The sequence below is a fragment of the Protomyctophum parallelum genome, assembly GCF_964188405.1.
Source record: "Protomyctophum parallelum genome assembly, chromosome: 4".
In the NCBI taxonomy this organism is placed as follows: domain Eukaryota; kingdom Metazoa; phylum Chordata; class Actinopteri; order Myctophiformes; family Myctophidae; genus Protomyctophum; species Protomyctophum parallelum.
In genome coordinates, this window is record NC_139700.1 from 9,021,326 (window position 1) to 9,130,202 (window position 108,877).

Below are 108,877 nucleotides of genomic sequence, written 5' to 3' on the forward strand. Positions count from 1 at the left end.
TAGTGGAAATAACAAATAACTTATCTACAAGCTCAAAACGTGCCGCACATGTTTGTTGTTTTGAGTTCATATCTGCCCTGTGCACCTTTTGTCGAAAGCCAAACAGAATTGTATCATTTCTATTCATAATTTTCCAGTGTTCAACTATGCAATCGTAATGTATGTAGTGTAATGTAAAAAAAGAGTTATATTTCACACTAACAGATTGTGTTATGCCATACATCCTCTGTACCTGTAGGTGGATGTACCTGGATGATCAGAATCTGTGTATTCACACCAGCTCCTCCTTTGTCTATGGAGCTGTACCCATTGGAGCTAGCATCTATGTAGTTGGAGACCTCGACACTGGTCAGTTAACACACTTAACTGTGTGTGTGTGTGTGTGTGTGTGTGTGTGTGTAATCTGTCGGATTATTTTGACAATTTGCCTCCCTACACTAATGTGATTAGGACAAGAGTAATCTAAGCAGATTACAATTATTCATCACTTTATCCCTCTGTCAAGCATCCCTCTACATACAGTAGTATGTAGTTATGTACATATACTGTACATGGAGATGGGGCAGTTATGGTTGATCAGTACTTAGCTTTAAGCCCATACCGCACCAATGCAACTAGTCGCAACTCCTTGTAAGGTCAAGGTATAAGTTGTAAGGTCAACTCGTAGCAACTGCCATTGGGGTTAATGGTTGCAAGTAGTCGCAATTAGTTGCATGTTGCAAGGAGTTGCATGGCGAATCATTGGTGCGGTTTACACTTAAATAGAAAACACGTTCTTGCTTGTGTTCAGAAGAATTCCTTTGTGGAATAATTGTTCAAAGAAATGCTATTTAATGTTACCACTACCATCATCGTTCTCATAATGTGGCGCTATATCATTGTCTTGATTGAAGCGACGCCCGCTGAACTGACTATCATTCTGTGCTAAAGCGAACACAGTCATTATACAATGTTTATTTTAACCACTAGCAAGCCCAACGAAAACTGGTCAAATTCAGTTAATTAAGGTGCCATGCAGTTGCCTGGCCAACATTGATTCAGTTCTCATTTACGACATTTAAACATTTATGGGTCTGAGAGCCCAACACAGTCAAAAATAAATAAAAGTACCTCCAAGTACCAGGTAATAATGGAAAGGGAAATAATCAGGGTAGTGCCATGGCGTGTCGAGCTGGCACTATGCGATGGAAAGACTCTCCTTCCACGGATAGCAACTTGGTTGTATTGTAACTGTTAACCCATTTTGGGCAGATCTACAAGCTCATAGCGCGCCACCGAGTGGCGCGCTACGAGCTTGTAGGTCTGCTATTTTTGAAACATCGAAGAACGACTGACATAGAAACATAGCTTTTTCAGAATCCTCTGTCATTTTCAAACAGACAATTTTAGAATCTGATCTCGGGTCATAACACATTAATGCATGTTCCCTTCTTGTGTTCACACAGGTACTGCTATACGACTGACATAGAAACATAGCTTTTTCAGAAAACTGTCATTTTCAAACGGACATTTTTAGAATCTGATCTCGGGTCAGAATAACACATGAATGCATGTTCCCTTCTTGCGTTCAACACAGGTACGAGCTTCGACTACATCCGTGAGTTCCGACGCAGCACGGGGACGTGGCACCACACCAAGCCCATGTTGTCCAGCGACCTCTACAGGACGTCCTGTACGGCCCTGCGCATCGCTAACTGCCGGTTGTTCCGCTTACAGCTGAACCAGGGCATGTTCCGACGTAGGATAACTCACACTTAAGGGAGTCGAGACCCTATAGCAAGGGTTCTTGGGCTTCCATATTCACACACTTGTACCCACTGTCTATACTTCTGGTTATGGGGGAGTGTATAATCACTTTAGTATATGTATATTGAGGAGGGAGGGGGACAAACTTTGGGGATTGTTAGTGGCTCCCTGGACATTTATTTGAATCCTTGTGACATAAAGGGGGATTGATTTGACACCAGACAAGACAAGTGACCTTTTTTTTTGAGCCGTGGATTTCAATGTTAAATCAATGTAAAGGCGTGACATTGAGCAATATTTCACGAACACGCCTGAAGCGGTCCACATCGTGTAAGTTGAGTATGTGCGGGACAAATCTCTCCAGGTATAATTGTTGTATCCGATGTGAATGCAAGTGATTATTTTTATTGCGTCTGGGGTGAATGCACTTTTACTGTAGGCCTACCTTGCTTATATTAAGGATTGGGCTGGCTTGATGGGATGGTGGTCTATAAACCTAAAAACAATTTTTATTGTTGTTTACTTTTGCATTTTTGTATATTTTATCGATTCCCAGTGGCTTTCAATGTTTAATAATTGTTTGCCGCTCGGTGAATTTTTAGAGGCTATAAATTGGACTCTTGGTGAAAGAATTAGCAAGAAAATGATAATAATAATGACGACTAGACTAAGTTTTAGACATAATGAACTGAGTAGGGTTGGTTCAGAAATAGATGTAGTGGCGGGAGGGCGGCTAACACTGTTAAGTTGCTGAATGTATTTTGCTGCCTTCGTGACCTCTGACCTGGCTTTCCAGTCGGTGTGGATGGTTTTGGCATCTGTTCACTGCGTTTGTTGTATGTGAGTTCCAGCTGCTGCTGTCTGTCTCTGTCCCCGAGGCAGCCCATACACCCCCCACCTCTCTCATAAATGTCATAAAACAAAAACACACTGAACACATCATACAGTAGTACATGTATGCACTGACCACTGAAACACATCATACAGAACATGTATGCACCGACCACACTAAAGTTTGCCCAGGTGAGCAAACGGGGCTGCACAACATAAATGAAGACAGTTTTTTTCGAGCAAACTTTTAAACACACGCACTTTTACACCAAAGTCTAAATTGGGATGAACCAAGAGCTGTTATTGCTGCTCAATCTCAGAACACTAGAAAGCGACGAGAACGGTCTGTTTCTTTCAGCCCTTCTATGCATTTAATTGCGTAATATTGTGTGTAGTGCGTCGTATTGTTGCATGGACCCTTGACATTCCGCAAAGCCTCGTCGTTTACTGTAAACACTAGTGTTTCCGCCACCACGCTGAACCCTAAACAATGCTCGCTCTCACATGATAACACATTAGGTGTGGTTATAAAACATTGTAATGTACTTTAAATACTCTCGGTAGAGATGGGATTAAATACTCTCGGTAGAGATGGGATTAAACAGACATTTTTAACAAAAAATACTCTTGTGAAAGTTAAAGGAATTCAACACATTACCGGGTTCTTCTTAAATTGATTTAAATGAAGCTTTCTATGGTGTAAAATGCCTATGAATGTAATTCAAATGTACAAGGGAATTAAAATACAATTGATCTATTTGGCTAATTTTGTTTATTCTTTATCGGTAGGACTAAGATTTCTGGAACAAAACGACTTCACAGCCCGTACGTACATCCAAACTGAAAAGTCCTGGTTGCATTAAAGCGAAGTTAAATGACACTCTGTTTGCCAATCACTTTATGCATGCATGTGCATACCCTCTATAACAACGTATAGGTTGCACCAGGTCTGAATGGGTTAAGAAATACCTACTCATGTGATGTCCACAAAGTACTGTGCTATGACCATAGTAATAAGACAAGAATACCAAAATTAAAAGCCTTCAACAGGATCCCATTAGCATAACATAAGAGCAGGGTGAAACGAAAGTCTTGATTATGTTTTTCATGGTGAAGAAAACTAGTATTTGTCTGTGACAAAATGCAGCAAATAAATGTGTTTGTTTTATATTAGTCTGGTATGCCTTTATGGCTTTTGGTTTATTCGCACAATAAAAACATCAATAAAAGAGAAATATGTGCATGTGCCTTCAAATTCAATATCCATTACCATTGTTGATAATTCATGCTACTTCTTAATCAATATACTGTATGTATGGGCAAGAGTAATTCAAATTGTAAACCATTTAGTTACTATTCAGTAAGGATTTTATCATGTGCTGTTAAAGGTGCTGTAAGGGATATTTTTTGGTTAAGTTAAGTTTTAAGTTTTTTTGTTGAAACATTTCTTTTAAGATATATTTTTGGGCGTTTTTTGCCTTTATTGATATAGGGTACAGTAATTAGACAGGAAATGGGGAGAGAGATGGGCCATCGGGCTCGGGAGTCGAACCCGTGGCACGCCGTCCGGCTGGCTTGGCAGCCCAGGAGCCCAGACGGTTGAGCTAACCGTCCGGACTTTACACATTTTCAACCTAGACGTCATATAATTAGTCCTCACTAAGATTTCACAATGTCTGTCTACTCACTCTGCACACTATTAGTGGGCTGCCTGCTATGCACACTCGGTTCAAATACCTGCCTGTGCCTACCAAAACCTGCCTAGCAATGACATCATTTTTTCTTACTTGGAAAGTTAGCATGATGAAATGGAATCCATTGTTGTCGCATTTACTATGAAAACGTCCATTTCCCATCAGTCAGTCAGTCCCTGATGTCATCTATATTGGTGAGCAACTCTACATCTGACCTCAAACCCTTAGATCTCCATATTTGGAGCTGACCTGTTATGACCTTAGACTCTAAGGTCATAACAGGTCAGCTCCAAATATGGAGATCTAAGGCTTAGAGTATAAAGTTATGACTGATACCTGTCCATTTAAACTCTAGACGGGCCTTTTGACTGATACCTGTCCATTTAAACTCTAGACGGGCCTTTTGACTGATACCTGTCCATTTAAACTCTAGACGGGCCTTTTGACTGATACCTGTCCATTTAAACTAGACGGGCCTGTTGACTGATACCTGTCCATTTAAACTAGACGGGCCTGTTGACTGATACCTGTCCATTTAAACTCTAGATGGGCCTGTTGACTGATACCTGTCCATTTAAAATCTAGACGGGCCTGTTGACTGATACCTGTCCATTTAAACTCTAGACGGCCCAAAGTTATTACTTGCGAAATATACCGTACTGTAATCGGCTGCGTATGTCTGTGTTGTACGTCGGCCAATCAGTGATTGGCTGATGACGTAAGGTACGTTTGGTGATAGCCTGGGTATGTACAGTATGTATGTATGTCGGGGTAAGAATGGTGGTCCCTTATTGGCTGTTGATGGTGACGTAACTAAGGTACGTTTCAAGGTTGGAATAAGGTCAATAACGGCAGTTGTAATAGACATTAGTTAGTAACAGTACTTGTGCACTCACTCCACACACAGCACACCCATGGGTCTCTCTTGGCTAATTTACAAACGGCACAGCCGTAGGGTCTCTCTAATCTTATACAAATAAGGGGTTTCCAGGTATATATACAAGCTTGTTTCACAAGCGGCAAGGGGGTCTCTTCCACAAGAAAAACATATATAGTACCTGAGATAAAAAAAGAATATATATTTTATATATATCGCCAAATTTATACAACAGGATTAATTGAACATAATCTGGATGAGGTTAATTAATTCAATTAAACTTTGCAGCTCTCTCAAGACCTCTCCCATGATAACCTAAGCAAAGCCTGATTTATACTTCGGCGTACAACTCGCGCCACTTTGTGAGCTTGTAGATCTATTTTTGGCGAGCAACACTGTCCTATGACAGAGTATAAATTAAGCATCACGCAGGTCTTATGACTTGGGGGAGGGGGCGGGGTCATGGAGCTCAACCTGGACACTCGTGTGAATGTTTGCTACTGTGTTGACCTGGGATTCTGGTTCAAATGTGAGTACTTACTTACACTCTGTCACACACACACACACACACACACACACACACACACACACACACACACACACACACTCACACGAGACACTGGAAGTGGCTGGTTGTTTTGACCAGAGGCCTAGTTTATTTCTCTCTTCAATGTTCTCTCTCACTCTCGCTCATTTAATCTTTAAAATTAGGATTTTTTTTTAAATCTCAACTGCAGGGGTCTTTGAACTAAACTGTCTCAAGTCCATACTCTCACAGCTGACTTATTGTCTTGTACTTACATAATTGATTAAGAAAGACATGCCAAATGCTATCATTGGCTGTTTATCGATCCTTTCTTCAACCGCTTATCCGTTGTCTGGTCGCGGGGGCAACAGCTCCACCAGAGAGCTCCACACTTCCCTCTCCACAGCAACATTACATAACGTAACTTCATTCTGGGGTGTTCCCGAGGTGTTCCCTCTCCACAGCAACATTAGTAACTTCATTCTGGGGGATCCCGAGGTGTTCCCGGTAGATTTTCAAGGTATAAATCCTCCAACTCATCCTTGGTCTGCCCGGGGGATGTGCATCAAGGAGCTCCATAGGCAGACGCTCCAGAGGCATCCTAACCAGATGCCCGAACCACCTAAGCTGGCTCTTTTCCAAGCAAAGAAGCAGTGACTCTACTCGGTCTCTCTCGTGTGACTGAACTTCTCACCTTATCTCTATAGGAGATGGCAGCCACCCGTCTGAGAACTAATTTCGGCCGATTGTATCCGCAACCTTATTCTTTCGGTCATGACGTGTGCATAGGTGAGAGTATAGAAACAAAGATTGCTCAGTAGACACTGGACAGAGAGCTTAGCTTTGCCTTCTGGCTAAGCTCTCTTACCGTCACAACAGTGCCGTCAGCGACTGGAATACTGCTCCGATTATCTGGCTGATGTCCTTCTCCATCCTTCCCTCACTCGTAAACAAGACCCTGAGATACTTAAACTCCTCCACCTGGGATAATGTCTGTCTATGTCTATTTATGGCTGTCTATGCATATATTTCTCATACTGACTGTTGATATAGATAATTATACAGGTTAACAAGTACAGTATATCCATATTCATTGTAGATGTATTAATTCCTCTATTCACTGCTGCACATTTGTATTTAGTGATACACTTTACATAATATTAACACAGTGACCCATTGCATATGTCTTGTGCCCAACAGTTTTATTTTGTATTGGTTCTCGACTGTTATTCTTACCTGTTGCCAAGTTTCAGTCCTACTGCTGTTGCTGCTATGACATCTGAATTCCCCCCAGGGATCAACAAAGGTTTATCTTATCTTTGATGCCATTTGAAACACGGGTTGTGTTGGGTTGATTGGAGTGTTGCAACTCGTCTCTAAGACGGAATTGGCTTTGGCCAGAATGTTGCATTGTTGTGGTCTGAGAACTTGGCTGATGGCTGGGGGACTAAGAGTAGGGAAAAGAGCTTTCTGGGAACTGTCTCTTCCCAGCGGGAGCGCTGAAAGCTCAGTGGTGAGGCTGTGTTTAAGCAGCCCAATGTTGTTTACAAGGAAATGTTCAACCCTAGAGATATGATGTGAACCCAGTCAGACAGAGTCGTGATTCACAATCAGTCCCACACCTATTGTATGTTGATGTCACTCTTGCTCACCGACACCCCCTGCCTGACTGTTAAGATTGTGCTTCTTACCCTTAAGCCCACTTTACCTGTGTTTTCCATAGATATGACGAAACAGACTTAGGCCTGAATCACACCTTTACAACAGATTGATGTATGCTTGTTGTATGAGATGCATAGCTGATGCAAGCTCGCAATGCATTTTCAATGGCAGTCACATGGTTTGACACAACATTTGTGTTGTATGAGGGGGAGGGGGACAGTCGAAACACAGCCGAAAGCCGTACAACACAAATGTTGTGTCAAACCATGTGACTTCCATTGGAAATGCATTGGGGCAAGATGTATCACACCCTTTGTATACATCTAGCATGCATCAATGTTGTATGCTAGATCGAAAGGTGTGAGTCGGGCCTTACTGTAACTGATCCAACATGAGCAACTGAGCACAAAGGGGAAATTAAATTAGGTTAGTATTTTATTTTACATGCATGCTTTTTTATTATGGTCATTCAATGTAGACATCAATATATAATTGTCCTGGAACACTTAAAGTGCCACTTCACCCCATTTGCAACCAGATCTTATTTTAATGATGTTTGGGAGACAATAATCACTTTCCTGGCGTTTTTATGTGGGTGATAAGTGTTTTTAGATATTTTAGTGTTTCAAAGTGTCTGTGATGTCACAGACACTGGTCTCACTTACTTCCTCGACTGCATGTTGTCTCATTAAGACAGCCCTTCCCCTCTCCACAAGGTGGGGTGAGTGCACAAAAGCATTATGGTCTTTGTAGTAATCCAGTCAAACCCTAGTCAAACACATAGACTGCATTATTTTTCTGGCCATATAAGTGCAAATTTCAAATGGTGCTACTGTTATCTACTAGAAATATACTATTAACATTGAGTGAAGTTGCAGTTTCTTCCAGCTGTGAAATGTCCCTTTAACACAAGTTTCAGTATGCACGGCATTCCTGTAAACACTGAGGGAAGCTTGTGGAGTACATGTTGAGAACATCACTCTATTTCACTCATTAAACTTTCCTTTGAACAAAACGGCTTTGAGGTTTGTGATATTGGCTGGATTCAGACAGAATCTCCTGCGTACGGTGCACCATTAAACAATTTCCCATAACCTCGTCAACCTGGCTGAAAGCAACTCGCGTAGGCCATGCAGGCTGTTCTTGAAATATTTTCTTTTAAATGTCACATTCTCACCGTGCACAATGTAAAACAGATTACTGTCTGTTTAGAGCATTAGTTTTGACTTGAAGTGTATAGCCTTGGAGTTTTGAGCGGTGCCATAACCGCTCCAACTAACAGCTATGTACATCCGTCCGTCCGTCCCTATATATGTACAGTATGTACTGTATGTGCATTTGAGTACGGTCAGCTGTAGTAGCAGTTGGTGACCGGGGGTGGCCCTGTGGGGCGGCATGGCTATGTGAACCTGATTGGGACGCACACATGCGCGCGCACACACACACACACACACACACACACACACACACACACACACACACACACACACACACACACACACTAACACTAACTCACACACACACTAACTATAACAAAAGTGTAGTTGACCCGCTCAGTTCAGACGTGTCATTAACGTGTCATTAACACGGTCACACACTCTCATGACTCAGTCTATTCTCATGATGAAGGTCAAGGTTCTTTATTGTCACTTCATATACACAGAGGAGCAACATAAAGCATTGTTCTCTGCAGTGGCCTACACAGCATACAGACTAGCATAGTAGCATGCATGTATTGTAAACACAGACAAGACATCCTCAAAAATCACTTGCAATAAAATGTGCCATATTATCATACTGTGAATCCATCCATCATCCATCTTCAACCGCTTATCCGTAGTCGGGTCGCGGGGGCAACAGCTCCATCAGAGTGCTCCAGACTTCCCTCTCCGGAGCAACATTAGTGACTTCCTCCTGGGGGATTCCGAAACGTTCCAAGGCCAGTGAGTCGATGTGTTTCCTCCAACTGCGCCTTGGATGCATGAAATGTCTGGTGCAGTTCAGTCTGACAAATATATTAAAATTCGAATATATAAAACAGAAAGGTTATAACATTAATATTAATATATATTTTATTATTTTATATTAAAATGTACAATGCTAGTCAAAGTGGGACAAAGCAATTGTGTTGTAAAGGGCTATTAGGATTATTTTGTTCTATCATCTAACAAAAATTCACAGTAAGGGTGCTGATTAGTCTTTTAGACTTTGACCTGTACAGGCCAGTTAGCCTTTGACAGATGTGATATATAAAACTGAAATGTTAAAACTGTGTTTGTGGAAAAAAGGAAATGCAATAAATGAATTGTTGTAGAAAAACCCTGAAATGTTAAAACTGTCACAACAGATTATATGTTGTGAATACTTGGCCTGCTGTGCTGATGCTTGGACAACCAACGTTGACCTTTAATAATACAATGTCGTATTGTTTTATGCCAAATTGCCAAAGTGGTCATTGAAGAAGGGGTCAGTTTGTGAGCCATGCCAATCCTCAGTTTTCGTTTCAGTCTCTTGAGATATTTCCTTTCCTACGCACGATCTGGCTATAGACTGGCTTCTCTCTTTTGGATTCAGTTCTTAATACGGACCATCACGGATTAAAATAATTAAACAAGCGTTTCCTAGATAATTCGATCATTTTGACATCGTGTGCCCTCCTCCCTCCGGGCTATTTAAAAAAGAACTGTCCGCCCTCCCTCCCTCCCTCCCCGGCCAGTCGCTCGGCAGACTGAGTCAAGGCAAAAGACGCACAGCGCATCCGCTTGTTGCCTCCCATTGACGTCACTCGACCAATCGAAACGGCCCTGCCGTGAAGAAGTACTTACTGACTGCTTCGCTCTTTACACGAAGAAAAGATACTAAAGACAGTCAGACAGGCAGAAAGGGGGGGAACCGTGCCAATGAACCGTTTCATTACCGACGAATACACGCAGAAGAGACGCCACAGTGCGCCGCCATTGGATGTTGGCGTTTGATATCGAAGCCGACTCGTTTTGTGGCTCTACTGTGGATTGTGATATATATATTTTTTGGGGGGGGGACTAGAAAGAAGGAGCTGGCGGAATGGATAAGGCCACAGTCCCAACATACTGAAACAGCTCGTCGGGGGAGAGAGAGAGAGAGAGGAGACATTCACGGGGCTTTTGTGTGTGTGCGGAGGAAAGAAATGTGGATTATTAATATTATTTTGCGCTTTGTCCGTGATTATTTATAGTTGACGTTCCCGAGACGTTAATGTCATCTAAAGACACGGCTTTAATGGCGTTTCTTCGGCGTGTCCTTTTCGCTCGCAACAGAACACCACCTACAATAATTAAGGTCGTGTATGTTTAAGCGTTAGCTCTGTGGGTCGCCCCCCCCCCCCCTGCCAGCAGCTCAATCTACCCAATTCGTTTATTTTGTATACATGTAGGGCCTCCGAATCTTTTAAGGGGAAGAAGACAATCTATTTATTACTATCAGTGGCGTGTTCAACCCTGGTGCACGTTTTGGTTGGGTTAAAGCTATGGATTTCAACAGCAGCAGCGGTGGGGGAAACAACGAGCTGCACAACAACCAGTTCTATCAGTCGGAGCCGGAGAATAAACCTTTGCTAGGGGGGGAGATGTCTGCGCCGATGATGACGGTGCCCGAGGGGAACAACAATAACAGCAAGCTGCAGGGACAGGGAGCCGGCGGGCCGCCGTGCAACAAGAGGACCCTGCTCCAGCACTGCAGCAGCGGCATGCGATACAAGCTGCTACAGGAGGGGGACATCCAGGTGTGCGTGGTCAAACACCCGCGGACCTTTCTCAGCAAGATCCTCACCTCCAAGTTCCTGAGGAGATGGGAGCCGCACCACCTCGCCTTGACGGATAGCAGCCTGGCGTCTGCGACGGTAAAAAAAAAAACACACCCAAAAAAAGCTATTAAGCTCCATCCATCCCTAGCTGTGTCTGTGTGTCCCATACAAAATGTTGCATTTTCACACCAAAGTGTACTAGCCCTTTGTTTGTTGTCTCTGAGGACTGGACACGTACACGCGCTGAGATATTGCGTATATTAGCCAGTTGACGCAGTTACACACACACACAGAGGGAAATGTGTCATGATTGCTTTCATATTCCATTTTGCTCGGCTGATATAATAACAACATTGTTTATACTGTGACTGTCTGTGGCCTACTGCCCTATCCCATCCCCCTCCCTCCCCATCCGCGACAATGCCTGCCTGCCTGCCAACACCTACACAGCACATGTTTTAAACGGGGTCACATATATACTGTAAATTAACACTCCTTCACACAGGTCGAGTCTTCTTCTTGGAAAGCACTGTCTCGTCAAGCAGTCTAACGACATTGCTATTAGGCTAGTCTGCTGTCTTACTGAATAGTATACAGTCGAGGGAATATTATGCACTTGAGCCTTGGTATTGTTGATATGTCACTTGGCAGTATTTCACTATTCCCCTACAGGTTTATCAACCCAGCATGCCTATCATTCATAATAGTTATGTTGAAAATAGTTAGTTGAATCAACTAGTGGTGTATAATGAACAAAGAGACCTTGTGATTAGTTGTTACTAGTACCTGCAGGCAAGGCAGGTCTACTACTACTAGGCTATTATTATGGTATAATCCAGTTTGAATAACAATGGATTTGACTTCAGGTGAATCGTGTCTCGACAATATAAGCCGTTATTTCCCCTTGTGTTTTTTATCAACACTGTTGACATTTCCCTCTAAGCCGTGATCTCCATTGTTTTATCAACACACCTTTTTCTTTTTTCTTTGAATGGTTGTAGACCTCACACCCATTCTCAAGAGTCCACCATGTTGCTTACTGCTCATTTATACAAGTATATATCAGGGTTTACTGCAGTGCAATGTCTGGAAGACATCATTCTGAAACAGTAAATACATCGTAGCCTGTGGAGAGAGTAGCGTTATTCATGTTCTGAAAGTAAGTGGCTCCCAGCAGGAATACCCAGACAGAATCTAAAACTATGAAACTGTTTTTGGGAACATATCGTTCATTCAATCCTGATGCATCATGTCACTTCCATACCCAAGGGGGGCTGTGCACAAAATGGCTTGTTTCCACCTCCTCCACTGCATTACAGTAGTAGGCCTACGTTGCTATTGTCAATTTGTCAGCACACCATCATGCTCATTTTCAATAATGTGTACTGTACAAGCTGCTGTGTAAACATATCTGCAACACCTGGGATTCATACCCAGGTTTTCCACGTGGAAAGCCAACATCTTAACCACTAGACTAAAGGGATATCCCTATAATCCGGGGGAGATGTTAGACTTTTAGGTCATCAGGCTGAGGATGGGAACTTGGGAGCCACACTTACAGGTTGGGTTGAAAAATACTACAAAGGCTGAAATTATACAAATATTATCTATTTAGCAGTGTGGCTCATAGGCCTTGCCTCCTGGAGCACCCACGGTTTCTTTGTATACAGTATGTGCTGTAATTAGTCTGCTGTTAGTTAAACTAATTACATGTCATGCCACTACTAGTTGAACAATGTCTGAAACGGAACCACACTTTTGTCCATGAAAGCCTGAAATGCCTGGTGAATAATAGAAACAATTGAGGAGGAGGAGGGAGGGGGCTGTGAAATGTCAAGTCATAAAAAGCAACCGACCCTGAAGAAAACCACTACTAAAGGTCCAGTATATCTTCCCGAAGAGTGGCCTTCACTGGCCATGCTAACAGAGAGGCACAGGAGCTAACCATGCTAGCGCCCGGACAAAAACCTTGATGTCACACATGTCATTCTCTCAAAATAATACATGACATGACTGAAAAGAGAGATTTAACACACTGGATGTGTCCCATGCCACCATGGGATCTCCAGGACATTGAGTCACACGGATGACTCCCAAATATTGAAAACTGTTGCGCTATGCTGCTATTTTCTGCAAAAGTTGTCCCTAGAATAGGCAGTAGTATCGGGGTTTAAATACGAGTAACGCAATTGTGTCAAGACAAGTCGACGATCAAAAACAATGTTTTGAGCTCGGGGGGCAAGCCGGGGGCACAATGTTGGCTCATCACATCAGAGGACAACAAACCAGTCACACGTTTTCAGTCACACGCAAGACACACGCAAGACTGTAAATTCCAAATTATACTCGCCTCAAGTCATCCACATAGCCGTGAGGATACACTAGCGCTTTATAGTGTAAGTTACCTCACTAGCTTGTTGTGTCCCAACACTGTCCACGTAGTTAGCTGGGTGCTTCTGCCAGATTTTGTGACTGTGTGCCTGTGACGTGTGTACTTTGTCTGTACAAGTACACTGATTGTGCTTGAATTGTAGCGCCCAATGTGCTTCAATAAGAATTCTTGTGAAAGAGATTCATGTTATGCAGCCAGGAATGGGGGGGAAATGGTCTAGTACTGTAAATGCAATGGGTATTTTATTTAGGACGAGTCAACATTTTCAGAGATGTTTGTAAGGTCCTGCTGTTTTGACTGAAACACACAGCTGAGTAGAGCAGCAAGCTGCATTTTGTGTGTGGTTATGTGACGTCAAGTAAAAGTCTGACTCAAACTGCAACGATGCATTATTTGGCCTTGTGACAACTAGGGTACAAAACTACAAACATCACAGGGACACAATTTGTTTAGCCTAAAAGCATCTGTATGCATCTTTTGTCACCAACCTGCAACAGGGTTCAGTACTGCATTTATAGTATATTTATAATAATATGTAATTAGGAAGATTGTATTTGTGTTGTATCTGTAGATTAATCACAAACACACAACTCTAGTGAAATTGATTAATAAATTGTGTAGAATAAGACACCATATACACTCACTGATGTTATTGTAAATAAGACTTTTGGCTATACTAATCCTTGGTTTGTCGTATCCACTTCTTTAGACAAAAATAAATGTCACACAATTGATCACACTAACTGAATTAGTTCAGTGTCTGTCTTTTCTTCCCGACAAACCTTTGGCTTTATAGTTTGTTTCGACACTTGATTTATTATCTGTTTCATAGTGTTTGTTTAGGTTAGTTAAAATGGTGTATGTTCTGTTTCGTGGCATTTCATTGATTCATTCAGACAATAGAGTCACAGGGAAATGAGGACAAAGTCCTCTCTGAGATGTACATGCAACGCAGACAGGACCACAGCTGGGAATGGAACCAGTGGCATCACAGTTATATACTAGTATGTCTGCTTTCTGTCTGGCAGAGCCACCAAGGCTTCCCTGGTCGAAAGATTTACACAGTGAATGGCTTAACCCATTTAGACCTGAGTTAAAAAAAACATTCACTTTGAAAGAATATATATTCAAAGATTTGCGCCACATTTTTATGACTTTTCAAAAATAGCAGACCTACAAGCTCGTAGAGTGGCGCGCTATGAGCTTGTAGATCTGCTATTTTTCAATAGCTAAATTATAACATATTATGTTTTAAACACCAAAAGGGGTTCCCTTAAAAAATATTAACTATTGAGTAAAATCACTACTAACATTTTAACTTCACTACAATGTTTGTCTGTTTGTTAAATTGCCCATCAGTATGTTGGTATTAAACTTCAAACCTTTTTATGAATGTGTGTGTGTACTAAAACGTAGGCAGTAGGAACCATATGAGTTGCCACATGTATACACTTGGGGCCTCTTGTGTACTAGACTAAAATGTTCTTGTTCTCCTTCTATCACAAAGCGCAACTCATTGCCTACCCTATATTTATGGTAGGAAACTGACTCACTCTCTGTCTGTGTTGGGACAGTACCCTCAGTACAAGTCTCAGCGGACTAAATAAGAGTTCGCTTCACATGACACAGCTTACAACTCTGTTTCTAATTGATGTATAGATGGGTCATGCGGGCGGCTATTATTTTTTTGTCTTTGTCTAGTGTGTTGTCGTACACACACTAGTTTACATACTACCATTCTCTGACCAAGCGGTGCACTGCCTGTAGGCAGCTAAGCTTCACAACTATTTAAAAATAACTTGTGTTGTCCAAACATGTTTAAATATTTTGGACTTTGCAGCATGTCATCATTGTCTGTGATGAGTGTACCGGAATGAGGAGGATGGCTATGTTCCTCTTTGTCATGGTAGTGTTGGAGGCTGGAGCTCGCCTGAAAGAGAAAATGAGACTTTCGGGAAACACTTATTAGTGGGACGTTTCAATAATAGATCATATTTAGCCCTTATAACATGCTTGATGCGTGAGAAGCAACTCTACTGTTCTACTATACTAGGATGAATTGTGAGGTTTTCTTTTCATAAGTAATTGAGCGCTAAATCCATCCATCTTATCTACAACCGCTTATCCGTAGTTGGGTCGCGGGGGTAACGGCTTCACCAGAGAGCTCCAGACTTCTCTCTCCAGAGCAACATTAGTAAGTTCCTCCTGGAGGAACACGAGGCGTTCCAAGGGCCAGGCCAGTGAGTCGATGTGATTCCTCCAGCTGCGCCTTGGTCTCCTCCCAGTGGGACGTGCCTCGAGGACCTCCCTAGGTAGACTCCCGAGAGGCATCCTAACCATATGCCCGAAACCACCCAAGCTGCAAAGAAGTAGCAACTCTCTCATGTGACTGAACTTCTCACCCTATCTCTAAGGGTTGATGCCAGCCCCGGCGAAGAAAACTCATTTTGTCCGCTTGTATTTGCAACCTAAATGAGTGCTATTAAAATGCCCTGCGCATTATGCCTATGTCACCTTCTCAGGTTTGCAGTGCATTGTTTTTGTTCAGCAAAGTTAGTATCGCTATCACAGATGGATCATGTTTTTTTTAATCAAAATGTGGTGGATGAAATTAGTCTGCTCTATATTCCTTCGTATTGCGTGAAGGTTTAACCCATTCAGGGCGGGAGCCGGGAACACCCTTTTGGTGTTAGCAGCATTATGTTATGCTTTAACTACGAGCTTGTAGGTCTGCTATTTCTGAAAAATCGAAGAACAAATAGTGGTGGGAACTTACCTAATGAATCTTTATAAATGCTTAAACCAAAAAAATGAATGTGTTGTTGTTGGGATAGTGTGATGATGTCATGCAAAACATTCAGATAGTTGTGAAAAAAGTTGAGATGCATTATTTACAATTGATGATAAATAGTAAATTGTCAATGTAGCGACCAGACCAAGTATTACAGTGATGCCATGGATCAATATGGTTAAGCATGCCATACACCTTCTCACAATACCCAATGTAAAGATATGCATAGTTAGGATAAACAAGAGCCCATAGGGATTGTAAATGTCATCAGTAAACAGGGATGGCTCCGGGGTGGCTAGGGGGGACTTAAGCCCCCTCTGGTTCGTATCGGTATTCGTATTGGTGTCTAGCCTAGTAGCCTCTAAAATGATTTGTCTTTGGAGAGAATCACTGTTGCATCGTCAAAAAGTATCAATTTTGGAAAGTTCATAGAGAGAGACTTCTTACAAGTCAAATACTCAAATTAGATTCAGATTCCTTTTTGGTGAAAGCAATGAGAGAGGGATTCGATACAAAACCGAGACTTACGCCTGAAACAAAGAAAAGAATTAGGAGGCAAATGCATCACATGATCAAGAGCAATTGCAGGATCATTAGGAACAGAGCCAGATTATTATAACTGTGTGTTTGTCCAGATTGATGGTAATACAATGGAAATACATTTGAAACTTTGAAATCTTGTTTATAATGATGATGACCAAACCTGCATGCATACACACATGATGTCACTGGTAGGCATTTTTCTGAACTGTCCACGCAGCCCTCCTCTGAGACAGAGTGTACAGAGAGACATTGTGAAGTCTTATAATGCGAGTTAAGCCAAATTCCAATACCCACACAAATGTGTTGCCATCTTGTGGACTTCACACAACTTACATGGAGGTCTTTAACCCATTCTGAACGGGAACCCATTTTGGTGTTGGCATCATGTTATGCTTTACCTATTGAAAAATAGCAGATCTACAAGCTCGTATCGCGCCACTCGGTGGCGCGATAGCTTGTAGGTCTGCTATTTTTTGAAAAATCGAAGAACGACTGACATTTTTTAAAATCTGATCTCAGGTCAGAATGGGTCAATCAGACCAATGTGTGTCCAATGGAAACCTCGTATGAATCTGATCTCAGGTCAGAATGGGTTAAATACGTGGCCACGGTGGCCTGAATACCACTAGGTTGAACTTGATGACATTATGTCATTGTCTACACGATTGTCACATATTTCAGCAGGTCACCAATTTCACCGTAACACCACCATGCTGAAGCGAGATTTTGGGTATTGGACTTTGGCTTATGTACTGTTGATTGAAGTGTCCTTGAGCAAGACTCTGAAGCCCTCATTTCTCCCGATGTACAGGTTGGTGCCTTGCATGGTTTCTACCGCCATCGGTGTATGAATGGGTGAATGTAAATGCATGTAAATGCACAATCTATGTAAAGCACAGCATTGGATGAAAGCGCTATATAAATGCGCCATTTTACCATTTATAATCATTAATGAGGATTAATTATATGAAGAAAGTGATTAAGTACTCATTTTAAGAAGTGGTACCTGTACCAGTATTGGATTTCTTTTTAATGATTACAAGCGAGCCCTTCTGTCACTCCCTCTGTATCAAAAGATGAACTGTGGCTCAGTTTTCAAATGCTTCTGTTCTGTTGATATACTGACTATTGCATGCTTTGCATAGAGGTAGAGATTACAGCTGTATGGTCTAACAGGGGCAGAACTGGCTTAGCAGGGTGAAGTCAAATGGAACTAATAGAAAGGTAGTTGACTGTAGCTAATGGTACCCTGTATAGGTCACTGGTTCCAAAACACTGGGTCGGGATTTGGGACCCATTTGTGGGTACTTTTTGTTCCTACATTTTGTTTTGAATTATTATTTCAAAACATTTTTTTAAAGAACATTCCCCCAAAAAGGCTAAACTAAATGTAATTTTCATTCATGAAATAAAAACAAAATTCAACCTTTTTTTTTCTCTTTTTTTCACCCCAGTAATTTCATGGAGAAATAAACGAAAAAAAACTAAGAAATTACATAAGTTAGAAAACAATTGTTTGAGTAGTGCGACGCGTTGTGAGCTTGTAGATCTGCTGTTTTCGTGTTTGTGCGAGTGTGTGCGCACATTGCTATACCTGTCTTAGAATTTGAGAACTACACATTTCCATTGACCATTCTCCTGGTCCTCACAAGACAAATGGTTGTTTAATGGTTAAAAATATATTTTTAGAGTTAGGCTTACAATTACGTTAAGCTGGGGTTTCGGTTACAATTAGCCATTTAGAGGTCAGGTTTAGGGGTTGTGGTTGGAATCATGCCTGATTGATATTTAGTTGCACACTGGTGTTGTGCTCTGAAAATAGCCAATCTACAAGCTCACAACTCGCAGCGCTGCGACATGTAGTGTGAGCTTATAGATCGTAAATCTATTTTTGGCTTTTTAGAAGAACTAAGGCGCGATTCATACTCCTATTTTAGAGACGAATAAAAGTGGGTTTGGCTCTGTTAAGCCTACAATGTGACATCATTTGAGGTTCGGGGGGGGCGGGTACCGTCCTAAAGTCGGCTCTTCGGTGCTACTGAAAATTTCTGACGAGACTAAATCATTTCGGCACTACAGCGCCGAAACAGCGGTAAAATAGGAGTATGAATCGGCCCTTAGAAGTATGAGGAAGATGGTTTCACCAGTTCAGTATAACTCATCAGTCTGAGGTTTTATTCGTTCGGGGGAATATCGTATGTTTCCATTACTGTTTAATATGGTAGTACTAGTTCTATGGACAAAGCAGAGGGATATTGTGGAAAGATAGCACCTATCCTTAATGCCCGCTACAACCTGTATGAATGTTCGTTAGTTTCATTTATTGTTCACATGTGGAAATTTGTCTTCGGTCTCAACAGTAAAACGGTTACAACAACAGCAACAACACTTAACACAATTATTTTCTCATGGCAAAAAAGTGCAGGACAACAGTGGCAAATACATTGGAAAAACAACAAATCTAGCGAGACATGGTATCATTTGGTATCATGCCTTAATGGCATTTGGTATGAAGGAATTTTAAAAAGATGTTACGGTTTAGCTTTTGTTACTTTGTACCGTCTAGCGTCTACCAGAGGGAAGCGGTTCGAACTCCCTGAGTGGATGAGAGGAGGTCGTTTGTTATCTTGCCAGCTTTTTTTATGAAGTACCTCCTTGTAGATACAGCCTAATTGTCTCTTCCCAAGGATTTTTGAGGCTAGGTTTACTATTCACTGCAGCTTGCTTCTTCCTTTTACGTTTAGATTTAGAGACAATTTCTAAGTTGTCAGAATTTCTCAGTCTTTGTCTCTTTGAGATCTTTCACCATGATGCAATATACAAATATGCAGATGCAATATACAGATGTGCAATATAATGTTTTTATTCCAGTACATTTTAATATTATGTTTTATAATATATTTATTGCCTATTGTTGAGCAGCTGTGTATGAATTCCTCTGCGATCAATACAGTATATATATATATATTAGTTTTTACTTTTATCTGCATCTGTCTGGTCAGACAGATGCAGATTTGACTCGGGAAATTACGCAATACAATGCACAGGGTGGGGTTTTCTTGTCTTATTTGTACGCAAATGATTACAGCTCTTTTAGTTCAAATTATTAACTTTTTGCGTTCTCTTTGTTCCTCTTCATTGTGCAAGTTAACCAACATCAGTGATGTTGCTAGGTTTTCCTTTATAATGAGGATTCATGGGTGGTCTTTTATATACCCATAAAAACCGTGCAACAGAGAAGGAGTGCGGGTCCGGTTCCAAATGTTTCCAAATAACAAACATCACGGTGGATCGCTGGTCTGCGGTCCATGGTGTTTATTCCAATTACACAACACTGCAATATCAACATTGCTTTACCAATATTTATGACACCAGAATGTTTCCCATCATGGGGATCAAAAAAGGTCTTCCTATCCTATCTTTCTGTCGGTGAAGGGTGCTCTTATCATCATGACGTAACTTGTCGTTTTGCTCATCCACATGATATGACCTACATTTTCCATTCATTTTCAATGGGATTTAACCCATTTTGAGCGGGACCCCTTTTGGTGTTAGCATTATGTTATGCTTTAGCTATTGAAAAATAGCAGATCTACAAGCTCATAGCGCACCACTGAGTGGTGCGCTATGAGCTTGTAGGTCTGCTATTTTTGATGTAGATGTAGAAGACATTTTTAGAATCTGATCTCAGGTCAAAATGGGTTAATGTTTGTTGGGACAAAAACACCTACACTATAGCCCCTCAAAAACCGCACCTGTGTGAACTGAGAGGTGCAGGCTGTGTGTGTGTACTATACTCTCTATACCCTTTAGGTCAGTGTTGTAGCTGTCTGTACTGAAACAGACATGCATACATAGGGACAGACACACACAGCAGTGCATTGGAGCGATGGGCACCGCTAAAAAAAACAACAGCAACAACCCTGTTAGACAATCAGACAATCTTGACAATTTTTATAGTGCAATGTTTCAAGTTTACACAATCAACACAAACACACCCTAATCAAATCATATTATGGCGTGCATGTTCAATCAATTATTCCATCAAAGCAAATGGCATAAACAACAGTTTGCCTTTCTTCTACAAAAATAAAGTACAGTCAAGTCAGGCAGTGTCGGTAGGCCAATCACAGGCAGACGGGGCGTTACCATGCCGGAATTCACGCCTTGTAGGTCTGCTATTTTTGAAATTCTTGAAAATGTGCCTGGAACAACATTTTTTCTGATTGGGGCGGAGGCCAATTACATATAGGTTTTGGTCTTTGGACACAACAAAAAAAACAGGACAGACATACAATGCTCATAAATACAGTACCCACTACCGAAGAAGCTCAAAGGGAGAAGAGGAACGCGACCAATAAGGACTAATAAATAAAAACTAAGCAACGGAAATTGCTGGTAGACTAAAAAGCAAGCAGACATTTGCTATACGTCAAAGCAGGAACAATGTATGGGAAGTGTGCCCATGGCAATCCTTTTAAAGCTCACTAGGGGAATCACAGCAGCCAGTTTGAGTCTGTAGGTCATTCCAAGACCAGGGTCCGAAATAAGCAATGCTTTTTTTTCCCAGCCTCAGATTTTGTTGGGGGCACGACATAGCGTAACCAAGCATTTGATCTGAGGTTGAGAGAGTTTTGGACAAGTTCAAATTTAGAACCAATGTAACGTGGGAGGTTACCAAGAATGGCTTTATAAATGAGAATATACCAATGTAGCAACCTGCGAGACGTTAAGGAATACCAACGCCTTTTTTATTTTGTTATTGAGGTACAGACAAGGGTTGACAGGAAATGGGGAGAGAAATGGGTGGGGGGGGGGGGGGGGGGGGGTGACATGCAGTAAAGGCCGTCTGGATCGGAAGTCGAAAGCTTGCATGGAGCCACGGCCCAGGCATATAAATGTTAATATTAAATAAGATTTGATGTACTTCACTTTGTGTGGAATCTGTGGATATACTGCTTCATTGCCCTGTGTGTCTGAGATCTCTCTGGTGAAGATGTATAAGTGCTGTGAGTGAGTGACTCATCTTTCTTTCCTTAAGCAGACCTGCCTGCCAGTTCTGTAGTTGGAACATAACCTACCGCTACATCACATTTGTTCTGTAGTTCTGTAGTTGGAACATAACCTACCGCTACATCACATTTGTTCTGTAGTTGGAACATAACCTACCGCTACATCACATTTGTTCTGTAGTTCTGTAGTTGGAACATAACCTGCCGCTACATCACATTTGTTCTGTAGTTCTGTAGTTGGAACATAACCTACCGCTACATCACATTTGTTCTGTAGTTCTGTAGTTGGAACATAACCTACCGCTACATCACATTTGTTCTGTAGTTCTGTAGTTGGAACATAACCTGCCGCTACATCACATTTGTTCTGTAGTTCTGTAGTTGGAACATAACCTACCGCTACATCACATTTGTTCTGTAGTTCTGTAGTTGGAACATAACCTACCGCTACATCACATTTGTTCTGTAGTTCTGTAGTTGGAACATAACCTACCGGTACATCACATTTGTTCTGTAGTTCTGTAGTTGGAACATAACCTACCGCTACATCACATTTGTTCTGTAGTTCTGTAGTTGGAACATAACCTACCGCTACATCACATTTGTTCTGTAGTTGGAACATAACCTGCCGCTACATCACATTTGTTCTGTAGTTCTGTAGTTGGAACATAACCTACCGCTACATCACATTTGTTCTGTAGTTCTGTAGTTGGAACATAACCTACCGCTACATCACATTTGTTCTGTAGTTCTGTAGTTGGAACATAACCTACCGCTACATCACATTTGTTCTGTAGTTCTGTAGTTGGAACATAACCTACCGCTACATCACATTTGTTCTGTAGTTCTGTAGTTGGAACATAACCTGCCGCTACATCACATTTGTTCTGTAGTTCTGTAGTTGGAACATAACCTGCCGGTACATCACATTTGCGTAAGAGGGAGATAATGTAAGCACTTCTAGGCTACTCAGTCCTCCTTCACAATAGACCTTTAATGGAAGCTGTAGACACCTTTTTTTCAACAGTACTTTGTTCTGTCTGAAGAGCTCATTTTATGCAGGAAAGAGGGTTGAGTGTCTAAGTAATTATTGTGTGGAAATGTGTATGTATGGTACGGAGCAATTCAGCTGGTCATGGTGACCCAGCAGACAACTTCACGTATACAGTATATATCGGTGTACATTTAATTGTGACTTGTGAATGTGCAGTTGTCATTATGTGTGACATTGATTTGTGTAGACTCCTTAGTCTCCTTGTATTATATAGATGGTGATACTTTCAATATTCTGTATTAATTTAATTTGGACCCAAGGAACTCTCTTGCATATTAATGTGATCGGTTACATTAGTTTAGTTATAAGAGGTGACCTCTTGTGTCTAAACTAATGATGGCCTCAGGTTTTTGACAGCTGAAAGCTGATGACCTCTTAGAGGTCACCGTATCACCTAAAACTGGAGTTAGCTAGGTCTTAACATGTATAGCTTTTGTAAAAAAGAAAAATCATACTATTTGTAAATATGCTAACAAATTGCATCACTTTTGACCTGAGATCAGATTCTAAAAAATGTCTTCTACATCCTGACAGCTTTCTGAAAAAGCTATGTTTCTATGTCAGTCGTTCTTTGATTTTTCAAAAATCGCAGACCTACAAGCTCGTAGCGCGCCACTCGGTGGCGCGCTATGAGCTTGTAGATCTGCTATTTTTCAATAGCTAAAGCATAACATAATAAAAAGGGGTTCCTGCCCAAAATGGGTTAAAAGTCAACCATTGCCACGACCTTTATATTTGTGCCATTTTTACCGGCAGCGCGCACCCCTCAATGACTCGACTCTGCAATGTGGGTATCATAGACAATTCCCAGTTATAAATACCGCCTAAACATATAATCACATCACATCAGACATAATGTCACAATGTCAGTTATAGACATAGCTTTCCTTTTTTTTATGAAGTACTTTTCAGGGAATTACCCCGATGCGAGTCTTTGTTTGCATTTACACATTGTCACTTCAGATTAGTTCAGATCGATTGATAGATACATGTTTATTTGATTGATTGATTGATTGATCACAATCACATTATCCGTCACTAGCCCCTTTACTGAGACGACAGACAGACAGACTGACCTGACCAAAGATTAGATCCTGGGTGTCACCTTTGGGTGGAAGCTTGTGTAGCAGTTGATCTCTGCCATCTAAAATCATCAAAAGTAAAAAATAAAGGTTGTGTTTTCTTAAAGGTATATTCAGTGACTTAATTCAAATATCACACTTATTTTTTTTGTTTTGTTGTGATAATCCTCCCTACTATAGAGTGTGCTGACCATATAGGGAGTTCCTCCCTGTCCCCAGTTAACCCCTGGGGTAAAAAATAAAAACCCCGTAGGTTTCGTTTTTGGCTAAGTGGGTCCCTTTTATTTTTTTGTTTGTTAATTACATTTTGTTTCGAATTATTATTAATTCAAAACATAATATAATAAACATAACATAATAAATGTTTAAAAAAAAAACGAATCTAAGAAAAACCTAAAATTCCATAAATAAACAAATGTTTAAGAAGCTCAGTAGATCTGCTATTTTCACTAGTTGTGGCCCCAGGGAGACGTCTAATTTAAAAGTCTGGGATCCACTGACTTGCACCACTCTAGAGCTTCTGAAGACATTTTGACTAGACAATAGACAGACACAGTGGTTTAACAGTGGCAAATTCCTCTTTAGGTCTAAGAACATGCTCCCGACAACATGTCCATTATCCACTAGACCTTTGACCCTCTCAAGTAAATAGTAGCAATTAGCGGAATATTTAGCTTTAAAGTCAAAACTGCTGTGGGCGACGACTTTCTTTGCCACTCTCTTAGCTGGGCGTTTACTTTAGATGAAATGGAAGTCCTCTGCTCCCCCATCATCACTGGATTAAAGATGTACTCCACTTGATTAAATTAGAAAGAATTAGAAGCACCTCGATGGGCTCGGTATCTAAGTTTAGGGAAACCTGGGGTCCCTTCCTCACACAATTTCAGGTGACCAAGCCATGTTTTGTTTTGTTAAAAAAAATGGAACAAACAATGCTCTCAAGCTGATCGAGTACTGGAATTAGCCCGGAATGTACTGGCAGCAGAAAGATGAACTATGAAGATGTTGCAAATATAGGGCATACATCTGATAATGTAATGTAATGTGTGCCTAATGTGTGAACTGATGTGATCTAGTTATGGTGGCTCTCATTACCACCCACAGAGATAAACAGGAAAACCCTTAAACTCTCTCACATGGTGGTAAATTGTATTGTTTTTTTTAATAACTAGCATTCACACACTGTGAACCGTCCTTATGTCTCTTTCTCACCCTATTTATTTATCTTCACACACACACACACACACACACACACACACACACACACACACACACACACACACACACACACACACACACACACATACACACACACACACACACACACACACACACACACACACACACACACACACATACACGTGGATCAGAAAGCTTCTGGGCAGGCTTCCAGGATAAGGCTACAGTGACAGTGTGTATGTTCATATATTCAAATAGTGGATCCTCCCAGTTTTGTTTGAACAATGCAGCCATTAAGCCGATTTCAGTTGTAGTCTCTGGAATGAGGGCGTTCCACTTTGACTCATTATACTGTATGCTTGGAATATACGTATACGGTATGGGCATTGAGCTCATTCCCCTCTCCTCATACATTATGTATTCCCATAGGAATGTTGACTAACGTCAAGCAACACAGAAACAAGAGAATCTTGAATATATTACAAATAATAATAAATACATTTTGTAACTTCACTTGTCTAGTAGAAGAATATTTGGAGGGCCTGTTAAGGAGGGGGTGGTGTGTGAGGGGGGGCTGTGACATCAGCTGAGGTGAAATGCCCTACTGTCTGTCTGGTGTCATGTGGCCTGAACGGAAGTAAATTATCTCCCCCACAATTCATCAATTGAGAGCAATGTTAGCGCACATTAGATCCAGTTTTTTTTTTATCTCCCTAAAGGCTGGAGATTGTTTTCATGTCTGTCTGTCTGTCTGTCTGTCTGTCTGTCTGTCTGTCTGTCTGTCTGTCTGTCTGTCTGTCTGTCTGTCTGTCTGTCTGTCTGAGCAAAGTCATCTCCAGCACTGCAGGGTCTGATTGTTGAGACACTTCGCACGCACCCACTACCAGTAGGCCAAGGAATATTTTTACAAATCGGTGCGATAACATCAGGCCACTTCACATGTCCTATTATGACTCTTCAATCCATGGCCCTGTAGGCCAGCTGGGTGTAGCTAATCAATTCTGTGGCTTTGTAGAACCTCACTGCCTGTAATGTTGGCCGCTATATATATATATATATATTGCTGTGCACGTCAAAAGAAATCACTGTGAAGTTACCTTGAACATCTGCTCGGAGACTGTTCTCATGGAGCATTTATCTGTTTCTCTGAGATCCTGGGGGAGAACATGACCCGTGTTGAGTGGGTGTCCGCAGTCCGTGCAATCCATGTGTGTTTTTATATTGTTGGGTGGTGAAAATGGACAAGTTCCATGCTGTTATTTAACCCATTCTGAACGGGAACCCCTTTTGGTGTTTCAACTAAGCATTATGTTATACTTTAGCTATATTTTAGAAAAATCATGAAAATGCGGCACAAATCTTTGAATATATATATTCTTTCAGAGCGAACGTTATTTTTCTTCTTTTTTCGACATCAGGCCTATATGATACAATGTATGGCTTTTTATACCACCGAATCTGACGTATATTACAGTACCATTTATGTTTTTGTTTTGCATATAAGATTATATTTGGCTTGACCTGAAATTCTATAAATCGTAGTGCCCTCACACTTCTGTTAAACATGTAATGTGACATTATGACGGTGTAGTTGTTTGTGTTTTTGTTTGCGGTTTGCTTCTTTTACAGCTACTGTACTATACTGCCATTGTTACCATTCTGGTTGTTGTGATTGTCCAAAAAAGTGAGCGACACCCACAGCCACAATAGTAGAGGGAGCAAGAACAACGATCTGATACCGCCCACTTTCAAAAGAAACGCGGGTAAATCCTCCTTCTACAGCACTGCCACCCAAGTGTGGAATGCCCCGACCCCCTACCTTAAAAAATGCAGATCACATCACTTACATCTTTTAAAACAGGCCTGAAAATCCACCTTTCAGCAGGCCCAGCCGCCCAGCAGTCCTCCTGGCGCTATCCTTATGACTGCCAGGCGGATGCAGGGAGCTTTTGCTTCCCCCAAAATCAGGAAGCAAAATCCACCATTTCTACATCACGCTAGGGACATTGATTTCTCTTCAGAAGCGTTAATATTGTAAGTGCGATGCAGCATAAAGTCAGAACATCCACGTTTTGATCCGCTGCACGGATGCAGCGTAGATTCAGAGAGAAAAGGGTTTTAAGATGTCGCTTAAACAAGGCAGCGAATGGTGTACGCGTAAGAAACGGGGCGGGCGGGGCTGAGCAAGGAGTTGCCTAGCAACCGGGCTGTTTAAAAAGAAATAGCAAGGCCTTTTCATATCGATATAAAGCGATCAAATGCAAGATATCTCGTAGTTGGCATTTGAAGGGTGTGAATCAAACTAGGAGATATCTCGTAGTTGGCAGCCAATGGTGATCAGGGCAGCCCCCCTCCTTTTCCCCCACTGTGCACATAGTGTTTTATTGCATTTTATTGCATTTTATTTTAGTGCCTAAAATGGGAACAAGGCCGAATATTCTCAGAAATATAAGAAAAACGTAGTAGTGAAAATAGCCGATCTACAAGCTCACAATGTGGCGCGAACTCGCGAAGCGACACGTTGTGAGCTTGCAGATCTGTTATTTTCACTACGTTGGGTCCCGGGTAAACGACTTCATTTCTATTTTGGGTCTCGAGCTAGAACGTTTGGGAACCACTTATGTGTTGTATGTCAGCGATGTGGCTTTTTTACAACGGTTCCTCCTTGACATGGAGGGAAGTACAGGGTCTTATCGTTCGGGGAAGTGACTCTAAACAGCACTGTTTTGTTATGCTAGCACGTCACAGATGCCCAGCAGGTTTACACGAGTTCAAGAAAATGTGACGTCCCTAAATAACAATACTCACATGCAGCATTTTGGTGTGTTTATGTATGTCGGGCTTTGATGAATCATGGTTGGGAGATCCTTTTTCTAAAAGTGTTCTCATGCCGTCATCAGCCAAACGTAATTTTTTTTTTTTTAACCCATTCTGACCTGAGATCAGATTCTATAAACGTCTTCTACATCCTGACAGTTTTCTGAAAAAGCCATGTTTCTATGTCAGTCGTTCTTCGATTTTTCGAAGCTCGTATCGCGCCACTCGGTGGCGCGATATGAGCTTGTAGATCTGCTATTTTTAAATAGCTAAAGCACGACATGATGCTAACACCAAAACGGGTGCCCGGTCAGAATGGGTTAAACCAAGGTTCATGTTTTAGGTTGTTATTAAGTATAAGATGAGTGTTCATTTTGTTTTCCTCATTTGCTGCTCTCTTTCGTTTTAGCGATTTTAGCTATTTTTGACAGTGGTGCGTGGGCATTCGGTTTCGATTTTACAGCAATTTCTTTATTATCATTTACTACAGTCCTACTAGATCACAGGAAATTACATCTGGCCACAAAATATCATGAGATCTATTGAATGTGATTTGGGAGGTGACAAAGTGACATTGAGCCTACGACACACAGTATGGTATCCCCCTAGTACCCCCCCCCCCCCCTGTCTGTCCTAGCCACCCTGCTCCTCACTAGCTTGCCCAGGTGATCTGCATTTAAACCCAGACATTGACCATTCCATTATGCAGGCTTGCAGGGCCTCTCTAAGCCCTTGCATTCATTAGCCAATAGTTACTCCCTTCTGTATGCTTCTATTTTAGATCACGTGACACACCAGTCACGCAGTGCAAGGCATATTGGGAAGAAGCGGTTGCGTTACACCATCATTCGTTTCCCTTCCGGCCGCAGCATACCCTCGGGACACTGTGTGTGTGCGTGTGTGCGTGTGTGTGTGTGTGTGTGTGTGTGTGCGTGCGCGTGTGCGTGCAAGACCTGTGAGTCTGGCGGCATGCCTGCCTAATAACATTAATTTTGTGCCACTTGGTGTTCATATATTCGAACGGGTAAAAAACATCACACCTGTGTGAAGTCAGGGAAACAAACTCTTCATTGTCAATGGTGTTTTTAAAACAAACATTGACCTAAAGACAAACATTAAACCTGTATATATAGGAGGGGAATAAAGAAATTGCCGTAAGATGTTGCTTCCATATTTAGCCACTTGTTAGAATGCCCCCGCCCTGTCAAAAATCGCCAAAAGGAAAGAAAAACAGAACACTCATCGTTTACTTTCTCTAATAACAACCTGAAACATGAACACGAATCTAGGCCACCAGTGAATGTTCTTTTGTGTGGTATCTACTGTAGCGTGATTATTGGTAAATGGGGAAGGAGAGACTCGGGACGGGAAATTATGATATTTTATGACGGGAACAAGATGAAATGTGTACTCTATGCTCTCTCCTATCCAAGGCCGTCTGTCTGTCCTTGCACAGTAGTTCCTGTGTGGTCTGCAGAGAGAATGCAGAGAGATGCAGGCTGATTTAACGTCAATATATTAGCTATAGTAGCTAAACATGTTGCTATGTCAATGTGATTAACTATGTTAATATTGTTAATGTGATATTGCAACGTAACTTGTACCTAGTAGTAGGCTGAACGTTTAATATGGCTTCTTGTCATTCTCATGTTGACAGTAAATCTGTGTCGACCAAACGTGCAAAAGGTTCTCCCACTCCTGTCAGCGGTGTATTATGTCCTTCTCAACTGAACTGGCACTCCATTACTGCATGTTCTGGACCTCTGTCACCTCAACTCACACGTGTTCTGGACCTCTGTCACCTCAACTCACACGTGTTCTGGACCTCTGTCACCTCAACTCACACGTGTTCTGGTCCTCTGTCACCTCAACTCACACGTGTTCTGGACCTCTGTCATCTCAACTCACACGTGTTCTGGTCCTCTGTCACCTCAACTCACACGTGTTCTGGACCTCTGTCACCTCAACTCACACGTGTTCTGGTCCTCTGTCACCTCAACTCACACGTGTTCTGGACCTCTGTCACCTCAACACACACGTGTTCTGGACCTCTGTCACCTCAACACACACGTGTTCTGGACCTCTGTCACCTTAACTCACACGTGTTCTGGACCTCTGTCACCTCAACTCACACGTGTTCTGGACCTCTGTCACCTCAACACACACGTGTTCTGGACCTCTGTCACCTCAACACACACGTGTTCTGGACCTCTATCACCTCAACACACACGTGTTCTGGACCTCTGTCACCTCAACACACACGTGTTCTGGACCTCTGTCACCTCAACACACACGTGTTCTGGACCTCTGTCACCTCAACTCGCACGTGTTCTGGACCTCTGTCACCTCAACTCACACGTGTTCTGGACCTCTGTCACCTCAACTCGCACGTGTTCTGGACCTCTGTCACCTCAACACACACGTGTTCTGGACCTCTGTCACCTCCACACACGTGTTCTGGACCTCTGCCACCTCAACACACACGTGTTCTGGACCTCTGTCACCTCAACTCACACGTGTTCTGGACCTCTGTCACCTCAACACACACGTGTTCTGGACCTCTGTCACCTCAACTCACACGTGTTCTGGACCTCTGTCACCTCAACACACACGTGTTCTGGACCTCTGTCACCTCAACACACACACTTTGAGATATTAGATTTTCTTAGAAAAGGTCTCTGGGAGATGGCTAGGCATCTGCTGTTGACCAACGGATTGTATAGTACTTTGCTTACATATGTCACTTATTTGTATGCAAAACATAACCCGTTGAGTGTAATTACTTTGGAATTGCAAATGTTGCCTAAAATTGTGAATGAAGGTTAATGTGCTACAAAGTTAGAGATGGATTGGTCGTTGCTCTGTCAGTGAGTGACATGACTTGGCACAGGATCAGTGACAGACTTTTTATTTATTCAAACGACATTTTGTTTCAGTCGGGCAGACACCTCGTATTTCAATATCTCGTCTTGTTTGTGTTTTCATAAATTATTAATGCACTATTCTAGACATCGACATATGATGCAAAATAGCCAACACCTTGCAGGCTTGTAGATTGGCTATGTAATTGGTTTTTGTGAGACTTTCTCCTATAACACGTCTCAAAATAGGCGACTGTGGCGCAAGAGGTAGAGCAGGTCGTCCAATGATCCATGGGTCGGCGGTTCGAATCCCGGCTCCTCCTGTCTACATGTCGAAGTGTCCTTGGGCAAGACACTGAACCCCAAATTGCTCCCGGTGTGCTGGTTGGTGCCTTGCATGGCTTCCTCCACAATCGGTGTATGAATGTGTGTGTGTGAATGGGTGAAGGTTCAAGGTTCAAGTTTATTTAGTGTCCCCGAAGGGCAAATTGGGTGAATGTAATCTATGTAAAGCGCCTTGGATAAAGGCGCTATATAAATGCACCATTTAACATTTACATTTTTTCTGCACATTTAAAAACGGTCTGTATATTTCACAACTTCCTGCACTTTCACCACATAAAATCACATAAAATGCTGCATATTTCATTGCAAAATTAAGAATTCTAAGCCGCATATATCGGGATACATCCAATGAGCATTAACAAGAGCTTCTGACTGAATTCAGATCGATTTTCCGCCCGTCAGGGACGACATGTTGCCCCTGAACTCTGTATTTCTTTATTTTCTCCATGTGCACTCCCTTTAACACAAACAAACGAAAACGTTGTACTGTCTGTCTCTCCATCCCGTCCGCTTGTTTCCATGGCAACAACCCAGCAGTGCATGGGGGGGGGGGGAGTGGATCAGAGCTGCTGTAGACTACTGCAGTCGTCCTCAAGAAAACACATGGGAAAATAAACAGAATGAAAAGAACGAGAAGAAAAAATGAACTAAAGACAAATGGAGAGGACTCGAGAGCAAGGAAGCTATCACTGGAAAAAGTACTCTCATTCTTTACTTGACCCATTTAGACCTAAGTTCGATTCTATACAAATGTCTTCTAAATCTCGACAGTTTTCTGAAACTATAGCCAATTTGATCTACATTGTGAGCTTGTAGATCTGCTATTTTCAAAGAGATTTTTCTACAGGGATACATATTGAAGTGGGGCATTCTGCACAACAATGAGTACATTTACTTTTGATACTTTTAACTAAATTATGAAGCCAATACGTTTGTATTTTACTCAAGTACATTTGTAAATGGTGGACTTTCACTTGCAACAGAGCATTTCTACGTTGCATCGATACTTTTACTTAACCCCTTTTGGGTGGGAACCCCTTTTGGTGTTTTAAACATTATGTTATAATTTAGCTATTGAAAAATAGCAGATCTACAAGCTCATAGGTAGTAGGTCTGCTATCTTTGAGAAATCGAAGAACGACTGACATAGAAACATAGCTTTTTCAGAAAACTGTCAGGATGTAGAAGACGTTTTTATAATCTGATCTCAGGTCAGAATGGGTTTTAAAACACCAAACCGGGGTTCCCGTCCTGACCGGGTTACAGTACAGTACTGAGTAAATGTACTCAGTTACTTCCCACTACTGGAAGCTTTGCATGAAAATCAAATCGGGGATGTGGAGAGCGAGAGATTTCTAAGAAAGGACGAAGTAAAGAGGGCTGGGAGGAGGTGTGTGGTGGCAATCACTGCATGTTCTAGTACAGGATGTTGTATCTATGGTTACCAGCGGTGGCTTAATATCTGTTGCTGTTCTCTCTCTCCCCTCACCTTCATCATCTGATACTGTACTGTACTGTCTGTGTGTGTGTGTGTGTGTGTGTGTGTGTGTGTGTGTGTGTGTCCCTTTTGAAATATTTTGCCTATATTGACGTGCCTAAAATAAGGTAAGGTGGTTTAAATATGTGTACCTGAGGCCCAAATAGTGCGATATTGTGTGGTATAGGCGCGGCGGAACTAGGAAGACATTTGCTATTCTGAGGAGACGAGCCGTGTCACCCCCAGAGCCAATATTTACAGCGGATACCATCTCTAGTGAAAACCCCGTATGCGTGTTGTGTGTTGGTTCACAACGTGAGGCTTGTCTGCGTGATGTGGAGCGTGTGTGTATGTGGCCATCAAGGATAGAGGAGATGAGGCAAGGAAGGGAGGGAGGGAGCAGAGGAGAGGAGAGTGACACAGCCAACTCACTCTGTCAGCCAGAGAGAGAGCGAGAGAGAAAGGGGGGGTGTAAATAAAGGAATAGTGTGTTTGTTCTCTAGTAGGGGGATGGGAGGTGCGCTGGGGAACTGCATGTTTGTTCTATGATCACAGAGGGAGGGAGAGAGAGAGAACCAGGGAGATGGATGCAAATAAAGAGAACCTGTCTGCTTGACTTGACTGCAGAGAGGGGAGGATGGTGAAAACAATATAAGCAGTGTTTTGTCTGAACCGAAAAAAGGACAGGACAAATCCATGGCGGGTTGGCGTGCTAGGGCAGTTGGACACTGCTCATCCAGTGCTGTTTTGCTGTCTGTCTGCTGAGTGTGACTAACTAAGAACAGAACTCACTCGGGTAACCGATTTGTTGACAGAGAGACTATAGTTTTAATTCTATTCTAAGGTGTGTTGAACCAGTAGTAGGCTTGGCTCAGGTCGGGGTAGAAAGCTGGGTGGATATATTTGTTTTTAATTACGAGTTGTTTGGGTCTGAGTTGTTGTTCACACAAAGCTAATATATGCTGGGTTTTGAACTGTCCTTAATCCATTTTGGGCAGGAGCCGGGAACCCCTTTTGATGTTAGGATTATGTTATGCTTTAGCTATTGAAATATATAGCAGATCTACAAGTAGTGCGCCACCGAGTGGTGCGCTACGAGCTTGTAGGTCTGCTATTTTAGAAAAATCGAAGAACGACTGACACAGAAACATAGCTTTTTCAGAAAACTGTCATTTTCAAACAGACATTTTTAGAATCTGATCTCGGGTCAGAATGGGTTAAGTTAGTAGTAGTAGGGTTTGGGTCAGAGCAGAGCTCAAATCTTCTGTTCCCAAGTCAGTGTCTTTCAGAAAGAGAGTGGGACGGGACCCATGCAGCAGTGATACTGAGGCCCAATACAGGGACCCATGCAGCAGTGATACTGAGGCCCAATACAGGGACCCATGCAGCAGTGATACTGAGGCCCAATACAGGGACCCATGCAGCAGTGATACTGAGGCAGAATACAGGGACCCATGCAGCAGTGATACTGAGGCAGAATACAGGGACCCATGCAGCAGTGATACTGAGGCAGAATACAGGGACCCATGCAGCAGTGATACTGAGGCAGAATACAGGGACCCATGCAGCAGTGATACTGAGGCAGTGAAGAGGAGAGGACAGTCTGTCAGGCTTTTATTAGAGGTCCTGTGTTCAGTCTCCTATTTTAGATGGACCAAATAAGTGGAGCAGACTGTTTGTTGACATTTCACACCATGTGGCCAGACAAAAACAGCGACCCATTCTGATGTTAAAAAAAGCTATTGAGACTAATTCACAGATGGTAGTGTCTGATAATTATATATAATATGGCTAGCCTCTTTTAACATAAACTCAGCAACAAAGGTTCCGAAACTTAACTTTTGTCCATTATTTCTCCACTTTAACAATACCAATTTTTATTGTATCATTTTAATCGTTGATTAAGACAGAACTTGTCATTGAAGGCAATCTCAATGCAGTGAGATATCGGGATGAGATATCGGAACCAGTGGCGATCCCATATCTTCAGACTCTGGGACCTAACGCCATCCTCCAGAATGACAACGCTCGCCCCCACAGAGCCAGGGTCATCAGAGTACCTCCAGACTTACCACCATGCTTACCATTTTGGTGAATATTTTGGAGGCGTTACCCACACGTTTAGCTGTGTTGCTCATCCCACGAGCGCCCGGTCATTACAAGCTGTATCTTATTGTAAAGGTGACTAATCCACGGTTAAAATTATATAAATTACCATACCAATTGGTATTATTACATTCGAGAAATAATGGAATATATAAGTTTATATTGACTCACTGTGTTATCTGTTAACATTAGATAGCCATCTGTTCCAAAGTTCGACTTCTATATTGATGGATATGTGAAAGAATGTTCCCTGTGTAGGCTACATTGCAAAGCAGCCTACAATGTGGGCCAGAATCCTTTGTGTAAGGTAGATAGATGAAATATCTATAAGCTCGATATTAGCCCAGACGGTCCATATCAGTGCATTCTAGGATTGGAAGGGGTATCAGTTTTTCCATACTGTCAAACAGTCCCTGAATATTACCAAGGAAATATTGTGTTTCTGTGGATTTGATTTGTTTTGGGCTGTTTTTCTTCCAGTGACAGAAATACAGCTGTTTGCAATGCACTCTATCTATTCCACGTGTCTGATCTATTTAATGAAATGCACCATGGAAACAGAACTGTCTTTCGAAAGGCAACAAATGTGAATTTGCCCGACACTCAATGAAGATACACAGTGTCGTATGTTGCCAACTTGCCATATATAGTAGTACCTTTATTCCTCCCAGATAGGATCTAACCTAGCTCACGTGCCTAGCACACGTGCCCCCCAGCGGTGGAAAAAGTAATCACATTTGCTACTTATGTGATCCAAGTATCAATCCCGCGATGCAGAAATACTTTTGATTACCAGACTAAAAGTCTGGTAATCAAAATGTACCTGAGCGGCGGATACAGACGTTCGTCTCCGTATCCTGATTCCTGCCACAACGTTAATATGCTGCTTTCACACAGGGGCAGATGCAACAGATGCAAAGCTACACTAGTACACCTAGTCACAGACAGTGCTTGGTGGAGACGATAATGTATGCATGTACTATGGGTACTATGTAAACTCTTAATTTCCATTTTCCAGCCTTTCAGTTGCCAAATTCTTTTTTAAATAATATATATAATTTGGCGCCCACCCCAGGTAGAGAACCACTGCCATAGGACATGCAGCAGCCCATCTCCTGCTGCTGTAGCGTGAGGCACAAGTACACCCCCTGGACATGACGTTAGTATGTCACATGGACTTACCAATGTTTCTGGTTACAGTTACAGGAGTTTTCACTACATGGCGTTTGTGATATGAAATGTAAGCTTACCCTAATCACAGTAAACATCATGTCTTCAGTCATTTTCAACTTGCTGTAGTATAGTCACGTCAGTTGGCTGGAGTAGATTGTGATGAAATCCTATATGTATTGAATTGAGAATCATTTTGAATAGAGAATAGTTTTGAATCGAGTTGAATCGATTTTGATTTTGAAACATTGATAATGTTAGTGATGTTATTGTATGTGCCGTCTCACATAGCCAGTCGCTCCACAGCTCCACGCCTAGACTCTACTGTGTGTGAAAGGTCTGACTAATGCCAGACTGCTCTTAAGAGTCTTAACCTGCTCTGCTGCCGTTAAGCTGCAGCCTACTCCTCTTAACCTGATATGCTGCACTGTCCCAGTAATTAACGACTATTTGCATGGAACTGACTGCAGGCCATAAAGACAAGTCCATGATGTTTGCCGCACCATGATGTGCTATTCTGATATGTTTGGAGATTTTTTTTATTTCCGTCCTGTTTGCCTATACCAGGACGGTCGGGAAGCCTCAGGATGTGTGTTTATTTCCGTTGTGGTTCCGGTGCAGTGACAAGTGGAAAGAAAAGCAGTTTTCCTTCCATGACTGTTTTAACCCATTCACGACGGGAACCCCTTTTGGTGTTTTAACTAAGCATTATGTTATACTTTAGCTATTGAAAAATAGCAGATCTACAAGCTCATAGCGCGCCACCGAGTGGCGCGCTACGAGCTTGTAGGTCTATTTCTTTTAAATCGTGAAAATGTGGCACAAATCTTTGAATATATGTTCTTTTCATCTACAAGCTACGAGCTTGTAGATCTGCTATTTTTTAAAAATCGTGAAAATTTGTCGCAAATCTTTGAATATATATTCTTTCAGAGCGAACGTTTTTAACTCAAATCTTTGCTTCTGGGAGGGGGGGGGGGGGGGCAAATACAGATAATTCTGGGGGTATCCTTGACATGAAATGGTTTGAGCACCACTGATATAGAAACAGGTTTTTCAGAAAACGATCATGATTTTTAGAAGACATTTGTAGAATCGTCCTCGGGTCTAAATGGGTTAATATACTATATCAACATTAAGTAACCCTGTTTCCCCTCCCTCTCTCTCCTCCACCATGCAGCCCACCGGCTACATGGAGTCGTCACTGTCCTACAGCACCATAGAGGACCTGCAGCTCCTCTCGTGGGACAACGCTCCTAAATACTGTGTCCAGCTCAGCTTCCCTGGAGGCACTGTCCTGCTGCAGGTACGATTAAAATAAAACACACCCGTGTGAACTGAGTGGTGCTCTCTCTCTCTCTGTCTCTGTCTCTGTCTCTGTCTCTGTCTCTGTCTCTGTCTCTCTCTCTCTCTCTCTCTCTCTCTCTCTCTCTCTCTCTCTCTCTCTCTCTCTCTCTCTCTCTCTCTCTCTCTCTCTCGCAAACACCTTCCCACATTCAAAGTGCACATTTGGTAGTGCTACCCATTCGCTGAATTATTTTAGATTTGATACACCGGGTCGTTCCCACGGCCATGAAATTCCTGGAAATAAATTTAAATTAGGAAAAGAAACTCTGTCTCTCTGTCTCTGTCTCTGTCTCTGTCTAGTGCTACCCATTCGCTGAATTTATACGCTGAATTATTTTAGATTTGATACACCGGGTCGTTCCCACGGCCATGAAATTCCTGGAAATAAATTTAAATTAGGAAAAGAAGCGTTTTTCAGTCCTGGAAAAGGTTTTCTTTTGTTACCTCTGTAAATACCCCCCCATGTAAAGCGTCTTTGAGTACTCAGAAAAGCACTATATAAGTTTGAGATATTATTAATATTATTAAAAGTATTGGAAATGATTTAGTAAAAATGTGTGGGAACCCGCCTGGACACATAATATAGTATTATGTACAGCTACTGTTCACCCTAATGGGTAGTTGGGAGTCTGCGAGGTACATCCACTCCCTCAGCTCTGTCGTCCGTCTGGAGTGTCCCAGAGGCCGTCAGTGTTCGCTATGTGGAACTGTAGTTCCACTGGTTCCTGCAGGCTCCTATAATGTATAAGGATGCTGCCGCACGCCTTCAAGAGACTTGTCCAGTCATGCGTCAGATAAAAATCAATGATGTCAGTTAGTTATGCTTAACAATGGTGAAAGCATAGCACGCTGGTGCTAGAACAATAACGTGACGTATGTGAATTGAGTAGAGAAGACAATGAACACATTCTAATCTAGAGTCTGTCATCCTCTTGCAAAATTGCAGATACGACAACAAATATCAAGTTACACTTCAAACAATGAGTAGAAATAACCTTTACAAACTGACCCTGGGCTGTACTGTATCAACAAATATGCTTTTCTCCCCTCTGGTGATCAATTAGTTTGATGTGAACAAACATTCAACAGGTGGTAAAAGTGCAAACATACAGTACAGGAAGTGTATCAGGAAGAATGGTGGCATTATTTTGTGACAAACGGTCGGCTCATGGTTCTTTGTTTTAAGAAAGAAAGTTCGCCAAGACCATTCACACACTAAGGTGGCCTTACACTAGCCGATTCTTTTCAATCTGAAATCTGATAGCACCACACACTACAGGATAATCGGCCCGATTATTTTATGCAGCACACACTACACAGTTTTAAAACTCGGGCGCAAGGATTCTCGGCCCCGAGGGAGTGGAGTGGAGAGGGGAGGAGGAGAGGAGAGGAGTGGAGAGGGGAGGAGGAGAGGGGGGTTGCGGGGGCAGAGCAAATATCAAACATTCTTGATGTTGATCGGGCCGATCGCGCTGTGAGCGGCCCCGAGCCCCGGAGGGATTACGATTGGATCTTTTATACACTCGAGTCACACTAGACGATAATTTATGCCCGAGAATCTCTCCCGATTGAGTCGGGCACCCCCCGAGCATCAAACATGCCCCATTATCGGCTAGTGTAAGGCCACCTTTAGGTGGCTTGCATTTCGTCACTGTTGTGTTGGACACGTTGTCTTGAAAGGTTTTGGACACCTTGTTTTTGGAAATATGTTCCCACCTGACAGTGAAGATATGAAAGTGTTTTTGTAAATATGTTCCCACCTGACAGTGAAGATATGAAAGTGGCCAAAGAGCCAAAATAAATGGACTCTTTTTCAAATGTGTGGTTGACTGATGGAGAACTAACGTTACTGTTTACCTCCCTGTGTGTTCTCGTTGACTGAGGTCACATTTACCTAACCCGTGTGCGTCCGTGTTCGTGTGTGTGTTCGTGTGTGTGTTTGTGCGTGTGTGTGTGTGTTTGTGCTTCACCACAGGCTGCCAATAGCTACCTAAGGGACCAGTGGTTTCACTCGCTGCAGTGGAAGGTAAGGTTATACCGATCGGCGAAGACTATGAATTGTTTTTGCGTCCTCCTCAGTCCTCCTAATACAGGAACTGGAAGCATCCCAATGAGGCCCAGAGCCCCACTAACACAACAATTAAGGGAACTACAACTTCCCAATGAAAACGCTTACAGCTTTCTTTCCTTTTAACTCGTTCTGGGCGGGAACCCCTTTTGGTGTTTTAACTAAGCATTATGTTATACTTTAGCTATTGAAAAATAGCAGATCTACAAGCTCATAGCATACGAGCAAAACTTTTATTCTTTCAGAGCGAACATTTTTAACTCATATCTTTACTTCCGGAGGGTCCCTGGAACAACATATTTTCAGATGGGGGTCGGTGGCCAATTAAATATAATTTTTGTGGTCCTTGACATGAAATATTGAGCACCGCTGATATAGAAACATGGGTACTTCAGAAAACGTCTGTTTTGAAGACAGCTTTTTTAATTTCGACGTCAGGCCTAAATGGGTTAATGGGGGGATGTTGTACAGTGATGTGAATGTTTGTACAGTATGTCTTGTCTTTAAACACTTATTTTGAACTTTTAAAGCTCATAAAACAAAACAGAAAGCGTATACTGGTAGTTTGCGTCACATTCGTGTGATAGACGACATTACTAGTTGAGTCCTTTTTCAATGTGACCTTTTAGTGGACACTTTTATCTCAAATGTCTTTACACATTACTACCATTATATGCATTTTACACATTGCATGATGATGCGTTGTGAGCTTGTAGATCTGCCATTTGTGCTATGAATCGAGCTGTGCCTTGAAACCTTCTTTCTTAAGGGACCCCCTCTAAAATGAGATGCTGCATCTCAAGGGGCTATCCTTTCAATAAATTCTGACATGCCCATTGTGACTGGTCTGTCCAGTGTGTGTGTGTGTATATATATATAGGGTTATAAAGAAATTAATAAACCATTCTTTTTTTAATTTCATGAAAATTGCTGATCTACAAGCTCGCAATGGGTATTAAGTTTGTAGTTGGACTATTTTTTGACAATTGGTTTGTGAGACGTTCTTATTTGTATTTTTTTTAAATGTTAGTTTTCCTTTAGAGTCGATTGTGTGTAAATACAATATGTGACGTTACTGTATATGTTTATATTCCTTGTAGAAAAAGATTTATAAGTACCGTAAGGTTCTGAACAACCCCAGTCGCTGGGATGTGGTTCTAAAAGAGATCCGAGCGCTGGTGGACATGGCGCTGACGTCACCACTACAGGATGAGTCCATCCACCAGGCCCCACTGCACATCATCTCTACACTGCTGGCTGAGGTACACACACACACACACACACACACACACACACACACACACACACACACACACACACAGTGTTTTTAATTTTATATAATTTATCTCCCCCCCTGAGATTTACATCTCACATTGCAAAAGAAGTAGCATTACTTTTGACAGTGCAGAAACATAATTTGCCTTCCTTGACGAGCAACAACGACCATCATCACCTGGGCAGTGGGCACAGTCACAGACACACACACTCCCCTCTACAGTGCTCTACTACTGAAAGTGACTATCATTTCTCTCCAAAAGCACTTGAATATGATGGAATATGACTAAAGCTTACATTTCACATTACACTAGCCCCCCTAAAAAATATATATATATATATTATTTTTTTCAATGAATCGATTCGAATCGATTCATATCCACACGCGCACACACACACATCTCAGAACCTGTGAATTAACTTCATACAAACCTTGATCATGTGCCACTTTGCTGGGCTCATTCTCTGCTCTTCTTCTCATCTCTCCTGCCAGAACACCAACCTCAGCACTCAGGACCACGAGAACATCATCGTGGTGAGTTATAATTTCAGTGTTTTGAAATGTAAAGAATTTTCTTCTTAATCCTGAAGTTAAGGGGGAAAACAATCAAATTGATTTGCTGCTCACGTCGACTCAACGTGACTTTCTTAGCAATAAAAGTAAGAAGTACAGTTGGAAGGTCCCGGGTTCACTCATCTGCGTCATAAGGGCCCATACCCTGGGTGGGGTTGTCGAAAGGGCATCTCTGGGTGGAGTTTACATGTTCTCCATGTGTCCCGCACAAGGGTGTGTGGGATGTCCCGCAGCGCCTATTGCTATTGTTGCACATAATGGCGGTCTGTGTTATCTGCTCATTGCTGGAGAAGGATGCTCCTCCATTCACCGTAACACCTCCAGTGTTCTCTTCAGTGGAATACCTTTATGCTAGGTGGCATCCGTTTGTGTGCATCGAAGTAATAATTCCACACAGTCAATGCTTATTTCTATGCTTCATAGAATGTGCCATATAGAATGGCATGAAAGTTTATTATGTGGCATGTCCAACCCTACGAATCAGTGCCCATACCCTATAGGTGGGGTTGGCAAAAAAGCCTTTGCATGTCCTCCGCGTGTCCCCTAGGGTAGGTAGGTACCCTCACAAAATCATTCAGTAATCCTGGTCTCTATAATGCCTCCCCCTGGCCAGCCGGGGCGCCTGATGGAGGGGAAAGGAACTGGTTGGAATAACGTGTTCCCTCCACGCGCTACGTCCAACCAGGGAAACTCCAGCCTGTCAGGTGAAAAGAAGTGGCCTGGACTCCTCATGCATAGAAGAAAGCATGAGGTCATTCCGTTGCTCTCCCCAGGTTGGCAGAGGGAGTGTAGAGCCCAGGATTGCATTAGACAATTGACACTGGGTGAAAAAAGGGGTTGCTGTAGTGCTATGTTTCTTTCTTGTTGTAAAATTTCTCCATGAACACTTAATGAACATGTTGCCGTCATTACATTATATGACATATTAGCACAATTCAGTGTGTGAGTCAGGGGTGTTTTTTGAGCTCCATCTTTTACATGGTTTTTGTATCTGACAAAACAGGTCCTATACTGCTGGCTAAGAGCCACGGCAAATAAAGAAAATAGTCATATTGATCTTTGTGTGTGTATTTGTTTTAGGCCATAGCCCCTCTCTTGGAAAACAACCACCCACCACCTGATCTGTGTGAATTCTTCTGCAAGGTGAGCTTATGCTTTTTACATTCTATGAACAAAACGGTTCAGTTGACAGCCTTAACCCACTTTGACCTGAGGTCAGATTCTAAAAAAACGACAGTTTTCTGAAAAAGCTATGTTTCTATGTCAGTCGTTCTTTTTCAAAAATAGCAGTTTGTATTATTTTCATAGATTATCAACTTCAATCCAACTTTTCAAAAAATGCCATTTCCTAGTTTTACAAAGACAAGATGACTGTGCAGCGAACAGTCAGAAGAAGGCACATTACATTTGCCAGCGGCTGTAGCATGCACGCTTACTGTAGCAACAAATCCCAAACACATATTTCATTGTCCTAGTGACAACGATATGGTTTGGCCTATCCCATTTGGACCTGAGGCCGAAAAAAAAAAAAAAAAAAAGTCTTCTAAATCCTAACGGTTTTCTGAAAAACCTACGTTTCTATTGTCAGTGGTGCTCAACCTTTTTCATGTCAAGGACCCCCAGAATTATCTGTATTTGGCTGCGGACCCCCATCTGAAAATATGTTGTTCCAGGGAAGCTGAATATTTGAGTTAAAAACGTTCTGAAAGAATATATATTCAAACTTTTGCGCCACATTTTCACGATAAAAAAATACCAGATCTACAAGCTTGTAGCGTTGCACTTGGTACAGCGCTATGAGCTTGTAGATCTGCTATTTTTCAATAGCTAAAGTACTGTATAACGCAATGCTTAACCCATTTTGGGCGGCAACCCCTTTTGGTGTTAGCATTATGTTATGCTTTAGCTATTGAAAAATAGCTAAAGCTATTAGCCACCGAGTGGCGCGCTACGAGCTTTTTCAGAAAATTGTCAGGTTTTAAAGACATTTTTTTAATCTGATCTCAGGTCAAAATAGGTATTGTATCCATAACAGTCATGTAATGTGGGAACAATAGACACCACCCGTATCTTGTCCATAAAGGAGAGCAAATGAATATCCCACTGCCTTTGGCCGGATGTTTTTATCAAGCAACTACAGTCGGGGCCGCTACGTGGAACCCATGTGGGACAGGGGGCTGTACATACAGTACACACAGTATGTATATGTATGTATATACATACTGTACACACAGCCTCAGTACCAGTAGAACTTTGCTTCTCACCTCTACATGCCGTCAGTATTCATGTCGTCACAGTGAGACGGTACAATGCACTGTTTACCAAACACTGGGTCGGGACACATTTGTGGGTCGCAGACACATTTTTCATGTTTTATTTTCGGTATTTTCGGTTTCCTACATTTTGTTTTTAATTATTATTTCATAAACATTTTCAAAAAACATTCCTAAAAAGCATTTTTTTTCCCAAAAAACAAAACAAAACGATATTAGATTTTTTTCATTAATTTCATGATGGTAGCTTTTTTACCACTTTTAAGAGCCTGCTCAGGGACTACAGATGAAAATCTACTACAGATGAAAATCTGTAGTCCCAGAAGAACAATAGCTTTTTCAGAAAACTGTCAGGATGTAGAAGACATTTTTTTAATCTGATCTCAGGTCAGAATGGGTTAAGAGCCATAACCTATGGCTAACTCTGGCCCATTTACATGGATTTGCAAAATGACGTGTTGATTAATTTGCATTGTCCCTGTTAACCCATTCTCAACGGGAACCCATTTTGGTATTAGCATCATGTTATGCTTTAGCTATTGAAAAATAGCAGATCTACAAGCTCATAGCGCGCCACCGAGTGGCGCGCTACGAGCTTGTAGGTCTGCTATTTTTGAAAAATCGAAGAGCGACTGACATAGAAGACATTTTTAGAATCTGATCTCAGGTCAGAATGAAAACTGTCAGGATGTAGAAGACATTTTTTTAATCTGATCTCAGGTCAGAATGGGTTAAATAAATAAATAAGAAATAAAAGAAAATTAAGAAATTAAGAAAAAAATTAGAAAACCGCGTTGTGAGCTTGTACAGTACATCTGCTATTTTCACTAGTTTGTGTACCGGGTCACACACATCAAATCTCTCTTTTGGGTCACAGGCTAAAAGGTTTGGGAACCACTGGTATAATGTGTACAGGAAGATCATTTAATGTACTAACTAGTTGTTTTTATATTCTCTATAGAAACGAGCCGTGCATCACATTTAAGTCGTAACATTCTTTTGTCACCGTGACCTGCAGCACTGTCGGGAGCGTCCAAGGTCGATGGTTGTGATCGAAGTGTTCACTCCTGTGGTCCAGAGAATCCTTAAACATAACATGGTGAGATTCCCACAGCCTATAACCCTGTCTCCTTTCTGTTTATCCCTCTCAGTCTAATCTAACATCTCAATTTACCTTCTTCCATTTGTGTGTGTGTGTGTGTGTGTGTGTGTGTGAAATCATCTATTGAATGGAACATAATCTATAGACCGATTCCGTAACGGGTCTCATGGTCGCAGCCTACGTATTTCCTGTAGGCGGAGACGACACATCTGCGGTTTCCCCGCACCAAGCTTCTACTACAGTGAATGGAAAAGTGACTGATGTTAAACGTTACTCTTTTACCTGCTTTTTACCAACACTAACATTACAAAGATGCCCAGAACATCGGGATGAACCTGTGTAGTTTATGGCTGCTCCAACAGTAGTAACATGAAAAGAAAACGGAATGTCAAAATATCTACCACGGTGGCTGAGACCAGAGCCATTGAGTAATGGTTGAGACGAAGCAGTGAAAGGTCCTGAAAGATACACAACATACCCAATCTTTCTGTTTTGAGAACACAAGGCTGCTGTACTTTATACACCATCATACTTTAATGCTTAGTGCCGCAGATGTGTCGTCTCCGCCTACAGGAAATACGTAGGCTGCGACCATGAGACCCGTTACGGAATCGGTCCATTACAGGCTTGTCTGCCACTTCTTTCTTCTGTATTTCTCTCCGGCCTTAGTTTGTGATGCTCTTTTTTCCCTGGTATTCTCATTTCTCACACATTAACGTCCTTCGTTCTTCGTCCTTGTTTTGTCTTCGTCAGGACTTTGGGAAGTGTCCCCGACTGCGTCTCTTCACTCAGGAGTACATCCTGGCCCTCAACGAGCTCAACGCCGGGATGGAGGTCGTCAAGAAGTTCATTCACAGGTGAGAGAGCGGCGGCAAAAAGGCAAAAAATATCAACCTATGTTTTAACAATATAGATTGCCTGAAAGAGGTGTCTCAATGGAATATGAATCCTAATGTATAAGAACTTTTATTTGTGTCATTTTCTAGCTAACGTTGTGCCTGACTTGGCGTGTGTGTTTCTTTTCAGTATGCACGGGCCGACAGGACAGTGCCCGCACCCACGCGTTCTGCCTAACCTGGTGGCAGTGTGTCTGGCCGCCATTTACTCCTGTTACGAGGAATTCATCAACAGGTCTGTAATCTGTGTGCGCACACACGCACGCACACGCACACACACACACACACACACACACACACACACACACACACCCACACCTTTTCCCCCCCAAGAACACGTTGTTCTGTAGCATTTGAGAGACTGTGCCAGTGCATCTCATCTCATCCTGATGAAAAGGTATCACCTCCTGGTCTCTCTCTTTGTCCACCTGTTGCCTGGACATGTTGTTCAGCTAGTTCGGTACACTACGGTGTGAACAGCTAGGCTTCGTCATATAACACCTGTTCTGTTCCTATAATAAGGCCGGATTAATACTTAGTTATTGAAAATAGCCGATCTACAAGCTCACACGCAGCACGTCACACAAGTATAAATCGGGCGTTAGGGTTTGATGTGTGCAAAAGAACAATCACTATGATGTCAGGTCAGGTCAGGTCTCTAATTTCCCCATTAATGTCTTACAAAACACGAAATAAAACCTTAACAAAAGGCCCTTTCTTCATGTTCTTTACACTAGATTATCTTTGATGCTATACTATCTTCTATTGTCCTATTTACCTTTTCACATACCCTTCCGGCCATCTGTTCATACTGTATAATATAATGCGCCACAGTTTCACAGTTTTAAGAGCTCAGGTTTATCCAGGGACTCTTTTAGCTGAAAGGCTAGCGACTGGATCAAACTGAGAATGGATCCAATCTCGGCAAAGCTTTTGAACTTCTGACTGGTGTGTAACAACCTTTATGCTACTGTGACTTGGGAAACGATGCTTCAACATAAATGTAAAATAGAAATTGGGCCGTCGAAGGTACTGAGATGATTCTACAGTTGTAGAGAGTGAATCACGTGTTTAGTTTATTTCAACAGATGCTTTTATGCTAAACTATAGGACATGTAGTCTTATCTAAATTATGCTAAAAGCGTGATGTGACGAGTGGTCTCTAAATGTAAGGACAACCATGTTCTCTCATGGCGTGTCTATTCTCGCTTGTCTTGTCAGACACTCGTCTATCTTCAGACCAATAGAATGCTTTGCAAGTTCTTCAAAGCCCGCCATTAATTTTGCAATGACAGTTGATGTCATTATCAGATTTAAGATTAACCCATTTTAGGCCTGACGTTGAAATAAAAAAAAAGTCTTAGTTTTCTGAAATGCCCATGTTTCTGTACTAGTGGTGCTCAATATTTCATGTCAAGGACCCCCAAAAATGCCGCGCTATGAGCTTGTAGATCTGCTATTTTGCAACAGCTAAAGTATAACATAATGCTTAAAACACCAAAAGGGGTTCCCGCCCAAAATGGGTTAAAGGGATATTTCACTTTTGGCCAGTCTACTCAGGTTTATGTGAACACCCCAGACAGTTTATAAGTTGCTTGATTCAATATTAGATATATTTTTTAGATTTTTACTAGATATTCATTTTAGCTGCCCCACCCCCTTCTTATACAAACCCATTGTAACGTCAAACTCCATTTTAACCATATTGGATTGTGGATTCATCAAAATCACTTGTCCTTTTTTCTGGAGACTAAAATGAATATCAAATCTAAATACTGATTTAAGCAACTTAAAAACTCTCCGGGTTGTTCACAAAAGCCAGAATAGATGATGAAATGACCTTCCACTTTCTGGTGCACATTTTCAAAAACATGAAAAAGTAAGATTACACGCTCAAATGACCATTCATTCTATATTGGATCGCAGTTTGGAGTTAGTTTTAAGCAGTGGTGGAAAGTAGCGATCTACAAGCTCACAATGCGTTGCGATGCCACGCATTGTGAGCTTGTAGATCGGATATTTTCAAAAGATTTGTATACATTTGAAAGCTTGTAATGGGACATTCTGCATAGTGAGTACTTTGTACTTTTGGTACTTTGGTACATTTTAATACTTTTGGGACATTTACTCAGGTAAAGAGTATTTCCATATTGCAGTATTGATGCTTTTACTTAAGTAAAGCATTTGAATACTTTTTTTCCTGGTTTTAAGACGGGAAAGATGTAATGTTACAAGAAGTAATTATGAGTAGATAATAGCATTACATAAAAGACAGGAAGGGCCTCGGGCGAGAGCAGCATGGAATCACTGGTCATGTTTCATGGTGTTCCGGGGAAAGAAATCATTTATAAATGTCTCTTCAAAACTTGGATGTAACAAGAAGGCACAGCGCAACAGATACAGGCAAGGTCTCCTCCCTTGTCTTGTGTCCCATTTCTTTGTGTTCTTTCCATCACCACAACTCCCATTTCTTTGTGTTCTTACCATCACCATGAACTGGAACCGTGGTGAAACTATTTTTATGGCCATTGCCGTTAATGTTGACCTTGGCAGATTACACCCGTATAGTTTTCAACCATTTTCATTTCAAGACCATTGTTAAATCGCCATTTGAGCCTCTCAGACCAAAGACTAAAGACTATTTTGTTCCATGCTTTTGACAAACGATCAAAATAACAATTATCCTACATTCTATAATTTTGTAATGCAGATGTTTAACAATAATTTAATTCTTGAGAGTGTAAAATGAAACCAAATGTCCAAGGGTCCATTTGGTTTCATTTTACACTCAAGAGTTAAAGATCTTTATAAGGGTCCATTTGGTTACAAACTCCATCATTAACCCATTTTGGGTGGGAACCCCTTTTGGTGTTAGCATTATGCTATGCTTTAGCCATTGAAAAATAGCAGATCTACAAGCTCATAGGAGCTTGTAGGTCTGCTATTTTTCTGACGTCACTTTCAGTAGAGGGCACAGGTACACAGGTTCATGTATTTGTTTAGTTGCATTATAATCCCCATAGGGGGATTTTAGATCGCTTCATATAAGAACTATGTTTGAAAAATAAACCGACCACCCCGGCCTTTCTGACAGGGGGGTGGCTGTGTGTCGTTAATAATGTTCATTAATATTTGATACAGCCAGTTTCTGGAGAAAATGGAATTAATGTGGCCGCAAAAGCCTTGAAACTACATATGAAGGCAATGTCGTTGCTAATATACGATACGTCACGCCCAGCTCTCAACACATTGCGTTCCTGAGATTCCTCGTTGACGTAAGCTCAGCTGGTGGTGACTCAACTCGTACTAACCACGAAACATTAAATATCAATGAAATAAAAATAAACGTAATTGACATTCAGTTTATGTTGTGCGACGGGCAGATGCAGCCACCCGCCTACCCGTAAATTTAGTCTCTGGGTTATTTGACTCGTTTATAACGCTTATTATGTTACTCTTTGGGTATATTTGTACATTTCCACCTTCAGTCGATGCTTCATATCCATATGAGTGAAAAGGCCGGGGTGATCGGTTTATTTTTCAAACGCAGTTCTTATATGAAGAGATCTAAAATCCCCCTATGGGGATTATAATGCAAATAAAAAATACATGAACCTGTGGACTGACGCCCTCTACCGACAGTGACGTCAGGACTTAGGTGCTCTTATTTATCTTCTCTCTCTCGTCTCCTCAGCCGGGACAACTCCCCCAGATCCCCCTCCTCATATATTTATCTTCTCTCTCTCTCTCGTCCCCTCAGCCAGGACAACTCCCCCAGATCCCCCTCCTCATATATTTATGTTCTCTCTCTCTCTCGTCCTCTCAGTCGGGACAACTCCCCCAGATCCCCCTCCTCATATATTTGTCTCCACCAGGCCGAAGGCATGGGGAGAGAGTATGTTTTGCACTCCGTCCGTCCGTCCGTGTGTCCGTGAACAGCTAATCTCGGCCACCGTTAACCCGGTCGATGCCATGTTTTGCACACACACTCCCTGGATGCCAACCATGAACCTCTGCCCCAAACTTTCCAGAACGGCCTGTTATAGCGCCACCAGGAGGCCGCTTTGTGCAAAACAAGTTTTTCAATGCCATATTTTGCACACACACTCCCTGGATGCCAACCATGAACCTCTGCCCCAAACTTTCCAGAACGGCCTGTTATAGCGCCACCAGGAGGCCGCTTTGTGCAAAACACGTTTTTGCACAGTACACCTACAGATTTTGTCCAAACATCACGCAAATTGCTACACAGTCTCTCTAGAGCCATTCAACGAAACGGGTCTTTCAGATTTATCAGACTCCATCCTGATTGGTTAAGATTGGCTTCCAAAGTTCACAGGAGTGCTCAGTTTCAAACAAAATGCTGCAAATCATGAACACATCGCGTGATTTCCGTGAAATTGTGCACCCACATTCCCACTAGGCCGAGGACCAAATGCCACATGAACAATTTCAACTCAGCCTCAAGGTGGCGCTATAACTGTGCCCGGAAGGGCACTTTTTCTAGTTATCTTCTCTCTCTCTCTCGTCTCCAAGCCGGGACAACTCCCCCAGATCCCCCTCCTCATATATTTATCTTCTCTCTCTCTCGTCCCCTCAGCCAGGACAACTCCCCCAGATCCCCCTCCTCATATATTTATCTTCTCTCTCTCTCTCGTCTCCTCAGCCGGGACAACTCCCCCAGATCCCCCTCCTCATATATTTATCTTCTCTATCTCTCTCGTCCTCTCAGCCGGGACAACTCCCCCAGATCCCCCTCCTCATATATTTATCTTCTCTCTCTCTCTCCTCCCCTCAGCCAGGACAACTCCCCCAGATCCCCCTCCTCATATATTTATCTTCTCTCTCTCTCTCGTCCCCTCAGCCGGACAACTCCCCCAGATCCCCCTCCTCATATATTTATCTTCTCTCTCTCTCTCGTCCCCTCAGCCGGGACAACTCCCCCAGCCTGAAGGAGATCCGGAACGGCTGCCAGCAGCAGAACGACCGCAAGCCGCCCATGCCGCTCCTCCGCCTGCGCCCGGAGGCCCCCGCCCCGCCTCCCTCCGCCACCCTGCTCCCCCTCAACGGCAACCCCAATCCTCCTCCTCCTCCTCCCCCCTCCTCCAACAACCCCCCGACCATCCCCATCTCCGGTCCTCCGCCCTCCTCCCTCCTCTCCCCGTCTCCTCCTCCTCCGCCGCCCTCCTCCACCGTCAACTCCAGCGACGTCCGCGTGGAGCTGGAGCGCAGCAACAACAGCAACAACGTGGCCAACGCGGCGCGCACGCGGAAGGCCGGCGGCGGCCCCGCCCCCGGGGGGGGAGGGGGCGACGGCGAGCCCAACCTGATCGACTGCCTGCTGGTCAGCCCGGCGCTCAGCGCTCTGTCCATCCAGCTGCCGGCGCAGGCCGACCGCGTGCTGGGATGCTTCGCCCTCATCCTCAAGATGCTGTGAGTGTGTGTGTGTGTGTGTGTGTGTGTGTTTGTGTTTTCCGACACACCAAAGGTCCGAAGCGCGGGTGCGATCCGATGCGAAAATGTGATGGTCCGACATGCACTGCTCCTGTGCTTGCGGTTATGGTTAGGTTAGGGGTTGAGGTTTCGGATCAATAGTATGTCGGAACTAAAGCCTGTACCCTGTGTGTGTGTGTGTGTGTGTGTGTGTGTGTGTGCCATGTTCTGTTTGTGTCGCGCCCCATTGTCTTACATCCTGTAATGTCACACCCTGCCACCAACTGTGTTGTGACATTGCTTTGTTTTGTGGTGTTTCGTATTACATTTAGTGACGTTTGCACTGAAACTACACAAGGCCTTATATATATATGACCATATTGCGCTACTACTACTACTCAAACTACTACTTCCCAATGAGATTAGTTATATTACGTTGTCGTGACTACATCTAATCGCACATCATTCACTTCCTTGTTTACGGGTCCATTATCTTTGAATCTACGTTGTTGTCCATGGTTTTGATCAGAACAGCAATGTTCTGTCAGATTTCTGACTTAACCAAGCATCTCGTGCCCATCTGCTTTGTCGTATTAGCCATGTAAATAACACATTTAGCTACAGGATGCCAGAAAGTGACCATCAGCCAAATCGAATAATCGACTGCTCTGCCGATTAATAATCGATTAAAAAAAAATATATATCTATATCAGATAAAAAATTTAAGATGTTATATTATGCACATGCCATGATCACATAACCATTATATGTTGAGTGCATGCTTTGATGGTTACAGTTTTATAATCAGTTTTGATGAGTAAACCTTTGTGGAGATCTCATTGTATGCTAGTTACTGCCATTCAGGATGGAAAATGAAATCCATTTGGATTTGGGGAGAAGTAGTTTCATAAGGGGCTGGTAACATGTTCAGTTCACTAGTCTACACTCTACTCATTTCATCTGATTGTCTGTCTGTCAGGCACTTAACAAGCGATCGTTAACTGTGTCTGTTAGAGAGAGGGGCAGAGAAGAGTGGCTTTGCTCAACTTGATTTATACTTATATTCTCCACTCTGATGTAGGTACATGTTCGATATATCATGCAGCCTTACTTATTAGCCTATATATATAATTTTTATTGAAATCGATTTCGGAGACTCCGACGATTAATCGGAAAATCGATTAATCGGCGGCATCCTATGATGAGCTAAGACTGAATATATTGACAATTTTGTCAACAAATATAAACTATGCTAAAATATCAGGGCTGAGGGACGGACTAGTGGAGAGAAGAGATCCAGTACAACTAAAATAAGTCATTTTAATATGTTTGGTTGAGCTCTACAGCTTGTACCTAAATATTAAATCAGCCATTGCGATGCAATCCAGGCCCGCCAAAATAAATGTGTCAACAAAGTCAACTGTACATTTAATCGACTGTAAATCCTACAATATTTAATCGACTGGAGCTAGACTAAAACCGAAGGTTTTCAGACGACTAAAACTAAGTGACATTTTTTTCAAAAAGGCTAAAACTAAATGACATTTTATTCAAAAAGGCTAAAACTAAATGACATTTTATTCAAAAAGGCTAAAACTAAATGAAATTTTATTCAAAAAGGCTAAAACTAAGCTAACCGACACGATGCCAGAACACTTTCAGTGTCAGCAGGTTAAATGGGAGAGTCCATACAGTACAATGAGACGTGTGTGTGTGTGTGTGTGTGTGACGGGTTGGTGTATATGGCACAGTGTGAAAGTGGAGTAGGGCTTGTGTGTGTACTGGTATGTACGTAGGTATATCGCTCTCGGGGGTGTGTGTGTGCGCGCGCGAATGGGGCCAACCTAAAATGCGATAGTGCGCACGCTCGCGCGTGTGTGTGAATGGGGCCAACCTAAAAAGCGATAGTGTGTGTTTGCGTACGTAGTACGTACGTACGCAGCATTTCTGTAACAAAACCAGTTGTTACTTAACATGGTAATGGGATCTTCCACAGGTCGCATTACATTAATGTCTCACAGGTGTTTGCGTCACTGCTGCTCACATTTCACCTGAGGGACCTCTCCTCCTCCTCCCCGGCCTTGTTTTTATACACTATTCTTCTACGTGTCGTGAACTCTCTCTCCCTCTTCTATACTTTCCTTCCCTCTCTTTTTTACGCCCATTAAGACCCGGAACGCAAATGTGTGTCACCGTGGCTACATTAGTTGTTGAAAAATACCAGCTATACAAGCTCATAGCTACGACCTTTGTAGATCGTGTGTGTGTGTGTGTGTGTGTGTGTGTGTGTGTGTGTGTCTGTGTGTGTGTGTGTGTGTGTGTGTGTGTGTGTGTGTGTGTGTGAAAATGATTTTGGGGGCCCTTGACATGAAATAGTCAAATAGACATTTTGTAGAATCAGGTCTTAATGTGTTTGTGTATCGTTTTCTTCCAGGTCTGACTATGATGACTGGAGACCAGCTCTGGCCAGCCTACTGCAGCCTATCCCCTTTCCCAAAGAGTGAGTCTATACACACACACACACACACACACACCATCAACACACATTGACACAGAAAAGGCTGCGTTTCACTCTCAGCCTAGAGAAAGTAGGTTCATTTGCACTACTTAAACACTTGCTGACCCATTGACACTTCATCGGCAAACATCCCAAACTACCTCTTCCTCAAGGATGTAGCTTATTAAACTACCTCTTCCTCTCAGGGATGTAGCTTATTAAACTACCTCTTCCTCAGGGATGTAGCTTATTAAACTACCTCTTCCTCAGGGATGTAGCTTATTAAACTACCTCTTCCTCAAGGATGTAGCTTATTAAACTACCTCTTCCTCAAGGATGTAGCTTATTAAACTACCTCTTCCTCTCAGGGATGTAGCTTATTAAACTACCTCTTCCTCAGGGATGTAGCTTATTAAACTACCTCTTCCTCAGGGATGTAGCTTATTAAACTACCTCTTCCTCAAGGATGTAGCTTATTAAACTACCTCTTCCTCTCAGGGATGTAGCTTATTAAACTACCTCTTCCTCAAGGATGTAGCTTATTTAACTACCTCTTCCTCAAGGATGTAGCTTATTAAACTACCTCTTCCTCAAGGATGTAGCTTATTAAACTACCTCTTCCTCAAGGATGTAGCTTATTAAACTACCTCTTCCTCAAGGATGTAGCTTATTAAACTACCTCTTCCTCTCAGGGATGTAGCTTATTAAACTACCTCTTCCTCAAGGATGTAGCTTATTAAACTACCTCTTCCTCAAGGATGTAGCTTATTAAACTACCTCTTCCTCAAGGATGTAGCTTATTAAACTACCTCTTCCTCAAGGATGTAGCTTATTAAACTACCTCTTCCTCAGGGATGTAGCTTATTAAACTACTCTTCCTCTCAGGGATGTAGCTTATTAAACTACCTTTTCCTCAGGGATGTAGCTTATTAAACTACCTCTTCCTCAAGGATGTAGCTTATTAAACTACCTCTTCCTCAGGGATGTAGCTTATTAAACTACCTCTTCCTCAGGGATGTAGCTTATTAAACTACCTCTTCCTCTCAGGGATGTAGCTTATTAAACTACCTCTTCCTCTCAGGGATGTAGCTTATTAAACTACCTCTTCCTCTCAGGGATGTAGCTTATTATAAACTACCTCTTCCTCTCAGGGATGTAGCTTATTAAACTACCTCTTCCTCTCAGGGATGTAGCTTATTAAACTACCTCTTCCTCTCAGGGATGTAGCTTATTAAACTACCTCTTCCTCAGGGATGTAGCTTATTAAACTACCTCTTCCTCAGGGATGTAGCTTATTAACACTTACAGCACGTAGGACGCCTGAGAACGTCATAGGATACCGAACGTAGAGTTCTAAGGACGTCTGAGGACGTCCTAGCGACATCCCAGCGATGCGGGGCGAGATATTAATATTCAGAATTTTTCCTATTTATTTTTTTGGCATTTCGCTTTTCGCTTGCCGTATGCTAACGCTCAGTGCTACTATTAGCTTATTATTGACTCCCACGTTAGCGAGATGGAAAGAATGACTCGTAGCTCCTAATCCAGGGCGCTCTCCGTGGTGATGAATAGAGCGATATGCTGGCGCTTATTTTCTGCTCCTCATCCGTCTCTCCCGCAAAATATGAACGCTTTTTGGAGCGTAAAACAATATATTAAGATGATCGGGGATGTTGAGGTCACTTTGTAAAGTCAACTTTTTTAGGAAAGTGTTTCCGGTTCATGGCTTTCAAAGTAAAAGCGATCAGACACCTCCGGTATTCTATAGCCTATATTTTGAAGGCAGTCGGCGTACTCAATGTGTTAAACTACCTCTTCCTCAGGGATATAGCTTATTATAAAGTATTGCTTGTACATTTATAAATTCACCTGAAAACCACCCGTTCAACAATGACTTGAAGCAGCACAATTGAATCAGGACGGTATCATTTATGCTTATTGTATGCGAGTGTCATGCTCACAACGTGCTGCAGCATGGCACACATTGCGGGTTTGTAGATCTTACGCCGTACCCGTGTGCAACCGAGATGCACTCTTATCACTTCTATACGGTATAATGATGTCTCTTACTGCGTGTGTACCTGTGTATCATGTGGACAGCAGTCTGTCTGTCGTAACCGTATCCAGCGCCCGGGTCCCGTAGGGGCCTGTGTGTTGACGTGGGTGTAACCAACCTCACCTAACCCTCCCTGAGGGGTGACGGCTCCCTCCGGGGGTGAGCAGATTGTAATTGGCTTGCCCAGCCTCCAGCCACATTATAATAATTGTTGCCTCACTGCTGTGTGTCGGCCACCTGTGGATATCTTGTTGTTCCTGCCAACAGCTGGAGCTCACCTGCTGTCTTTCTGACTGGTTAAGTCGTCATTAGGAAAGGCAACAATATCCCCTATGGTCGCCTGGCGTGCGGCATAGGATGTTATTGGTGACATTAACATGCGCAAAACACACACGCGTGATTGAAAACGCGTTCAAAGCGGTATAATGAGCTGGCAAAGGTCTGTCGCAACATGGACGTGTAGTTACTGTGTGTCTTCCTTGGCTATACGGAAGTCGTTTTGTAATAAGTGTGTTTTTAATTATAGCTGCCTTATTTAGAAGCGATAATCAAGAAGGGTTTATTATTATTTATTTGCTTTACTCATACGAGGCACAAGCAGCCAGACGGTTAGTGTAGGGCCGTGCTTAACACAACAAACAATGTTACTTTTATTTTGTTTTATTCATTTATCTTGTTGTTACAACACTGGATGAGATAGAAATAAAGTTAAAAAAAAAAGGCTACGATTAGAGCGGCAGAATGGCAATTCCTCTTAAAAAAAATTACAATCTTTAGTGGCCGTGTCAAAGAAAAAACATATGTAAAGTCAGACATGTCATGTTAGTGTCTTGTTGGTTACCTTCTGCCTCATGTATAAAATGTGTATGAAACCCTTTATGCTAACCTCTTATCGCTTTGCTTTCCGTAGGGCTCTTGCACATGGAAAATTCACAAAGTAAGTAACACAGTTATGAGTAAAGCTTTAATGCATTACCGTGTGTTGTTCTTGCTCACTGTAAATCGCTCTGGATTTAAGAGCACCTGCTAAATGCCTAAATTGTATATAGATTGTAAGATTGAGTGACGCTGTAGTAGCTGTAGTGTAAAGTGGTATTCATTTACAAACGAAAAGCACCAAAAGTTAAAATATGGATATTTTAAAATATTTTGTTGCTGCCCGACAGCAACAAAATGCTTTATAAATCTGAAAACCGTGTGTGTGCGTGCGGTTAATGTACAGTCTGTGGTATAGGTTCAGCTCTGATATTTCTGTCTCTTCATGTTTGTCTTTCTAAACAGGGAACTGAAGTATGTCATTCAGAGGTTTGCTGAGGACCCGAGGCAGGAGGTGAGTGTCAGTGAGCGTGTGTATGTTTATCGCTGTGTAAACACACAGTTTGTATCGGTCCCTGTGCTTGATGCTGTGTGTGTGTGTGTGTGTGTGTGTGTGTGTGTGTGTGTGTGTGTGTGTGTGTGTGTGTGTTGCAGGTCCATTCCTGCTTGCTCAGTGTGCGTTCGGGTAAAGACGGCTGGTTCCAGCTCTACAGTCCCGGGGGAGTGGCCTGTGATGATGATGGAGAGCTGTTTGCCAGCATGGTGGGTGTACACAGACTGTGTGTGTGTGTGTGTACGCGTGCGTGCGCGCGCACACACACACACACACACACACACACACACACACACACACACACACACACACACATGCAACAAACATAACTAACAATGATGAGTTGGCCCCATTCGCACGCGCACACACACCCGAGAGTGATATACAAACATACATACAGTACACACACACACACAAGGCCTACTCCACTTTCACACTGTGCCATATACACCAGCCCGTAACACACACACACACACATGCAACAAACATAACTCACAATGATCTATCACGGTGGTGGAGTAAGTTGTTGCTATTATAGGACGGTTGGTGTGTGGTCACCAGTATACTGTGAGGCTTTAGACTGTTATTGTTTACATTTATTTAACCCATTTAGGCCTGACCTCAAATAAATAAATAAATCTTCTAAATCCTCCAGTTTTCTGAAATAAATATTTTCATGATTTTTCAAAAATAGCAGATCTGCTATTTTTTTCAATAGCTAAATTATAACAACAACAATAAAACACCAAAATGGGTTAAACAGTACAGCACGGTTTTACAAGTAAAAAAAAGAAGTGGGTGTAATTAGTTTTTGTGCATGATGGGAATTGGGAACTATGCACGACAAATCACTTTGAAAACTTTAAAACTGTGATGTGACAATATTATACGCCGGATTTCTGATCCATAAACTTGACAAAATGCCTGATTTCTGATCCATATAAACTTGACAATATGCCTGATTTCTGATCCATATAAACTTGTCGTCTACCATCAGGTCCACATCCTGATGGGCTCCTGCTACAAGACCAAGAAGTTCCTCCTGTCTCTGGCTGAGAACAAGCTGGGCCCCTGCATGCTGCTGGCCCTGCGCGGCAACCAGACCATGGTGGAGGTACGGCATCGTTATGGCCTAAAATATCACATTCTGATGATGTTATTCTGACCTGAGATCAGATTCATACAAGGTTTTCCACTGGACACACACTGGTCTGATGAACCCATTCTGACCTGAGATCAGATTCTAAAAATGTCAGTCGATTTTTCAAAAATGGCAGACCTACAAGCTCGTATCGCGCCACTCGGTGGCGCGATATGAGCTTGTAGATCTGCTATTTTTCAATAGATAAAGCATAACATGATGCTAACACCAAAATGGGTGCCCGGTCAGAATGGGTTAATAGTTAGTCAATTAAACTTAACAGTTAATACTTAATTGAAATTTCTGCGGTTCTATCATTGGGTGGTTTTCCGTGCTTCCCTGTCTATGTGTGCAGACAGGGCAGGAATCAATAATTCCCATCCCTAATTTTGATATTGCTCTAGTCTTCCATGTACATAAATAACATAGAAAATAGATTATTATATTAAGCCTTAAAATGTATTAAAAAAATAACGTTTAACTTGAACTAAATGCCGTAGTCGTGTATTAACCCGTTTTAAATCAGTATTTGCTTTCATGAATACAGTCCCGTTCTCTACTTTTCCCCCCACTAGAATGTTCTCCTGCTCACTCTGTGTGTGGGAGAGCAGTAGAGTAAAGTAATTTATGAAAGTGTTATTACCGATGACAAGGTACAGCCTGTGCCCAAATCACTGTCATCTTTGTCAGCAGTAAAGAGCGAGGCTGCTCTCCACAGTGTTCTGTGGAGAGGGACTCCATGTTCCTGAGTTTGACCCAAGTATGGTAACCATATGTTTTTCAAACCCACCGTGCTGACTCTTTTGAACACGACACGGGGCGGTCATTTCATCAGCGTTCGTGTGGCTGAAACTGAAGCATTTCCCAACGACAGAGGTCACATGACCTTTCTCTGGAACTAATTCAGCCTACGTTCAGCCGGAAACGCTACCATGTGTTTTTAAAGGGATGTTGGGTTTACATTTTCGGGTCGGCACATTTAGGCTTTTGTTATTCATAACTCTGTGGTTCAGATTTGGCACTTTTCTGTGTTATTCGTGAATTTATGAATGTGCATGTTGATACTGGTTGGTTGTTAGAAGTTAAAAAGTCAGGTTCTACCGAGATCTGAACTCGGATCGCTGGATTCAGAGTCCAGAGTTCTAATCATTACACCATAGAACCGCTGCAGTCGCACATAACATGTTATCATTTATTAACCCATTCTGACCTGAGATCAGATTCTAGAAATGTCTATTACATCCTGACAGTTTCATTATTAATCCATTCTGACCTGAGATCAGATTCTAAAAGTGTCTTCGATTTTTCAAAAATAGCAGACCTACAAGCTCGTATCGCGCCACTCGGTGGCGCGATATGAGCTTGTAGATCTGCTATTTTTCAATAGCTAAAGCACGACATGATGCCAACACCAAAATGGGTTCCCGAAATGGGTTAATGTACAAATAAGGGAATGCCCATATCGAGATGTTTTATTATACCGCAGTATTTACGTCCACGTTTTAAGAACGTGCATATAGTGTTACAAACTTAAGAAAACACAAAAACAAGATCACACAAAAACAAATCGCACATGTTCATGGCATGGTATGCTATCCATGAACTGTTTCATAAACCTGCTGGCTAAACCTATCTACCCTATATAGATAGACTGCACATCCGGGGTTTTGACTAGTGCCTCAAACCAAAATAACAAGGAAGCAAAGATATTGAGTGAATTGACGCACAATACATTTCTCAGTCAGCACTACTGTGCACATTTATCACCGTAGTACATATTACCAGTAAGACGCCTGTGGGGGGCGAGAAGACACCTTGCCCTAAAGGGCGAGGTCGCGTGCGATTCCGCGAGACCTTGGCACCATAATATGGGGCTTTCCCCATGTATGGGGATTTTGAATGATACACTGACTGACTGACTGACTGACGGGAAATGCATGATTCACTAGTTAACTGACCTTTGTGGCAACCACAGTGGTTATCATGAGACTGTCACAATATGGTCATATATTGGCATTCCCATATATGGGCTTAAAGGAGCATTCAATGATTTGGGTGATTTGTAAAAAAAAACTCCGGTCTGCCCCGGTAACAAGATGTGCACATGTGCGCACTACAGTGGGGCGGAAGAAATGCAACAGGCCAGCAGCACGCACACCAAGGCCCGCCTCTGCTCGATCATGATTGGCTCCTTATATGGTCAGCACACTCTATAGTAGGGAGGATTATCACAACAAAACAAAAAAAATAAGTGAAATCACTGAATATACCTTTTTAATATTGATCACAGTCAAGGATCTCCATATATGGGCATAACAGTCACAGGGATTTGCTAGTCTCGAGGCAGAATGTTTGGCTGTGCAACCCAGATAGCATTCATTGTATTGGAAGCTTCTGCATCCCGGTTAACGACACATCACTCTGACAGCAGACTGACCAGAATAAAAGAACGAAACCAGAACAAGACACAGGATACAAGATAGGACACAGGACTCAAGACAAGAGTATTCAGTCTTCTCTCTCTCTGTCTGTGTGTGTGTGTGTGTGTGTGTGTGTGTGTGTGTGTGTGTGTGTGTGTGTGCGCTTGCGTGCAGATCCTGTGTCTGATGCTGGAGTACAACATCATCGAGAACAAGGACACGCAGCTCCAGATCATCTCCACCCTGGAGAGCACCCAGACGGGCCTGCGCATGTACGAGCAGCTCTGTGAGCGCCAGAGAGAGCTCAAAGAGCTGGTGAGTTACTGTACTTTACTGTACGACATGCTGTACATGTACGAGCAGCTCTGTGAGCGCCAGAGAGAGCTCAAAGAGCTGGTGAGTTACTGTACTTTACTGTACGACATGCTGTACATGTACGAGCAGCTCTGTGAGCGCCAGAGAGAGCTCAAAGTGCTGGTGAGTTACTGTACGACATACTGTACGACATGCTGTACATGTACGAGCAGCTCTGTGAGCGCCAGAGAGAGCTCAAAGAGCTGGTGAGTTACTGTACGACATACTGTACGACATGCTGTACATGTACGAGCAGCTCTGTGCTATGTTATTTTTAACAAATAAAAAAACGGACTAAAATGTTCTGGAAAATTGCATATCTACAAGCTCACACACAATACATCGCACATTGTCGCGTGTAGAAGTTCATTCAGCCTGCTACACACACACACACACACACACACACACACACACACTAGCAGTCAAATACTTAATACAAATTAAACAATGACACACTTATAAATCTCCGTCCGTCTCTGCGTGTTTACATGCATGGGACACAGTTTGTACAGTGTGCTGTCTGCGTGCACAACCCATTCTGACCTGAGATCAGATTCATACGAGGTTTCCACTGGACACACACTGGTCTGATTGACCCATTCTGACCTGAGATCAGATTCTAAAAATGTCAGTCGTTCTTCGATTTTTTTCAAAAATAGCAGACCTACAAGCTCGTATCGCGCCACTCGGTGGCGCGATATGAGCTTGTAGATCTGCTATTTTTCAATAGCTAAAGCATAACATGATGCTGACACCAAAATGGGTGCCCGGTTAGAATGGGTTAGTGGTTTACACACGCCGGATCTGAAAACATAAACACTGTCCTATTCACTCGTTCGACCCCTTCATTCAAGATATGTCAGCGTTGAATTGTATTATAATTGTATACAATGTTTAGTTTTGGCAGGCTTACTAAACTGAACCACTGGATCATACTCGTGTTCTTTGTCTGGTTAAAGTTGTATATTGGATTACATCAGAGGATCCCAAACTTCTAGAGACCCAACATAGAAATTAGACATTCGCCCGGGACCCAAATGAGTGAAAATAGCAGATCTACAAGTTCACAGCACGTCGCTTTTCTTATTTGTTTTGAAAATAACAATAGGCCTAAGCTTATTTGTCAGCTGTTTTATCTTCAAATGGTTGTTTCAAGAGCAACCAGTTTATTTCTGTTTGCAAACAGATCTCATTTGAATGATGTTTGGGAGACAATACACTAGGGCTGACCCAAAGAAATAGATTAATCGATGTTCAATCGATACGCACGGGAATCGATTTTTTAATTTTGAATCGAATAGTCATTTAAAAAAAAGCGGACGCTTTTGGTCCGCGAGACGGCCCCATTTGGTCCTCGAGCCATGCTCGCGCCTCGCAGCACCACAACGCCTCCTCCCCTCTCCCCCTCACTCGTGGTAAGGTAACAACAAGGAAGTCAACACAGCAGCCTGCAGTCATGCCGCCACAAAATAAATCTAAAGTGTGGTTGCATTTTAGAATATGCAAGGAGAACAAAGAACAAGTGGTGTTCAGTGTCAACTATGTGACAAGAAATTGGCGTATCACATACGGGATGGCCCAAGTGGGGCGAAAAATCTGCAGCGAAATTTCACGCATGGGACAGGGGAAAAAGCCCCTGACCTCCTGGGCTCCGAGTGACTTCCAGGCGCGCTAATTTGAGCCGCGGTCATCCACACTTTTCTACCCCAAGAAAGAGCCTCGTCGGAAGGTTCTGAGAGCGGCGTAGACCGCGGCGCAAATTAGCGCGCCTGGAGCTCCAGGACTGGTGCTTTTTTTGTTGTTTTCACATCTGAGTTTCAATCGGAAGAGAAAAATCCCTACATTTTCTGGATTATAGGCTATATATATTTTTTTTTGAGAGGTAATGCATGTGTCAGGCAGTTGACTTGTTACGGTCGGATGTTTTATTAAGCCTAATTATTTGTGCGTCACTGCTTTCATGAAGGCTGCAACAGTTGTTGCTTCAACGCTTATCGTTTTAAATAAATGAGACCAATCCAAGCATGCACCTCGCATCGCACCCCCCCCCCCCCCCCCCCGTTGGGTTTCGAAGCGTCGACGATCAAAACAAATTCATATCGAAGCGTCGATCATCAAAAACGTAATCGAAGGTCAGCCCTACAATACACTTTCCTGGGTTTTTTATGTGGGTAGTTTGTGTTTTTAGATATTTTAGTATTTCAAAGTGTCTGTGATGTCACGGACACTGGTCTCACTTCCTTCCTGGACTACATGTTGTCTCAGTAACTGCCTGCATGGGCACACTTGAACTTCCATGCGCGGCCAAAGGAAGCTGTCGTTTGCATAATTTCCGGGTTTTTTAGACAGCTGGTAGATGAAAATGAAGCTCCACCCACGCGGCAGAATGCTGCTGGGGCAAGCTGCTTTTACGGGAATCTGGCCGACGCAGCAATCTGCCGTGTGGGTGGAGCTTCATTTCCATCCACCAGCTGTCTACAAACCCGGAAATTACGCAAAAGACAGCTTGGAATCTTAGGTGTAGTTACAGGGTAAGACAGCCTTGCAAAGCATTATGGTCATTGTAGTAATCCAGCAGTGAGACCAGTGTCCGTGACATCACAGACACTTTGAAATACTAAAGTATCTAGAAACACGTATTGCCTGCATAAAAAAAACCCAGGAAAGTGTTTCTTGTGTCCCAAACATCATTAAAATAAGTTCTGGTTGCGAAAGGGCCTGGGGAGAAGTGGCTAAGTGGGGAGAAGTTAACTAATAACTAAGTTAACTTTAAGCGTTATGTTATACTGTATCTTTTGAAAAATAGCAGATCTACAAGCTCTCGATGTCAGGCCAAAATGGGTTAAGTAACATTTGAGTACTAGAAGGGCCTAGTCCTGAACAGAGCTGTACACAGACGCCAGCTACAGGTCTAGTCCTGAAACCCATAGTCTGTTCAAGAACAAAGTTGCTCACATATGTCACCTACAGGCTAACATGGTACTGCATGACCTTTGAGTGTATAGGACTTAAAACATTAAAACTAGACGTAAACTAAAACATTTCAGATGACTAAACTATGACTAAAACTAAATGAAATTGTATTCAAAAGACTATGACTACTAATCCTCGCGTGGCCAGACTGTTTGTTGCCTCTTGTAATTTTCAATTGTTTCCGGTAACGATAAAGCGGAACTGAAGCCTCCTCCATGGCATGCAAATTTATCCTAATATAAATAGAACTAATCTAAGCATATCGCTTGCTGCTTATTTTTCGTGAACGGAAATGCCAGCGTCCTTACTCGGATTTTGGGAGGTGTAGATAGTTACAGAGTAGCCTCGGGAAACCCAGACGTTTTATTTAGTTACAGAGTGATTCAGAGATTGTGGAATAGTTGTCTAGCTACGCGAGACCAGACTATGGGAACCCCTTTTGGTGTTAGCATTATGCTATGCTTTAGCTATTGAAAAATAGCAGATCTACAAGCTCATAGCGCGCCACCGAGTGGCGCGCTACGAGCTTGTAGGTCTGCTATTTTTGAAAAATCGAAGAACGACTGACACGGAAACATAGCTTTTTCAGAAAACTGTCAGGATGTAGTGTAGAAGGTCAAAATGGGTAAAAACCAAAACTTCCTGTCAAAATCAACACTGACGTACTGTGTGTTTGTTTGTCTCTCTCTCTCTCTCTCTCTCTCTCAGCAAAGAAAAGGAGGCCCCACCCGCCTGACTCTGCCCTCAAAGTCCACAGTGAGTTTTTGTATGCGTGTTGCTTAGCACATTAGTCATATGAGGTCACATGATAATACCACTGATGTACAAAAAAAACAAAACCTCCATTATTCTGGCTGAAATTAAACTGGAATTGTTTTGTGATCTGTATTTTATTGTATTGTATGATAGAATAAGCTTAGCATCTGCCCATTAGCCAATAATTAGTAATGCAAATCTTTACCAAAACTATTGCGATGAGATCACATACGGAAATCAGACGCGACAGCGCTGATTAGGTAGAGCGTTCATGTATGCTGAGAGCTCATGCTGGGAAACCGCGTGAAAGGCGTTGTTTCACGTAGGCCGGAGGAGATTTCCCAGCACCGCCAGCTCAAACACATTGGGAAATGTTTGTCTTATTTTCACACACAATAGAACGACGGGATTTAGGTTTGATGTCGGAAAGTTTCCCTTAATCACTACTGTTCATTTTCCACCCGTGTCCCCCTCCTCCCTCTGATTCCTTCCTCCTCTCCTTCCCTCCTAACACCCTGCCCTCCCGGTCGGCCTCCTCCCCGCACTCTCCCTTGTCCCGCGGTACCCGCTACCTTCTCCTCTCCCTCCCATCCCGTTCCATTCTTAACTAAAAACAAATATATTGATTATGTTTCACAACTAGCAGAACACAAGTTCTGCTAGCGCCTGTAACACTCCGGTTCCGGTGCGATGAAGAAATCTGGGGGGAAAAAACAGAAGTGAAATATGCTTATGTGCTCTATGTATGGGAACGTGTTTTTTTTAAAAACCCTAATATGTCGGATTCTTCTTCCAGGCTGCGTTTTCGATTTGCGGCCCATTTATATAAACGATACGTCCGGCGGTTACAAAACGTATGTTTTGGGTGGTTTAAAATAAAATAACAGGATAAATAACGGGACTCGTCCACTTTCCCCGGTTTCCGAGAGAAACTGCTTAAAAAAAAAAAAGATGGTTTCAAATACTCTCTTATGTCTCCCTATGAGTATTATATTGTATTGTACTTTAATTTCTGTACACATCATCCATCTCTCCCATATGCTTTATTTTATTTATTTTGTATTGTTTTTTTGTTCCTCTAAAAAAGAACCTGTGGACATTTGAAAAATGGTTGTATAATATGATTGTGATGTCCCTAAATAAAGAATACAAAAAAAATACAAAAAATAAGATGGTTAACATTGGAGTGGATGGTGACATTCTACCAGTATCAATTCAGCCACCGGATGGCGCTGACGGCTGTAAAAGAGTTAACTCCCCATCATCTCCTTGCTCTCTCTCTCTCTCTCTCTCTCTCTCTCTCTCTCTCTCAGGATGCGGACCTGGCTCGCTTGTTGAGTTCCGGCTCCTTTGGGAACTTGGAGAACCTCAGCCTGGCCTTCACCAACGTCACCAGTGCCTGTGCTGAGCAGCTCATTAAGCTGCCCTCACTCAAACAGCTCAACCTATGGTCCACACAGGTAGACATTATAACAATACACACTCAGACAGCTCAACCTATGGTCCACACAGGTAGACATTATAACAATACACACTCAGACAGCTCAACCTATGGTCCACACAGGTAGACATTATAACAATACACACTCAAACAGCTCAACCTATGGTCCACACAGGTAGACATTATAACAATACACACTCAGACAGCTCAACCTATGGTCCACACAGGTAGACATTATAACAATACACACTCAGACAGCTCAACCTATGGTCCACACAGGTAGACATTATAACAATACACACTCAGACAGCTCAACCTATGGTCCACACAGGTAGACATTATAACAATACACACTCAGACAGCTCAACCTATGGTCCACACAGGTATACTATAAGATAGGGTATGATAGAGCGTATGCACGTGACATCATCAAACCAGGAAGTTATGCAGGAACGCCTACTGAGTGGCAACAACTACTTGCTGGCCTTGACAGCCCATACATCCAAAACAATAGGCATAGTTTTACTGGGCCTAAGTTTAGGAGTAGAGTTAGGTCCTGGCGCCGACGTTTTGCTGAGGTTACGGTTAGGAATAAGGTTAGGTCTAACCCTTTAGGCATAGTTTACTGAGGTTACGGTTAGGAATAAGGTTAGGTCTAACCCTTTAGGCATAGTTTACTGAGGTTACGGTTAGGAATAAGGTTAGGTTTAACCGTTTAGGCATAGTTTACTGAGGTTAGGAATAAGGTTAGGTTTAACCGTTTAGGCATAGTTTACTGAGGTTAGGGTTAGGAATAAGGTTAGGTTTAACCGTTTAGGCATAGTTTACTGAGGTTAGGGTTAGGAATAAGGTTAGGTTTAACCGTTTAGGCATAGTTTACTGAGGTTAGGGTTAGGAATAAGGTTAGGTTTAACCGTTTAGGCATAGTTTACTGAGGTTAGGGTTAGGAATAAGGTTAGGTTTAACCGTTTAGGCATAGTTTACGGAGGTTACATTTAGGAATACCAGGCTGTACACCCGAGGCGACTGTGTTTTTTGAGGCGAGCCTTCTAGTATTCCACAGACTCGCACACAGAGAGATTAGTAATGACTCATTACTGCTCATCTGGTTACTAATGAGTGGCTAATGTTTCTGTCCTCTCTCTCCTTTCAGTTCGGGGACGCCGGGCTACGGTTGTTGTCTGAACACCTGGCCTGCCTTCAGGTGCTGAATCTGTGTGAGACGCCTGTAACTGATGCCGGTCTGCTGGCCCTCAGCTGTAAGCACGCACGCACACACACACACACACACAAACACACTGACACAGTCACACACACACACACACACACACAGACAGGCACGCACGCACAGACAGACAGACACCGGCACACCGACACAGTCACACACACTGACACAGTCACACACACCGACACAGTCACACACACTGACACAGTCACACACACTGACACAGTCACACACACTGACACAGTCACACTGACACTGACACAGTCACACTGACACTGACACAGTCACACACACTGACACAGTCACAGTCACACACACTGACACAGTCACACTGACACTGACACAGTCACACTGACACACCGACACAGTCACACACACACACACACACACACACACACACACTGACACTGACACACTGACACTGACACACTGACACAGTCACACTGACACACTGACACAGTCACACTGACACACTGACACAGTCACACACACACACACACACACACACACACACACACACACACACTGACACAGTCACAGTCACACACACACACACACACACACACACACACTGACACAGTCACACACACACACACACACACACACACACACACACACACAAACACACACTGACACAGTCACACACACACACACACACACACACACACACACACTGACACAGTCACACACACACACACACACACACACACACACACACACACACACACACCCTTTCAAACATCTGCCCCTGTTCCCCCACACTCACTTGCTCTGTACCTTTGAGGTACTTTACTTGAGTATTTCCAATTGTCAGTACTTTTACGTCTACTTAACTCCACTACATCTTAGGAGCAAATGTACTTTTTACTCCAGTACAATTAGTAGAAAATTGTAGTTACTAGTCACTTTGTAGATTTAGGATTATTATTCCAAAACATACATTTACCACTTCAGCCCTATATACATTTTGACCATTTGAAAACAAACTCACGCATTGTGAGTTTGTAGATCTGCTATTTCATGAGATTTCTTTTAGATATTATGTATTTTGAAAGCTTTTGAAATGGAACATTCTGCATAATGAGTGCTTCCTACCTTTGGTACCTTAAGTACATTTTGACTCCAATACTTTTTGTACTTTTACTCCAGTTCTTCCGTTCAGAGAACCCTGACAGTGCGTTTTAACAACGAGGCGAGCGACACTTGAATTTCAAGTTTGAATTGCAAGTTTGGCTATTGGCTATCGCCTATTCACCCACTATCACCGGACGATGTCGCCCCAAAAGATGAATTATTTTCATCTTTCCGGGCGACGTTCCTCCGCCCACTTATCGACCATCGCCTGTTCGACTGCTATCGCCGGTAGTTGAGTCCAGGGTCCCATAGATAGACAAACAATGCACTTCCGGGAAATTCGCCTGGCTGTCGCCCGCTGTTAAAATGCACTGTGACTGCATACTAACCGAGGCCTGTTTGTCTGCTCACCTCAGCCATGAAGAGTCTGTGCAGTCTGAACATGAACAGCACCAAACTGACAGCCGACACATACGAGGACCTCAAGGTAAGCCAAGGAACTAAATGTTCATCATGTGCAGCGGTGCTTTTCAAACCCTTTTCATATCGAGGCCCATTATTTCATTCGGCATTTGAGCCACGGACCACCATATGATGACATTTAGCCTCTCAGAGCCGAAACGTAGAATATTTTGTTATCGTTTGATTCGTTTGTCTGCAATTCCATGCTGCATTGATGTGGTACCATAGGAGAGATAACAGGCAAAATAACAATTCCTCAATTGGGCAGACTAAATAAATTAAGTAATGCAAATGTTTAACAAAAATGTTACTCTTGAGAGTGTAAAATGAAATCAATGGACCCAGGGCCGTAATGCACAAGATCTATAAGGGTCCATTTGGTTTCAGCTGGAGACCACCTGGAACCCCATTCAAGGACTACTGGTGGTCCCCGGCCGTTTATTATATTGACTTGAATCACCAGCAACCAGGGCAAACCAACAAGTTTATATTTTTCTGGGCATTTGTCTCGATAGTCTGGTATCAGCAAATGTTTAAATTAAGCTTTCTGCACTCACCGGTAGTTAAATCCTATGTGTTGACACTAGGGATTAGGCATACTGAGTAGGTAACCAGCAGCACCTTGTCTCTGAGTCTACAATAAAACAGAGGCGGAATTTCAGAAAGAAATGGGGAGTGGCAAAAGAAATTAACTACCGTCGCCCCATTTCTAAAATGGCAACAATAGTTGATCTACAAGCTCTGTCCATGAACTATTTCCACTATTTGTTTGGGGAGCTAAAAGAATAGAATAGAAAAATAGAATAGGAGAAATGTTGGAAAATGTTCGCCTACAATGACATACCCCCATGGCATCCAAAATAGGGATGCCACGTGTTTAATAAATTAATGGTTATATACAATTATAAGGCTTATCTAAATTATAACACGTGTCACATGTAGCCGGACGGGCAACAATTGCGGATTAATCTGCTAAAACAATTCAAAGCTGGGGGACAATAATGCATAATAACAGATTTTTGGGTTAAATGTGAACATGGCAATTGCCATCCCCTGCTGATGACATCCCTGCAATAAAACATTTGGCGTTGATTGGCAGCTATGAGTGCTATACAAGTTTTTTTAATTTTATTATTAGCTTTCTGTCTGTAGCTAGCTTATACTAGCAGTATAAGTAGCTATAACGTGTGAGGTTGTAGTCACTTATGCAAAACATTTGAGGCAAACCACACTTGTGGACCTTAAACTATGTAAAGCAGGAAAACGATATGCACATCCCAGTTCCAGAATACGGTGCTGGAACCAAAAAAATCTATTTACAATTTAGGCATTTAGCAGACGCTCTTAATCCAGAGCGACTTACATTAGGCAAGAACAAAAAAGCATGGGGATACATCACATATATAAAAATGCATTAATCATGAAACGTGCGTAAGCTAAAAACGTAACTAGAACATATCTACATAATGACACTATACATAGAAACTATACTGTACATATTTACTATACTATGCTATGATGTACTGTGAAGTGCTATGACTATATACAATGCAATTATAGTGCTGTCTACATGACAATAATTGACAATAAATGACTGAATGAAGAAAACTATGACCATTAGGAAATAACAAACTGCTATTAGACACAATGTACGTTACATTTTGTCCGCAGTGACATATTGTATTTCTCTAAGTAAACCCATCAGTAATTGAGTAATAATTCCATGTTCTCTCCTTTAGGCCAAACTGCCCAATCTGAAAGATGTTGATGTTCGCTACACCGAGGCCTGGTGATCAATCACACTCACGCGCTTTTTATAACCATGTGCACACACACACACACACACACACACACACACACACACACACACACACACACACACTTCACCCACATCAGTGGAGGAACATGATTGAGGATCACCTTTATATCATTCATCTCAGACATTATTCCGCCAGAAGAGAAGCCTTCTTCCTCACAATGTCATCACAGGAGCGCCTCCAACCTCCATCACTGGGGACGGAACTCTCTAGTCGCCATAGCAACGCTAGAGTGAAAATCACTTGTTTTGTTTTCTAAACGGAGAAGACATGGAGCCAGGATAGCCTCACTGTCGTTCACATTACAAGGACCTTGTTTTTTTTGGGGGTTTTTTTTGCATCATCAGAGGACACGCGAGGACCCTGCTATCTTGTGATTACAAGGGGCCCTGTGCCTTTAACCACCCTGTATCCCTCAAGTGCGCCTCTTCTTTTCGTATGTGGTCGCTCAAGTTTCTCCACCTAACATACAGTCTGAGGGGCTGATTCATGCGTAGTTGCGTGCCAGACAGTGTCACGCCCAGATCTACAACCTCATGACGCGTCCGTGGCGTTCCTTATAGGGGCTGGGATCCAGAACCGCAGGAATCCGAGGAACGGGATCCGACGTTGAGGAACAGGAATCGGTTCTGTCACATTTTGTGGAACCGTTTCATGGAACCCAGGTTTTTTTTTTAGCCACACCGTCCAGAGCTGGTCGTGTGGACTTCACATCCCCGCTGTACAATTACAATAACGGCGGTTCTCAAAAACGTTTACATTTCAAGGGCCACCATAACTCTGGGAGTGTACAAGTGGAACCAAATGGACCCCTTAACCCATTTTGGGGACGGGAACCCCTTTTGGTGTTTTAACTAAGCATTATGCTATACTTTAGCTATTGAAAAATGGCAGATCTACAAGCTCATAGCGCGCCACCGAGTGGCGCGCTACGAGCTTGTAGGTCTGCTATTTTTGAAAAATCGCAAAAAAATATCTTTGAATATATATTCTTTCGGAAGATTTTTTTTTATTTCGACGTCGGGCCTAAATGGGTTAACGTGTCCATTTGGTTCCCTTTGTACACTCTCAGAGTGACAGACCCGCAAGGGTCCATTTTGGAACCCCCCCCCCCCCCTCCCCCTATAGGAATCGTTAAAGGAAACCGTTAAGGAGTCGGATTGAAACGTTAAGGAACCCGGAATGGTTAAAACCCCGAAGGTTTCCAACCCTAGCGCTGCTGCGATGCATCGTGAGCTTGTACAGTATAGATCGGCTTTTGGTTACGCAACTAAGTATAACTCAGGCTTATTTCTGCCATCGTCTCTATTCTGTGTTTGTGTCACATGTACTGTACACTGAAGACCCCCCCCCCCCCTCTCTCTGTCTGTATCTGAATTCTGAAACCTGTGTAGAACTCCTCATACGTGATGAATGGCAGGATAAAGCAGGTCACATTCCAGTCGTTTTTTTGATATCGTGTCTCTGATCCGATCCAAATGTAGCCTCTCTCTCTAAAAGACGTGTTCAACTGTCATTATTTTTTTTGGTCGTTGTTTTTTTTTTTTTTTTTTTTTGGTTGTATTTTCAGGTTCGGATTCTGGCCTTTTTTTCAAGTGGCTCATTGGGAATGAGGTGCTAAAATACCTCAGTCAACAGAGAGGTGGGGGACTGTGTGCCTGCCTATTCCTCCTATATGATGTTCATGCGCGAAATACACAGAAAAAAAAACTAAAAACAACTTTTTTTATCAACTTGAATGAACATATTTTTCCAGGCATCTGTGCTTTCATATATTGTGTGTTTATATATAAAGCATAAATATATTCCCCCCCCCCCCCCCCCAGTATGACATTTCAAAAGAAGCAGACATTTCTGGAGCTCTGCTCTGTTGACAAAAAGCAGTTAAACAGTTCATTAGTAAAAGGTTTTCTTCCTATTTAATTTTTCAATGTACATAACGATAAACTCCCTTAATATTTAAAAAAGAATAGGACGGTTGCATAGCAGTAGCTTGGTAGTCTGGGACTGCCATATTTATGAGTTCTTCAGAATATTCATACTCTAACATTTTGTCATACAGTAATGAAGACACTTTATGTTCTGTGGATGATAGCCCATTGTCTTTATTTTTTATTTTTTGGGGGGGGGGCGGGGGGAGGTGATGAGATGGGGCCCATGCATTGATCCTTTTAATGTGGCATGGTGATTGATCTGTAACATTTATTCTGCTTATTAAGTGGACCTATAAACGAGACACATCACCAGCTCAAATGTTTTTTTTAATATTGCCTATATTGGTTCTGGGATCGACTCGAGGAAGGACCTTTGCCAAACGAGTTTGCTTTGTGCCCTTGTCTTTTTATTGTTAACAAGGCTATTCGGTCGGTGAACCAGTACTGAATAGGTATGTTGTTGTGCGTTGAATGGAAAAAAGAAGCTTTTTGACTCAAACGTGGACTGTGAAGCACCAACTGGTCTGGTCGGGAGACACTGGTGTTGCCACGTCTCCTGTCCTACAGTATACCAAGGTTTGCAGCGCTTCTATAGCAAGGCTTACTGTACATACTTGCATACTATAAATCCTTGTAATCTCCTTTTCTGTTTACATGGGAAACTGTGGATGCGTTATTTGTCTTTTTAACTTTAATTTTTTATCTGTATTTTATTTTTTAATCTATCAGTCCACCTGTTTTGAATTGTTTTGCTGTATTTATTTTAGTCCATGATACACGGCATACATTTTCAGGCTGTATTGATGAACAATATCGTCCTTGGCAGTGATTAGGAATTTGCCGCTGGGATAAATCCGATGTAGATACTGATAGTATAACACGCTAAGACGGTGGTAAAACAGATTTTTGGTCTTTTTTTTATTTTAATAAATTGCCCATCTACACTACCTCAAAATGTTGCCTGTTTATCATGGCAACATTTCAAGTTAATGTGGTAACTGCCCTGACAACCTACAAGTCTGACAGTATCTCTTTTTCTATTTTTCTAGAGGTGGTTTGGGTTAATCTGTCTTGTATAAGTGTCCCTTTTTGGTATTGCACATGCACACACACACACACACGCACACACACACACACGCACACAACACTCTTCACTTAGCCTTTGTGTCTGGGTCCATCCACTTGTTTTTGTTTTGTTTTGTTCCAGAATGCTCTGGAATTCTGTTGGGTTTGAGGCAAGAATCTGGATCAGGAGAAAGATTTTGGACTCCGTCCACTTTGAGTTTGAATCCATGATGCTTGTGTGTCATATTCTTTGAGTGCCATGACCGTTCTCTGGCTGGCGCAGAACACTTCATTGTGTAACTATGTTCATCTTTAATCTGGGCCTTAATGCGCTCTCTTTCATATCCTTGTATAATGTATATACAAATGTATATAATTTTCTCTTCCCTTATCTTACACTGCCCAATTTTGCCACCCTCTTCCTCATTTTTCTTCTTTTGCCACTTCTTCGCCTTCTCTCCTTTCTTGTATTTTTGCTTGGCTGCCATTTGTGTCCAGGCTTGTGTTGCCTTCATTTTAAGGATGTGTGTGTGTGTGTGTGTGTGTGTGTGTGTGTGTGTGTTATTTTCTTCATTTTCTTCATCTTAAGGGTGTGTGTGTGTGTGTGTGTGTGTTATTTTCTTCATTTTGGGAGTTTTGTTTTTGTTTTCACACAAAGTGCACTGTAATCTAAAAATTGTCATTTATTATATTTTCAATGGTTAATATCTTTTAATTATACTTTAAACGTTTGAATTGATCGGTTTCAATCAAACATTTTGTCTCCCGTGTTCTTGTCGCCTAATTGATATTTCATTTGCATGTACATGTGGCTGCATCAGCTTGTTTTTATTATTTTATAGATTTTCCTCTTTTTCTTTTTTTTTACAAACTGTTTGAAATATGAAAAGGTTCTGATCACTAGCTCTCTCTCTGTGGTTACTCATAGCAACCACTGCACCTGGCCCACCGCCCCATGGAATGATGACCCTGATGAACTAATGTAAGCAACAGTACACCATGAAGTACACGCAGTCCTGCAGGAGTGTCATCATCTTTATGGACTTAATTTACCAGCACAACAACGGGGGAGTGGGTGTGGGGGCGGGGCGGGGGGGGTGGGATTACATCACTGTGTTGACAAATGCTGTAGTGTGTATGAAATGACTGACTCCCATCGTATCAGACAGTTGGCGCACGCACGCAGCTGAAATGACTGAGACTCCCATCGTATCAGACAGTTGGCGCACGCACGCAGCAGATATTTGACTGAAGTACAGTTCCACTAACGTATACAGTGGTATATTAGCACCTTTGTAATTATTTTTAGGTCTGTTATGTTCTGTGATATGAATGAAATTGGATGGAATCACATTTTTCCATTATAGGTTAATATGGGATCTGCTAGGGCAGATTGGGAATGGGGGACAGACTGATTTGGTGTCCTCAAATGTGGCTGTCAAGGTTATTTTAGATTTTTTTTTTGTTTTATATACTTTAGCCAGACTGGTCATCCCGAGAAGGTATAGCCCTGGTCTAGGACTATAGTGATCTAGCTACATGAGACAATTCTGGTTCTGGTCAATTAATTCCATTGAGCTCATCAGAAGTCTAGTGGAGGGCGCTGGCTATGACTGTTGCCTGCCAAAAATCACCTCCTGATCTACCCAAGTGTTAAAGTGTAAGCGAAGCTTGGACATTGACTTGGGGTTGGGGATAGAGCGGTGCACTGGGATGAGATGGGGAGGGTTTTTGTTTTGTTTTATTACTGTAGTGTTTAGAGCAGGACACGTGATTGTTATATAAAAGACTTGTTCAATTTGTTATCTTTCCTTATCCTGTGGAGCTCACTGTGCTTTGCTTTTGGTTCGCGTCATCTCTACCCCCCGCCCGCGCCCGCCTCATTCATACTGTCTGTTTGATAATCCAAACATGTTCTCTGAGATGTATGTCCCCCCGCTCCTCTGAATTTTGTAAAGGGTTTCTACCATTTGAATTTGTGTCCGACTGTGCTTGAGTCTTAATGGTTGTGAAGGAGGAGGGGTGGGGGTGGGCGTGGGCATCAACTGTGGCACCACCTGCTGGTGCAAACATGGACATGACGGACTGAAAAAGAAAATATATTTCCCATGATTCCTTGTAAGATTTTTTTTGGCAGCTAAAGAAAAAGGCCGCCTGTCATCTCTCTCTATCTCTCCTCTGCATTTATCTGCTTTTCCTGCTGGGTTATTATTATTATTGCTGCTGCTGCTGCTGCTCTGTGGCTGTTGTAATAAAATAAATACAAAATACAAAAGATCATCAACAGGAAAAATAATGATGTGAAATAATTTCAATCAAAAATAAAAACTGTCTGAATATGTTTAAAACGATGGACAGGCATGAGTTCTTTGTGTTTCCTGTATGTTAATATTGTACAGTAACTGTCATGTTTGGATCAAGGATTTTATTCAAGTCATTACTGAAAGATACAAAATACAAATGCTATATTTACAGAGGAGAAAGGGGTGACAGTGTGTGTGACACCATTTCAATGGGAATTTATATCCAACTCCACTTCAGTTTTCTGAGGATTGAAACCATTTCTATGCAACACTCGTTTTAACCATTAATATAATAATAAACTTTAATAATATATATAAATTCATATTAAAAAAGAATATTGTCAGACCCATGTACAATACTTCACTCATAAAACAAAGCATATATACCTACACCTCTCCCGCTTAGCGGAGAGTCGGGTGTGGTAGAGGACATCTCCCCGAACGTGCGGGTATGTCCAGATAGTTGCCTCGCGGAGCCGTCTTTTGTCCAGTGTCCATTCTGGGTCCGGAAACGGTACTTTTTTCAGCATTGACCACAGTAGAAGGTCTGCTGCTGTGAATTTTACACCTCTCCCGCTTAGCATCAAAGACACACATTATGTTTCTGTGTAAAAATAAGTAATTAAATAACATCAAAAAGTTATCTAAATGGATAAATGCTATTCACTGGAGTGAATATTCTATTATATTCTAAAAACGACTTATAAATCCTAAAGCCTTGTTTATACTTCACTGTGCAACGGTCCTATGCTGGACAATAGCAGATATGCAAACTCACAGCACATCTCATTCAAGACACTGAACTTGCAGATCTGCCATTTTTGAACACACTATAAAGTTAACCATTTATCATGCTGCTCTACGTGGCACTGCATTCTGTGACATTAAACCAAATGGCATTTTCCACTCTATGACACTACTGTTCTACATTTTTGTCTAATAAAATAGGCTATTAATTTAATCAATCAAACTGCATTAACTAACAGAGATACTACTAACCAAGCTATCCATGTCAACATGCTCTATAGGAGTCTCAATAACAGGTATAAGTAACGTTTAATGTTTAGTAATGTTTAATGTAGCAGAAGAGGCCATTCATTGAACAGAGTTTTGCACAATTTTAACATCCCAGATCGATTGAAATATGAATCTACTGTGCTGTGCTACACCATGATATATTAAGAGTACAATAACATTCCATTGTGAATAAAAACCTATTAACCACAGTGTAATGCTAAAGGTTTCATCACAGGGCTGTCTGCTTCATGTAATATCATTAAAAGTGTTGTTGGTGACAGTTATATGAGTTGGAAGCATTAAGACCCATTTTAACCCTCAATGGCTTCCTTTCTGACAAATAACGTTATTGTAAAAAAAAAAAAAAGATTCACGCGTTCATATCATATGTAGCTATTTTGCATTAGAAGCGGATGGGACCAAGGGACCCGGATGTAACGTAAGAGGACTACAATAGATTCGCGGTTAAATCTCGCGGGCGTGGCCTCACACCGGAAGGAAGTGCCGCCGCCCTCAAATACGAAAGAGACGCGTGGAGGTAGGTTTGGTCAGTGTTTGTTTGGAACGTGCCACGTCACCATCGCGGGTCCGTCTTCGGAGCAAGTAAGTGATAAATGTTATTTAATACTTAACGCTGTTGTTGTTTGTGTGTTCAAACGTCTATCACTTGAAGTTACTTGTTATGATGTTTATATATGATGTTTGTACGAAACTGTAAAACAGTGTTTCAGTAGCCGAATGGTTAGTGTCGAAGGTTTATAAACAACTATGCCCGGCCTCAATGTTTACTAACCGTCGACAGTACCCACTCGACTACCGAAACACGGCTTTAAAGAGTAGTATTTACATATCTAAACACAACAAGTAACTTCAAAAGTGATAACATGTTTGAGCCACGGACCACCATTTCACATTAATAGACTCTCACAATGGTGGTCAGTGGCTCAAATGGGTCTGAGAGACTAGATGGCCTCAAATGGTGGTCCGTGGCTCAAACGCTGAATAAATAATCGACTAGAGGTGAAAATAGTATTGTTTGGTAGGTAAAAGGACAAACATTCTGTGAAAATTGGCACGAAGCAACAAACATTCTTTGAAATTGGTGGGAAACGATCCCGGGCACTCATGTTATGATGTTAACAAAGCTCAGTCACTAACCACTATGCTACAATCAGCATTATATAATCAAAGGATCAAAAGTAGCAATCTTCTACATTCTCTAATTGTGTAGTTTTTTTGGAAATTAAGCAGATGCTTAACAACAATTGAACTATTGAGAGTGTAAAGATCTACTATTGGGGTCAATTTGGTTACCTAAATTAAATTGCTCTGTATTGTGACAGTAATCATTGCTATAGTGTGTGTTCAGTAACAGTGTTAAATAGCTCTATAGTGTGACAGTAATCATTGCTATAGTGTGTGTTCAGTAACAGTGTTAAATAGCTCTATATTGTGACAGTAATCATTGCTATAGTGTGTGTGTTCAGTAACAGTGTTAAATAGCTCTATATTGTGACAGTAATCATTGCTATAGTGTGTGTGTTCAGTAACAGTGTTAAATAGCTCTATATTGTGACAGTAATCATTGCTATAGTGTGTGTTCAGTAACAGTGTTAAATAGCTCTATAGTGTGACAGTAATCATTGCTATAGTGTGTGTTCAGTAACTTGCAACACAGCAGCCAAGTATATGCAGAACACGTATACACGCATTTGACATAACACAAACAACAAGACAATTTACATACATAAAGACATGAAGAAAAGAGCAATATCCACCGCTTAGATTATCCTGTGGCTACTACAACTCCTGATTAAACCCTTTTCTATTTATTAAAGAGCTGGAGAGACAGGAATATTCCTGTTACTGAACACACACTATAGCAATTATTACTGTCACAATAACTTTGTACTTTTGCTACTGATGTTTGTGTGCAACATTTGAGCTGGTGTCAAGTCACCTTAATTCAAGTGATAGATTATATACAGGGGCATGCCATATGGTCTACCTGCACAGCCTTTGTGATTACTGGTAGATCACGATGTACCTTTTGGGCACCCCTGCAATACAGGATTCCTGTCCAGAATTGTTTTTTATTAAATATAGAGGGTTTAAGTGTAGGGTTTGTCATGTTGGTGTTCTCTATAACTTTTCGTCCTGGGCATGACGTTAAACTGTCCAGTGTAACTCCAAGTTACATGGGGTGGGTATGGTTTGAGAGTTTGTGATGCTCAGTTCTTTTTTTGCGTCTCGGTTCCTCAGGTGGAAGCTGCATAGTTGGGTTTTTGATGGGTTGGGTTTCAAGTGGCTGGTCGTTTGTTTAGATATTGAAAAGGAGGGGGGCGAGCGCGCTACCTTGTGGGAGGCCGTTCTTTTCGGCTTTCCATTTACTCCTCTGGTCATTTAACTGAACATAGAAGCGCCTGTTGTTGAGGAGGCTTTTCCTGACCATTGTGCGGTGTTGGACAGTGTCGTAGGCAGCAGAGAGATCTCTGAATGCTGCTCCAGTTATTTGTTTCCCCTCAAACCCATCCTCAATGTGTTGGGTGAGGTTGAGCTCTGTCCAGCACAGGAGCGGCTGGGACGGAAACCAGCTTGGTCTTTAGTCAGCTTGGTATCTATGAGTGGCAACAAGGCGTTGGAGTAGCAGCTTCTCATATAGCCTTGTAGGTGATGCAGAGGGAAATGGGTCGGTAGCTCTTTGTGGATAATGGGTCTATGCCAGGTTTAGGGATTGCAACCACGTTGGCCTTTTCCCAGACAGAAGGGATGGTTTTCTGTGCTATGCATGTGTTCAGCATCCCCACAAGCCAGGTCTTTGCGTTGGGTCCCAGGTGCTGTAACATTTCTGCCAGTAGGTCATCAATCCCTGCTGCTTTTCCGGGTTTCAACTTTCCCATTGCAGTTTCAAGTTCTTCTAGGTCGAAGGGTTTGGTTTGAGGGCTGGCTGATTGTGGTTGGTCTGATACCACTGTGCGATGGTATTCTCCTGTGGGTCGGTGGCGGTCTTGGTCACAACTGGTGGCCAACAGTTGTAACCAACACCGCCACCGACCCACATAGAATACCATCGCACAGTGGTATCAGACCAACCACAATCAGCCAGCCCTCAAACCAAACCCTTCGACTTAGAAGAACGTGAAACTGCAATGGGAAAGTTGAAACCCGGAAAAGCAGCAGGGATTGATGGCATACTGGCAGAAATGATACAGCACCTGGGACCTATCGCAAGGACCTGGCTTGTGGGGATGCTGAACACATGCATAGCACAGAAAACCATCCCTTCTGTTTGGAAAAAGGCTGGAGTAGTTGCAATCCCTAAACCTTGGCAAAGACCCATTATCCCCGAAGAGCTACCGACCCATTTCCCTCCTCTGCATCACCTACAAGCTCTATGAGAGGCACTACAATTTCTGAACAGACTATATTTACATCAATATGTCTGGGTCCCCACCTACTCACTCAGGGTTGACGTGTCACACCTGCAGTGATGGGAGGGGCACCAAAATGTGGTATTTTGATTGTTTAATGGGGGCACTCCCTTAGTATAAAAGTGTATGTTTTGTGTACACATGACCTGATGAAGATCAAATGGATCGAAACGCTGTCAGTATTTCAACAAAGAACGTCTTTCTTATACCTGTGGTGTGCGGGCTCCATCCAATACCTACACCAGTTGTGATGCAACAGAGTTTGCTGTGACCGTTGTGAATTATGGGTGGTGTGGTTTTTGCCAAGACGGTGGATTGTGGCCCATGCCTTCCTGCTGTTATTTGACATGTTGGTGTTCTCTATATCTTTTCGTCCTGGGCATGACGTTAAACTGTTCCGTTCGAGAGGACCAGCGACCCTCGAATGTAAACGGCCACGAAAGGAAATTATGTGTGTGTGAGGTGTTCTCTATAGGTTGGGTTTCAGGTGGTTGTATTGTAGTAGCTTGACATTTCTTGGAGGGCACTTTCAAGGACAGACTCAATCTTCTGGAAGTCTGCTTGTTGGGTCGTAATGCAGAGGTTGTCGGCGTAGATGAAACGCTGGCATTAGGCATTGGGTAGTGGCTGGTCGTTTGTGTAGATATTGAAAAGGAGGGGGGCGAGCACGCTACCTTGTTGGAGGCCGTTCTTTTGGGCTTTCCATTTACTCCTCTGGTCATTTAACTGGACATAGAAGCGCCTGTTGTTGAGGAGGCTTTTCCTGACCATTGTGCGGTGTTGGACAGTGTCGTAGGCAGCAGAGAGATCTCTGAATGCTGCTCCAGTTATTTGTTTCCCCTCAAACCCATCCTCAATGTGTTGGGTGAGGTTGAGCTCTGTCCAGCACAGGAGCGGCTGGGACGGAAACCAGCTTGGTCTTTAGTCAGCTTGGTATCTATGAGTGGCAACAAGGCGTTGGAGTAGCAGCTTCTCATATAGCCTTGTAGGTGATGCAGAGGGAAATGGGTCGGTAGCTCTTTGTGGATAATGGGTCTTTGCCAGGTTTAGGGATTGCAACCACTTTGGCCTTTTCCCAGACAGAAGGGATGGTTTTCTGTGCTATGCATGTGTTCAGCATCCCCACAAGCCAGGTCTTTGCGTTGGGTCCCAGGTGCTGTAACATTTCTGCCAGTAGGTCATCAATCCCTGCTGCTTTTCCGGGTTTCAACTTTCCCATTGCAGTTTCAAGTTCTTCTAGGTCGAAGGGTTTGGTTTGAGGGCTGGCTGATTGTGGTTGGTCTGATACCACTGTGCGATGGTATTCTCCTGTGGGTCGGTGGCGGTCTTGGTCACAACTGGTGGCCAACAGTTGTAACCAACACCGCCACCGACCCACATAGAATACCATCGCACAGTGGTATCAGACCAACCACAATCAGCCAGCCCTCAAACCAAACCCTTCGACTTAGAAGAACGTGAAACTGCAATGGGAAAGTTGAAACCCGGAAAAGCAGCAGGGATTGATGGCATACTGGCAGAAATGATACAGCACCTGGGACCTATCGCAAGGACCTGGCTTGTGGGGATGCTGAACACATGCATAGCACAGAAAACCATCCCTTCTGTTTGGAAAAAGGCTGGAGTAGTTGCAATCCCTAAACCTGGCAAAGATCCATTATCCCCGAAGAGCTACCGACCCATTTCCCTCCTCTGCATCACCTACAAGCTCTATGAGAGGCACTACAATTTCTGAACAGACTATATTTACATCAATATGTCTGGGTCCCCACCTACTCACTCAGGGTTGACGTGTCACACCTGCAGTGATGGGAGGGGCACCAAAATGTGGTATTTTGATTGTTTAATGGGGGCACTCCCTTAGTATAAAAGTGTATGTTTTGTGTACACATGACCTGATGAAGATCAAATGGATCGAAACGCTGTCAGTATTTCAACAAAGAACGTCTTTCTTATACCTGTGGTGTGCGGGCTCCATCCAATACCTACACCAGTTGTGATGCAACAGAGTTTGCTGTGACCGTTGTGAATTATGGGTGGTGTGGTTTTTGCCAAGACGGTGGATTGTGGCCCATGCCTTCCTGCTGTTATTTGACATGTTGGTGTTCTCTATATCTTTTCGTCCTGGGCATGACGTTAAACTGTTCCGTTCGAGAGGACCAGCGACCCTCGAATGTAAACGGCCACGAAAGGAAATTATGTGTGTGTGAGGTGTTCTCTATAGGTTGGGTTTCAGGTGGTTGTATTGTAGTAGCTTGACATTTCTTGGAGGGCACTTTCAAGGACAGACTCAATCTTCTGGAAGTCTGCTTGTTGGGTCGTAATGCAGAGGTTGTCGGCGTAGATGAAACGCTGGCATTAGGCATTGGGTAGTGGCTGGTCGTTTGTGTAGATATTGAAAAGGAGGGGGGCGAGCACGCTACCTTGTTGGAGGCCGTTCTTTTGGGCTTTCCATTTACTCCTCTGGTCATTTAACTGGACATAGAAGCGCCTGTTGTTGAGGAGGCTTTTCCTGACCATTGTGCGGTGTTGGACAGTGTCGTAGGCAGCAGAGAGATCTCTGAATGCTGCTCCAGTTATTTGTTTCCCCTCAAACCCATCCTCAATGTGTTGGGTGAGGTTGAGCTCTGTCCAGCACAGGAGCGGCTAGGACGGAAACCAGCTTGGTCTTTAGTCAGCTTGGTATCTATGAGTGGCAACAAGGCGTTGGAGTAGCAGCTTCTCATATAGCCTTGTAGGTGATGCAGAGGGAAATGGGTCGGTAGCTCTTTGTGGATAATGGGTCTTTGCCAGGTTTAGGGATTGCAACCACTTTGGCCTTTTCCCAGACAGAAGGGATGGTTTTCTGTGCTATGCATGTGTTCAGCATCCCCACAAGCCAGGTCTTTGCGTTGGGTCCCAGGTGCTGTAACATTTCTGCCAGTAGGTCATCAATCCCTGCTGCTTTTCCGGGTTTCAACTTTCCCATTGCAGTTTCAAGTTCTTCTAGGTCGAAGGGTTTGGTTTGAGGGCTGGCTGATTGTGGTTGGTCTGATACCACTGTGCGATGGTATTCTCCTGTGGGTCGGTGGCGGTCTTGGTCACAACTGGTGGCCAACAGTTGTAACCAACACCGCCACCGACCCACATAGAATACCATCGCACAGTGGTATCAGACCAACCACAATCAGCCAGCCCTCAAACCAAACCCTTCGACTTAGAAGAACGTGAAACTGCAATGGGAAAGTTGAAACCCGGAAAAGCAGCAGGGATTGATGGCATACTTGCAGAAATGATACAGCACCTGGGACCTATCGCAAGGACCTGGCTTGTGGGGATGCTGAACACATGCATAGCACAGAAAACCATCCCTTCTGTTTGGAAAAAGGCTGGAGTAGTTGCAATCCCTAAACCTGGCAAAGACCCATTATCCCCGAAGAGCTACCGACCCATTTCCCTCCTCTGCATCACGTCTTTCTTATACCTGTGGTGTGCGGGCTCCATCCAATACCTACACCAGTTGTGATGCAACAGAGTTTGCTGTGACCGTTGTGAATTATGGGTGGTGTGGTCTTTGCCAAGACGGTGGATTGTGGCCCATGCCTTCCTGCTGTTATTTGTCATTATGGTGTTCTCTATATCTTTTCGTCCTGGGCATGACGTTAAACTGTTCCGTTCGAGAGGACCGGCGACCCTCGAATGTAAACGGCCACGAAAGGAAACTGTGTGTGTGAGGTGTTCTCTATCATTTCATTCCAGACTTCACTGTCTATCTCCTGTGTTTTCCATTCATCTTGAGCGTTACACAGTCGTCTGATGTGCGGGGGGAGGTGCCGGCTAGCGCATAAAGGCACGGACGGGACAGGTGTTGTCTTGACCCATCCCGTGATGATGCGACAGGTGTCATTTAGGGCTGTGTCGACCAATTTGGTGTGACGTGATCGGCTCCAGCTTGAGCAGGCATACTCTGCTGTAGAGAAAGACAGGGCCATGGCAGTTGCACGGATTGTTTGTGGGTCTGCGCCCCACTTGGGAGTTCACTAGTTTTCACAGGATGTTATTGTGGGTGTTGACCGTGGCTTTTGTGTTCTCCAGGTGTTTTTTTGAAGAAGAGTGTCCTGTCCAGTGTAACTCCAAGATACATGGGGTGGGTATGGTTGGAGAGTTTGTGACCATCCCAAGTGACGCTCAGTTCTTTTCTCGCGTCTCGGTTCCTCAGGTGGAAGCTGCATAGTTGGGTTTGTGTGTCTTTCTTTTTCTGTCTTTCTTTCTTAGGACGGAGATCAAGGTAGACGCCATAGGAAGGCTCAACACTAGCCGATGCCCCTAGAGATCCATCCCAAAGCTTCCCTCAGGGAGCACAGCAAGCCAGCTAGCCAGCAAGCCTGCCCAGTCAGCCAACGCAGCCAGTCAGCTCCGCCAGTCAGCCAGTGTAGAAAGTCAGGCTGCCAAGCCAGAGCATATCAGCCCTTGCAGTCAGCCATTGCAGCCATACCAGCCTTGCTCAGTCAGCTCAGCCAGGCCTCTCTTGAGGCCTGGCTCTCTGTCTGCCTGGCCCGGTCTGCCCTGCCCTGCCTTGCAGCAACAGAACCAGCCTTTCTGGAAAGCCAGCCAGCTCAGAATGCGAGCTGAGCAAGCCAGTGCAGCAGCAAGCCCAGACTAGGTTACCGCAGCCTTACTGTGCAGCCACAGCCACTCAGTCTAGACCAGCAGGAGCTGGCCGGGCTCCAACCCTTGCAGCGCAGCCTTAGGCCGGACAGTCCCCCTGCCTGCACTTTGTTGCCTTCCTGGCCTGTCTGCCTGCCTAGGCGCCTCGGTCTTCCTGTCTGTCTGCCTTGGCCTGCCAGTCTGAAACTGGTTTAGACTAACTGCGTGCTTGCCAGCTGCGCTGGCTTGCTGAGCTCGTATTCTGAGCTGGCTGGCTTGCCAGCAAGGCTGGTTCTGTTGCTGCAAGGCAGGGCGGGGCAGACCGGTCCAGGCAGACAGAGAGCCAGGCCTCGAGAGAGGCCTGGCTGAGCTGACTGAGCAAGGCTGGTATGGCTACAATGGTTGACTGCAAGGGCTGATGTGCGCTGGCTTGGCAGCCTGACTTTCTACACTGGCTGACTGGCGGAGCTGGCTGGCTGCGTTGGCTGACTGGGCGGGCTTGCTGGCTAGCTGGCTTGCTGGACTCCCTGAGGGAAGCTTTGGGATGGATCTCTAGGGGCATCGGCTTGTGTTGAGCCTTCCAACGGCGTCTACCTTGATCTTCGTCCTAAGAAAGAAAGACAGAAAAAGAAACACACACACAAACTCAACTATGCAGCTTCCACATGAGGAAGGCAGGCAGGCACGCAGGCAGGCACAAGCTGCCTGCGTGCTTGCTTCGCCCTCCAGTTGCTGCTCCAGTTATTTGTTTTCCCTCAAACCCATCCTCAATGTGTTGGGTGAGGTTGAGCTCTGTCCAGCACAGGACGGGACGGAAACCAGCTTGGTCTTTAGTCAGCTTGGTGTCTATGAGTGGTATGAGGCGTTGGAGTAGCAGCCTCTCTTGTAGGTGATGCAGAGGAGGGAAATGGGTCGGTAGCTCTTTGAGGATGATGGGTCTTTGCCAGGTTTGGGGATTGCAACCGCTTTTCTCCAGACAGAAGGGATGGTTTTCTGTGCCATGCATGTGTTCAGCATCCCCACGAGCCAGGTCTTTGCGTTAGGTTCCAGGTGCTGTATAATTTCTGCCAGTATGTCATCAATCCCTGCTGCTTTTCCGGGTTTCAACTTTCCCATTGCAGTTTTGAGTTCTTCTAGGTCGAAGGGTTTGGTTTGAGGGCTGGCTGATTGTGGTTGGTCTGATACCACTGTGCGATGGTATTCTCCTGTGGGTCGTGGCGGTGTTGGTTACGACTGTTGGCCACCAGTTGTGATGCAACAGAGTTCGCTGTGACCGTTGTGAATTATGGGTGGCTCCCTGAGGTCCTTGATCGCCATTGGGTCCAACAGTGGTCATTGAAGCGTGCACACACATGCACACATGCACCTACACACACAGGGGCACATGCGTATGCACACCTGGACCTTTAAATGAACAACAACACAAAAACTAAGGCACTGGTGTCGGACTTCTGGTTTACCGGAACGGGGTTCAACTCCCTGCAGTGCCCTGCTCAATGTGTTGTATTTCATTCATTGGTCCATGGTCTCAGGTCATTGAGCGGCGCGCTATAGTGTGCGATTCTTCATCATTGTTGAGGATTTTTTAAAGGTGAAAATCAAGGAAAAGCAAAAGGCTATAGTCCATGGTCACGGACCGCATACTGGTCAATGTCATTTATACTGGTGAAGATCATTTACTAGTCTTCTAAAGGTCATTTATACTGGTGAAGATCATTTACTAGTCTTCTAAAGGTCATTTATACTGGTCAAGGTCAATTACTAGTCTCATGAAGGTAATTTATACTGGTCAGTCATATACTGGTCACGGTCATTTCTACTGGTGAAGGTCATTTATACTGGTCAAGGTCATTTGTACTTGTCAAGGTCATTTATACTGGTCAAGGTAATTTACTAGTCTTATTGAAGGTAATTTATACTGCTCAAGGTCATTGATATTGGTCAAGGTCATTAAGTGGCACGCTATAGTGCGCGATTCTTCATCATTGTTGAGGATTTGAAAAAAGGTTAAATTGCAGAAAAGCGAAAGGCTAAAGTCCATGGTCACGGAGGGCATACTATAGTATGTTGTTTTTCTTTTTTTTGGTGGTGTGCGGGCTCCATCCAATAACTACACCAGTTGTGATGCAATAGAGTTTGCTGTGACCGTTGTGAATTATGGGTGGTGTGGTCTTTGCCAAGACGGTGGATTGTGGCCCATGCCTTCCTGCTGTTATTTGTCATGTTGGTGTTCTCTATATCTTTTCGTCCTGGGCATGACGTTAAACTGTTCCGTTCGAGAGGACCGGCGACCCTCGAATGTAAACAGGTGTTGGGACAGGGTCAGGTGTTGTCTTGATGCATCCTATGATGATGCCACAGGTGTCATTTAGGGCTGTGTCGACCAATTTGGTGTGACGGGATAGGCTTGTAGGTGATGCAGAGGAGGGAAATGGGTCGGTAGCTCTTTGGGGATAATGGGTCTTTGCCAGGTTTAGGGATTGCAACCACTTTGGCCTTTTTCCAGACAGAAGGGATGGTTTTCTGTGCTATGCATGTGTTCAGCATCCCCACAAGCCAGGTCTTTCCGTTAGGTCCCAGGTGCTGTATCATTTCTGCTAGTAGGTCATCAATCCCTGCTGCTTTTCCGGGTTTCAACTTTCCCATTGCAGTTTCACGTTCTTCTAGGTCGAAGGGTTTGGTTTGAAGGCTGGCTGATTGTGGTTGGTCTGATACCACTGTGCGATGGTATTCTCCTGTGGGTTGGTGGCGGTCTTGGTCACAACTGGTGGCCAACAGTTGTAACCAACACCGCCACCGACCCACATAGAATACCATCGCACAGTGGTATCAGACCAACCATAATCAGCCATCACTCAAACCAAACCCTTCGACCTAGAAGAACTTGAAACTGCAATGGGAAAGTTGAAACCCGGAAAAGCAGCAGGGATTGATGACCTACTGGCAGAAATGATACAGCACCTGGGACCTAACTCAAGGCCCTGGCTTGTGGGGATGCTGAACACATGCACAGCACAGAAAACCACCCCTTCTGTCTGGAAAAAGGCCAAAGTGGTTGCAATCCCTAAATCTGGCAAAGACCCATTATCCCCGAAGAGCTACCGACCCATTTCCCTCCTCTGCATCACGTCTTTCTTATACCTGTGGTGTGCGGGCTCCATCCAATACCTACACTAGTTGTGATGCAACAGAATTTGCTGTGACCATTGTGAATTATGGGTGGTGTGGTCTTTGCCAAGACGGTGGATTGTGGCCCATGCCTTCCTGCTGTTATTTGTCATTTGTCATTATGGTGTTCTCTATATCTTTTCGTCCTGGGCATGACGTTAAACTGTTCCGTTCGAGAGGACCGGCGACCCTCGAATGTAAACGGCCACGAAAGGAAACTGTGTGTGTGAGGTGTTCTCTATCATTTCATTCCAGACTTCACTGTCTATCTCCTGTGTTTTCCATTCATCTTGAGCGTTACACAGTCGTCTGATGTGCGGGGGGAGGTGCCGGCTAGCGCATAAAGGCACGGACGGGACAGGTGTTGTCTTGACCCATCCCGTGATGATGCGACAGGTGTCATTTAGGGCTGTGTCGACCAATTTGGTGTGACGTGATCGGCTCCAGCTTGAGCAGGCATACTCTGCTGTAGAGAAAGACAGGGCCATGGCAGTTGCACGGATTGTTTGTGGGTCTGCGCCCCACTTGGGAGTTCACTAGTTTTCACAGGATGTTATTGTGGGTGTTGACCGTGGCTTTTGTGTTCTCCAGGTGTTTTTTTGAAGAAGAGTGTCCTGTCCAGTGTAACTCCAAGATACATGGGGTGGGTATGGTTGGAGAGTTTGTGACCATCCCAAGTGACGCTCAGTTCTTTTCTCGCGTCTCGGTTCCTCAGGTGGAAGCTGCATAGTTGGGTTTGTGTGTCTTTCTTTTTCTGTCTTTCTTTCTTAGGACGGAGATCAAGGTAGACGCCATAGGAAGGCTCAACACTAGCCGATGCCCCTAGAGATCCATCCCAAAGCTTCCCTCAGGGAGCACAGCAAGCCAGCTAGCCAGCAAGTCTGCCCAGTCAGCCAACGCAGCCAGTCAGCTCCGCCAGTCAGCCAGTGTAGAAAGTCAGGCTGCCAAGCCAGAGCATATCAGCCCTTGCAGTCAGCCATTGCAGCCATACCAGCCTTGCTCAGTCAGCTCAGCCAGGCCTCTCTTGAGGCCTGGCTCTCTGTCTGCCTGGCCCGGTCTGCCCTGCCCTGCCTTGCAGCAACAGAACCAGCCTTTCTGGAAAGCCAGCCAGCTCAGAATGCGAGCTGAGCAAGCCAGTGCAGCAGCAAGCCCAGACTAGGTTACCGCAGCCTTACTGTGCAGCCACAGCCACTCAGTCTAGACCAGCAGGAGCTGGCCGGGCTCCAACCCTTGCAGCGCAGCCTTAGGCCGGACAGTCCCCCTGCCTGCACTTTGTTGCCTTCCTGGCCTGTCTGCCTGCCTAGGCGCCTCGGTCTTCCTGTCTGTCTGCCTTGGCCTGCCAGTCTGAAACTGGTTTAGACTAACTGCGTGCTTGCCAGCTGCGCTGGCTTGCTGAGCTCGTATTCTGAGCTGGCTGGCTTGCCAGCAAGGCTGGTTCTGTTGCTGCAAGGCAGGGCGGGGCAGACCGGTCCAGGCAGACAGAGAGCCAGGCCTCGAGAGAGGCCTGGCTGAGCTGACTGAGCAAGGCTGGTATGGCTACAATGGTTGACTGCAAGGGCTGATGTGCGCTGGCTTGGCAGCCTGACTTTCTACACTGGCTGACTGGCGGAGCTGGCTGGCTGCGTTGGCTGACTGGGCGGGCTTGCTGGCTAGCTGGCTTGCTGGACTCCCTGAGGGAAGCTTTGGGATGGATCTCTAGGGGCATCGGCTTGTGTTGAGCCTTCCAACGGCGTCTACCTTGATCTTCGTCCTAAGAAAGAAAGACAGAAAAAGAAACACACACACAAACTCAACTATGCAGCTTCCACATGAGGAAGGCAGGCAGGCACGCAGGCAGGCACAAGCTGCCTGCGTGCTTGCTTCGCCCTCCAGTTGCTGCTCCAGTTATTTGTTTTCCCTCAAACCCATCCTCAATGTGTTGGGTGAGGTTGAGCTCTGTCCAGCACAGGACGGGACGGAAACCAGCTTGGTCTTTAGTCAGCTTGGTGTCTATGAGTGGTATGAGGCGTTGGAGTAGCAGCCTCTCTTGTAGGTGATGCAGAGGAGGGAAATGGGTCGGTAGCTCTTTGAGGATGATGGGTCTTTGCCAGGTTTGGGGATTGCAACCACTTTGGCTTTTCTCCAGACAGAAGGGATGGTTTTCTGTGCCATGCATGTGTTCAGCATCCCCACGAGCCAGGTCTTTGCGTTAGGTTCCAGGTGCTGTATAATTTCTGCCAGTATGTCATCAATCCCTGCTGCTTTTCCGGGTTTCAACTTTCCCATTGCAGTTTTGAGTTCTTCTAGGTCGAAGGGTTTGGTTTGAGGGCTGGCTGATTGTGGTTGGTCTGATACCACTGTGCGATGGTATTCTCCTGTGGGTCGTGGCGGTGTTGGTTACGACTGTTGGCCACCAGTTGTGATGCAACAGAGTTCGCTGTGACCGTTGTGAATTATGGGTGGCTCCCTGAGGTCCTTGATCGCCATTGGGTCCAACAGTGGTCATTGAAGCGTGCACACACATGCACACATGCACCTACACACACAGGGGCACATGCGTATGCACACCTGGACCTTTAAATGAACAACAACACAAAAACTAAGGCACTGGTGTCGGACTTCTGGTTTACCGGAACGGGGTTCAACTCCCTGCAGTGCCCTGCTCAATGTGTTGTATTTCATTCATTGGTCCATGGTCTCAGGTCATTGAGCGGCGCGCTATAGTGTGCGATTCTTCATCATTGTTGAGGATTTTTTAAAGGTGAAAATCAAGGAAAAGCAAAAGGCTATAGTCCATGGTCACGGACCGCATACTGGTCAAGGTCATTTATACTGGTGAAGATCATTTACTAGTCTTCTAAAGGTCATTTATACTGGTGAAGATCATTTACTAGTCTTCTAAAGGTCATTTATACTGGTCAAGGTCAATTACTAGTCTCATGAAGGTAATTTATACTGGTCACAGTCATATACTGGTCACGGTCATTTCTACTGGTGAAGGTCATTTATACTGGTCAAGGTCATTTGTACTTGTCAAGGTCATTTATACTGGTCAAGGTAATTTACTAGTCTTATTGAAGGTAATTTATACTGCTCAAGGTCATTGATATTGGTCAAGGTCATTAAGTGGCACGCTATAGTGCGCGATTCTTCATCATTGTTGAGGATTTGAAAAAAGGTTAAATTGCAGAAAAGCGAAAGGCTAAAGTCCATGGTCACGGAGGGCATACTATAGTATGTTGTTTTTCTTTTTTTTGGTGGTGTGCGGGCTCCATCCAATAACTACACCAGTTGTGATGCAATAGAGTTTGCTGTGACCGTTGTGAATTATGGGTGGTGTGGTCTTTGCCAAGACGGTGGATTGTGGCCCATGCCTTCCTGTTGTTATTTGTCATGTTGGTGTTCTCTATATCTTTTCGTCCTGGGCATGACGTTAAACTGTTCCGTTCGAGAGGACCGGCGACCCTCGAATGTAAACAGGTGTTGGGACAGGGTCAGGTGTTGTCTTGATGCATCCTATGATGATGCCACAGGTGTCATTTAGGGCTGTGTCGACCAATTTGGTGTGACGGGATAGGCTTGTAGGTGATGCAGAGGAGGGAAATGGGTCGGTAGCTCTTTGGGGATAATGGGTCTTTGCCAGGTTTAGGGATTGCAACCACTTTGGCCTTTTTCCAGACAGAAGGGATGGTTTTCTGTGCTATGCATGTGTTCAGCATCCCCACAAGCCAGGTCTTTCCGTTAGGTCCCAGGTGCTGTATCATTTCTGCTAGTAGGTCATCAATCCCTGCTGCTTTTCCGGGTTTCAACTTTCCCATTGCAGTTTCACGTTCTTCTAGGTCGAAGGGTTTGGTTTGAAGGCTGGCTGATTGTGGTTGGTCTGATACCACTGTGCGATGGTATTCTCCTGTGGGTTGGTGGCGGTCTTGGTCACAACTGGTGGCCAACAGTTGTAACCAACACCGCCACCGACCCACATAGAATACCATCGCACAGTGGTATCAGACCAACCATAATCAGCCATCACTCAAACCAAACCCTTCGACCTAGAAGAACTTGAAACTGCAATGGGAAAGTTGAAACCCGGAAAAGCAGCAGGGATTGATGACCTACTGGCAGAAATGATACAGCACCTGGGACCTAACTCAAGGCCCTGGCTTGTGGGGATGCTGAACACATGCACAGCACAGAAAACCACCCCTTCTGTCTGGAAAAAGGCCAAAGTGGTTGCAATCCCTAAACCTGGCAAAGACCCATTATCCCCGATGAGCTACCGACCCATTTCCCTCCTCTGCATCACGTCTTTCTTATACCTGTGGTGTGCGGGCTCCATCCAATACCTACACTAGTTGTGATGCAACAGAATTTGCTGTGACCGTTGTGAATTATGGGTGGTGTGGTCTTTGCCAAGACGGTGGATTGTGGCCCATGCCTTCCTGCTGTTATTTGTCATTTGTCATTATGGTGTTCTCTATATCTTTTCGTCCTGGGCATGACGTTAAACTGTTCCGTTTGAGAGGACCGGCGACCCTCGAATGTAAACAGCCACGAAAGGAAACTGTGTGTGTGAGGTGTTCTCTATCATTTCATTCCAGACTTCACTGTCTATCTCCTGTGTTTTCCATTCATCTTGAGCGTTACACAGTCGTCTGATGTGCGGGGGGAGGTGCCGGCTAGCGCATAAAGGCACGGACGGGACAGGTGTTTTCTTGACCCATCCCGTGATGATGCGACAGGTGTCATTTAGGGCTGTGTCGACCAATTTGGTGTGACGTGATCGGCTCCAGCTTGAGCAGGAATACTCTGCTGTAGAGAAAGACAGGGCCATGGCAGTTGCACGGATTGTTTGTGGGTCTGCGCCCCACTTGGGAGTTCACTAGTTTTCACAGGATGTTATTGTGGGTGTTGACCGTGGCTTTTGTGTTCTCCAGGTGTTTTTTTGAAGAAGAGTGTCCTGTCCAGTGTAACTCCAAGATACATGGGGTGGGTATGGTTGGAGAGTTTGTGACCATCCCAAGTGACGCTCAGTTCTTTTCTCGCGTCTCGGTTCCTCAGGTGGAAGCTGCATAGTTGGGTTTGTGTGTCTTTCTTTTTCTGTCTTTCTTTCTTAGGACGGAGATCAAGGTAGACGCCATAGGAAGGCTCAACACTAGCCGATGCCCCTAGAGATCCATCCCAAAGCTTCCCTCAGGGAGCACAGCAAGCCAGCTAGCCAGCAAGCCTGCCCAGTCAGCCAACGCAGCCAGTCAGCTCCGCCAGTCAGCCAGTGTAGAAAGTCAGGCTGCCAAGCCAGAGCATATCAGCCCTTGCAGTCAGCCATTGCAGCCATACCAGCCTTGCTCAGTCAGCTCAGCCAGGCCTCTCTTGAGGCCTGGCTCTCTGTCTGCCTGGCCCGGTCTGCCCTGCCCTGCCTTGCAGCAACAGAACCAGCCTTTCTGGAAAGCCAGCCAGCTCAGAATGCGAGCTGAGCAAGCCAGTGCAGCAGCAAGCCCAGACTAGGTTACCGCAGCCTTACTGTGCAGCCACAGCCACTCAGTCTAGACCAGCAGGAGCTGGCCAGGCTCCAACCCTTGCAGCGCAGCCTTAGGCCGGACAGTCCCCCTGCCTGCACTTTGTTGCCTTCCTGGCCTGTCTGCCTGCCTAGGCGCCTCGGTCTTCCTGTCTGTCTGCCTTGGCCTGCCAGTCTGAAACTGGTTTAGACTAACTGCGTGCTTGCCAGCTGCGCTGGCTTGCTGAGCTCGTATTCTGAGCTGGCTGGCTTGCCAGCAAGGCTGGTTCTGTTGCTGCAAGGCAGGGCGGGGCAGACCGGGCCAGGCAGACAGAGAGCCAGGCCTCGAGAGAGGCCTGGCTGAGCTGACTGAGCAAGGCTGGTATGGCTACAATGGTTGACTGCAAGGGCTGATGTGCGCTGGCTTGGCAGCCTGACTTTCTACACTGGCTGACTGGCGGAGCTGGCTGGCTGCGTTGGCTGACTGGGCGGGCTTGCTGGCTAGCTGGCTTGCTGGACTCCCTGAGGGAAGCTTTGGGATGGATCTCTAGGGGCATCGGCTTGTGTTGAGCCTTCCAACGGCGTCTACCTTGATCTTCGTCCTAAGAAAGAAAGACAGAAAAAGAAACACACACACAAACTCAACTATGCAGCTTCCACATGAGGAAGGCAGGCAGGCACGCAGGCAGGCACAAGCTGCCTGCGTGCTTGCTTCGCCCTCCAGTTGCTGCTCCAGTTATTTGTTTTCCCTCAAACCCATCCTCAATGTGTTGGGTGAGGTTGAGCTCTGTCCAGCACAGGACGGGACGGAAACCAGCTTGGTCTTTAGTCAGCTTGGTGTCTATGAGTGGTATGAGGCGTTGGAGTAGCAGCCTCTCTTGTAGGTGATGCAGAGGAGGGAAATGGGTCGGTAGCTCTTTGAGGATGATGGGTCTTTGCCAGGTTTGGGGATTGCAACCACTTTGGCTTTTCTCCAGACAGAAGGGATGGTTTTCTGTGCCATGCATGTGTTCAGCATCCCCACGAGCCAGGTCTTTGCGTTAGGTTCCAGGTGCTGTATAATTTCTGCCAGTATGTCATCAATCCCTGCTGCTTTTCCGGGTTTCAACTTTCCCATTGCAGTTTTGAGTTCTTCTAGGTCGAAGGGTTTGGTTTGAGGGCTGGCTGATTGTGGTTGGTCTGATACCACTGTGCGATGGTATTCTCCTGTGGGTCGTGGCGGTGTTGGTTACGACTGTTGGCCACCAGTTGTGATGCAACAGAGTTCGCTGTGACCGTTGTGAATTATGGGTGGCTCCCTGAGGTCCTTGATCGCCATTGGGTCCAACAGTGGTCATTGAAGCGTGCACACACATGCACACATGCACCTACACACACAGGGGCACATGCGTATGCACACCTGGACCTTTAAATGAACAACAACACAAAAACTAAGGCACTGGTGTCGGACTTCTGGTTTACCGGAACGGGGTTCAACTCCCTGCAGTGCCCTGCTCAATGTGTTGTATTTCATTCATTGGTCCATGGTCTCAGGTCATTGAGCGGCGCGCTATAGTGTGCGATTCTTCATCATTGTTGAGGATTTTTTAAAGGTGAAAATCAAGGAAAAGCAAAAGGCTATAGTCCATGGTCACGGACCGCATACTGGTCAAGGTCATTTATACTGGTGAAGATCATTTACTAGTCTTCTAAAGGTCATTTATACTGGTGAAGATCATTTACTAGTCTTCTAAAGGTCATTTATACTGGTCAAGGTCAATTACTAGTCTCATGAAGGTAATTTATACTGGTCACAGTCATATACTGGTCACGGTCATTTCTACTGGTGAAGGTCATTTATACTGGTCAAGGTCATTTATACTGGTCAAGGTCATTTGTACTTGTCAAGGTCATTTATACTGGTCAAGGTAATTTACTAGTCTTATTGAAGGTAATTTATACTGCTCAAGGTCATTGATATTGGTCAAGGTCATTAAGTGGCACGCTATAGTGCGCGATTCTTCATCATTGTTGAGGATTTGAAAAAAGGTTAAATTGCAGAAAAGCGAAAGGCTAAAGTCCATGGTCACGGAGGGCATACTATAGTATGTTGTTTTTCTTTTTTTTGGTGGTGTGCGGGCTCCATCCAATAACTACACCAGTTGTGATGCAATAGAGTTTGCTGTGACCGTTGTGAATTATGGGTGGTGTGGTCTTTGCCAAGACGGTGGATTGTGGCCCATGCCTTCCTGCTGTTATTTGTCATGTTGGTGTTCTCTATATCTTTTCGTCCTGGGCATGACGTTAAACTGTTCCGTTCGAGAGGACCGGCGACCCTCGAATGTAAACAGGTGTTGGGACAGGGTCAGGTGTTGTCTTGATGCATCCTATGATGATGCCACAGGTGTCATTTAGGGCTGTGTCGACCAATTTGGTGTGACGGGATAGGCTTGTAGGTGATGCAGAGGAGGGAAATGGGTCGGTAGCTCTTTGGGGATAATGGGTCTTTGCCAGGTTTAGGGATTGCAACCACTTTGGCCTTTTTCCAGACAGAAGGGATGGTTTTCTGTGCTATGCATGTGTTCAGCATCCCCACAAGCCAGGTCTTTCCGTTAGGTCCCAGGTGCTGTATCATTTCTGCTAGTAGGTCATCAATCCCTGCTGCTTTTCCGGGTTTCAACTTTCCCATTGCAGTTTCACGTTCTTCTAGGTCGAAGGGTTTGGTTTGAAGGCTGGCTGATTGTGGTTGGTCTGATACCACTGTGCGATGGTATTCTCCTGTGGGTTGGTGGCGGTCTTGGTCACAACTGGTGGCCAACAGTTGTAACCAACACCGCCACCGACCCACATAGAATACCATCGCACAGTGGTATCAGACCAACCATAATCAGCCATCACTCAAACCAAACCCTTCGACCTAGAAGAACTTGAAACTGCAATGGGAAAGTTGAAACCCGGAAAAGCAGCAGGGATTGATGACCTACTGGCAGAAATGATACAGCACCTGGGACCTAACTCAAGGCCCTGGCTTGTGGGGATGCTGAACACATGCACAGCACAGAAAACCACCCCTTCTGTCTGGAAAAAGGCCAAAGTGGTTGCAATCCCTAAACCTGGCAAAGACCCATTATCCCCGAAGAGCTACCGACCCATTTCCCTCCTCTGCATCACGTCTTTCTTATACCTGTGGTGTGCGGGCTCCATCCAATACCTACACTAGTTGTGATGCAACAGAATTTGCTGTGACCGTTGTGAATTATGGGTGGTGTGGTCTTTGCCAAGACGGTGGATTGTGGCCCATGCCTTCCTGCTGTTATTTGTCATTTGTCATTATGGTGTTCTCTATATCTTTTCGTCCTGGGCATGACGTTAAACTGTTCCGTTTGAGAGGACCGGCGACCCTCGAATGTAAACAGCCACGAAAGGAAACTGTGTGTGTGAGGTGTTCTCTATCATTTCATTCCAGACTTCACTGTCTATCTCCTGTGTTTTCCATTCATCTTGAGCGTTACACAGTCGTCTGATGTGCGGGGGGAGGTGCCGGCTAGCGCATAAAGGCACGGACGGGACAGGTGTTTTCTTGACCCATCCCGTGATGATGCGACAGGTGTCATTTAGGGCTGTGTCGACCAATTTGGTGTGACGTGATCGGCTCCAGCTTGAGCAGGAATACTCTGCTGTAGAGAAAGACAGGGCCATGGCAGTTGCACGGATTGTTTGTGGGTCTGCGCCCCACTTGGGAGTTCACTAGTTTTCACAGGATGTTATTGTGGGTGTTGACCGTGGCTTTTGTGTTCTCCAGGTGTTTTTTTGAAGAAGAGTGTCCTGTCCAGTGTAACTCCAAGATACATGGGGTGGGTATGGTTGGAGAGTTTGTGACCATCCCAAGTGACGCTCAGTTCTTTTCTCGCGTCTCGGTTCCTCAGGTGGAAGCTGCATAGTTGGGTTTGTGTGTCTTTCTTTTTCTGTCTTTCTTTCTTAGGACGGAGATCAAGGTAGACGCCATAGGAAGGCTCAACACTAGCCGATGCCCCTAGAGATCCATCCCAAAGCTTCCCTCAGGGAGCACAGCAAGCCAGCTAGCCAGCAAGCCTGCCCAGTCAGCCAACGCAGCCAGTCAGCTCCGCCAGTCAGCCAGTGTAGAAAGTCAGGCTGCCAAGCCAGAGCATATCAGCCCTTGCAGTCAGCCATTGCAGCCATACCAGCCTTGCTCAGTCAGCTCAGCCAGGCCTCTCTTGAGGCCTGGCTCTCTGTCTGCCTGGCCCGGTCTGCCCTGCCCTGCCTTGCAGCAACAGAACCAGCCTTTCTGGAAAGCCAGCCAGCTCAGAATGCGAGCTGAGCAAGCCAGTGCAGCAGCAAGCCCAGACTAGGTTACCGCAGCCTTACTGTGCAGCCACAGCCACTCAGTCTAGACCAGCAGGAGCTGGCCGGGCTCCAACCCTTGCAGCGCAGCCTTAGGCCGGACAGTCCCCCTGCCTGCACTTTGTTGCCTTCCTGGCCTGTCTGCCTGCCTAGGCGCCTCGGTCTTCCTGTCTGTCTGCCTTGGCCTGCCAGTCTGAAACTGGTTTAGACTAACTGCGTGCTTGCCAGCTGCGCTGGCTTGCTGAGCTCGTATTCTGAGCTGGCTGGCTTGCCAGCAAGGCTGGTTCTGTTGCTGCAAGGCAGGGCGGGGCAGACCGGTCCAGGCAGACAGAGAGCCAGGCCTCGAGAGAGGCCTGGCTGAGCTGACTGAGCAAGGCTGGTATGGCTACAATGGTTGACTGCAAGGGCTGATGTGCGCTGGCTTGGCAGCCTGACTTTCTACACTGGCTGACTGGCGGAGCTGGCTGGCTGCGTTGGCTGACTGGGCGGGCTTGCTGGCTAGCTGGCTTGCTGGACTCCCTGAGGGAAGCTTTGGGATGGATCTCTAGGGGCATCGGCTTGTGTTGAGCCTTCCAACGGCGTCTACCTTGATCTTCGTCCTAAGAAAGAAAGACAGAAAAAGAAACACACACACAAACTCAACTATGCAGCTTCCACATGAGGAAGGCAGGCAGGCACGCAGGCAGGCACAAGCTGCCTGCGTGCTTGCTTCGCCCTCCAGTTGCTGCTCCAGTTATTTGTTTTCCCTCAAACCCATCCTCAATGTGTTGGGTGAGGTTGAGCTCTGTCCAGCACAGGACGGGACGGAAACCAGCTTGGTCTTTAGTCAGCTTGGTGTCTATGAGTGGTATGAGGCGTTGGAGTAGCAGCCTCTCTTGTAGGTGATGCAGAGGAGGGAAATGGGTCGGTAGCTCTTTGAGGATGATGGGTCTTTGCCAGGTTTGGGGATTGCAACCACTTTGGCTTTTCTCCAGACAGAAGGGATGGTTTTCTGTGCCATGCATGTGTTCAGCATCCCCACGAGCCAGGTCTTTGCGTTAGGTTCCAGGTGCTGTATAATTTCTGCCAGTATGTCATCAATCCCTGCTGCTTTTCCGGGTTTCAACTTTCCCATTGCAGTTTTGAGTTCTTCTAGGTCGAAGGGTTTGGTTTGAGGGCTGGCTGATTGTGGTTGGTCTGATACCACTGTGCGATGGTATTCTCCTGTGGGTCGTGGCGGTGTTGGTTACGACTGTTGGCCACCAGTTGTGATGCAACAGAGTTCGCTGTGACCGTTGTGAATTATGGGTGGCTCCCTGAGGTCCTTGATCGCCATTGGGTCCAACAGTGGTCATTGAAGCGTGCACACACATGCACACATGCACCTACACACACAGGGGCACATGCGTATGCACACCTGGACCTTTAAATGAACAACAACACAAAAACTAAGGCACTGGTGTCGGACTTCTGGTTTACCGGAACGGGGTTCAACTCCCTGCAGTGCCCTGCTCAATGTGTTGTATTTCATTCATTGGTCCATGGTCTCAGGTCATTGAGCGGCACGCTATAGTGTGCGATTCTTCATCATTGTTGAGGATTTTTTAAAGGTGAAAATCAAGGAAAAGCAAAAGGCTATAGTCCATGGTCACGGACCGCATACTGGTCAAGGTCATTTATACTGGTGAAGATCATTTACTAGTCTTCTAAAGGTCATTTATACTGGTGAAGATCATTTACTAGTCTTCTAAAGGTCATTTATACTGGTCAAGGTCATTTACTAGTCTCATGAAGGTAATTTATACTGGTCAGTCATATACTGGTCACGGTCATTTATACTGGTCAAGGTCATTTGTACTTGTCAAGGTCATTTATACTGGTCAAGGTCATTTACTAGTCTTATTGAAGGTCATTTATACTGCTCAAGGTTATTGATCAATATCAATGACCTTGATGACCCCAAGGTCATTAAGTGGCATGCTATAGTGCGCGATTCTTCATCATTGTTCACGATTTGAAAAAAGGTTAAATCGCGGAAAAGCGAAAGGCTATAGTCCATAGTCTCGGAGGGCATACAAAAATGTGTGGTGCTATACAGGCCGTTCTGGAAAATTTGGGACAGAGGTTCATCGTTGGCATCCAGGGAGTGTGTGTGCAAAATTTGGCATCGACCGGGTTAATGGTGCTGGAGATTAGCTGTTAACAAACTGACGGACACACACACACACACACACACTCACTCAGAGTGCAAAACATACTCTATCCCCATGGCTTTGGCCTGGTGCCATACCGTTATTAATTATTGCCTACAATGTCAATTGTGAAATTACTTTACCGTTGCAATGCAAAATTTACATTTCAACGAATGGACCTCGTAAAACAAAACAAAAACCAAGGCACTGGTTGTGGTACTTCTGGTTTACCGGAATGGGGTTCAACTCCCTGCAGTGCTCTGCTCAATTTGTTGTATTTACATGGTTCATTTTTATTTTCTGCTCATTGTGTTGCCTTTTCATAGATGTTAACCCCCAGGTTCTTTAATGTGTTTGCACTCCCTACAGTTAGGTTACCAAGTCTATTTATTTATTATTTCTGTTCACTAGAACTAGAACCAATTACCAAAGTAGGCTTTCTAATGACACAACTCGCCTTTGTTTTTATGTGTAGCAAAAACGTTCTTTTTATTTACGCCAAAGAGTAGAGGCTGGTCTGCATTCATGCGAGCGGGGAAGTTTAGAGTAACATAGCTCTAAATGAAACGCATTAGAGCTATGGACCAGAGCTAGTAGTCATAGCACTTCATGGTATATGCATAGTTTATATAGTTTCATTATAGATATATTAAACAGAGAGGACTGGAGTCAATTGGGTTATATTATGTTTAACACTAATTTGAAGCTGTCAAAATCTGACAGACTTCTGGCGGCCATGGCCACACCCACCTTTTGGTAACGCCCACTTTCGGCCAAGCCCACAAAAAGGACCCCCCATGTCATTTGCCAGGCAGGCTCCACTCTCAGACAGATATTTGGCTCCGTCTTATGAGCTAATTTAGAACTTCCTGTCTGAGAGCTAGCTAATTTAAGACATCCGGTTGCCTTCAGAATAAAATAAGGTTATTTAATTCGTTAATTAAATAATTGTCAATGCCCCAAGGCACAGCACTTTTTTGAGCGTTGACCTCAGTAGAAGGTCTGCTGCCGTGAATTTTACACCTCTCCCACTTAGCGGAGAGTGGGGTGTGGTACAGGACATCTCCCCGAACGCGTGGGTATACTGCATCTACAAGTAGTACAAGATAAATTGAAACCATTGACACCTACTTCGATGGTTCAGTTGTCATCTATGCCGGGGAATTTAGCAGCTCTCATTCAAGCGTTTTTTCAAAATCCAGGTCACACATTTGATTGCAAAACAATCTGTGGTGTCACTCAACAACTAGTGAATAGCATCTTACTTGGCCTTAGGAATGCACAATGACCCATTAGATTTTATACACAAACTAGTAGTTTGGTTGAGTATGTGTGGTGTCCACACAGTTGTTCAAGCAAAACATACAGACATCTGTACATTCTGTGCCTGGACAGTTGAAAGCAATTAACAGAACAATAACGGAGGACAATTTGGAAGAAGATGATGATGATGTGGTTTTATGCAATGAAAGTCTAAATGACAATATGTGTGAAGCCATACCATTACCAATTCTAACATTTCTACAACAGACATCTGCTATCAAAAAATGTCACACACGGCTTGAAGAAGCAGCAGCGCAGGACTCAACATTTAGACGGAAACTTGAGAAATTCAATCTAGCCAACACATCAGTGTCATTAGTGTCTCAGAAATGTTCTAGGACAGAAGTATGCACCATATTAAATAGATTTGTAGAATACACACTTCGGTCTCCTTTCCTTGGAGATGACCTGCTTTGCCTGAAAAGTCTTAGTCTGTATAGTTGTACTCAATGTGGTGACAAGGCCTTACCATCTACAAAGAACATGTCACAATTCATAGTGCAGCCACTTGACGTGTCACAAAAAGGCATCTTAGACACTATTGCACAAATATTACCTGCTCAATCTGAACAATGTGAAACATGTCAGCAGGAAAAGAGCTTATCAACATATGAAGTAATTAACAGCCCACAGACCTTACTTCTCCTGTTAAGAGCTGGCACAAAAATTCCAAAAACGTTCAATTTATCCTGTCTGTACCACCAAAATGAGTATGCTTTGACCAGTATGTGTGTATTTTTCGACAGGCCACCATATGCGTCATTGTACATCCTTAAAGATCATAAATGGCATATCTGGACAAATGAATCGAATGACACAGCAGGCTATACCTTTGAGCTGATGCAAAGAACATCCGCTCGACAGCACACAAAGACAGTAGTCACAAGTAGTTTCTATGTCGTGTCATACGAGAAAATAAACAGTCGAGAAATAATCATGTTTCGTCAGGACAAACAAATGCATAAATGCACAGACAGATGCAATCAACGCACACAAGTGACACCCATTCCAAAGCTAGAGGTAACTCCTTGACCTGACTTAGCTTGCGTAGAGAAAGTGATTTCATGTCAATGCCCCAAGGCACAGCACTTTTTTGAGCGTTGACCCCAGTAGAAGGTCTGCTGCTGTGAATTTTACACCTCTCTCTCTTAGCGGAGAGTGGGGTGTGGTAGAGGACATCTCCCCGAACACGTGGGTATGTCCAGATAGTTGCCTCGCGGAGGCCTCTTTGTCCAGTGTCCATTCTGGGTCCGGAAACGGTACTTTTTGTCAGCATTGACCCCAGTAGAAGGTCTGCTGCTGTGAATTTTACACCTCTCCCGCTTAGCGGAGAGTGTGGTGTGGTAGAGGACATCTCCCCGAACGCGTGGGTATGTCCAGATAGTTGCCTCGCGGAGGCCTCTTTGTCCAGTGTCCATTCTGGGTCCGGAAACGGTACTTTTTTCAGCGTTGACCACAGTAGAAGGTCTGCTGCTGTGAATTTTACACCTCTCCCGCTTAGCGGAGAGTGGGGTGTGGTACAGGACATCTCCCCGAACGCGTGGGTATGTCCAGATAGTTGCCTCGCGGAGCCGTCTTTTGTCCAGTGTCCATTCTGGGTCCGGAAACGGTACTTTTTGTCAGCCTTGACCCCAGTAGAAGGTCTGCTGCTGTGAATTTTACACCTCTCCCGCTTAGCGGAGAGTGTGGTGTGGTAGAGGACATCTCCCCGAACGTGTGGGTATGTCCAGATAGTTGCCTCGCGGAGGCCTCTTTGTCCAGTGTCCATTCTGGGTCCGGAAACGGTACTTTTTGTCAGCATTGACCCCAGTAGAAGGTCTGCTGCTGTGAATTTTACACCTCTCCCGCTTAGCGGAGAGTGGGGTGTGGTACAGGACATCTCCCCGAACGCGTGGGTATGTCCAGATAGTTGCCTCGCGGAGCCGTCTTTTGTCCAGTGTCCATTCTGGGTCCGGAAACGGTACTTTTTGTCAGCCTTGACCCCAGTAGAAGGTCTGCTGCTGTGAATTTTACACCTCTCCCGCTTAGCGGAGAGTGTGGTGTGGTAGAGGACATCTCCCCGAACGTGTGGGTATGTCCAGATAGTTGCCTCGCGGAGGCCTCTTTGTCCAGTGTCCATTCTGGGTCCGGAAACGGTACTTTTTGTCAGCATTGACCCCAGTAGAAGGTCTGCTGCTGTGAATTTTACACCTCTCCCGCTTAGCGGAGAGTGTGGTGTGGTAGAGGACATCTCCCCGAACGTGTGGGTATGTCCAGATAGTTGCCTCGCGGAGGCCTCTTTGTCCAGTGTCCATTCTGGGTCCGGAAACGGTACTTTTTTCAGCGTTGACCACAGTAGAAGGTCTGCTGCTGTGAATTTTACACCTCTCCCGCTTAGCGGAGAGTGGGGTGTGGTACAGGACATCTCCCCGAACGCGTGGGTATGTCCAGATAGTTGCCTCGCGGAGGCCTCTTTGTCCAGTGTCCATTCTGGGTCCGGAAACGGTACTTTTTTCAGCGTTGACCACAGTAGAAGGTCTGCTGCTGTGAATTTTACACCTCTCCCGCTTAGCGGAGAGTGGGGTGTGGTACAGGACATCTCCCCGAACGCGTGGGTATGTCCAGATAGTTGCCTCGCGGAGCCGTCTTTTGTCCAGTGTCCATTCTGGGTCCGGAAACGGTACTTTTTGTCAGCCTTGACCCCAGTAGAAGGTCTGCTACTGTGAATTTTACACCTCTCCCGCTTAGCGGAAAGTGGGGTGTGGTATAGGACATCTCCCCGAACGCGTGGGTATGTCCAGATAGTTGCCTTGCGGAGCCGTCTTTTGTCCAGTGTCCACTTTATAAAGTCCATGCACTCCAGTGAATAGCATTTATCCATTTAGATAACTTTATTATTATTATTATAAGGATTTAATTACTTATTCTTACACAGAAACATAATGTGTGTCTTATAGCATCATATAGCATCATTTAAATGCTTAATTTGTAGTTTTAATGTGCAAATTAAACTGTTTTTCAATACTCTAGAGGGTACTCTTATTTTGAAGAGATCGTCCACCGGAAGTCTTAAATTAGCTCACTAGATTAGCTCACTAGACGCTGCCCTAGATGGCCTCACTAGACGCTGCCCACAGGTTAGTAGTAAACGTCATTACTTTACAGAAGTTGAACGAATATGCATTGAGTCCATCACCCCTCCTTTAGACATAATATTTGTTATTCTCGTTTCCAATTGCGTCTTTTCCCCAACCTCAGCAGACTGCTCGGTATACTTGCATGTGTTTTCATTTTTTTGTCTGTTGGGCAGCTCAAGTGCGTAAAAGAAATCAAAACTTCACTGGACATTTAATGTTTAACAATTGAGATGTTAGAATGTTTCCACTGTGAATAAATAGATTATAAAACTTATTTAAAAAAAACGATATCCTGGCAAATTATCTCCAAAGAGTACTTGGGAAACGGGGGATCAAATCTACGGTAATGTTTCTCAGTTGCACAATGGATGGAGTACTTGATTAGGAGGGCATCTGTATAATGTACACAGTGTGTGATGATTGACCTCTGTCTGAACTCTGAACATGTGTCTTAGTGTGTGTGTGTGTGTGTGTGTGTGTGTGTGTGTGTGTGTGTGTGTGTGTGTGTGTGTGTGTGTGTGTGTGTGTGTGTGTGTGTGTGTGTGCCCCTCCGTCTGTGGTAGGAGTAAAACCCGGGGAGACAAGTGACAATCCTGTTGTCACGTCTTGAGAAGAGATCTTCTCCCATCACTGTTCACATTCCAACCTCCCAGCAACAGCTCCCCATTAGTTCGCTTGTGCAGGAGCTAGATAATCTCAAGATTGATATGAGTCTTTATTATTATTTTTGATTTAATAACATACGGTAATATATAATGAAGTACAAACTCACAACTGACTGAGTAGCTAAGCAAAAATGAAACTTAAGTCTATACAAAATGACATTGAACCTTCAGATTATTGCATAACTTTAAAAGATTGAGCCTCTTGCCCATTGAACCAAAAAAATAATTAATAAAAGTCGTTTCTTTAACCCATTCTGGGCGGGAACCCCTTTTGGTGTTGACTATTATTTTAAACTTTATCTTAAACTTTATCCATTGAAAAATAGCAGATCCACAAGCTCATAGAGCGGCACTGAGTGCCGCACTACGAGCTTGTAGGTCTGCTATTTTTGAAAAATCGTGAAAATGTGGTGCAAATCTTTGAATATATATTATTTCAGAGCGAACAACCAAATATTTGCTTCTGGGGGGTCCCTGGAACAACATATTTTCAGATTGGGGACGGCAGCCAAGTACATATAATTTTGGGGGTCCTTGACGTGAAATTGTTTGAGAACTTACTGACAGAAACAGGTTTTTTCAGAAAACCGTCAGGATTTAGAAGACATTTGTAGAATCTTCCCCTAAATGGGTTAATATTTAGACTGAAGAGTCACACAGAAAGTTTATGTAAGGTGTGTGGGAGCCTTGAGTATATTGACTGGGTAGGTTTTGGTATTTTTCTATATTTTCTATATAATGTAATTCATGTGTATTGAGGGGTAACCTAACCAGATGTAATATCTATTGTAGGACAAGCAACATCATTGCGTTCCAGAGAAATGAGCTTTAATATTGACCTCTAGGTGGCAGCCAAGCCATAGACAACACATTAAGTAAAGGTACTAGCATGCAACTGTGACTGTGTGAGCTTGTAAAAAAGGTAACAAGGATACTGGTATGGTACTGGATTTGGGGTATAAAGAATTTGCTTATGTTTTGGGAAATGAGTGTGCGCAATAGGAGCTATTTGCTGTATATTCATGCATGACTAGGCAACAGCAACAACCTATAGGCAACATTAATTAATAGGGGGAAAAATGAGGACAGATGAAAGGACAGACTTATCTGGAAAAACAATAGAATTCCCAGAGGTTGACCCCTACTGCCTTTGGTGACCCTACCATCTCCATCATGGTCCAATTTGCTAATATTATTTGCCATGAAACTTAATTCACTCAGCAAGGATGGACCCTATACTAATTTAAGTGATTCATGGCCTTTACTGTAGCATCACCCTTTAGGTCAAACCTTCCACTTGCACACAAGTTGTCTCATAATCGAACAGACGGATTGCAGGATGAAGTTTGAACCCTACTAATTTTGGCAACCCTGGCTAGCGTCTTTCCACAGTGCCACCTATCAGCCAACATTTCCATTTTGGTGTAAGTAAGGAATAGCACAGTCTCCAGGCTGCTATAAGCTTTTAGAGTAGACTCTTAGCCTTGTTTAGGGCAGGGTCTGAGGATACAAATGGCGGGCGCTGTATTCATTTGAGTGTCTGACTTTTTTCAGGATGACAACAAGAGGGATGTAGAGACAGAGGTCCAGGCCATGATGGAGATGGCAGGGAAGACTCAATCCACAGCCAGGACCTCAAGGAACCAGAGGAAACCCGGGACATTTTCTCAAAGCATTATTACAGTACATAGGTAGGCTACTGTACATACCTGCATACATAGGCTACAGTACATATAGGTGTTATCATGGTGACCGCTCAGAAAATGTTTAGGGAAACCATGTCTTTACAAAATACATTTTATTTTTGCCTCCCCATAAATGTGTACGTTCCACTGCAATCACAGCCGGGGTGGGGACATTGTTTCTTCTGTCCTGAGCCAAACCTATACACAAATGCATGCACTGAAAGTAGAAAACACAATGAACACACAATTAAAATCAAATCAATGCCTAACAAATATACAGTGTGCACAAATACTGTATAGGTCGAACATTGTCTGTAGCAATTAATGGTATTGCCTGTAAGCCTACAGTATGAACAAACATGTAAAGTTTGTTGTAACCCTGCAACACCCAGCGTTGCAATAATACAACATATTTTAATGAATTAATTAAAATATTTTCTGTTCTTTTTTCACCTAAACGTCATCATTGATGTTCATTGCAATGCCATTGGTCATGATATTTGCATATAAATACCCCCACAGAGGCTGAAATTCACACAAATAAAAAAATCTCTGGACTCTTTTTGAATATTTTTTAACCTATGACCTTTGACCTTTAACCCTGATAAAAGTAAGTAAATTTTATTTTTAATGTCTAGAACATGTTTTATTTATTATTGTGAAAGATATCCCCCAAATGTAAATTATTAATTTATTATTATTATTTTAATAATTATTATAAATGTGCATAAAATGTGCTAAAAACTTTTTCCTCTGATAAGACCTAGTAGTAAAAGTAGTAATAAGGTTGAAATCTCTTTTTTAGAAATTAATCCGGGTGTTACAGGGTTAAAAGAAGAGGGCACCTGCGTGTCCATTCATTTCTGTTTCAATTCTGTTGAATTGTAGGCTTCTCACTGGATTATTTACAATAGCCTAATTCATTTTCATGTGATGTTTGATTATCTATGTTTAGTCAGAGATGTCAAAACCTTGCCAGATGCGGTGAATAGTCAAATAGGCAATGATAAATCGACACAATGTCAAACCTTAACATTTAGAACTTTATTGAACTCAGTAATCAAAACATCCCCCTAGATGCCAAGCTGATGTGTAGACTAGACTCTCCTCTGTTCTCCACTATGTAAATACAGTATGAAGTTACATAATATGCAAATATGGTATGTCGGCCTACAGCATTTCCCATCAACGTGGACCTTGTTTCATATAGAAAAGGGAAAAGAAGAGTGTGATGCTAGCACTCTTCCAGGCTCCAGCACTGCTACGGCTCCACCTTTAGCTTTATATTTGCCTAGGGAAAATATCGAACACCACGGGGACCTCAGTTGACACAGTGGTGGAAAGTAACTAAGTACATTTACTTATACTATACTGTACTTAAGTACAATTTTGAGGTATTTATACTTCACTTGAGTTACTTCTACTCCACTACATCTCAGAGACAAATATTGTCCTTTTTACTCCACTACATTAGTTAGGCCTACACCTAGTTACTTGACTTTGATTATTATTACAAAACATACAATAACCACATCAACCATATACATTTCGGCCATTTGAAAATAGCCGATCTACAAGCTCACAATGCCTCGCGATGTGACGCATCGTGAGCTTGTAGATCTGCTATTTCCAAAAGATGTTTCTACATTTGAAATTTTGAAATGGGACATTCTACATAATGAGCATATAGGCTATACAGTACTTTCTACTTTTTTTGGTACTTAAAGTACATATTGATGCCAATACTTTTGTACACTTTTACGCAAGTACATTTTGAAATCTGGACACCGTGCCTTCCGTATTGTTCAATAAAAAGCATTTTAATCGGTCGTCATTTTCTCAAAACCTTACAATGAATCAAAGTGCAATACACCTCCCAGTCCCAACTGATAGGGTCATGTAGTTGAAAGCACTAGGCCGGCTGTAGAGCATGGAGTAGGTAACGATGGGAGTTGGAGATCCATGCCCCACTTGGCTATGCAATACCCGTTGTACCCGTGTCAGAGTACCCGTTCCACCCATCTGTCTGTGTCCCTTTTATGCCCATATATGGAGATTTCTGTATC

At 43.7% G+C, this 108,877-nt stretch overlaps 2 protein-coding genes across 2 annotated transcripts in view; both read left to right on the top strand.

The window, feature by feature from the left end:
• The window catches only part of gan (gigaxonin), a 16,874-nt gene extending 14,616 nt beyond the window's left edge, over positions 1-2,258 (top strand). The window contains exons 12-13 of the mRNA XM_083762625.1: positions 239-348; positions 1,577-2,258. Coding sequence (XP_083618751.1) covers positions 239-348; positions 1,577-1,758 — 292 coding nt within the window. The 3' untranslated portion in view covers positions 1,759-2,258. The remainder of the gene's footprint in view (positions 1-238; positions 349-1,576) is intronic.
• Positions 2,259-10,227: 7,969 nt separating this feature from the next.
• cmip (c-Maf inducing protein) lies at positions 10,228-70,974 on the top strand. Its single transcript, XM_083763315.1, has 21 exons — positions 10,228-11,213; positions 37,127-37,252; positions 39,269-39,319; positions 40,462-40,623; positions 41,130-41,171; positions 42,291-42,353; positions 44,502-44,582; positions 45,339-45,442; positions 45,612-45,716; positions 50,411-50,914; positions 53,349-53,414; positions 56,378-56,404; positions 56,749-56,797; positions 56,938-57,045; positions 57,834-57,950; positions 60,572-60,712; positions 64,433-64,480; positions 65,794-65,940; positions 67,075-67,180; positions 68,637-68,707; positions 70,422-70,974. The coding sequence occupies exons 1-21, from the start codon at positions 10,842-10,844 to the stop codon at positions 70,473-70,475; spliced, it is 2,544 nt and encodes an 847-aa protein (XP_083619441.1). The 5' UTR covers positions 10,228-10,841; the 3' UTR covers positions 70,476-70,974.
• Positions 70,975-108,877: the final 37,903 nt, after the last annotated feature.

Excerpts from the sequence above, each read along its gene's own strand:
- cmip (XM_083763315.1), top strand. The coding sequence starts at position 10,842 with ATGGATTTCAACAGCAGCAGCGGTGGGGGAAACAACGAGCTGCACAAC. Across the intron at positions 44,583-45,338 it reads GAATCCTTAAACATAACATG|GACTTTGGGAAGTGTCCCCG; the intron begins GTGAGATTCCCA and ends TGTCTTCGTCAG. Across the intron at positions 65,941-67,074 it reads TCAACCTATGGTCCACACAG|TTCGGGGACGCCGGGCTACG; the intron begins GTAGACATTATA and ends CTCTCCTTTCAG.